Raw genomic sequence first — 144179 nt, 5'->3', positions numbered from 1 at the left:
CAGGACGTGTGGTGTATTGGGGAAATTACGACATGTGTTACCGTCCAAGATTAAGCTTTTAATTTATCATGCATTATTTTCCTCTCACTTAAGGTATTGTTCTCTTGTATGGGGAACAACATCACGAACCAACATACACAAGCTAGGTGTACTGCAGAAAAGAGCAATCCGAAATATAGCTAACGTACCATATGATGCGCATACCTACGAAATTTTTTGCAGCCTTAATGTAGTACCGATTCAGCATTTATATGAAACTAACCTCATGCTCAAATGCAAACAATTTTTCCAATATAACAACAAAGCCTTTATAGACCTGTGTAACCTAAATAAGCCAACTCTAGTACCGTATAGCTTTAGGGAGAGAAACGTGTGGTCACAACCTTTCTCGCGTACGAACTACGGATTTTCAAGATTACAGTATCGTGTACCGTGTTTATTAAACAAATTACACAGAATTGGCGTAGATTTAAGTAGTATTTCGAGGAAACGATTGAAATCGCATATGATTAAAAATGGAGGCTTGCCTAAAATCTTTTGTGTGTTTGTCATTGGCTTGTATTTCGGCGTTTCAAGCCTATATACCTGTGACTCGGGCTGCGGCCTATGTATTTTTGTATAATTTCAAACACCCAATTTTCTCTGGTTGATATTTCGTGAAGTATTGCTGTGCATTATATATAATGTATGTGCTTTTCAATTCTGCCCTTAGTGTGCAAAGCCTAGCATCGATGACGTATCTGTATCTGTAGTATCTGTCACACGTTTGTTGTAGTTTTACTGTATTTCTTGTATCTATGAAGGAGAGTCCATACGCTGTACCTGTACACGTTTGTTGTAGTTTTACTGTATTTTTTGTATCTATGACGAATCCATACGCTGTACCCGTTGCCAAGACAACGGGGCAAGGACCTCGTCAAGCTGCTGTACTGCGGCTTTTTGTTCTTGTCCCAGCACTCTTTTATGAAAAGATGGCTAAATAAAAGGTTGATTGATTGATTGATTGAAGTTGAACCAGAGACTTTCAAGCGCGTCAAACAGACAGACAGACACACAGACAGACCAAAATTTCTGGGTTTAAGTAGCCTAAGAAAGACTATCGTCTTTAAAATGTGCGCCAAAGCACCCTGTGAAGGTGGTTGGAAAGCGAAGCTGTAAACAACACCCAAAATGATTACCCATGCGACGTCACTTGAATGGGACGTCGCTTGACGTCACACACGGGCACTACAAAGATTGAAACCAGAGACAAGTGAAATGTATTCTTTGAGATATTCTTTGATTAAGTGATGTTCTTTGCTATGGTTAAATCGGTGATCCATGAATAGTTGTTGGTTGAGTTGTATTGGTGAAGCGCATGGGTGGAAACTTTATATATATATATATATATATATATATATAAACACAGAAATAAGGGTTGGCAGCCAAGAAAACCTCGGAAAGCAAAGGGGAGGTTGTGGCAGGTCATTGAAACAGATAAAGAATTTGGAAAGAAAGAAAGAAAGCGGAGAAAAAATGCCCGCCAGGTGGGATCCGAACCCACGACCTCCAGAATACCGGTCTGGTGCGATAACCACTACGCTACCGGCGGGGCGATTTTCCCCTCCGCTTTCTGGGGTATTTATGTCAATGTAATTTTTTCCTGTGCTTGGGGGTGGTAGCCAGCGCCACTCTGACTTCTCGGGGTGAAGGGGACCTTCTTTTTAAACCCCGCGCCGTGACACAAGTGTCTACGACATGTGGAGAGTGGTCAACCAGCGTTAAACCTTCTTAAGCTCCCTATGGCACCAAGACTGCCAGAACAGAGGCCCTCGCTATGCATGTAGCGAATCAGAATAGGAAATGAGGGGCTCGTAGAAATGACACAGAAATAAGGGTTGGCAGCCAAGAAAACCTCGGAAAGCAAAGGGGAGGTTGTGGTAGGTCATTGAAACAGATAAAGAATTTGGAAAGAAAGAAAGAAAGCGGAGAAAAAATGCCCGCAAGGTGGGATCCGAACCCACGACCTCCAGAATACCATAAAATCGCCCGCCGGTAGCGTAGTGGTTATCGCACCAGACCGGCATTCTGGAGGTCGTGGGTTCGGATCCCACCTGGCGGGCATTTTTTCTCCGCTTTCTTTCTTTCTTTCCAAATTTTTTATCTGTTTCAATGACCTACCACAACCTCCCCTTTGCTTTCCGAGGTTTTCTTGGCTGCCAACCCTTATTTCTGTGTTATTACTACGAGCCCCTCATTTCCTATTCTGATTCGCTATATATATATATATATATATATATATATATATATATATATATATATATATATATATATATATATATATATATATATATATATATATATATATATATATATATATATATATATATATATATATATATATAAAATTAAAGGAAGCTCAAACCCGTTGTTTGACGATCTCACTACTCCTCCGTCTCTTTCGCAGCCGACGGAGGCGACGACAGCAGAGACGGAGATTTCGGCTCACGTTAAAGATCCTCAGGTGGTCAAAATTAATACAAAGCCCTCCACTACGGCGCCCTCATGCCCCAGGTGTAGCTTCGGCGCGTTAAACACGACGATAGATCGAATCTGAGATGTACAAAGCACGTGCGCAAACACGAACGCGCACGCACGCACGCATGCACACGCGCGCGCACAAGCACAAGCACACACACGCGCGCGCGCACCTCAATCAGGGAGAGATACGTGCAATGAGTATGTCATTTTTGCGCCAAGATCCTTGAATTGCCAGCTTGGCGGTACCGCCAGCTTGCGTAAGGCGTGTTCCTTGGAGAGTCGGCTATAAGATTAATTCCTTTCTTGACAGAAGAAGGAAGTTTATTCGAGTTGCCCAAGCATCTAATTAACAGGGTGGGAGCCCTCCGGCGTGGCTGAGCGGAAAATTTAATGCCCACTTTGCCCTCCGCTAAACACATTTTCTCAACAATGGCGCGTCGCTCGTATTTAAAGAACACGATCAGGAAGCCAGTGGTCTAGGGATGGTCACGTAGCGGTCTGGTCCCCCTAGGTGTGGTATGCATCGCCCGATAAACGTGCCGCTCGAAGCCGTGCAGTGGGTGGCACCACCACATCCCAAGTTGGGCGTTATAGTCCTGGGCACGGAGCAGTCCTGGGTTTTGGACGCTCCCAACGCCTATACTGCGCTGCCGGTTTGGTGAGCAGGGGTGGGCAACCTCACATGATGTCTACCTAAACCTCACCAAATGAGGTCAGGTTGAATAGTTGTCAGGGACTGTAACCTGCTGAGTGGGCGATGGGACAGTATCCGCGCGGAAAAGCAAGTGCACTGATTTTTGACTCTCCCTTCTACAGGAGCTCCATCCCGACCCTCACTCAAACAGAAACTAGTGGGCTGAGTTTGAGGTCGAAAACCCGACCTCAACCATTCAACAGAGGACAGCCCCCCATTCAACCCAACAAAGTAAGCGAAATAAAATCCCCCTGCCATTTTTATGCGCACACTTGGTAAGGGCGTGCGGACGTGCATGCACAGCCAGGCTTTACCCGCTCACAGTTGAAGTACCCGTACTGCTGGGGGGTGATCTCAGCATGGGGGTGTCACGGCCCGATGCGACTTGACTGCTCTCCTCCGTGGTCCAGCGGTTTATGTTTCACCTTTACACGGAGATGCCCACGAGCCGGGAGGGAAACGGACACCCCCGCGTTTGTGCCTTCTATTAAAACTGTAGTCCATCCAAGTTTCATTCAGCTAATTAGCTAGGAAGTATATATGCTTAATGTAAAATGGCAAACAAACGTGTTTTATGTGGTGCTCTCCTTGCACTGCGCCCAGCTTTGCTGGTCATCCTTTTTAACAGAGCAGAAGGACACTGATTTTTTTGTATCGTGGTTGTCCACGGAATAAACCCCTGGGTTATGACACTCATCGCTTACCCTTGGAGTGATTGGCGTCTGCGCGAGAGAGCAGACCCTGCTTGGTGGCTCGGCTCGCTCTAACGCGTATAGGGCTATCTCTCCGCAGTCGATGCTGTACGAGAGCAGTAAGAGTAGGGATAGCACCGTTATCCTATTCTAAGGCTACTACTCTAATTTTAGGGTAGCGTGCCCACACGGTAAACACGAAAACCCAAAGTGCCGGCTACGCGTTCCTTTCGTGGCGGTGTGTAAGTTAGTGGCACGCCTTAAAGTTTTTTGTTGTTGTTGATTGATTGTAGGGTTTAACGCGCCGACGCAACGCAGGCGATGAGGCGCGCCGTAGTGGAGGGCTCCGGGTTAATTTTGACCACCTGGGGATCTTTAACGTGCGCCGAAATCTCGAACACACGGGCGTTTTTGCTTTTAGCCTCCATCAGAAAAGCGGCCGCCGCGGCCGGGAATCGAACCCGCGACCTCGTGCTCAGCATTGTTGTTGTTGTTGTTGTTGTTGTTGTGGTTCTGCGCGCACAAGGAAAGTTCTTGTATGATTTGAATAAAAGGTTACGCGTTTGGGAATTCGGCAACAGTGTTGTCACTGTCTATCATCGGAAGCCACCAAGAAAATGTGTGAAATGTGTGAAATACTGCTCTTCTTTTTTTTTTTCTTTTTCAACGTATGAACCTTTGTTAGTGGACTAAATGTTATCCCGATAAGTTGTCCGGGGTAGAAGCGCACTCGAATAACAATGACGTTTACCGGAACCTCGCTCCCTGACCGCAATGTGCGCCGTCTAAGACATGAAGTTAGAGAGTTAGAGTAATACTCTAAGCAAGAAAGGGTTTTTAATGCTAGCATTCTTTGCCGAGCACCCCCGCAGCCAGGACAGTGTAACGCCCTGCATTTCCCCAATAATGCTGGGTTCGGGAAAGTTCCGCCTGTAATCGTTATAATAGCGAAAATGGAGATGATGGTGGAACGAAATTTAAGCAACAAAAATATTAAAAAATGCTGAAAATGGCAAACCGTATAACGCCGTACATTTCCACAATAATGCAAATCTTGCGGAAGTTCCACCTGTAATCGTTATATTAGTGTAAGTGGGGTAATTGGTCGAAAGAAATTTCGAAACACTAAAAAATATGAAAAATATAAAAAAAAAATCACGGAAAGTGGCGAACCGTGTAATGCCCTGCATTTACACAATAATGCGGATTTTGCGAAAGTTCCACCTGTAATCGTTATAATAGCGTAAATGGGCATAACTGGTCGGACAGTATTTAGAAAAAGCAAAAATTTGGCTGTAAAGAACTCACAGTCAAGACAAGCGGCATAAGAATGCCACGCATTAGTTGACAATTCTCTGAATTTCTCCAGAATGTTTTTGTCGGGACGAAGAAGGCGCAGGAAGTGTGTTCGTTGGTTAACCTATGTGACGTGGCACATTGATAACACTTACAAGCCCTTGATAACAATGATAGACTTACAACTCTTACTGTGTTCGTTGGGGAATATCTCCAGTATTACTGGACGGCCGAAGCTGAGAGACTACCCCTTATATCTGCGAGCTCGTGCGGCCCAACAGCGAGAGCCGCAGTGTTTCTGCGCAATGTTCTGGTTTATGCCGTGTTGCAGACAAAAACGGCACAGACAGAGGCTGCTGCAGTTCGCTTACCTTGAGTATGGGCAGGGCCTGCGAAATGTTTCTAAACATGTGCTGCGGATTGTACTTCCTGGGCTTGGGCGGCAAGAAGGGTTTGACGTCCAGGGCGCAGTATTGGCCACGGAAGTACTCGTTCTCTTGGCCTTCGTCCTGAGCCACGATGTCGACGCACTCGTTGTACGAGCCCATGGCCACCAGTGACCCTTCCAGAATGCCGTCCGGGATCTTTCCCGACGAGTCCAGCACTGCGAGAGATCCGTGGTGGGTTTCTGTGGCTGTTGTTTCAATAAAATGTGGCGCGTGCACCAAACTTTTATTTGTACAAAGGGCCGTAACATTTTTGAGCGTCGGCATTTAGCCAGCGCGAAGCAGTTGCATGCTTAAGTACACTATTTGAATACATGATCTTATATGACACGTTACAAGCCTGGCAGTATATTAGCAGGCTCTTGTATAAGATTGACGATGAATACAGAAAACAAATCACGAAATTCCCGATACACTAACTCCGCCAGGTTGGTGTCTCAAACACGAAAACAGGATATTCCCTAGAATTTTTCAGCGTCAACAAAAAATTTATATTATGATGTAGACTAGGTGATAATCATTATGTTTTGTTTTGTAAAGATATTTCGGGTTCCACAGGCGCAGTCCGCACCCATTGCTCCAGGCCCCCTCGGACACTGAAGTCTCCTAAATTTAGGTTTATCTATTAACTAACTTTGTTTCTGTCAAGGGTATATTGGTGAACCCCCCCTCCCCCATGGTTTTCTTAGGCCGTATATTACAGGAGCGTATACTACACCTATGTTAATACAAATTACATCACATTTTTCTGCTACGCAATGCTGATTTCTACTTACACCGCTCGAATCCGCCGTTAATTTAAATTCAAGTTGTAAAGACGATCGGCGGTCGCCCTCCCCAAACACCCTCGAAACTAGCACTAATAAGGTTATAGTGTGAGGTCCAAGGTATTCGCCCCCTTAAGCAGTCAGTTTGTATCCCCCTCCGCGTTTGGGAATTTTCGATTTCTCTCCTTCTTAAACCCGTGGGTTTCAATCGTCCGCGGGAAGAGCCGTCCCGCAGTTCGTGGCACTTCGCAAGCTGCTCGCACACGTACCCAAAAACAGCTTATACCCTGTTTGACTGCTAAGACGACTTATAACTACATAAAAGTTTCTGTATTTTTGAGTAATAGTTAATTCTCAAAAAATTGGATTCTGCCAATTGTGGTTCCGCTCCGCGGCGTCAAATAAATGTAATTCTATAGTACACACTAAGACCCTCCCGTGGTTCAACTTTACCGCAATGCTCTCGAGTGACCAATCCATGTTGCGGACAAAAGAAATTTGGCGAATGGCAGCAACGTGCACAAAATTTGACTCCAGAATGGGATCCGTGCTATGGAACTGTGCAATTCAGATCGTCACTTGCACTGCGTGACGCATGCGTGATGGCACAGCACCGACCGAACTTTTGAGCCAAACTGTATGCTCGACATCATCATTCGCCGAAACTTTTTTGTTGGCGCAATGAATTGGTAAATCAAGTGCGTTGTGGTGAAGCTGAAGCACGGGATTGCCTTAGGGTGCTGTGTGTAAAAGTACGAGTTAAACGGCTGCACCTAACCTGCGAAACGCCCCTCAAAGTTTGGGTTAATCCTGTTTCAGGGAGCCTTTAAAAATACCATGATGACAAAGCCCAACCTTGTTTAATTTGAAAGAAATAGCCATTGGTACCATACTAACCTCCATTCTGGCACATAGAGACGTTGTGTTCCCACACAAACAAGAGATATTGAAAAGCATTCAAATTTCGCGCTTCACCACGTCAGCAGTAACGTAATAGGGGAAACACTCAAAACCGAGTGGTCGTAGTGTTAACTTTAAATTAGCGTTCAAGGGGTACGATCAAAGTTTGTTTATTTGCGATGACTTTCGTCGGTGGCCGCCAATCGCCCAAACTAATCCCCGGGTTGTCATAAGGGCTGGGTGAGAAAGTGGCTGGTTAGTCGCCCTGCCTCGCCTGTTTTCCTTATTATTTATATTGTTTGAAATTTGAGTTAAAATGGGTATTCACGCTAAACAAATGTCCATGAATCAGCTTTGCCGCAGTGAACCTGACTGGCCAATCGGGGCGTCCGCGAGCAAAGAAAGGAATTGGCAAATAAAGAGGGCTTACATACGATTTGACTAAAAAATGGGACCGGCGCTGTGGCATAGCGCAATGAAAATTGCCAGGCTTGCATTGAGCGATGTCACAGTGCAGACGACATTTTTTTTAGTCAAATCTTCCGCTGGATGTCGTCATTGGTCTATTTGACCGCTTCGATCGCAGTGATTGGCTTTCCGCATGCGTTGTGGAGAAGCAGACTCATGGATATTTTTTAGACTGCTGTTAGGACAAATCAGCCTTTTCAAAGAACGAAACTTCGTGGAGCCTTCGTCATTTCGTCTTCGTGGAGCCTTCAAGTGATTTCAGAGGACAGTGTGCCGAGAAAAGCCGTTAAGGGTAAAAGATGGGCAAGTTGAATACATATTACCAGCGATAAAGACACGGACGAAGAAGGAAGCAGACAGAACTATCGCTAGACTTCAACCTATAAATTTAAGTGGGACACGAAACATATGATAATACTTGAATGGAAGTAAAACACACATAAGTCGGCCTGATCGTAAAGTCTCTGGCCTGCTACTCTGTGTGAGGGCGGGAAAAGGGGGGAAAGAGAATAGATAAAGGGTGACAGGTATGATGATTGACATAGAGATGATAGTATAAGTATATACAAAATGGCTATGTCATGTACAGTACACGTTCAATAGTTCACCACAACGGTATTGTCCTACAACCTAGCTGCCAAACCGCTGCTTTTTAAGAATTCCAGCACTGCCTTGAAGGCCGTGTTCGAACACTGCCGTTCTGGCCAGGGTCCCAGCAGGACGTCCTCAGACAATGCCCGATTGTCTAATGGGGCCAACGACGGGGGTAACTTTCCATGGTGATGCGCGCAGCAGGGGCAGTTGCATAGTACATGTTTAATAGTCTCCGGTATGTGACACGATTCACAGTAAGGGTCACCCGAACCACCGGTGAGGCGTTCGTAGCGATGAGTAAAAGCTACGCTGCGCCGCAGTCGTTGGAACAGCGACGAGTAGCTTCGCTGAGTCCCTGGGGGCATCCGGAACCTGCAGTCAGGGTCCAGTCGATGGAGCTTTCTGGGGCGGTGGTCAGGGTGGGCCCAGTAATTCGTCGTGGTGTCGCGGAGAACAGACGTGAGAAGAGCGGTCGTGTCTGGTCTTGCGAAGGGAAGGCGCACAACTCCTACGCATGCTGAAGCCTTTTTCGCCTCTGCGTCAGCCCATTCATTGCCCGCCAACCCACAGTTGCCTGGAACCCGCTGAATCGTCAAAACATGGCTTTGCTCCACCTCAAAAGAGCCTAGCTCCACCACTTCTATAGCAAGGACATAACAAGGTCCTTGCCTCATAACATCATTTGGAACCTGGAGCGCTGGCTTGGAGTCACAGAGCAGGGTCAAGGCTTGAGGTGGTTCACAAGGGACTAAACGAACTGCCCCCCGGATGGCTACCAATTCTGTAGCAGTAGAGGTTGTCTTGTGGTCGAGTGTGAAACGTCGGGTTACTCCCAGGCTTGGAATAACCACAGCCGCGGTTAACCTGGGCTCAGTCACAGAACCATCGGCGTAGACATGTGTAGTTCTGGCGTATGTACTTGTCAACAACGTTAAAGTCAACTGTTTGAGAGCCCCCGACGGCAAACAAGACTTCTTGATAGTTCCCGGGATGGAAAGGCAGATTGACGGTCTTGATAGCACCCACAGGGGATTCGGTGAAACCACCGTTGGAACGTAACCAGAGGGAATTGCGCGTTGATGACGCGAAATTTCTGCCGCAAAACTTCTTCTATAGCACGTGGCGGGAAGAATCGACCATGACTGGCGTGCACACATCGTCAGACATCGGAGGTAGACGCGGAGTGGTTCTCACGAAAGGAGTGCATCCATCGGATGGGCACGTGCCTCAGCAATCGTACCCCGAGTAGAAGTACATCGTGGCAGATCCAGGCATACCCGTAGGGCTTGTGATTGGATGTTTTCCAATGTGCGTAGGCATGAAGTGGGCACGTTGGAGATGGCTGGCGGGCTATAACGAAAGTAACCCAAAAATAGAGTTCGGTATAACTGCAGAATGGCGCTCTCCTCATTCCTGCCACAAAACGGAGAACGTGCACAAAGGTTGTAAGTTTTGTCTTTAGATTGTAATATGTTCGTCCATGAGAGCCCGCGGTACACGACACTGCCTAGAAATCTGTGGTGCGTAACGTACGGTATTAAAGTGCCACCAATGGTGATGAGGTATTGGACCATTGACTTTCTGGTGAAGGGAAGAACAGCGCATTTTGCTGGAGACATGCTCAGCCCTTGACGGCGCAAGTACCGAGACGTTATCGCTGCGGCTCGCTGTACACGCGCTCGCCACTGCGGTCGAGTTACACCAGAAGCCCAGATGCGGCTGATATTGACATACATAAAAAAGAACACAATATACGTGCAACCCCACGCAACTAAGCTACGTCTCGCGCATGCGCCTTGCAGGAAGCTTACATCTTTATCTGTAAGAGTGATGGAAGGCATGCTCACACAATTATCTGCCTCCCTGTGAATACCAACAACCTCAGATATCTCTCGGTTTACTTGGTCGCGCCCACTTCCTGTGCTTTCTAACACACGAGTGGCGTCAAATGCTGCGTCGCATCCGTGACAGCGCTGGCAATGGTCGGCCAAGTGGCCCCCCGCAGCAAGCGACTACGCTGCCGCTCGGTGCTCTCTCAGACGGTCATTTATGCACCGCCCGTCTGTCCCACATATCATTTGCCGCAGGACAAACAATGCTATAAACAACCCCCTACTTTACAGGCGATTAACCTGATGGCATGCTTTGTTGAGCAGCCTTGACTCTTTTAAATGCAGAGCATTTCAGTAACTCACGATGTCACCCGCGTTGGCGTCCGTAGTCCGCATCGCTCCCCGTCGGTCTGGCATTGGATTGGATTCGATTGGATTGGCTTGGATTTGATTGGATTGGCTTGGCTTGGATTGGTTTGGATTTGGATTGGATTGGATTGGATTAAAGTGGATTGTGTTGGATTGTGTTGCGTCATAGCCGCGCCACGTTGCGTCATAGCCGCTCCACGTTGCGTCATAGCCGCGGCAGGGGGTTCACGGCACGTTTCACCATCGACTTCATCGACAATGTCTACGCGGGAAGAGAAGGCGGCGCGGCGGCGTGCTGCGGATGCTGAGCGCAAGCGCGGCAAGCGAGCCGCCGACGCCGAACTTCACCAGCGAGAAGCCGCAGCCATTCGTGAACGTCGGGCGGCGATGCGGGAGGGAAAACAAGCACAAAAAGAACAGAACTCCTGCTGGCGCAGTTTCAGGCAGGGGGCGCGCGAGCACTGCGAAGGCGGGAAATTTGAAATGCGTCGGGTGGTAGCAGTGAGCGGATAACGGCGCTACAGCCCATTATGGCGAATCAGTGCTCTGCATTTCCAACAGTTTTCACGTAAAGTGGAACGGCTGTAACTTTTTTCTAATTGACGGCTGGACACACCCGCATCAGCTTCCCAGGTGCAATGGCCAGTACATTTACGCCGCATTTTTCGCCGTCTTTTTCGCTGGTAATATGTTTTCCAGAAAAGCAGCTATCCGAGCTCCTTAACTGCAATTTCGCTGTCTGTTGACGCATCGCAGACGCCAGTGTAACTGTATGCTCAAGCCGTTCTTTCACGCTTAATTATTAAATATCTTTGAGTGTAGCAGGACGTAGCGCAAATCAGTTCGCCTTGTAGACGATGCAATTCCACAACAAAAGCATGGTAATTATTGAAGGGCTTCTCACGGAACCTGAGACCTGAAGCTCCTTCGCATGCATTTGCAATGACGAAGCACATATTTTCAAATTTCGCGCGCTGTCACCACCGGTAACAAAAAAGGGAAGCGTCATTCCGTGCCTGAAATTGGAGCCCCTGATCAGTTGCCAATATTTTGATAATCCGTGATTGTGGATATTACGTAGTGCCTATCTCTCGCTTAGTGCTTCCGTAATTCTCTTCGCACAGTGGTCGTAATACACATTGCTAATGTGTTCATTCGAGTTTTTTTCCCTCCCAGTGCTTTTTATATGACCGATAACCGATTTCGAATTGCGTAGAAGCTTGCCGATCTTCTTGACACGGAAACGTCCCCATTTAACAGTACTGGGTAAGCTTGATACGGCCCCTGAACCTGTTGTTTTCAGCCAAGTTGTATTTACTACAAAGCCAAATTTTGTATTAATGAGGATAAAATTTGCCTGTTGCCCATTTTGCGGCTTCTTGAACAATCGTTCCAACTTGTCGCGCAGATCTGTCCTTTCTGACTCAACTGAATTCTCATTCGGCCCAAAGAAGCAGTCAGTGCTGCGCTGTTAGTGGACGCGGCAAAGAGGAGAAAGATCTCCTAGATCACGATCAAGCCGCAGAGTCGCAAGGAGGGGGACGGAAGACAACGGAAGGAATAGTGTCCTGCTGCGCGCGTTGTTAGCGCGTGCGGGTTGCTCCTCGACGTGGAAACGCGCCGTCACACGGTGCGGACTTCCTATTGCTTTCAGGGTTACTGCAATCTCTCTTCTCCATCGCCCAAAAGCGAGTTGCCCTATAACAGACTCAACAGTCCTCTTCCTGCGCGGAATCTCTATCGTCGGTGGAGCGGGAGCGCTCACGAAGGCGATGGGCCCTAATCTAGGAATCAGCCCAAGCAGGCCGCAGGCCTTAGCCTCGCCGCTAGGATCTGCCCTTGGATCTCCTTCCGAGACAGATAGCTTCCGCTGGAACGCGCGTAACCTTTATTTAAGGACGCGAAGGCCTTGCGCGTGTGACGCTACACAGCCTCTCTCAATTACTTCCGCAGCGCAAGGTGACGCGACACCAGCGGTCGTTACGAAGGGCACTGCTCACGTTATGCGACTTTGCTTTGTCTTATAATGAAAATCACTCTTTGCTCGCTTTTTTTTTCGCAGGCAGCTCCTAACCGGTTTATTTTCACGGGCGGCACGAAAATACCTTAGTCAGCTGTGTCATTGAGTACTACTCTTTCTAGTTACTGCTACAGTTAAACCTGGATATAACGAAATTGACAAAAATTCGCAATTTTTCGTTACATGCAGGTTTTGGTTGCATGCGGGTTTAGAGTTAGGGCTCGCTTGAATGAAGCAGGAGCTAAACCAAAATGCTGGACATTAGATATAGTAAACTCGCCCTTAAATGATTTATTTCACATTGAAAAACTGCGTTATTTGCGCCTCCCACTTACCCACGAACTTTGTCACCACACGGAACTCGACAAGGCAAGGTCACTTACCCCGTATTCACAACGTAATTTAAGTATCACTTGTGTCATTTGACACTTTTCGGTGCCTTAACCCATTTCAAGGACCAAACTTATGCAGAAAGGGCGCCTTTAGCGAACTTGACGCTCTTTGCCGCACTAAAAATTGTTGAGAGGGTGGCAGCTGGGAAGCCCTACCGCGCGGCGACGTTCTTTCTCGCCGCGGAAATGGTATTTGAAATTGCGAGATTGTGTTGTTCTGAAAAGACAAAACTTTTCGTTTTCTGGCAGCAGAACTCATCACCAACGGACTGACACTACAGATGGCAGTGGAGACGTGCGCGACTACGCGCCAACAGGCAAGCCTATGTACCTAACACCGCACTCGCCCTGGAAACGCACGTTTGTTTGCGATGCGGGCCAAGTTCGCTAAATTAGTGCGTTTCTACAGTCGATTTTTGAGAAAAAGTATAAAAAAATTCAGAGCCCTTCCACCCCGTGAAGAGGGATGGCCAGCAAAGTTGCGGTGCCGAGCCTCAACGTGAGGTTTGACTGGGTCGTAGTCCAAGGGGTACACGAAGCAAAACACGTTTGTTGTAATTTGCGATTGAGCATTGTTCCTGGTTATTAACTGAAAGTCAAGTCCTGTCCAGTCACTGCTCCTCGCGTATGCTCAGCACGCCTCTTCACGAGCCACGTGAAACGGCTATCAAGCGGCTCCAACGCAGCGTCAGACTTGGCTATTGCGCAATTGAGGCGCACACTTGGGCACGCGCCGGCGCCAGTGCGTCTGCCGCGGCTATGACGCAACACAATCCAACACAATCCACTTTAATCCAATCCAATCCAATCCAAGCCAAGCCAAGCGAAGCCAATTCAATGGAATCCAATCCAATGCCCCTCGCGCTTGCGCAGAACGGCCCTTCACGGCACACGCGAAACTGCTCAACCTCGGCCACTGTAGCTTACGCTACAAAACATACAGGAATCGTGGGTAGAAGTTTATTATAGCGCGGGTATGGTAATCACGGCGCATGCTCTATGAAGGCCCTAGGACCTTTTTAATTTTGTATGATTTTTTCCATGCCCCGGGGGTGTGGCGCGCAGTTTTACGATTCCGGGGATTTGAGTGGGCTCCGAAACGTGGCGCTCCTCTCGCTAGCGATTCCTGTCTACATCTCTCTGGGACCGGAGATGACCTGCTGGATCCTAGCCATTTACAGCTTTGTTGTAAAACAATGGCTCATCAGCGTAGCGAATTCGTTACTTCAAGGTTAACCATCGCAATGATGTCGTTACATAGACGTCGCAAACAGATGTGTGTCAATGGGGCTGGCAATGGGGAGCTGCAAAACTTCGTTAAATCCAGGAATTCGTCACATTGAGGTTTGTTACATCCAGGTTTAAGTGTAATTACTAGTGCCATTTTACTGGACCGGTTATGGCTACCCAACGCGCTATAGGTTAATGTTTACACACACGCGAAGAGTACGAACGAGAAACATTTTACCGGCCTTGCACGCGATCGGTTTCTCCTTGCTAAGCGACAGCCCCGAGTAATGCGCATCAAGCGAGAAGGGAGGAACGCGGCGCTTTTGGTCAGCGTGCAGGTCTGAGGGCGCCAACATTTATTTCAACCAGATTCTGGGAAAGAAAGAGGGGGAGGCATAATAATACAGTTAAACCTGTATATAACGAAGTTGACAAAAATTCGCCTTTTTTCATTACATCCAGGTTTTCGTTACAAGCGGGTTTCGAGCTAAAAGTCACGGGAATGAAGAAGAAACGAAACCAATATGCTAGGCATAAGTGATACTGAACTCACCCTTCTTCCAGGATATATTTCACACTGAAAAACAATGATTCGCGCTTGCTACTTACTACACGGCCCCAAAATTCACAAATGCAACTAAGTATCACTTTTGCTTATTGATACTTTTCGGTGCCTTAACGCGTTTCAAGAAGCAAACTTATGCTGAAAGGGCGCTTTTTCGCGAACTTTGTGCTCTCTCCCGCACTCAAAATTGTTGAAGGGATGCTAGCTGGACCCTGTACCGGGCGGTGACGTTCTTCTTTCTCGCTGGCGGAGACGGCATTTAAAATTGCGAGCTCGTCTTGGAAAGACAAATCTTTTCGTATTCAGGCAGCAGAAATCATCCACGAACCCATGCCACCGATATCAGGGGACACAAGCGACTACACGCCGACAGGCAGGCCTAGCAGCTAACCGACACCGCACTCAAACGTGAAAACTCATGACAGATTGTGGTGCGGGCGAAATTCGCTAAATTAGTGCATTTCGCCAGCCGATTTTTTCAGAAAAAGGGCAAGAAACCTTGACTCATCAGCGTAGCGAATTCGTTAGATCCAGGTTAACCGTCGCAACTCCTTCGTTGCATAGAGGTCGCAAACACATATGGGCTTCAATGAAGGTGAGTGGAATTGAAAAACCGTTAAATCAAAGAATTCGTTACATAGAGGTTCGTTACATCCAGGTTTAACTGTAGACAAACCCTGGCAGTGCGGGCTTTAACGCTAATGCGAGCTGTACGAAGGAAGGAGCGATGCAAATGAGACCAACGCTGCCCTGCGCATTCTTCGTTGGGCCATGAAGTGTCCGGTTTCCGTCACACCAAACTTTTTTATAACAACATTATTGTCCAGAAGGCGTGTAAAAATCTTCTCCTATGGCACACACCTTTAAAAGGTGTTGTGACCAAAAAAGAGTGTGCGAATGAAAACGGGTGGTCTTGTGAACAGCGTAAAAATTGTGCGAGGCTTGCGAACGCCATAAAATAATGGTTTATCGCTGCTTAACATCCTAAAATAAGGGTGAGTGCAGCACAGCTACGCGTTGCAATGGGGATCGGCTGAGCGTTTTGTACGCTATTGGTGCATTAAATGCGCACAACGGTCGAACTTCGACCACAAACAAAGTAGGAATGAGAACGCAAGGCACAGGGAGAGCGAGTGTATGCTTACATTCCCTTTTTCATTTATTACATAGTACTTGCATCACATTGTTTATACGCCTGCCCTTCCTACTTTTATAACCAGCAGAGGAAAATCATTTGCTAGAATCGGTAGGCTTGTTGAAGAATCACACACTTTAGCGCTAATGTTGTAATTAGGCATATAAATGCCGGCATATGCAAGTCAGCAAACAGATTTACAAAAAAACTTTCTAATTGGGATGCAGTGATGAAAAAGCGCTGTATCTATGTTCAATAAGTCATGGAATTACACTACCTGCCAAGCACCTATTCGAAACTCTTTCAACACCCTCCACGAAAGGTGTTCACTGCTTCACCACGCTTTTCTATATAGGAAAGGTTGTTATTTGGCACAACAACAAAAAAGGGTGTAACCCCCTTGCAACATTTACCACGGCTTCTGGAGAAGACTAGTATGCAAAAAGTTTAGCGAGTGCATTCGACGTATTCATTTTTTATATATCATTCAAAAATTAGTTTCTATTGATGCGAGCAAACCATTTGTAAACTGTGCGAATATCATGTTATCATTATAATTGATTACGACAGGATATTTATGTTTTATCAGGACTAACACTAATAGAATGTTCAAGCGAGTAACATTGATCGGTGTGCTGTAAGCTTATCGCTTAGCAACTGTTCATAGCTGAAGGGGAGGGCCATGGACCGAGGAGTACTTTAAGCTGATTGGTCCCGGGCGTAGGTGCTCGATCTCCTGCTCCAAACGGCACCTTGCGACTAAGTAAGCGGGCACTCTAACACAGGTGTCCAATGGTTTCCGGCGATCCGCAGCTATTACAGTACGGATTCGAGGTTGCACCGAGTCGAAATAGGTATGTTTTCGTGAGCGCTGCATTGAGGCGTAATCTGTGGTATCAAGTTTCTAGTCGGCGCAGAAGTCGCTCTGGCAGCTTAATCCTGAGCTCGGCGTCTACGTAGTGCAATAAGGCATAATGATGCTCTGGAAGAGACCAGAGATGGCTCCGCTCCATTAAAACAAGTGTCTTCGTCATAGCTGAGGCATCATGCTTGGTGAAGAAGGCCTTCCTCATATTATGCATTTGAAGGCCCCTGCGAGCTGCTTCATCTGCCTCCTCGTTCCCTGGAACACCACAGTGGCCTGGAAGCCACTGAAGTGTCACTTGGTGCCCAATGTCTTTGGCTAGGTGGTGCAAGTAAACAAGAAGCTTTCACTTATCAATGCATAACAGACGATGCCCTTGAGGCTTTTCGAATGGCTGTAATTCAGCAAGATTAGGTTAGTATCACTACAATCAATGATGGTAACGAGGCCTATAATGTTTTTCTTGGTATATTTACGCAAATATACACAGCTCACTTCCCTTTAAAAACGCGTAAAATGTCTCGTCGAATCCGAAAACCATGGATTACGCCCGATTTGAGGCAACAAATTAAACATAAGTACAAAATGTACAGAACATTTCTAAATACACGTTCAAGTGATGATTCTAAGTCCTTTAAGCAGTTCAGAAATAAGCTAACGCAACAACTGAGGTTAGCTCGGAAAGAATATTACTCAGCATTTCTTGAAGCCAAGAACGTCGGGAATGACTTAGTCTGGCCACGCCTAAATTGTCTGTTAAAGCCTAAGAGGCACCAAAATCAACTTCGCACCCTAAACATTAGCGGGATAGAACTCTCTGGAACAGAACTAGTTAACGCCTTCAACAAACATTTCACGACCATAGCGGCTAGCGGTTCATCGCAGGATGCATGCAAGTATATAAACGTGCACAAAGATAAATCAATATATCTTGAATCAGTTAGCGTAGAGGAAGTCATGTCAGTAGATTCGAATTTGACTAACAGCAGGTGCCGTGACATTAACGACGTCCAAGTGAAACCCGTCAAATATGTCGTGGATGTAATCGCGCCAAAGTGGGGACCGCAATTACCTGGGAAATTATAGACCTGTGTCTATTCTTCCCGTTTTTTCTAAAGCGTTTGAAAAAATCTTGCACTGTAGATTGTCTTAATTCATTGATCAACATAACATGCTTACGGCAAATCAATTTGGTTTCTGCAAAAACAAATCAACAGAACTGGCGCTATTGCATCAAAAAGAAATATCCTTACACAATTTGAAAATTAGGCTCTGGTCATAGAAATTTTTGTAGATTTTTCCAAAGCTTTTGATTTGGTGAACCATGGACTACTGATAAAGAAACTAGCGTGTTACGGTATTAGGGGGACTGCTGGATTGTTAATAACGTCATATCTGTCTAATAGAAAACAGGTTATGCACATAAATGATACATACTCCAGTGTTAGCCCTGTGGTCTCTGGTGTCCCGCAGGGCAGTATACTGGGGCATCTGCTGTTTAATCTTTATTTGAATGACATTGTGAATATTAGTGACACAGCTACATTTGTTATTTATGCAGACGATAATAGTATATTTTTTTCTGGCGATAATATTGATGAACTTATATGTACATGCAGTCTCGCGAAGGAGGCGCTGCACAAATGGTCTGATGCCAGCTACATGCGAATAAACGAAACAAAAACAAAAGCAGTTATATTTCGCCCTAAAAACAAACCGGTCCCCTTTCATTTCTACTATTAAATTAAATTTCCGAAATTTACAGTTTGTGGATAGTTTTAAATGCCTAGGTGTCATGTTTTCTGCAAACATGTCGTGGGATAATCATGTAGACCATGTTATAAATAAGTTGGCTAGAATCACTGGTGTTATTGATCGATTAAGGTATATTCTCCCCAAATCTGTGAAATTGCTTTTGTACAATTCTCTCTTTTATTCGAATTTAAATTATTTTCAACTTGTTTGGGGTACTGCAAAGTATTCCTCTTTACATAGAGTTTATTTTCTTTAAAAAATTTCTTCGTCACGTCTATAACAAAGGTTACAGGGAGCCAACAAGGGACCTCTTTCTTAAAAGTGGTGTTATGAAAATCTTCAACTTGTACAATTATCGTTTGAGCAGCCGATTCAAAATAGAAACCCAAAGAAACAAACCATATGCGTAATTTGGCACGGTTGTGACAGAAAGAAATTAATTACCCTTTCAGGATTAAGGAACCTTGGGCGGTCCCTACAGCCCATTTAAACACTGGGAATGAGCGCATACAGTAAACCCTGCCTTCTCTTTTAAATGTATTTGAGTGCACCGAATATTTATAAATGTTCAAAGCGTCAATTACGTGACATGTGTACCAAAATGTGTTTTGTCTCTGATCTGATTTCTTGTTTAACTGTTCTTTTTATACCTGTTGAAGATAATGGGTATTACGTGCAACGAAAAGAAGTGACTTATTGATAGCTTTTTATTTTTACTGTTCCGGTTGCCTTTACAACTGTGCGTTTTCTTTTGTCGCGATGCTGCTGTTGAGCAAAAAGGGGGCTGTGGCCTCATCAAGCTGTCTGACAGCGTTTTCCCGCGGTTCCTTTTTCTGTATCTGTGTTTATGGAACAGGAATAAAGTTTCATTATTATTATTATTATTATTATTATTATTATTATTATTATTATTATTATTATTATTATTATTATTAGAGAGAGAGAGAGAGAGAGAGAGAGAGAGAGAGAGAGAGAGAGAGAGAGAGAGAGAGAGAGAGAGAGAGAGAGAGAGAGAGAGAGAGAGAGAGAGAGACGTTTTATTCTTGCCCAGGCTTAGTGCGGATGGTTGAGCCGCGGAAGCGCAGCTTTATAGGCCCGAGCCCTGTCGACCAGGACGCGCTGGGACTGGGCGTCCGAGCGCGCGAGAGCAGGCAGCCAGGAGTCGGGGGGGTTGGGTAGGGGAAGAGAAAGCAGGGAGAGGCAGTGCCAGATGGCGTGGGGGAGTGTCTTCGTAGTCCCCGATAGCTTCCGTAGTACGCACCGTTGGAAGGGATAGGCGCAGTGGTCAGCGAAGAAAGGCGCTTCCATGGATGTTGTACGTACATGGTGCGTGCGTGCATAACGAGCGAGGTTTTTGAAACGCTTTATGCCTCACCCGTTGGGGTCTAGACGATATGCGCTCAGGGGCAGCAGCGTGTTTCCCTGAATCGATAACTGTTTCGAGCCTACAGGAAGCGAGAGACGGTAGTTCGCGACAGTACACACAAAACTTTTTTACACCCTTTTAGCCAAAAGGGGTGTAGCATAAGTGAAGGGTGTTGGGCGGCCTTTGCACCCCTTTTCTTGAATCTCAACACCCTTTTTCCTAGCTCTACACCCTTTTTGTGTGAAAAAAATGGTGTTGATCAACTTCAACACCCTTGGTTTTTCTTACGGTGTTGAAATGGTGTGGAAAAGGTGTTTAGCTGTTCATTGAATAAGGTCATGCTTGGATGCATAATAGCACTGTAAAGAAGACATCTCCTCATATACTCCTCTGCTCGCGAAAAAATTTCAAACACAAAAAAAATTAATTGCTCGTATCCAATGATCGCTTATTTCCATATGCCGTGCTCCTCACTCCCCAAGTTTAGCTTTGGCACGTGAAACACCAATTTCAACCTTCAAAAATAAAAAGACTATAGTCGTGTGTCGAAAAGGGTGTTTACCGACTGCAACACGCTTGGCTTTCTGTAGGGTGTTGAAGCGGTGTGAAATAGGTGTTCAGTTGCAAAAAAAGAACAGCTTAGCTGGGAGTTAACCTAGTTTTTTCCAGTGTTGCTAAGTTTTGTTATGTTTGCTAAGGTTTGCAATGTTCTTGCTAAGCTAGGATGACCGCTGAGGGGAGAAGCCAAGTTCAGCCGGATTTTACAAGGCTGTTCCAGTGCGTCCCCCCCCCCTCCACTGCCAGGGGATCCAAGGGGGAAACAACCTAGGTCGGCCCCCAGCTATGCTGTTTCTCCAGCCTTGCACCACTATTGCAAGCTGCGCCAATTTTTTGCCTTTTAGGATCCAAAAAAGACTAGTACCTTTGAAATAGTATAGTAAGGGGTGCGCATGCGCATACGCCCCATGTGCTCACACTCTAACAAGATCGAAAGCCGACTTCACTGTTATAACACCCTATCTGCGGTGGTGCACCCTTTGCAGGTGCCGCAGTTCTTTTTCTTTGTATTTTTTTTGCTAACGCCACCGAAACTACCTCAAGCTTAAAGAGCTTCACTGGTAATAAATTATGCCAATTCATATTGCTTTGAAATATCGTGAGGTACAAAACACCCCCGCTTGTAAAAAATGTTCTGTCCACCCGCGTAAACCGGTACAAAATGCCTCTTCACCTTTTTTCTTAGTTGGCGGTCTTTTCTTACACCCTTTTTCTTAGTTTCGAACACCCTAATTTGTAGCTTTACACCCTTCTGGGAAAAAGGGTGTTGAAATAATGAACACCCTTTTTGAAGGGTGTTGAGGTGGGTGGGAGATTTGATTTGTATTTAATAAAATTCTATAAGTTATGGAACACAAAAACTACCCCGTGATTAAAACGTTTTTGCAAATCCGCGTGTTGATTTGTATGTTCTCATAGTAAAATCCATACTTCCAAAATTAGCGTTAAAATGTCTGTTTTTTGCGACCAGCCCACCGACTCGCCTTTCCCCTGCTGCATGTAAAAGCAAGATCAGAACATGTATTACTAAGTAAGTATGCACTCCTTGTACCGCTTCCATCCCGTTTGTTTTCTTGCTCAATTCATTTTTGTTCCAACTGTAACTTGTGCGTATTGACTGTTTGTATTGAATGCTGCGCGCCCCGCCGATTCACATTGCCACTGCCATGCTATCACCTTAAAAGAAAGGTGTGAGGATGCTCAACAGCCTTTTTTTAGGGTGTTGAGCATCCTCAACACCCTTTTTAAGGGTGTTCAGTTCAACACCCTTTTTTATCTGTACACCCTTTTTTTGCCAAAACACCTCTGCCAAAACAAGATTTTTACACTCTCTTCGGCCAAAAAGGGTGTAAAAAAGTTTAGTGTGTAGTTTCTGAAGTAGTCCATTTTCGCCCTATTTCGGGTCGCTCCTCCTCGCGCAATCATCGAGATGGTTATGGGCGACATTGTAGCTCACACTTCGTTAGAAACCGCGAAACTAATGCTGAAAAAGTCACCGATGAGCAATGAGCAACTAACAGCCACTCACTCGCCTACGATGGTATCCCTGATTCGCTTACGAAAGCGTCACTCCGGAAATATCCGTCTAGGGGGAGAAGGGGGAGGAGGGGGCGACGGGAAGTTGGAAATAGTCTTACATCCAGCATGTCCCATGCACTTCATTGCCGCTGTTGTCGCAATCGGCAGCAGCAGCACAATCAGCAACCATTGGATGCCTATTTAATTAATGGCGAAGGCTTTTACCGACGTGTCCCACCTCCTCCTATCTTGTGTTAGCCGAATCCATTCTTTGCCCCAGAATCACAAAATCTCTTCGTTGTAGTTGCCACCTCCCTCTGGTGTCCGCTGCAGCCCTACTTATCCACACGCGTATAGCACAGGTGTTTCTCAGCTCAAGAGGAGCAGGACGGTAACCGAGATTTTCAGTTGACGGGCCAATGGTGGTGAGGCGCCTACTTCGTCCGGAAGCCCCTGCGTTCACCGCCGGCCGAGCCTTCTTGAGCAGCTGAAGCTGCTCATGTAGATCTTATCCAACCAGCAGTCCCTCCCACTGCTCGTGCCTTGGGTTGGGAATTGGAGTAAGTGAAAAGGCTAGGAGGCAGCTCCAAATTACATGGTAGAGGGCAAGGGCAGGGCTCGGGGTAGAATTGTTGCTGGCTTTTCATTTATACGTAGTAATGGGGCCACTACTCTAGCCCCGCCGTAATGGTGCTAGAGTACAAGATATCATAGTTCAAATAAAGAAAAAAAAATGTTCTTGGGCTGACCATGTAGTGAGACGAACCGACAACCGGTGGACAATTAATTAGGCTAGCAGAGTGGATACCAAGAGTTGGGTCTGGAAGAAGGGGAAGGCCAATAACACGATGGAGGGATGAAATACGGAACTTCGGGGGAAACTATGTACTCGAGTGGCGCAGGACAGGAGTGGTTGGAGGTCAGTGGAAGATGCCTTCGTCCTGCGGTGGACCTGATTACGGTTATGATTATGATTATGATTATGATTATGATTATGATTATGATTATGATTATGAGGATGATGAATGGTGCCACTATCTTGAAAAACTAGCCGCTGGAGTACCTTAACCCTGAGAAACGAATTCAACGAGCAGGGGGTCCTTTTAGGAAGCTTTGTGCGGTCAGGAGTAGCTGACCCTTGTGAATTAAGAGATAGATATTGTTAAAGGACTCAGATGGACAATGCCACGCAGCGCCGTGACCAAAGAACGACGACGATCACGACGACGACGACGACTAAGGCGCCGGCATAGCCGGATGCCCTGCTAGACAGCTATGTCTTCATTCGTGATTTTTTCCCTGACAATCCTGTTCTATCCAACGATTTCTTTTCCTTCTCTGAATCTTTCTCTCTTACTTCACTCTTTTTTCTCTCTCTAAAATAAACCGGGTCACAGCCTAATCATTACAGGCAGCTTCTTGGCCAATCGCCCGCGTGGATATGCGTCATGACTTAAAGGAGCCATGAAGAGAAAACACAAGTTTGGTTTAAATACGGTCAAAAACAAAGCAAAGGCAGAAAACGGCTGGCCACGGTATGGTGGTGCCATCTAGGTTCACTAACGGTAAACAAGGCTCCCCAATCGGCTGCAGAGCGGTCGGTTCCTGTGTATCATTGCAGACCACGATAACGCTCGATTTAGGGGGGAAATCAAAATTTTAACTTAAATTAATTAATTTCTCAATGAATAAAGCATCGTTTGCATTCGGATAAGCGCTGCGGGCACTATAAAACACGAAACCTTTCGAATAACACAAACTTGTATTTTGTCATCATGGTCCGATCAACCAACCAACCAACCAACGTACCTTGAGCGAGCTTTCTCATGGCCGCCGTGTACATAATGTATATAGGTAGGTCATCATTTTCAACCATCGTTCGTCTCATGTCTTCTGTCGCGACTTAACAATATAAAAACTATGAATAGTTCCCGGAAGTGCTCACGGACAGGGCAAATACATGGTGACTCGGGGGCACCGCGTATGACAGACACAGGAAGATTTGGGTTTAGTTCGCAGCCCAAAATTTTAAATATTTTAAGTGTTTCGAAAGTAGCGGGTCATGGAAAATTATTCTGGTAAGGACTTACTTTTTTCCGCCAGCCAAAGAGCGCAGATGTGAATTGCACGGATCGTTCATACGATCGTCGGCAGAATGTGAGACGAGATGCGTATGTAGTTTCTTTTTCTTTTTTTCAGTTCTCGCTGGCAAGCAGCATTGTGGTTAAAGAGGGGGGGGGGGAGGTGCCTTTCCAATAAAAAAGGGGTGCTTTCAAAGTGACCCCACTCTTAATGAAGGCGTGTACAGCAGGTTATTAACCACCGTGGAAGGATAGATTGCGGGGGGAGGGGGGGTGTAGTTTTGGCCTTCGTCTGTAGGCTCCACATTCCGTCGCCAAGTCAGCGAGTATCCATGAATGGAAACGCACCCAAAATAATACAAGCACCGGTTGTTTGTCGACGTTGCTCTGTACAACACATCGCAGTGTAATTCCGCAGCCATTACTCGATCAACAGCGACAAATCGATATTGGAGTGATTCCTCTACTGAAGAAATGTAACGAGCTCCATAATTCTAATAAAATTAATCCCACACCGCCACGATTCGACGGTGGACGATAATGAATGCGTATTTGCCGAACTAACATTAATCCTATAAGAAGGCATATCTTGGCGGTAATCCCGATAGTGACGGCGTACACTTGCGTTATTTTAACGACCAACTCGATGGGACACCGAACTGGTAGGCTGAAAAACGATGTTGAAGTGGGTCAGATAGTGACAGACACTGTGAAACAATTTAGAACGTTGAAATTAATGATCGTCACGGCAGCGAGCGTACAGGCCACTGAAGTGACTGAACACCTGTGCCGCTCTCGCTATGCGGGGTCTTCTCACAGGCGCGTCCAGACAGACAGAGAGGGCTCTTTAATGTGAACTGGTGAGGTCAGCCGTGACAGAGCTTGCTACGCCAGATGGAGGATGATTGCAGTGATGAGTGGTGAGTGTAGAACATTACGGGTAAAACAGCGAGAAGGCAAACGAGAAACATTGAAAATGAGATAGAAGAAAAGGCTACTAGCAAAGTCTGTAGAGAAATAAAAAAAAAATTGAAAAGGAAATCAAGGCGAATGCGACACGAGCGGGTGTCAGGTCATCTACGCCGGCGCGATCTCAGGCTGACCTGTGTTAGCTCTTCAACGCTAAAGCAAGCTATTTCGCGGCACCGTATTTTTAAAGCGTTAAATTTCAGCACTCGCAACTCCCCACAAAAAAAAGTCCTACTTGATGATAATAAGATCGTTTATTTCGTTATTGAAGCAGGTTAAACGGGCTACTAATTATGGATTTCCTAAACTGTGGCTTCCACTAAGTGAAAAATAAAAAAAATTGGAAGAGAACAATGGGAAGAACACTGTAAGAGAAGCGAAACGGACTGGGGCGGCTGTTCTACATTGACAGCCTAATATTTTCTTCATGCACCAGTCCGTTGCGAGAAGTAACAGAGGAAATATACGGTGGCCGCTGAAGACCCCGCAACAATTGTGAGAGCCCTGTAGTATCGTAAATGGCGTGGGCAGAATTGAACTTGTATGTGCGCCCACCGAATGACGCAGCGCGCTTTCTCGTGTCCATGAAAGCAGATCCGAACACATGACTATCAATACCGAGGAGGGTAAAAGGGGCGTGAAGAGAGTTGTATCAACAACTGCTACGTATGCAACTCTTGGAAACCAGACAAGAGTTCGCTTATTTGCGCGCGCTGTTTCTACATCTTCGTGGACAGCACTAACTAATTCCGAATTTATTAGCAGCCGACAGGTGGTATTTGCCAGAAAAGGACACAGTGCACGGCAAGGAATAAAATGAGCAAGGACATGTGAAATACCTGGCTACAAATGGGTGGGTGCACAGCAAAAGGAGCAGGCGGCGCTAAGTAAAACAGCAACCATATCTGAATCTGTATGCGTGGTTCCTCTTCGTGTATTTCCGCCGCTGTGCCCACATGGTTGATTTCTCTTCTTCGTTCTTATTTTAGCGTCCAATTGTTTGCTATTTTCATAATCACCACTAGACGACCACGCCCACCATGTAGAGAAGTTTGCACTTAACTGTTGCATTGGTAACGTCAAATGAACGGGTAAAAAGGAAGGGGGGGGGGGGGTTGCTTAGAATATGCATAGCTGAAACATTGACGTACCGGGAGTACACCCCCACAATCGTTGTTTAGGAGCCTGAAAGTATTTCAGTTAACGCAAACTTCGCAATATCCCCTCTCTTAAAAATAGCCTCAGGTGGGCTTCGCCACAACACTCCAAAACAACCAGTCATCGTGACAAAAAATTTGGCGAATGACGAGGCCCATAATTCGATTACAACAAAACATAGTATCCGAGCTGTGACAACAGAGCAGATACTTGTTTTGCTCTAATCGCATGCGCAGATAATATATTTTCCTCTAATAACATGCTGGGCGTCGTCATTCGCCACATTTACCCATTCGGTCACGACGACTGGTCGTTCTGGAGTGTTGCGGTGAAGCCCACGTTGGCGATTTTTAAGAATGCTAGTTCGGTTTCACAAAACAGCATATTGCACATCCAATTTCTACGCTGCTCTACATCCCAGAAACAAAACTGTTCAATGGGGGTGGATGGGAGATTGGTATTATTAGTGTTCTCCTCCCCTTCCAGAACTCCCTTCAGGTTCAGAATTTTTAAATGCCGGGGTTTGGGAGAGAGAGTGGATCGGGCTACGGATGACCTGACGGAGACAGCCACAACCACAACTGCGGGGCCTATAAAAGCTACCGCATGACAAAAGCAAACAAAAGGCAAATTTCGTTTTAAAATTACGCTTTAAGGAATTCCTGAACAGACCGGCTTAAGAAAATTTCTCATACTGACTGCTCATTTTTAGCCCCAAACGTGGTGCTATTTGTTTAAAAGTAGTGGCGCATGAACAGTATAGGTTACGCCTCCTATTCTCAAGCACACAGGAACGCATATTTTGAGAAGCGGTGGAAAGGTCGTATTCTAGGCACTTGTAAGATATCTAGCGCAATGAAACTGCGAACAATCTATAGATTCGTCACAGCGGCCAAACGTTGTCTATTTTGTGTTAGCGTATTCGCAGCGAAACAATTATTTACTATCATTCGCTCCCCGTCGATACCCATGGTTACTGAATTCGCAAAAGTGACCCTTGAAAAGGGCGAAACAATTGCGTGAGAATGAATTAGTTGAAACATTAGGCTAAATGTGATGACCGGCGCATTTAGAGCACATCACTGTTGGCCCCCATGAAAAAAGGAGGGTCATGCTCCTCGCCGGTCACTCATAAAAAGCGTTTCCAACCCTCGTTAGGCTCAGCTCACTCTAAAGAGTAGCGGGTTATCATGGTAATGACGGCGCATCATGACGCCCGCAAGCGTACATGCCTACAAATTTGTGTTCAGAGTCAGGTATACATATTGCCTAAAAATGACAAAAAAAGCTACCAAAAAAGGATCCACGGCACAACTCACGCTGTGAAGACAGATTTTTTGCTGGCTTTGCAGGGTGACCCCGAATGTGCGATAGACGTTATTGACGCTTCCCCACCCACGCATTCTGCTTGCGACTATTCCAGCTGAAATAGAATGCAGGGTAAGTTTTTTCTCTCTACTCTGTTTAATACCAGTACAAAACGTCTGCACTTCGGTTGCTATTTTAGGTGTCTCGTAATTATGTGTCACGTTTGTTGTTTGGCTAGTATGGAAATATCATATGTGTGTGTGTATTTTTTCTGTAATAAGTTTAAGGACAGAATTTTTGTTGTCATGTGAGCCCAAGCGCATAAGAAATGAAATTGAGCTCGCAGACGTCAGTATTAGCCAATTCATTTCCCTTAGTGTTTTTATGTTGACCTTGGCAATAACGCACTTAAGTCATTTGGAGCAGCCGGGCTCTCCTCGGGATGTGGTCAACCCCTGCCCTGAGTAAATATTTATTTCTACGTGGTGCAACGAGAAAGGCTTCCCATACGCCAATGCACTCCGACTCCGTGCATGCGCAACATGGTGTGAGAATGAGTTGCATGCGGCACAAGAGTTGGCAGGCGATATCAGAACGCCTGTTTCCAGTACGAAGCTAGACCGCCCACTGGTCTGCCGCGTGACAACACGCGCGTATACGCTGCGGAGGTACGATGAGAAATAGCGAAATGCTCGCATAATCGCGTCTCCGTGCGGGCGCCCGTCACGCGAAGCGAATTCCGCGGGCATGCTATCTGAGTGTGGGTACCGAAAACCAGGAGAAGAGGGGCCAGAGATGTCTCGGAGGGGCACGCACGTCGTCGCGGTCCCTTCTTGTGGGAATCTGAGCCCGCGCTTTCCGGGCCCATTGCGCGCAGAACGGACAACGCGTGTCTGCGAGCACGGAGGCCCGCTCGGCAGACAATAGTGACCCCATTCAGGACCAAAATAGGCGGCCGATTCAAGGCGGGCCAGGGTCGCTCCCCCCGAACATGCCGAGGCGCGGCCGAGAAGCTCACGCTTCCCGCCGCGTCCAAAGGCCAGCGGCTGTTTATGGAATAATGAGCATTGCGGGAGCACTCTGTCAGAGTGCGCGTTTACCGCAGGTTGATTTTGGCTCCGCGAGACGCGGCACGCGCATGCACGCCGTGTGCCCCATATGCGGCCGCCGCGGCGACCATTCTGGGAATTAAGCGCCAGCCGTGCCTCCGTGCGCCTCTCGGCGATGGTGCTACCCCTGCGCTCCGGGAGAGATGGCATTTGTGTGTTGCAGCCTTTGGCGGATCAGGATGGGCGCATTCTTCGCTTCGCTCCGCGACGCCCGTTGCGCTACCTCCGCGTTGCGATGCGCCGAACGGTCGCCGAATGCTTTCCCGAGCCCCGTTTTCGAATGCGAAGCGTTCTTCAGCGCGCCCCTTTCTTGGTTTCAACCGGGGTCGGGAATATGACACGCGGGAGTAGTATTGCTCTCGCGCTTCTGATCAAACTATACGGGATTAAGAATGTACGTGTAAATCACACCTCTGCACTCACAGAGAACTGCTTCGCATCAGTGTTACAGCGAACACAGTAGAGAGGCGTTCGCCTAGGTACACATTTTGCGCAATTTTCGACGCATTCGGGAAGCGCAATGCTTCAATTTTCTGAATGAGTTTAAGAATAACGGCATTTCCATATAACTGTGGATACATCTATTGTAGTCACACTAATCGGGACAGATTCAACAGGCCAGTTTTGAATATGGCTAAAAATGAGCGAAGGCATCTGGAAGAATGGCCATATTCTGTGCGAGTTGGTTTATATCTGTATGGGAAACGGCTCAAACGTGAACTCATACAGAAGGCAAGAAAAAGACAAGAAGACAAGACAGCGCGTATCCGGTTTTTCTTTTTTTTTGTCTTTTGTATTCGTCTAAGACCGACCTGCTTTCTACCAGCTTCTGTATATGGTTCCTGATTCAAAGCTGCATTTGTGATTACTCTCGTGCGGACGATGGTAAGACCCATTATAGGCAGCATGTTAAGTGGTTTCTTAATTGGTTGCGCCCGTAGCACGCCTTTTTTTTACTCCACATCGACGGCATGGGCACGAAATCTTCCGCCCAAGGGGCCGTTAACAGCTGGACTCTAACAACGATTCCTAATAGTATTGTGAGTAGGCACAACGCACAACAAGGTGTTCTTGCATTCGGACGTGTTGTACGGCTGTCATCTAGAAAAAAGTCGTCCCATTTTCTATACAACCTTCTTCTCGTTCATCTGCCTTTCTGTACCGCGTATCTCTGAGCCTGACCTTTTTTTGTCTTTTTTTAAAGCCGGTACACCGCTTTTCCATTTCAATTCTTATTTCCTTCGAGATGGCGTCCGTTTACGGATGGTGCGTGTATAGTCGGTCGAGCAGGCAACGTTCAGACCTACAGTTAGCCATGACCCATCAGTGAGTTGTTTCAACTTAACCGGCCATTCTGTTGACGGTACCGGGATACTAACGCCCGAAAGCATCGAGCAGTTATGTTTTCGAAGACTGCAGGCTATTGGAAAGCGGTCGTCTCGTCCCATTTGAGTCCCGATCTGCGGCGTGGATGCTAAGCCTACCACGTCGTTAGCCGAAAATAGGCGCCTTGCATTGGACAAAGGGACTCATATTCGAATTTTCTCGGGATGTAAACCACAACAAGAACCATCGGGGGAATCAAATGAGATTCAATTGAGCTTAATTAAAACGAAGCGCGATTGTCGGCGTGCTACCCCTTTCCATTCGCCTCAGCTTTTGTATATGTCTTTTGGATATGTACTAATGTAATGGCCACTAATACATATTGTACACAAACATCTACAATTGATGTTAGTGACATCAGAAACTGAAGCCATTCTCTGCGAATCACAATAGATTGACCAACGAAACATAGTTCTTCCACTTGAACTCGCAGAAAAGTGTTTACGATTGCAATTTAAGAGTTGTAATTCACAGTTAAAAGCATATCGGTCCTTGTGGGAGCAAGCGATGTTACTGACGTAAATTACGTCCAATCCAGATGGATTAACTCCCCAGAATGGCCAATCGTCACGTTTAAAGGAGAAAGGTTGGTCAATGACAGAGCCTCGCGTATTCGACTCTTTTAAAGCGAACAATGGTGCCGCTGCACCGTATGTACCAGTGTGTAATGTGGGTTGTCTCAGCGCATAACACGTATTGTGGACAAATCATGCGTCGCGTTTGGCAATTATTGCCCGTAGAATAAAAAGGCAGCCATCTACCAAATGCAGCCGATATAACTTCTGGCTGCATTTGGGGCCGCAATTCGCATTTTGAGTGCCCTGCACCAAAGCTGGCCCACGTTGGAACAGCGGATCTGTTTTTACTGAGCGTAAGTTCACCGTTGCAGGAAAGGACACCAAGCAAGTGCGGAGCGCTAGCAAACGCGCGCCTCGCGGCGGCCGCCGGCTCCCCGCCTCGTGCAGTGGCTTTATAAAAAAAAAATTACAGCGCTGTCGTCGATCAAGCTGTCGCTGTCGTCGCAGACTGCAGAGCGAATGAGGTAGAGGAGGCAGTGGCCACTATTATAGGGGGGGGGGGGGGGGGGAGGCGTCACGGAACGCTACGAGAGTTTCGCGCTGGAAAGCGCCGCAAATTCCACAGCTCGAATCTAAGGTTGGGTTTGTTGATCTCAAAAAAACGATTACCCGCTCATTGTGGGTACGCAGCACAATCATGAAAACTGACCAGTTTTTAACTAGGGGCTTTGCATGATTACTGGGAAATTTTTCTCCCGAAGTATGCTGCCGTGAAGTTCGCAAAACGAGTTTTTGGGCACTCCGCTTTGGACGACACTTCTAATTCTACGCTTCGAGTGTCAGTATTTGCGCACCGTCGCGTCGACGCCATTCAACAATGTTTAGGAACAAAATTCAAGCACCCTACCACGCATTTTGACCGCTTGTCCTAAATCGGATGGCGCAGATCGAGCATGACCGGCTCGAGGAAATCGCCGGGGAAACACCAGCTTGTCAACTCGCCAAATTGACCGCCTGACTCGCTGCTGGGTCGCCGCCGCATGGCGACGACTCCGCTCGCAACTTCGCTCTAGCGGGTCCAGCTCTTCGTGCGCTTCGAGTAATGCGGCCTAAAATGCATTCGTTTGGGTTGGGACCAGAAGAAAAAATGGCCGCCGGGTGGTATCCGAACCCACGACCCGGCGGGCATTTTTTATATGCGAAGCATCTCATGGTCAGGGCTATGTCCCTCCCTTGTCGTTGTCGTTGTTGTTGCGCCGTCCACACTCCCACTGCGCATGCTCGGCTTGTTGAACGCCCGGTTCCTTCTATGGCTCCTGGAGCGACAGTGTTGCCGGTGTCTTCCTGGGCCGGCACGAGACGAGCACGCTTCACGCGCCTTCGACGTTTCATCGTCGTCGGCAGCGGCGTGCGTCGGCGAGTCTCGGCCGGCCGTGATTACAAGCAGCCCACAACCATCCTGGGAACGTGCATCGACCTCATCTTCAGCAACTTTAGGGTTCATCCACTACAACAGCCCTTGACTTTACATTTCACAGACCATAAGGCGGTCATAATCAAAACGGAACGCCAACCACAGCTCGACGTCACCTAGGTCGAACATTATGATGATAATGCTTAAATAAAGACAAACTCATACAAAGTACAACGTCTCTCTCTCTCTCTCTTTCTCTCTCTCTCTCTCTCTCTCTCTCTCTCTCTCTCTCTCTCTTTAATGCCTCTCCACTCTAACACCCCCCACCCCCCTCCAATAAAAAATTCCCCGCATTTCCCCGAGGGGAAGAATGTGAAAGTGCGAATGCACGAGTTGAATTTGCGCGGTTCGGTAATGTTCGCGAAAGAGAGATCACACACACACACGCAACTACAAAGAAAGAAAGATGCATTTATTCACAGACACCTATTTGTGTTGTCGTTGTACTTGATTGCTAGAGCGGATCTCAGCTTTGAAATTTCGTGTCAGTACTCCTTTAAGCAGGTGCATTAGCCCTTCTCACGCCCGATTCTTGGCCAATCCCCCACGTGGGTATGTGCCATGTCAGCGGCCAGGCAGCGCGCGCCCATCTCCCCCCGTTGCCAAGGAAGACGAGGAGATTCCTGGCCAATCCACCACGTTTGTATGTGCCATGTCAGCGGCCAGGCTGCGCGCGCCCATCTCCACGTGCGCGGACATCGCCGGTGGACGCAGGTTCAGGGTCGCTTAAGAAGTGCATTGCACTTAAAATTACACCATCTTCTCGTAGGGGAACCCTGAGTAGTATGCGAAACAGCCATGGGGTCAACGCAATTTCCCATTTCGTAGTTCCGGTAAGTGAGAAGTGTGTAGTTACCACGGAAACCAAACGGTAAATATAACGGTAGCTACGTACCTCAACCTCACGGAAACGACGAAGTGAAAACTAATGGGCACTTGAATCGACCCCATGCCTGCTTCGCATACTACTCAGGGTTGCCCTACGGGAAGATGGTGTCATTTTTTCTCCACTTTCTTTCTTTCAAAAATTCTTTATCTGTTTCAATGACCTATCGCATCCTCCCCCTTTCCTTTCCTTGGCATTCTTGACTACCAATCCTTATTTCTGTATTATTTCAACGGGCGCCTCATTTCCCATTCTGATTCAATATATATATATATATATATATATATATATATATATATATATATATATATATATATATAGTAAGGAAATGAGGGGCTCGTTGAGGAAATACAGAAAGATAGGTCAGGAGTCTACAACGCCAAAGGGGGCATAGGGGTGTGGTTAGGCTCTTTTCTTTTTCACTATAGTTAATGACGTAAACATTTTTTTAATATACAGAAGAAAGAAAGAAAAACACGCGCCCAGAGTGGGGACCGAACCCACGCCTTTCGATTACATGTCGAATGCCTTACCAATTCGGCTATCCGGGCGACTGTGTTCTCCTTCACTTTCTGGGCTATTTATATTTACTGGAAGTGTATCTGACGCTTGAGGGTGGTAGCCAGCGCCACTCTGACTGCACGGGGAGAAGGGGACCTTCTTTTCAACCCCGGGGCGTGACACGAACGTCTACAGCCTGTCATGAGCGGGTAACTGGCGGGAAGCCCTCTTATGCCACCTAGGCATCAAGGCTGCCAGAACCGAGACCCTCGCTAGGCTTTCGCAGAATATTATTCTGCGAAAGCCTAGCGAGGGTCTCGGTTCTGGCAGCCTTGATGCCTAGGTAGCATAAGAGGGCTATTCTGCGAAAGCCTAGCGAGGGTCTCGGTTCTGGCAGCCTTGATGCCTAGGTAGCATAAGAGGGCTTCCCGCCAGTTACCCGCTCATGACAGGCTGTAGACGTTCGTGTCACGCCCCGGGGGTTGAAAAGAAGGTCCCCTTCTCCCCGTGCAGTCAGAGTGGCGCTGGCTACCACCCTCAAGCGTCAGATACACTTCCAGTAAATATAAATAGCCCAGAAAGTAAAGGAGAACACAGTCGCCCGGATAGCCGAATTGGTAAGGCATTCGACATGTAATCGAAAGGCGTGGGTTCGGTCCCCACTCTGGGCGCGTGTTTTTCTTTCTTTCTTCTGTATATTAAAAAAAATGTTTACTTCATTAACTATAGTGAAAAAGAAAAGAGCCTAACCACACCCCTATGCCCCCTTTGGCGTTGTAGACTCCTGACCTATCTTTCTGTATATATATATATATATATATATATATATATACAGGGTGTCCCAGCTATCATGCACCAAGATTTAAAAAAAGGGAAATTGCGTAACTCGAAGAAAACCTAGTGCATAATGTTTGCAGTACTGTGAAGAAGTGGAGAGTAATTTTTCCGTTAATGAGACTTAATTAATTAATTGTAATTAATTATCTAACTCGAGAAATACTGTCCTAATCACTAAAGTGTCAATGAGGCACTTGTAGGTAACCACGAGGGGCATCTACCTGCGCTATTTTCAGCGACGAACTAATTGCGTACTCATTTATTCTGACTGATAAAGGAAACCCGCGATATATGAAAAATACCACGTGATGACACTTACGCGCGCATTGTAAAGCAGCGTCCCCAAACAAAGCTGATTGAAAGCAACTGCTTCGCGTGTTACCCGCCCTAAGAGACAGCGCATCACCTTGATAATAGCATGCATGGAAGGAGCAGCAGCAGCAACATTCGCGGGACGCGTGTGCAGATAAGGAACAAACTCGATCGCGATTTCTTCTTTCTTTCTTTTGTCTATTTCATTCTGGCTAACTCAAAGGCAGCCTGTTTGAGGGCGTTGCTTTACGGTGCGCGCGTAAGCGTCATCACGTGGTATTTTTCATATTTCGCGGGTTTCCTTTATCAGTCCGAATAAATGAGTACGCAATTAGTTCGTTGCTGAAAATAGCGCAGTTAGATGCCCCTCGTGGTTACCTACAAGTGCCTCATTGACACTTTAGTGATTAGGACAGTATTTCTCGAGTTAGATAATTAATTACAATTAATTAATTAAGTCTCATTAACGAAAAAATTACTCTCCGCTTCTTCACAGTACTGCAAACATTATGCACTAGGTTTTCTTCGAGTCACGCAATTTCCCTTTTTTTAAATCTTCGTGCATGATAGCTGGGACACCCTGTATATATATATATATATATATATATATATATATATATATATATATATATATATATATATATCAAATTCCCACTCCGATTCCCTCCATGCATAGTGAGGGCCTCGGTTCTGGCAGTCCTGGTACCAAGGTAGCTTCAGAGGGTTCCCCGCTGGTTGAGGACTTCTGACACATCGTAGGCGCTCGAGTCACAGCGCAGGAGTTAAAAAGAAGGCACCTTTTTTTTTTGTGTGTGTGTGTGTGCGTGTGCGTGTGCGTGTGCGTGTGCGTGCGCGTGCGCGTGAGCGCGCGTGTGTGTGTGTGTGTGTGTGTGTGTGTGTGTGTGTGTGTGTGTGTGTGTGTGTGTGTGTGTGTGTGTGTGTGTGTGTGTGTGTGTGTGTGTGTGTGTGTGTGTGTGTGTGTGTGTGTGTGTGTGCGTGCGTGCGTGCGTGTGTGTGTGTGTGTGTGTGTGTGTGTGTGTGTGTGTCCTTCAAAGACGCAACCATGTTGAACATTGTTGTTACAACTGCGCTGCTTCTTTTTCATAACATGCAGTCTTTATTTTATGGTTTTCAGACTGCCATTGTGTGCATATAATTTTGATATGCTGTATTTCTTGTTTTTTTTTGTACGATGTATACCCGCTCCGCTCTGTGATGCTTCAGCCTTGAGAATAAATAAATAAATAAATACCTTGTAAAGTACTCTGGGAGCACAGCTCCCCCGGTAGCCTAGCTGGAATGTCATCGCACCGGTAATTCGAAGGCCATGGGTTCGGTTCTCACCCGGGAGCATGTTTTTCTGCGCTTTCTGAGTGTCTCATAGATTTCGAAAGCTATATCTGTTTCAACAAGGATAAATGATGAAACACCTTTGCCCCTTTGCCTTCCTTGACTCTCTTGACTGCTATCCTCTAAGAAGTCCCCAAAGGTTGCTTCACGATAATTATTCAGAATGACTAATAGAAGTGGCTGAATGACAAAGCTGAACATATGATTGTACTGAAAAAGTGCATGGGCGCACGGACAATACGCAAGGCGTGGCAAAACGTTTTGCATTGAGCAATGTCCCTGATTCCCTTGCTCACTCCAATTGAATGCTCGACCATGTCTTTCGCCGAATTTGCACACTAAGCCACTTTGATCGGGTTTCTGGAGCATTGTGGTGAACACGCCCTACGGGGGAGCGTAGTAAACGTGTTCATTCAACGAGCCCCTCATTTCCAACTCTACAGTGGAATCCCGTTACTACAGTGGAACCCCGTTCATATGTTTTTCATCGGACCGAGAAAACAAAACGTAACAACCAGGAACACGCAGCGGTGACGAAACCTTCGAAAATGAACGAAAACCGTGTAGCTTTGACTTGCAACCATGTATTTTTGCAACTTTGGCTTTCGAACCTCAAAAAAGTCGGGAATGTAGGACTGCTGCTTTTAGCGATCCCTGGAAAACACCACGCGTGGCAATGCAAGGTTCCTAGCGATGTCTACTCTTTTCCGCCCTGGCTGCTTGTCTACTGCGTTTAGTGCGTCAAGCTTCCTCCCGTTTTCGCGACGCCATCAAGGCACGACAAAGTTCGCGGTTGCAAGTTCAACGGTGTTCTCAACGCATGAAGCACTTGATGAGGACGAGAGCACGTGCTACTCTTGCGGTGATGCTTTTATGGCAAACACGCACTTTCGGCATTCCGAAGTGAAAATTCCGTTGTAAGAGCAGTGATGATGGTGATAGCATAGAGTAACATAGGGTCATCTAGTGGTGACGAATCGAACCCGCGTGCGGCTTCATGCAGTCAGTTTCGTAGCCAAGCCAGGCCAAGGCTCGTCAAACGTCAAAATGGCGGTCCGCTAGTTGCCCTGGCGGGTTCGGAGTGTCAGATTGCAACGAATGATCCGGGAACGTACTTTGAGCCATGACGGAACAGTGAGGATTTTAAAGGAGCCATGAAGAGAAAACAAAAGTTTGTTTTATTCGAAAGATTAGGTGTTTCATAGTACCCCAAGCGCTTTCCCGGTAGCAAACGATGCTTTATTCACTGAGAAATAAGAAAGTTTAAGCGAAATTTTTAAATATCCCGCTAAATTGTACATTTTGTGACGTGAACAATGGCGTCATAGGAGCCGGTACATGAAACAGATACTTAGTATGTCGGCTCCATATGGCACCCACACGCGGTAATCAAACAGGAACCGCAACTCGTGCCGAAATAGAGACGGCAGCCATTTTAAAAATACTAGTAAAACCTAGCACACCCGCAGCCCTAGTCATGGAATCACCTGATCCGGACAACAAAGCTCTCGCCGAGAATCTCCGCCTTGCAGTTAACAACCTCACACCACTTCAACGCTCAATGCTTCTAAGTTCATAAGTGCACGAGCGGCAGGAGTTGTAGGATACACGGATGGACCGGAAAGCGACCATTCCGCGATACCCACAACAGACGAACGCCCACCCGTCGGCACCGCTGCCTCGTAAGCCCCGCCGCAACGGACGAATACAGAATGGTACGTATGTGCCGTATTTTTATTACGGTTAATAATAGTTCAATTTCAGTAGCAGTATCGCTTATGCCAGTTGGCCGGTGTCGTGTACGGAAAGCCGTTCGCGCGAGCTCTCTGCTCCGACCAGAAAGATACGAGTGTCAATGCGCGGTGTGTACGGCATGAAAGAAAGCGCAGAAAAAATGCCCGCCAGGTGGGATCCGAACCCACTACCTCCAGAATACCGGTCTGGTGCGATAACCACTACGCTACCGGCGGGGCGATTCCCCCCCCCCCCCTCGCTTTCTGGGGTATTTATGTCAATGCAATTTTTTCCTGTGCTTGGAGGTGGTTGCCAGCGCCACTCTGACTTCTCGGGGTGAAGGGGACCTTCTTTTTAATCCCCGCGCCGTGACTCGAGTGTTCAGAAAAGGGGAAACCACCGAGCAGAACGCAGGACAAGAGGAGGAGGCACACACACAACACCGCTGCCTCCTCCTCTTGTCCAGCGTTCTGCTCGCTGGTTTACCCTTTTCTGAACATTATGAACCAACTAGCCCAGCAATTCACTCTCTTGAACTATGACTCGAGTGTCTACGACATGTCAAGAGTGGTCAACCTGCGCTAAACCCTCTTAAGCTCCCTATGGCACCAAGACTGCCAGAACAGAGGCCCTCGCTATGCATGTAGCAAGTCAGAATAGGAATTGAGGGGCTCGTAGAAATAACACAGCAATAAGGGTTGGTCGCCAAGAAAACCTCGGAAAGCAAAGGGGATGTTGTGGTAGGTCATTGAAACAGATAAATAATTTGGAAAGAAAGAAAGCGGAGAAAAAATGCCCGCCAGGTGGGATCCGAACCCAGGACCTCCAGAATACCGGTCTGGTGCGATAACCAGACCGGTTGACCACTCTTGACATGTCGTAGACACTCGAGTCACGGCGCGGGGATTAAAAAGAAGGTCCCCTTCACCCCTAGAAGTCAGAGTGGCGCTGGCTACCACCCCCAAGCAGAGGAAAGAATTACATTGACATAAATACCCCAGAAAGCGGGGGAGAAAATCGCCCTGCCGGTAGCGTAGTGGTTATCGCACCAGACCGGTATTCTGGGGGTCGTGGGTTCGGATCCCACCTGGCGGGCATTTTTTCTCCGCTTTCTTTCTTTCCAAATTCTTTATCTGTTTCAATGACCTCCCACAACCCCCCATTTGCTTTCCGAGGTTTTCTTGGCTGCCAACCCTTATTTCTGTGTTATTTCTACGAGCCCCTCAATTCCTATTCTGGATGAATGGATGGATTGTAGGGTTTAACGCGCCGACGCAACGCAGGCGATGAGGCGCGCCGTAGTGGAGGGCTCCGGATTAATTTTGACCACCTGGGGATCTTTATCGTGCGCCGAAATCTCGTACACACGGGCGTTTTAGCTTTTCGCCTCCATCAGAAAAGCGGCCGCCGCGGCCGGGAATCGAACCCGCGACCTTGTGCTCAGCAGCGCAACGCCTTAGCCACTGAGCCACCGCGGCGGGTTCAATTCCTATTCTGACTATATATATATATATATATATATATATATATATATATAGCGGGAAACAATTTCTTGGACACCGGTAAGTATAATGAAGAAAATGAAGCACGTAGAAAGAGGACAGGTTTTAACGTTCCGACCGGGGACCGGCCTTCGTCAGAATCCGGTATTCTGACGAAGGCCGGTCCCCGGTCGGAACGTTAAAACCTGTCCTCTTTCTACGTGCTTCATTTTCTTCATTATATATATATATATATATATATATATATATACTTATATATAGTTAGTTCTCGTGTTTTAGTGTTCATCATCTTTGGCGTTCATTTCAGGGATTTTAAATTGACAGCCAAATAACTTCACGCCCAGAATGGAACAAAGGCAGTACTATTTACAGAAATTTTCGTCAACGAGGCGTATGCAAACCACGCAAATACCGGCCCAGCTTAGTAGACAAATGGGTGTTTTCTTTTGTTATTTTTTTGTTTTGTTTTTGTTTTTCCGTGAACGCAGCTATTTCATGAAAACTTGATTTGTGGTCCCCTGGACGACAGTTATTATGTTGACGGAAGTCCCCACGCAGGCTGATGGCTCGATAGTCGTGTAAAGCTTTGTAAAGAGTCGCTCCCCCGCGGAACGCGTATGCGACGCTGGGCAACATTGCCTGTCCCCCGCCGTCCGCTCTCTGTAGGACGCTCGACAAGAGTTCCCGGATTAGCGGACGCTTGAGTACCTGCATCAGAGTAGCTGGAACCAGGCGTCACGGACTGTAGCCAGCCACCAGGAAGCTTCCACTCGGCGGCGGGATGACGGAGGCAGGCCTCCCTGCGCTGCCGCGTTCATGAATCTTTCCGCACGGCGGCGCAAACCGCACCAGCCTTGGATGGTTGCCTCAGAGGCGGAAGGACGCCGCGTTCGAGTCCGAGATTGCGAGCAGTACGAAAAAACGGCGATGTTGCCATCGGCCGCACAATATTGCGCGATATTCAGGCGGGTGTTTGCAAAACCGAAAGAGAACGAGGCGTGTGTTGCGCCACGCTTAAGACGGCACCATGCATGAAGCAGCGAAGATGCACGCGCCAAAAGCCAGCACGCTTACCCGCGTATTCCTTGATGAATATGATGTGAAGGCGATGTCAAAATGGTAAATCCTAATTTACAGTAATCGCTCTTCAGTAACGGTTGACCCATGAAGTGTTAAATAGAGAGCGCAGAAAGTCACAAAGAAAAACGCTACAGAGCTGCTGTAAGGTAATGGGAGTGAACGGGTTATGGAAACGTTAGAGCATTGAATATTTTTTGCTGCCCATCAATGGTTGTCACTAACCGCTGTTTTTTATGACTTGCAATGACGATGGATAGATCGTAGGACTTATACTCAGTACATATTCCGATGCATACTCTGCTTTGCATGCAGTTGACATCAATGTCGCTGAGCATTCGGAGCGCATGTCAATGATGACGAATCACTCATTTTTGCTCTATTTTGTAACTGTTAATTTCCATCGACACTGGGCGGTAGTTCTTCCACCAATTTAGATATTTTTACATCGTTAAACAGTGCTTGAAGACGAGGACTATAGAAGCGGAGACACACGATGGCGCTATGTCTCGTCGTGTGTCTCTTCTATCGACCTCGTCTTCAAACGTTGTTTAACGATGTACGTGAACCAACTAGCCGAACTGTCGATTCTATTGATATGGCAATTTTTATGCCGTCAAAGTGGCTTAATAGGGACCTCTTTGTAGAACATTATAATATAATGCTGGCATGGGGTCTAAACCCCCCGGAAATGATTTTGCATTACAATCTATTGTTGCTGTTGGACCCCCCCGGCGTTCTATTCTTCTTTATTTTTTAGGGCATGTCGACACAAGCGATGTATTTTACCCGTGAGGTCGCCAGGCGCCATCATTGTCATTCAACAGTGCCAGTACTTTCTGCAGCTTGTGTATTTTTCAGACTTCAAATTACCTTTAGCGCTTGTTACGTATAAGAATACCTGTTGCATCGCTTCTTTAAAGTACCCTGTACACTTTTATGGACTTTTTCTAGTCAAGAGCATATTCAGTACATACATTAGTCAACAAGCGTAGTCAACAAGCATATTCAGTACATACATTAGGAGGTCACAAAGAACCTCAGGCAAAAATGACTGCTGTGCACCCACCAGAGAACGCATAAACTTGCCCAAGAGATTGTTTTTTCTGTCTCGGTCTGAGCATCATCTGTCCGTTTCAGTGACATGACTCGGGCTCTATTGGCCAGCTTCTTTTCGCTTGCAGCAATAGGATAGCCATTTTAAAGAAAACCGCAACGAAATCAAAGCAGAAACTGGAACACGTATCTCCAGCGATGAGCAAATCACGCGGTGCCGCTCTCTGCTGGCGATAACCACAGGTTTCCCAGTGCTTCCAGGGACGAAAAAAGAGGGAAAGCGTCTATCGGCGCTGTTGCAGGGTCGCCTTTACGGAAAACATAAAAGCGACGCGCCTCGGTTGAGGTATAGCTGCTTATGAAAGCATAAATACGTGCAAGATGGACAGTTTGTTAGTGGTTATAGACACTCCCCCGGTTTTCCTCCAGATGTGTTGCGCTAATCACATTCTGTATACACAATTTCGAGAAACCAATTTTTTGAAGCCCCGTCAACTCGTGTTTAAGTGCACGCATTTTTGAACGAACAATGCCAAATTTTTCCGCCACGCGCTGAAAACGTCCAGTGGGGCTGCTTCGCCACTGTGCAACAGAATGTCCAATCGCTGCTTAGTGCGGATAAAAAAGGATGAATGGCGAGAGCCGACATTATATTTCACTCGAAACTCTGATCCGTGTTCTGATGCCATGCTGGTCAAAACGTCGTGATTGCATTGGTGGTATAACCACACATACCCCGCTTGTCAGATTCAATCGGATTCATCGTGTACCTTCGTTGCCCCTTCGATCGCAACGACAGGTCGTTTAGCTGTGCTGTGGGGGAGGACACCGATGTGGGATGTTAATGGCACACGGCTGCTCTAAAAAATAGCTAAGGTTTACATGGCGACATGGTTTAAGCGCTAAAGAAAGACGGACACAAGAAAGGCGACAGGACAAGCGCTTGTCCTGTCGCCTTTCTTGTGTCCGTCTTTCTTTAGCGCTTAAACCTTGCCGTCAAGTGCTGACCAACTCGCCCAGCAGCAAGTTCTCCTTATGTTTACACACCTTTCACAGTTGTAAAAGCTTTTGAGGCTATTTGAAACCTCCATTAAACTAGATCTCCTCCTACGGGAGAATGATATTCATGGAAGACGACTGTCATCCTCGCTGTTCGGCACGTACACCTTCAAGGGACGCAAGTGATCAGTGACAAGCATTTCATAATTGCTGCATCAAATTAACGCCTCAAATCTGTAGGCCACATTTCGAGCTTTTTACCCCGCTTTTACTCGCATTTTTAACAAGAGAATTTCGTTCGAAAGCGCTGTCCCCTTCACCCCATGCTGCTCGCCAATTTGGGAGCTTCCTTTGTGGCGACACTGCGGCAAGCCCACAGAGTAGCCGATTGCGAGCATACAAACTCATTACTCGGGACTGAGCTATCCCTTCAGTGGTTCTTAATTGGAAGATGTGATAGAGTACAACATCTTAGTTTTCTTTTCCGGTGGGACATGTATTCGCTCAATAGCACAAACTGCCTTGTTATAAGGTTTTAAAACGACCTGGATATTTATACAGTAGTCTACGCGCAGCCATAAAAATATCAGTTCCCTTGAATATTGTTAGAAAATAATTGAGCCCTGCCCGACAGCATAGAACCCTTCAAAGAAAACTCAGATTGGCGAAATTGAACGTGTTCATGCAGAAGACGGCCATTCGTCTGATCTGTAACCACTGGGACCGGAATTTTTCTGCTACTCCTCATTTCGTTGCTATAAGCCTTACCTCTGTTTAATTGCGACGCCAGCATGAGTGCCTAACATTCATTTGTGATGATCTTATAAACTTCGAGTGCAAGACGTCAAAATAGTGCTTGTCATGGCCAAAACGTTGTTTTTAGCCATTCCATCTTGACCCTGGCGTATTACAGTTCACTTTTTCTCCCCGAGCAAGTCGTATTCGAAACCGTTTGCCTGCTGATTCCCATTTATGACCACCGAGAGGAGTTCTATTCACATTGAACTGCAGTTACGCTAGCAATGTTCTATACCATTCTGGTCCTGCTTTTTATGCGAACACTGTGTTCATTACATGAAGCTGATATTTTATTCCGGTACCACCTATGCCGTACTGAATTGGCACGGCATTGTGCATCAAGACGGCTCTAAATCACCCCAAGAAGGGTCACGTGGTGAATTTATTCCTGAGGGCGAATGAATTTCTGCGTGGGCGGGATAACATCCCTGCACGTGACTCAGATATACGGCCTAACGCACCACGCACATTCGGGGGACAAGAGTCGACGCATGCAACGAAAGCAGCCCACACGCAGGGTTTACGTCCTTTTTTTTTTTTTTTAATCTCTCTGTGTTTGTGTGCAGGTTAAAGTGTCTGATGGAAAGCGGCACTGTCGCGTTGCTGGTTAGGCTATTTTTAATGCTGGTAAGGTGACGCAACAAGGACCACGCGGCGGGCGAACGCACCACCGACGATCGCGCTGAAGTTACGGCGCCGCCAGTCCAGGTGAAAATCCGCGGGCAGAGCCGCGCCACGCTCGGCCGGGCGCGGTTTGCTCTGCAGGAAAAAAAGCGGCCCGCTCTCGGCACCTTCCGAATTCCGGCTGCCGTAGAAGCCGATCTCGCGGCTCGATAAGGCACGCCGCGTCCGCGTGCGTACAGCGGGGCCTCTGCCAGGGGGCGATTGGGGACGGCGTTTTTGGCCGCGACGCTGGGATTAAGAAATTCATCCCCGGGGCTGAGGGCCACGCGCCCGACTAAGCCGGCGCATTCCCGTGCTGCTCTTGCGGGGCTCCTCTTCTCGCATTCTTTTTGCGTCGCCCAGAGCCTTCTGCACCGGCACCTGCCGTCTGGTTCGCGCTATTCCGGGAAACAACTGGACGCGGACGCCCTCCGAGCAGCGCGCAGCCACACGGAGCTACTGTAGCGCAGCAAATGAAGAGGACGCCGTCTCCGGCGACGGGAGGAGCCCTTCGCCGACCGCCTGGAATAACAAATCCAGCCGCGGCGAAGGAAGGACTCGTGGCGACTCTATAAGCGCAGCCCGGTTATCAGGGGCGACGGAAATTTACAGCCCACGGGTGTCCGAGCCCCGCTTTCCGCTTTCTTTTTTCGAGCGCCCGGGAACGGCGCCGATGGGACGCATTGGGAGGGAGCCGGATGGTAAGCGGGATGTGGAGGACGTCGGGCCTCCCGCATAAGAAAGGACTACGCCTGCAGGTATTGCGCCCACGGCTGCCTGATTAAGCATATCGCTGCAGGTAGTAATGTCTAGTCCGCTGCCCATTCGTGTGCAGCAGCTATACACATGCAAGCTTACGCTATCTTATACGCGAACAAGTCGCTGGGCTTGCGCTTACGGCGACATCAGTAAAGAGCGAAACTAAGAACGCCGTGAAAATCGTAAACTTCTTAATCGCTGCTTCGTTGATCCCATTCGCGAAGCTCATAAAAGCAGGTATGCGATTTGCATATATACATATATGTAACTGAACGTAGTTACCGGAGGTATTGTTTTTATACCATAAACCTGTGTGTATTCTTTTCCCCATTGTGGCCAAATCAAGTGAGCCCCAAAGTGGAGCTTTTATATGGCATTAAAAACTGCAAAATGAGCGCTCCACTGTTGTCATTCATGACGTGATCACGCTTTCTGCTTCTTTGCGTGCAACGCGCTACGCGCTGCCGTTTGTATAGCCTACACCCGCAAAAGTCCCCGTAGGTCGTCTTCGCCACAGCGTTCCAGAATGGGCAATCGATGTGACGAAGTGTGAAAATTTGGCGAATGATGACGAAACTCAACATATGCTTTGACTAAACAAAGTGTATGTGTGCACGGGACAACACGAGAAGCGTGAATGGCGTTTTTCACTCGAACTGAATACTCGGCCACGGCGTTCGCCGAATTTGCACACTATGCCACTCCGATTGAACATTCTGGAACATTGCTGTGAGGACGCTCTAAGGGGACTTCTTAGAATGTAGGGTCTCCACGAGTCCTCATTTCCGGGTAGAAATGCCAGGAATTAATTGTGTGCTCTTTAATTATTGTTGGCTCTGAACTCGCTTCACTGCAGCTTCCTCATTAGTGTTGCAACGGTGCGTATTGTGCTTGAAGAGCGGAGCCTATAGCAACGTCTTCCGTGACTTCCGAGCGAGTTTCGGTCACCTAAAAAAGACTTGTATACCTTGGCAAGAAGTGAAGACGCCATAGGCACGACCTATATGGCTTTATTTCTCCCAAAAAGGTATGGCGATCGCTACACACGACTAATCAACTCGAAAAAAAAATATGTATATTCCCCCAAGTGAGAGTTGAGCCACAATATGCCTACCATATTGTGGCTCAATCATGAAAACAATACACCCCGCGAGGGACAATTTATTTGCCCATTTTAAGTAAGGCGAGTATGTTACTGGTACTGGTTTATTACGATGACCCTCTCCTTTACCACTTTACTGTGCGCTATGTCCAGAGAAGAACATCCCCATGCATTCGCCACCACGGAAGTGACTAGCGATAAAGTAGCGTCGTTTTCGAATTTCGTTCAAAGTTATGCCCTGCGTAACCAGCCTAATTAAACTTGGCATATATTATTTGAAGACCCCAAGTTCGGTGTAAATTGTTTTAAGGTACATTTGAGCGAGACGTGCGGCTCTTTGCGGCAATATATATACTGCGATATATTTTATGAAGTCAAATACACATCAAGCGTTCCGATGAAGAGTATATATTGTTGCGAAACACGGCAGTCACTATCGTCGTAAAGCAGATACACTGAGTTACGGTTCACTACGTTTAGTCGCTGTCATGAATCTGTACATATACAATGTTCGATAACAATGTTCTATACCTTACAGGTGCACCGTTAAAATCAGTGTGGAAATGCAGTTCCTTTTCACGTTTCTCCCCCATACCTGGAATTTGTCGAGATATTGGGGCTGTGAGGGGTCATCGTTCGAGTGCAGCTTCTTTAAAACAAGTTACACCACGTTTTGCCCCTGGTGTCTAATAGTAGACACAGGAATTTTTTTTTTTAGCGGAATGCGTGTGACGTGCATTCAGTTGACGTCGTTTTAAAACAACGCTCATTTCGCACGCTGGTGGTGAATGCTAATGCCAGCTCCTTTGGTTATAAAAAGCCGAGTCAAGAAGAGGTGCATGGCAATAAGATGGTGCTTGGCATGCCAAACAGGTTCCCTTCATTCGGAACGTCGCGAAGGGAACGTCCACTCAACGCCAACAGTCCTCAATCAATAGAGTGCAATGTACCTCATGTTTCGTGTCCATTGGGCAACTCTCAGAGGTACCTCTTCGGAAGACTTAATCTTTGTCGTGCAGTGACACCCCTTTTTAGCTCATTCTTTTCATCACCTTACGAACTATAAGGGGAAACAGTGATCCAATAAAAAGGGTTAAGTAGGCTCTAATTAAACTTTAATTAAGCATGTACTTAGAGTTGGCTTTCATGTCCGGAACTTAAAACCGAAAGCGTCCTCTACGCATTTACTGTAAAAAAATACAAGCCAAACGCTACGTTCTAAGAGCACTTTTTCAGGCAAATTCAAAGAAGCCTACACTGTATCTTTGATGTAAGTAGTGATCCGCGGACGGTAAAAAGCGTCTGTTAATTTTTTTCCTTGGTTAGCCGCCAGTGTACTTGCGGGGAAGGGGGGGGGGGGGAGGGTATCACAGCCTGAGTTGAGCATACGTACATCGACTGACGATAAAATATGCGTGGGATAACCTGCCAGGAGAAGGCGAGGGCACTGCTGACAAGCTAACTGCAGAATGATGTGTGCAGGATTTTATCTGGGCATAAACAAAGCACGATTAATTAGGCCTGTTTTTACCAGTTCTGAATGTGCCGGCCAGCAGGGGCTAAAGGGCCCGATATTTTGTACTCATATTGACAGCAAGGGTGGGAATTTTATTAATTTCCACAACTGCCGGCAATATGGGCCACGAAATACGAAGCAATTTACTCCCTACTAGTCGTCACGATCAGAACTGCTGAACAGGGGCATAATTAATTGGGATTTATGTACGCCCAGCTAAAATCCTGCACAGATCGTTCCTTAAGTCAAGACACGTATCGAATTGCTCTCCAGCATATCGTTGGCCAAATCAAGGGGTGCAAGACGTTCACGAAATACCGAAAGAACATGGGATACACGCGAATAAAACTCGTCATGGTCACTATCTAAAATAACCATTTACAGGTGAACATGTACCTAGAAATTTTGGCAATGTTAGTTTTCTGCAAGCTTTACCTCACAATCATGTCGTAAAAAGCAAAAACATTGTTACTAAGAATGGGGCACAGGTGGAACCTGTATACACTCACCATTACTCTGGATAAAAAAAATCATACTCCCATTAAACAAAAGTTGAATTCAGGCAAAAACTAACCATGGTTCGGCAGTTCAGACGCTTTCACTCGTGCTTTATTCTGGAAGGCTAGCTACGTGTCTGTCTACGGCGTCTTCAAAACATGCCATCAACTCATTATGTGGAAACGAGTAATAGAAACCGTTTATATCTACGCAAATGGCTTTGAAGCACTTGTCAGGGTTGCTTTTTTAAAAACGGTATGCACCGAGGCGGCAATGCTTGCTTCACCCGCGCATTTGCCCGCTCTTCTGATGATGACATCATATTATTAAGATATCAGACGCAGCAGAGGTTGGCGCCAGATAGGCTTACAAATAGGGGCGGCTAAAGCAGGTTAATGGGATAAGATGGAGGACAGCAGCCGGACTTGGCGAATCGGCATGTCCCTGCCAGCATGAGTGATGCTGGTCGTACGATAGTTTGCCTCGAACTCAGGACGCAGCGCAGGGTGCTGCCCGCAATACGAATGATGAGTCGAACTGAGTGCTCGTGTGTCGCAAGATACAATTTCCATAGGCAAGCAGAGACTAGAGCAGGAACAGAAGCGATGCCGTCTGCTCTAAGGGTTAACACATGGCAGCACATACATGGAAGCACATACTCCACGAAATAACGCACGTGTGAGCAACCGAGCCCCAAGACATATTTCCAAGCGACACTAACGCCTTTGTGAATAAGCCGGAAAGATTAATTCCATGGCAGTTCCAGAAGGCGGATATAAGAAAACGGTGATCATAGACAAAATAAAAATAAGTGATAATGCGCCAAGGTTCACTTAGCTCGCAAGGCAACGGCCTTTGTAAGTGAACGCATATAGACAATTATTCAAGTATTACGACAGCAGTATCTACACTGTAATCACCGAATGAAGATAATTGAATAAAAGCGTCCTCAGATAGGAACGTGAAGTTGCAAAAGTGGATTTGTAAATGATAACAAAGTTCGCAGCGTAATTAACTACAAAGGCGCAAGCTAAATTTCCACTATGTTTGGCACCAGAATTCATGTTGGAACTTTGTGTTCATCTTAATACATACAGCCCTTTCTTACCATTACATTTATATGATTAAGGCCACCGGATTCTGAAAATGGCAATCACAGAAGCAATTGTGGGGAAAACGGAGAGATCGGCCCCATTTCATCTTTTCTGGAGGAAAGATGTATCAAATTTCTTAGCCTATCGGCACACTCTTTATCTGAGGACGGAAAAAGAAAAGAGCAGGTACAGGTACCTTCAAGAACAACGGTTCGTGAATATGAATTTTTCCAAGTTCTAGCTTTCCAGATGCTGCTGCAAGCCTGTACGCAAGGCCACAGAAGGCGTATAAATTCGTCTACATTCATAATCCCGCATCTCTGCACTCAAAATTTAAACACTTAAAATTTCACTCGTACACTTAACCACTTAAACAGTACCATAAACACTTCAAATTTAGATGAGTCAAGCTGTAACTGTCTGGTTACCTTGATAACTCTTTCTAACCGAACCAGATACGGCGATGACAAAAAAGAACCGATGAACACGTGCTCGTGCTCGTCAGTTCTTGGGAAAAGGGCATCGCGTAATGTAGTAGAAGAAACGAGAAAAATAGCCATAATTGCATGCGAAATTAACCCCTCCGTTCCACCTCGAACTTCGAATAAAACTGCATAGTAATGTAGCAATAGCACTTGATGACACGGACAACAGAACGATGAACGTGCTTCAGCTTCTTGGGCAAGGTGTTTCCCCTCTGTGTTCTCCCTCATTTAATTATTGTACATGTCCCTCCCTCATGCACCGATTTCTTCGCACAGAATGCTTCGATTAATTTAACATTTAAGTGTTGCTTGTTACCTGATAAGGAGGGCGGAAATATATATACCGGGTCAGCGCGACTGTACAAAACGGCACCCTGCATGTGTTGAAGCTGCGCTACTCAAGTTTCCTTCACCATCCAGTGACACGAACTGTCCACGAAAATCAGTCATATTGAAAAGCGACTGCTAAATCCTTTTTCATGAAATATAGACTCGCACAATGGAGGCCCTCGATGGGCCAAAACAATGGCCATTTTCGATGTATGAGTAAATGAGGCACTCGGATGCAAAGCAAATTATGCGGGTGCGTAGCTTAAAGCACAGGTTTCGGAAGAGCCCCGCGCATACACATGCGCAGCGTACTCACTCTTGATTGCCCACGCCTTGAGGTCCTTGAGGCCCATCATGTTCTTGAAGTAGGCCATCTGGCAGTCGCTCGAGAGTCCCGACTCGTGTCCCATGCGTATCATGACGGGCAAGATCTTCTTGAGCGCTTCGGCCACCATCTTGCGTCCCTCGGTCTCCTGGTCCCGCACTGCTTGTACGAAGCGGTCGTACTCTGAAGTTGTCGTCGGCGGTGGCGTTGCCGTCGTGGCGGGCGTTGACTCGTAGTCGTCGCCCTTCCCATACTCGGCCCAGGCCTCCGGCGCATCTTCAGCGCCGTGACCTTTGAAGCATGCCAGGATGACTAGAAGCAGCGCGAGGCACTTTCTGGCTGAACTTGAGTGTTCCATTGAGCGGCCGAACCTCGCTGATTCTACAGCGAGCTGTTGTGCTACGTGCGAGCTCGTGTACGGCCTCTAGGCCCGCGCCATTACGGCACGTTGTTCTCAAGGTTGCTCAGCGAGCCTAAATGAAGCACTGCGGAAACCTCGGTTTCGCCAATATCACAGTCGCGCGATCTTGAGAGCGATGCGCTCTCGGATGTACGTTGTGCAATCTCCGCCCCGGGCGTGGTCGTAAAGCTCAGTAGTCCGCGGAGTAGTCAGTCCTGATGGTGTGATCCACTCGGCGCGCACTTGAATCGTACTAGTGAAAGTTTATGTTGCGCGAGTGCCTAAAAGGAACGGGTCCTTTAGCGGTGGCTGGAACTGTGGCGCTTCGTGCTTCGTTTTTTGTCATAGGTTGCTGGAGCGGTCGAATGAGGGTTGTCTACGAGGAAGGCGCCCTCACTCCTTAACCCTCTCCTTTCCTTTCTCCATGAGCCGAGCGTTTGTTTCTCAGAGAGCCATTGGCCTGCGACGCTGTTCTACAAGCCGGGAAAGACCGCGGCCTTGTTTGTGTTTTGTTTGGCGGGAGACGAAGAAAAAAATATGTGTCAGGGGGAGGGTACCGGCGGGTTCGCAGGGCGGCGGACGAAGCCGGTGGCGGCTCTGCCAGGTTCCTTTCCGCGCCGCGCTGGCTCGCGGGACTCTTTATGGCCGTCGTCGCGGCCAGAAGCGATCGCAGTTCGTTGATGCCCGCACGAGGAAGAAGAGGGGCCATGCAAATGCCCGTTCTGCATGCGCGTGGTATCATACGCCGACCCACCCCCGAGCGCACGGCCGGGCCACGAGCAAGCTATGACCCCGAGAACGCCGCAGGCTGCGCGGTGTGTGGCGCGGGGAATTATGCCGAGAAAGACGCCGTTTATTACTCGCAAGCGCACGCTGTCTTCAAGAGGGACTCTTCATCCTGGCCGAAATGATGCGCGTGATTGGTTTTTCTCTTCGTCAACAGCACTCAGTGCGGCGCCATGTTGTTCAAGCCCCATTGGACGAGAATAATTGGCGTGGCTTACGCCGCACTCTATGCTGGCATAATAGGTGCCAGAGCACGTTTCAAAGTTAAAAGGCCAAACTAGGGGCTTGATTGGACGATATGACACGCACCAGATGGAGGATTCAAGAATAACTTAAACCGTGCGGTCCCCCCCAGGAAAAAATTAAGGGCTAATCGGCACTAGGAAAGCATGTTGCATACGTTTCACGTACGTAGACAGGCCATTCGCGCTGCCCCATATGGCTTAAACCGTTGATAACTTCCAGTTTCTCCGTGACGTCAGACCACTTGTTAGTTCAGTCTAACAAAAATTTTATCCGAGCAGATTACGCACTCAACCCTTAGCGTGCAATGCATCCCAGCGAGCACGTCGCCCAAAGTAACGCGCGACACGCAGGCATGATCTGGCAACCATGGTGTCTGTTCAGCGCTACGCCCATTTATTCACTTTGACTTCAAGCTACACTCTCATGCCCCAGACCGTAGTTCACCCTAGCGATGGCGGCGTCCACAGCAAAGCGCAGCTGCCACTTTTAGCTCTTTACACGCAGAGGGCGTTCTGCTGTTGTGGCACGGGAGATAGGGGGCTTGTTTGACGCAGGAGATGTTCTTGATTTGAAACCATCATTGTGAAGGGAGCTTTTTTTGTCGCAGGTCGTCCGCCCATTTTAGGAGTACACCTATCTCATCGGACACGTCAACACATACGTCATCGATAAATTAATGCGTCATTAATTAGCGCACCACACACGAATAGCTTCTCCAGCTTGTTCATAGGTAGTGATACGCCGCATCTAGGTTCCTAATGATACTAGCAGTTAGTGTCAATCCAGCATGTAGAAAGGCCCAGAGTCAAGGAATACAAATATTTGGGATCGTGGATAAACGAAGAAAAAACTTCCGAAGAACTGACGGGGAATGTACAGCTGAAATTTAAAGGACATCGAAACGCAGCTATAATGAAGAATAAAGCCTTCTTAGGTGTAACAAATACAAAGTAACGAAAGGAATTAGGATGGGCGTAATGATACCGAGCCTCGCCTTTGCGATTGCAGTACCCTGCTTAAAATCAGACGGGCTATCACGCCTAGAAGTAAACCAGAGAACGGTAGGCCATTTGAATTTAGGCGCGCTAGTAATGCAACTAACGATGCAGGACAGGAGATATTGGCTGGGCATCGTTTAAGTTCAAGAATCTCAGAGTAAAATAAGTTTCGCAGGGAGGTTAAAGGGGTCCTGAAATACCTGCCGCCGACGCGTGGATGTACATGTAACCAAATAAAGCAATGTATTAGCAATCTCCTCCCGCAAGAATTTTGTTGAAGCGATGAGTATTAGCTGAGAAATCGTAAATCAAAAACCGTGCATTATCGTCGCGCCGCGTTTCCTCCTCCTTTCAACTTACTCTCCGCTGTTGACGGCGAGCGAGCCTTCCCTCCCATGATGCTGCGCTCCTCGGCGGTGACGTACTTCCGCTATTGCGCTGCTCACACAGCCGTCTGCTACGGGCAAGCTTTGTTGACACCATGAATCCAGCACTCCGCTCAAGGCTGGAAAAGCGAACGAAAAATCTGGCCCCATGTGTGCGGCGGCCTGGCCTTGCCCTTTCGCGGTGTACGTTGCTGCAGAACTTTGCTATCGGCGGCACGCGACTTTTTATCGGCGGCGAACTCGCAGCCGCACGGGGAGGATCCTGCGCTCGCTCCCTTGGATGCACAGCGCAGTGTTTATCCAAAAAGCGCCGTATCAGATGTGGCCCCGCTGGTGCCGGGTCTTATTTTGTGGCGGTGGTAATTCCTGCCGGCGGCATGTGAAAAAGACATTTTAGACCGATCCAGAACCCGTGCACAAAACGCCAGTTCAGCTTGGGGCGACGCGTGGTGGAGAGCTGCAACGTTGGCAAAACATTCTCCGCCACGGCTCTGAGCTTCCTCGCGCTGGAGCGAGCACCATTTCTTTGACAATATCAAACAACGGTTGCCCTGGCGACAAGGCACAAACCGCTCTAGAAGTCAGTTACGGTTGCGTGATCCCGGTTCAGCTTGGGGCCCCACCTCGCGACATATGGGCACTGCAGGCATACTACCCACTCCCATTTGGAAGTGCGAGATGCGTTTGGCATTACAGGAGGCGATGGTGTGTGTGTTGTGGACGCCTTTGTTTCGCGATGAAATGCGACGTTGTGCTTCTGCGGGTGGATAGTGCTTCCCATGGTCTGTATTATCTTTCTCGGGCGACGTACGACTCAACCTCGCATGGTGTATGTGCAGTGTGCGTGGATAAAAGCCATCTCGGCTTGTGCGCCAGAGTTAAGTGACTTGCTGTTCGTCCCCGCAAACCGCGCGCGAGGTGAGTGCCGAATTTACGAGGGGCAGGAGGAGGCAACCCATCGTCTGTCAATCGCGGTTCGGACTTGCAACGCATGTTGTGACGTTGTGTTCGTTCGAAACGCATCACTGGATTGTTTGGAAGTTGAATAAAATGCATGCGTCAAACCCGGGCATTCGGCTTAGGGCGTTCTCTGCGATTGCAAGAAACAAGTGCCACGGGGCTTCAACGCTTTCTTTATGGAACGTACTCAGGTAAGAGAATATCCATGTCGTGTTACGGCCCTGTTGCATTCAATACGAACGGTTAAGCGTTTGTTTACACTTGTTTCGTTTCTCGTAAAATGTCCAAGCACTCCGGCACTCCGCTGGCAGATCAGCCGGCGAGCCGACGCTGAGCAGACGCCTCATCTCTTTGCCGGAAGTGCGTGAAAAAGCCGCCCAATAGCAGGATGTCTAGCTCATGACGAACATCTGGGAATCGATGATGTAGACATGTGAAGATGGCGGCGTCCAAAAACACGAAGGAAAGGGTGAGAAAAAAGCGACAAACTTTGCAACAAAAGTGTGAGCTTTCCGCTGCGCGTAAAAGAGTAATACTTGGCACAGATGATGTTGACGACCCAATCTAACGATTGCGCTAGTCAATTTAGTGTGCTCAAAACGCCTTTCAGGGCCCCTTTAAGAACAGACGGTCCACATAAGTGGACAGCTGAAGTGTTTAGGCACCTCTATATGAAAAGCATGGACATGCAGACAACAAGAAAGACTTGAAAGCTAAAGAGCTTTTTGGAGAAATATACACGAAACGACGTAGCATGTGTGACTTGCGGAAAGGAAATAGACATGATTCGGCACATTGTATCGGAATGAGGTCGTATTCATCCAAATCCTTATGTGGGAAATATTCGTCTTCCCGAAGCGCTATGGTTTGGAGGTAGTAGAGAGAAAGTTAACTACAAGGATGTTGAGGTAACTAAGGGAATATTGCAATGCTGGTGGAGGAAGATATAAATATAGAGGGGGGAATATAACGTATATTATAGAACAGCGAACCCCTGTAACGGGCAAAGTTTAATTTGAGCTGAAAAAGCGGGGTAGTGCGGGCTTGTTGGTACATACTTGATAGAGAACAACAGCGCTTAAACGGTACAAAAGAAAGGTTGACAAGACAAGGCGCTGACTAGCAACAACAATTTGAGCCTGCCGCTAAGAGCAACGAAAAAATGTGAAAATTAGTTTCGCAACCATAGATTAGCTTCTTTGGTGCGATGACACAAGTCATCACCCCAATATAAAGGGGTCGCATTCTCCACTGCTGAATTTACATCACCTGGCGTTCAAACTGATATAAAATACTATTACGTGTGCTTCCATTTTTTCAAGTATGTCACAAGTGCGGTCCCTGCGATGGTGAATTTCAATTTTTAGGGACGCACCGAAGCAACGCCTGGGCTACGATGCGCGCCGTGGTGGAGGGCTCGGTTTTCGTTTTGACTACCTGGGGATCTTTAACGTGCGCTTAAATCTCGACACAGGGGTGTTTTTGTTTTTCGCCTGTGATGGGGAATTCACCCCTCGAGTTTTATAATAGCGAACAAAGGTACAAACACCCTGCATACTGTTGCTCAAAGAGTATAGGTAATATGAAACCGTCGCCTCCGCCAAAACAACAAACAAATTAAAATCCTACTTATTAAAGTGAACTCAGTATTCTGGGTTTCTATTTATGGCTAACTCTTCAATAATTCCAAGTACCGAAACTTTAAAGCCGTATCTTAGGTTTTTTACGTTTGAAAGAAAACAAAAGCAACTACCACTCATCATTTTCGGTCCTCTCGCATTTGCGCAACGACGTCCCGAACACCGCCAGTCTGCAGTCGAGTTGAAGCAATCTCGCGCGCTCGCCACTGGTCGACTCTGTCTCTATGCAGGGCAACTCTTACGGTATGTTCGTACTCGAAATCTGTAAATGCCTAGCCACATTAACCAATGTCATCAAATTCGGAGGAGAGTTTGTTCGATTTCATGATCGACAAACAGAGCAAAAGACTGCGTCACTCAACTCATTTTCGGCCATGTATACCCGTTTTTTTTCTAGCTTCAGCAAATACTTAAAAAACAATTAATGGTTTCTAGTGCACCTCGTCTGTTGCACGCGCTTATATGTCGGGGTTGCCAGCACAAAACGCAATATTATTCAGACTAATTAAAATAATCAGTTAAGTCCTAATGACTACCTTTTTCATTGCTCGTTTATGGGCATATGTTTATGTATAAGAAATATGATGGTAAGTAGTAATGACAATGCGCCCATGCACTCCCTACTGATGGCCAACCAGCGAAGCTGAAACGTGCGGCTCCACCCGCACCGCCGCCCCCCTCCCCCCTGCCCGCCGTTGTTGCTTGAGCTGTGCTGCACGCAGCAGCTTGCTGCGCGCGCGCTCTGTTGCGAGAGAGACTTTTTCGTTCCCTCCGATGCACCCTTATCACTTTCTCGTGTGGGTATCCCTTACTTGTGTGGGTACAGTTTGGAAAGTTGCGACACTTTCCAAACTGTACCTAAAGGAACTCCACAAGACTCAGCGATATCTCCACTACTGTTCAACATCGGCAGGAACGACCTACCCCTCCCCTGCTGAAAACTATCCCCAACCTGCGACACGCCCTATACGGCGATGATCTCACACTCTGGACTCCTACAGGCTCCGTAGGTGACCAACAAGACGTTCTCCAAAGTGCTATCCAAATAGCACAACAATACCTGCTAGCCCGGGGGTTGGAATGTGCCCCAGAAAAATCCGCCTTACTTACACTGTGCAAACGAACACCTAAACAGCGCGCCAACTCTATACCAGATCCTGAACACAGCATCAATATTCGACCCGTCCCTAAACGTCCCCCACCTCCGGATACTGGGGCTCACCATTCCGAAAGACGGGTCTGGTGTCCAAACAATCCTACCACTCCAACGTACTCTCTCACAATTAATGCAGCTTTTCCATCGAGACTCTCACCGAAGGTTTCGCCTCCAAGAATCAGACACAGTGCGCATTATCCAAGCCATCCTTATCAGCCGAATTGCATACACTGCTCCGTACCTTGTCCTAAAACCCTCTGAACAAGCCAAACTGAACACTGCGATACGGCAAGCCTACAAAACCGCACTAGGATTTCCCCCCAAAACGGGAACAAACAAGTTACTACAACTGCACGTCCACAATACGTGGGAATAAATCTAAGAAGCGCAACGAATTTCTCAATTCACATGCCTCCAACTCACCACCACGGGAAGAGCCACCATCCGCCGGCTAGAATATTCGACCCCACAAGAGCAAGACGAGAAGACACGCATTCCTGTGTCCATTCGACAATACATCAGAATGGCGCCAGTCCCACGAGGCAAGCACCCGACCTATAACAAGGCACGACGAGCAGCAAGGGCACGAGCAATCCATGTGCATTATTACCACATCCCGTTCACTCGCTATGCAGACACATCTCCATACCCCCCAAATCTGCCCATGCTGCCAGTGTGACCGACGCCAACGGGAAAGAATTAATCGCAGTCACGACCACTACAAAAATCTATAGAAACAGCTGGAGAAGTTGCTATCGCCCTAGCCGCCGCCACTTCCAAATGATAAACATTTATACTAACCGACTCCCAAGCTGCATGCCCCAATTTCCTGATCGGACGAATACCCCTACCAGCATTGCCTATTCTCAAACAAATTAAACAACTTACAGAACTACAGATTGTCTGGTCACTTGGCCACGAATCCTTCAAAGGAAATGAGTCGGCGCACACCGCTCCCCGCGCGCATACACACCGGGCCGTTTCCCAAGAGGGAGATAAACTACAAGATGACGACATCCTCAAGCCTACGCCCTTGAGAAAATACGCCGACATACTCGCCCACTACCGGCGCGGTCGCCAACAATACCCAGCACCCCACCCACACCTATCCAGAACCGAAGCTACAATATCCCGACGACTTCAAACAAACTCTTACCCCAACAATACCCGACTCCATGCAATGTACCCCACCTCTTGCAAATGCTGCTCCCATCCTGGCACCCTATACCACCTGGTGTGGGGGCGTCAACAAACCCCGTCCATTACTCCTAATCCCCAACCTTTCACACGAGCAGTGGGTGGCACGGCTGACCAGCTCCGACCTCTCCTCCCAGCGTAGCCTGGTGGAGAGGGCCCAGGTGGCCAGCGCAAGCAAGGGTATCCCGGGCTATAGGAACCCCCCCCCCCCCCCACTAGCCGGGTGCCCAGACGCCAGCACCTAAGGCTCGCCTAAATAAAGTTGATTCCCCCTCCTCCTCCTTTTCCTCCTCCTCCTCCTCCTTGCGCATGCTCATGGCGTTGCGCAGGCGGGGTTTTATGCGTGCACAGGACTGCCGGATTTCTTTTCGCCTAGCCATATAAAGTTTCGGTCTAGAACTATCCCACTAAAAGAAATACCGAATGTGGGCGGTGGGCAGAAATATGCGCCACCAAAGATATTAACCCTTAATGGTTCCACGTCACCTCAAGCATGTACCGTCAGTCACGAAATACGCCGTGGGACACCAAGGTACCCGAGGGCAATTTTTGGAGGTGGATATACGTAACCACAAGCCAGATCCGGGATTTTTAAAATGTGACAGCTTGCTTCTTAAAACCTCGCAATATAAACCTGTTGCCTTAAAGGGTAATGAAAAGACAGTGAATAATTATATGTATTTATTTATTTATTTATTTATTTATTTATTTATTTATTTATTTATTTATTTATTTATTTATTTATTTATTTATTTATTTATTTATTTATTTATTTATTTATTTATTTATCTATTTATTTATTTATTAAAATACTCTCGAAGCCCGAAGGCGCTAAAGAGAGGAGCGGTTAACTATTCATGCAACATTAGTTACAGCGGTTTCTAATGATGTGGGATCATTAATGCGGGCTATGGAGCCGGGGAGGTGGTTCCCGTCGTCGCAGATCTTGGGCAGGAGCGAGTAAAAATAGTGGTTTGCGTGACAGTTCGGAACCCCTACCTTGTACCTTTCATCGTTACGTGCTGAGTTGTAAGAGGGAGGGAGCAGAAAGGAGAGCCTGTTTTAGAATGAGATTAGAAAAGTAAATCTTATGAAAAAGGCACAAGCGCGCAATTTCTCTTCTAGCAGCAAGGTCACTGAATTTAGTATAATATTTATTTGACGTGATGCTAGTGGTTCGCGAGTAGTTTGTTAGAATGAATCGAGCACCGCGGTTCTGAATGGGTTCCGAAGATAAAGACAAAACCACAATATGAGCGTCCCAAATCGATGACGCATATTCTAATTTTGATCTCACGAGGGTTTTATATAGTAAAAGCTTTAAAGACACTGAAACAATAGCAACATTACGGCGTAAGAAGCCAAGCATGCGATTAGCATTATTAGTAGCATAATTGATATGTTCATGCCATTGCAGATTAATTCTAATGTGAACGCCAAGAAGTTTTATAAGAAAATAGGTCAGACGGATTATCCTGTTTTACGCCAGAAGAAACTCTCATTATTTTACATTTGTTAGCGTTAAGTTGCATAAGCCAGTTATTGCACCAAGAAGATACGGTATTAATGTCGACTTGAACAGAGACGGAATCCTCCGGGTTAGTTATTTCAGGCAAATCACGCGATCATCAGCAAAAAGTCTAGTTCGAAAGTCCAAATTACTTTCGCTAAGTAGCGTAATTATTATTGAGTTTTCTCAATGAGTGGTCCAGACACGTAAGCACAAGCAAATGACCGGACGCATATTTGTAACTCCCCGCCGTGGTGGGTCCGTGGTTAAGGCGTTGTGCTGCTGAGCCCAAGGACGCAGGTTGGATTACCGGCCGCCGTGGCGACTTTTCTGATGGAGACGAGAAGCGAGAACTCCTGCGTGTCGAAATTTCCGCGCGCAGGGGGCCAAAATTAATCCGCAGCCTTCCACCACGGTGCTCCTCATGGGTCAGGGGGAGCTGCGGCGTGTTAAACCCCACAATCATCGTATTTGTAACCTCCCTCCCATTTAAAGCTTTTGTTGCAACTAAAATAAATGAAGAAAAAAAACTGTACAGATGGGGCTGTGCAAGCACTCGCTACATGCCGTCCCAGCTGGGTAAAACCCAATTACATCAATTTCTAAGCACTTGTGTCTGACGTGTGTTCGCTGCTGCTTGTCCTGCGCGTTGCAGCTCGTCGTTTCGCGTTTGACTTTGCACGGCTTGTTTCGCGTGTTGGTATGCAGTCGCGCGCAGCCTACAAAAGTATGTGTACCAATTCGATCAAATAATTGTTTTTTGTAGGCACCAGCTTACCAGCCCCGACTTTGAGGACTAGAAAGGGTGAGGAGGATGGCCAGGGCCCATGGCATCCTGGACTAGGGACGACACCCACCCAGGACGAAATGGACGTCGTCTGCTCTGATTATACAGTTTATTGCTACTACTACTACTGCTACTACTACTACTGTAGGGACCAGATCCACACTGACGTCTTTCCTCTAACTCCCACTCAGGCATTTTGCCAGGGAAGTTAAACACCTGTCCATTTTGCGATCTCCTCTACACTCACCTTTTCCTCAGCGTCTCGACCAGAATATCCCAGAACTTTTTTTTAATGTAACTGAACCCGGGTCTCCAGAGTAGGCGCTGGGTGCGTTATCACCACGCTATATCAGCGTATTTCCAGCGGCGTAACAGGGGTTCCCCTAGAGCGTGTGGCGCTGAAGTGATATCGCGTGGCTGGTGAAGGTGACGGCACGTGAGTAGAAGAGGAGGTAGACGCCAGCCACGGAAAGCTCGAATTCTGTTGAAGCGTGAAGTGTAACCGCACTGCCTGTCGGAGTAATTCGCATCAAAAGACGAAGGAACGAAAGCGAAGGAGACGCGAACACGATGTCGCAGTAAAGAAGGCTACGATAACTATCACCAAGGTAAGCCATACAGCTTTCACACGCAAGTACACTTAGTTCCCCGAACAATTTTTTTTTATCAACTCTTTACAGCGGTGGAAGTAATTTTCTGCTCCGGACACCAACAAGAACCACACTGGCTCTTCGCACAATACAGCCTTCTACGCTTTATAGCCTTAAAAAGCAGAGGGGGTTAAGCAAGCAGTGAATGGCATAACCCTAGCGCTCCGTTTTTTGTTTTGTTTGTTTTTTCGCTATTTAGTGAAGGGCTTGTGCATGGGGAGGTCGATATGGAATGAATGTCTCAAGGGGCGGTTTTTAAAGCGCAGCTTTCTATGACTCACTTGTGGCGGTGTCGGAAAAAGCGCACTGCAGGAAAGCGAACCTGACACAATGTGTTTCCCAAAACGGCACATCAATCACACACCGCACAACCAATTAATGGGATGTCTTTACATGCATAACTGGTTCCATTGTGGTAGACGAACGCAGTTTAGCGCCACATAGTTGAGTGATGGTGATGGTGAAAGCATTCTCTAACAGCGCCCAGATGGGACGCTGATCACGCCACACGATTAACCAATGGGCAGCCCAAATCAACGACAACGCTGAGCTAACCGAACCAGCACATTCACATTAATATGACCCAATGACAAACCAATACATACGAAATCATAACATCACATTCGGTCAGATCAGCGTTGTCGTAGATTTGGGCTTTGGCCGATTGGATTGTGGACTTTGCATTCGTATCGGAGAAAGCTTCGCGTTTCAACCATCTTTCTTCAAGACAGGGGCGTTAGATTTTCTTTTGACACGCACCTTAAGTTACTGGGAGTTTAATTTTCTGTGCATGCGCTGCTGACATTTCGGCTATCTACTACCGTGTTACAATAAACCCTTGGGAGATGCTTTAAATGTACACACAATAGTATGAATGACGCAAAAGGCATGCAGTGTTGGACAGGCATACTGCGGATTAGAGCCAAACTAGTCGGAAAGCAATTGAACTAGAACGAGTGGTGTGTACACATCAAGGCCAGATTGGCCTGGGGGTGACTGAAGGCAGAACCGGGGCGCCATGAATGCGCTCATGGGATGCTGTAAGAAAGATAAATTGAACTTGCACGATCCAACAGTGTTTAAACAGCAGTAAAAAATTATGACTGATTAAAAGCAGGCAAAGAGAGAGCACAGAAGCAGTACCTCCTGCTTGGTCTTTTACCCTGGTTGTCCCCACTGTATCTTCATCAATTGTGGAACACCGAATATACATCTTTACCATTACGTATGAAAATACACGACACAGGAATTATTCATTGGCAGGTACTCCTGGTAAGCAAAATTACTGAAAGCGGTAAGGAGGTGCAGCATGTGCCATCGCCTTTACGAAACAACAACAAAAAAATACCCTAAAAGCAGCGTTCCTTCATGCCCTAACTTAACACATGCATGGCCATGCAGTTATATATATTCGTTTAAAGAAGTTGGCAATAACACTGCCTGGCAAGCAGCGTTATTCATTGCCAAGAAAAATGTTTAAGGATGGCCGGTGTTGCTTTACGCTCACCCTCTGAAAAATAGACAACGAAGCACCATGTGCAACAGGAGATTGCGCGCGAAAGAGTGAGTAACTTAGTCGAATTCTTTTCTTGTTTTCTTTACGGGAAGGGTGCAATGAACCATTAAAATATCGCGCGAAAGCTGCAACTTGCACGAGCTGAGCAGCATAAACAGCGACAATGAAAGACGGTAAAAACGATCCGTTATTAATTTCTTAAACGCCGCAATTCTGCTGGCGTGAACGAGAGTAAGTAACTTCATTAAAAATAATATTAACGTGATATCACAGCTGCCAAGAGCTCACCGTAGCCGCGGAAATGTTGAAGGGCAGGTCCCCAAAAGAGAAAAAAACGACGTTGCCAGAGTACGCGCCTTCCTTTGCTGCAAAACAGGTTGCATTCTAGGCTAAACTCCATCCGCGCCAGCGCGGAGACAATGTTCCGGTCGGGCAGGAGTTTACTCAGAATTTCGATTTTTTTTTTTTTGGGGGGGGGGGGGGTGTCGATATCCTCCTGCGGGGGGGGGGGGGGGGGTGTTGGGAGGCTGTTGGTGGAGTGTGTATATATCCCTGGGCTCGGTTGTTGAATTTTTTTTTTGGGGGGGGGGGGTCGATTTTCTTCTGGGGGGGGGGTGTTGGGGGGGGGGGGTGTATAAATCCCTGCGGTCGGGTTCAATCAACGTTACCAGCCGCGGAACAATAAAGACAAGGGGACAGGCGTTCAAAACCAGTGACGTAGGCGGTTTCTGTGGGCTCGAAAAACAGGTTTTCCGCTTCAGGGTCCTGTCAGTGCGTATGTAACCGACATGTTCCTCTCTTTAGCTGCCCATCCTCTGATATGATGATCCCTAGCTATTAAATCACTTTTCCAGCTCACTTAGCCATGGTCTTCTCGTTTTCAATGCACAGCAAAACAGAAAAATGCATTTATTTGTCACCCGGTGAAAGGTGGCGGCTTGCTCTTTCTGTTTTTACTGGAAAGTCTGCATATCTGAATGTCCGGGTGCCAAACGGTCAGTGCACCAGAAATTCCGTCCACCGAAAGGGCGGCACCGAAACGTCTGTCCGAAACGGTCCGTACGAAAGAGAGATACGCAACGAGCCGCAGCGGAGGTTGTCCCGTACTCCTCCTAAGACTACTTCCGCAACAAAATCCCCGAGGCGTGCTTAATCTATCGCACGTCTCCCCGTGCCTGGGGCGACGAAGGCGTTAAATAAACAGTGGACAGCTTCGCCGGAGGCCATTAATGAAAACCTGGCTCCTTCCTTGCGCTCTACATGAAATATTGACCATCGTCGCACGGTTTCTTGCTAAGGTCTTGTGCCGGCCCACCGCGATACTGCGTACTATACATAAACGCCCGAGTTTCACGCGTGCGCGGCCCAATTTACCTTTCGGGGAACCACTGTGCGGCGCGCGGCTACCGCAGCCGGCACGCGCGCATGTATCGGTCGCTGTTTCGAGAGCGTATCGTTGTCCTTCCTCGACGATTTCCGCACTCGTTCATCTTCTATTTGACGGGTCAAATCGGCGACCGCTTCGGGTCTCGCAGCTTCTCTGCGCCCGAGCTCTCGGAGAGTGGCGGCGACCAACGTTGCGGCTCTTCCGTGCAGACCACTCCGTCGATTGTCTTCCCTCCCCCGCTACGAGGGAAATGCCGCACGACTGACCCTCTTCTGGGCTGCCGTGGTGCTCCCACTGGTCGCTTCGGGCCACGGGTGACCTAGAAAGTGAAACTGGCTGCAAGGTCGCCTCTTGACCGCAACTTGGCTCCCGCGTCCGCATAGCAATGCGGGCATGGCCAAAATACTTTCTTTTATGCCGATTTCGTTATTTTCCCGTGTAAAATGCGCTGTGGGGCTGCTCCTAAACTCCGCCCGTAGCTCGCTGTTGGCATACGCCGTACACAAAGAACGACCATCGAGCTGAGGATTGGAGGTGCCGGCGTAGTCCGGGTGCGAGGGAGTTGTCAGAGATGATGCAGGTCCGAATAACTGGGGCGGATCTGAGAGAGTAGTTGATGAGGCGGTTGAGAGTGGTTGTGTATAAGTCGGGCTATGTTTTGCGAAGTGGCAGTTTTGGTAGGGGTGTTTCCCAGTAGGTGGCGTAGGATGTGCCAAGCTTTTTTAGTTGTAAGAGTGCCATTCATTTGGTCACATAAGTCGCGCCAGTTTTGGGCTTGCAGTTGTTTGGCATATTTGAGAGCCTATTCTGTAATCTGGGCAATACGACGTTTAAGCTTGCGATTGTGTTTATTTCGGCGCCATCGGTTGAGTAGGCTACGTCGTGCCGTCCATAGATGGTCGAGATGGTTGTCTACTGCCGGTAGATCCTGCGTGAGCGTGATTTCCTTGGTGTGAGAGTTTTGTAGATCAATAGGTTGTTGCGTCCATTGTTCTAGGTTATCGGTGGGCAGTATGTTTGGAAGTAGAGCTTCGCGGAAGGCTTGCCAGTCAGTGAGCTGCGCCGTGCTCATCTTGCCACAGATGCTCGTCAGTGGGGCAGTGAGAGCAATAATGTAGTGGTCACTGCCTAAAGTATCTGGTCGCAGATCCCATACAAGGTCTGTGGTGTTGCGACTAAATGTCAAATCCGGTATGGTGTCTCGGGTCACGCTAGTGCGTAGACGTGTTGGCAGAGTCAAATCGTTCTGCAGGGTGAAGTAGTGGTGCTGTGTTGCTTGTAGCAGAGCCGTGCCTTTTTTGGAGGCGTGGGGATAGCCCCATGTAACGTGAGGTGCGTTAAAATCGCTGTATTAGGTTCGGACACTATTTGCTCCCTTACAATGTCGCCACAAATCGCGGTAAGCTCTTTCTGGACCCGGGGCGGAAGTGTACTTAGCGTTGCCGGCGCTAGAGGCGAAGTGCCCTTAAAGTCTAGCCTCTCCAGTTTCTGCCCGAAAACCAAAAAAGTCGTTGAAAACTGCATTGTCACACTGCTTTCCGTGAATGGAAAATTCATGTGTTGCGCAAAATATTATGGTTGAAACTATAGGAAATAGTTCCTCGTGGTTCTTTACAACCTGGCGAAGCAGTGCTCCGATCAGCTGTTGTGCAACGGGTAGCTGCTTCCTCATCATTGCATCCATTGAGTCTCGTGAGGCCGCCATTGCTTCCTTGTACCATTCGGACTTTACGTAATTTCTGCAAGCCTCGTGCTTCTTTTTCTAGTTTATAAAAGCTTCGTTAATAAAAAGTTCGGCGGTGAACATTCGGAGAAAACGTGACGCAGTTACCACAAAGGGCGTTTTTTTTTTCTGTAGCTGACTGGTCAGGCCACGTGGAGTAGTCTGCCATCCATTTGTGGTGGAAAGTTGTCTTTAGAGATGCTACATGTTTCTTAAAGTCGTACATAACATCCGGCGTCCATGGGGCAGTAAGGAAGCGTAACTCCAAGTTGTCCGAAATGCACACGTTTTTTGCTTTGTCGAGCAACTTGTCTAGACGGCAGCCTTCGGCAGTTCGGTGTGCATTTCTTCTTACGTCTCTGCTACGGCACGCAAAAAAAAAAAACATGCTGCCACGTTAAAAAATTTCAAGAAACGCACTGTGCATCGTGAACGAAAAAAGAAACTGCTCCCGTGCCGTGTGTACGGCTGGTCATTGAGCGAAGCTGTACTGTGCGCCTCCGCCCGCACCACTGCCGCCCCTGCCCGCCGTTGTGGCTTGAGTTGGGCTTCACGTAGCTCACTGCGCGCGCGCCCTGCTGCGAGGGAGACTCTTTTTCGCTCTCCCCTACGCACCGTTCCACAAGTTACCAGTGTGGGTAGATTCGGCAGTGTAGCTACGTCATCTATAAACCCCGCCAATCTCTCTCTACTTACTTCTACCTCCTTTCCAACCTTTTTTTTTTTTTTCGCACATGCACATGAGGTTGCGCCGAAGGAGTTTTCTGCGTGCACGCGACGACCGAATTTCCATTTCGCCTAGCCATATAAAGCTTCGCTTTAGAATTCTAAATTCTCGCCTGCATAAAACACGCTGTCCATCACTGAAATCTGGCATGCTCACCGCAGTGGCTCAGTGGCTAAACGTGTAAAAGAAATTTCCCGTAGAGAGGACTTCTGCTGCGCATTCAAGAACCCCCAGTGGTCTGCATCCATCTAGACCCTTTATCCGTAGCGCACCTCTTAGGAATGATGTTTCTCGTACACGCGTTTTACTTCCAATTCCAAAAATTTTGCCCATGCTTTGTGACCTTGCATAACCCGTCACATCACGACTGAAAAGATAAACGCGGGCTGTGGCATTTTCTCGTAGACCTCAATTCATTCCGGTGGAGATCCCCCTAAGTGCCCCTTTATTGTTTAACCGCCGGACGTAATTGACATTTGCAGGCGGTTTGGATCTCCGCGCTTGATGCGATCTGCTTGGCCTACATGGTCAATATGAGATCGATCTGGCGAATTTTTGTTGAGCGCGCTTTCTTTTTCTCAAGTGGAAATAATGATGTAAGATAAACGGGATCCTGCGTGAGCTCTTCGGGGCACTAATCTGCAGTAATCAATAGACCGCATAAACAGGGGTACAGAGATACATTCCTCCGGGAAAACTATTGCGCGTCATTATTCCATTAACGCTTTCCTCCTTAGTGCTCCCGCGCATCCGCATGCAGGGCAGAAGGAGGCCGCGGGGAAATTACCGAGAAAAACAAACTTCCTCCTGCCTGCAGACGATTGCGTGGGGCTACCCGATAATAGCGGCTTCTTAGGGAGGCGGTGGTAAATTAGGACAAAACGTCCTGGTACCGCAAGATGTACGCTCTTCATATTATTACCATCCAATTGAATATGAAAATTTTATAAATTGCCCAGGCTGGACAGGTAGATTTGAGGCGTTTTTTTTTTCTAAATGAGCCTGATACACCTAACGCGAATTTGATAAATAAGCGGAAGTTTGTTACCGGACCTGAATGCAGCGCTGTCAAAACTATTATATGATATATTTTACATGTCAGATACGGGAAGTTTATGGCCACAAGTAATTAAAAATTATGCCGTGAATTTGAGCGATATTGGGGTGATAAGTTTGGACTTGGCTCATATTGAATTGAAATACTCAAGTTGATGCTGCATTCTTATGAAAACTTTATTTAAATTGACTTTCAAGCATTGTGCGATTGAGTTCTGGTGGAAAAGGCATTAAAAATATGCAACAGGACCTTAAGAACGGTAGAAGTATACATGGAGAGCAGGTGTGTCCTATTGGCACCACTAGCTGCTCTTTTCCAATTCTTCCCTAGATAATTATCTTGGGCACACCTCAAGGCGCTAACGAAGTAAGCAAGCTCTTCATCGCTTTGCCATGAATTTCCAAAACGCTTCACAAGAAAGCTGCTGCTCCTCTCTTATTCTTCATTTGATGAAGGGGTTCGTACTCTCAGAGCAGCGGGGAGGGGAGGGGGGGGGGGGGGATTTGCCAGGGCTTGTAAGCGGCGGCTATTTAGTTGAGTACTGAAATGGTAAGTATGGGAGTAAAAAAAATATAACCAGAGTTATTTCGGAGGAACGGGGGAGACGAAATGAAATCATTCTTTCACATCTGTTTCATTTTGTTCACTTCTTCCGTCACTTTGTCGTTGACATCTCGGAACAGATTTTCGCCGATCCCCTACTTGCCTCTGAATTCATAATAAGCCAGCTACGAAAAGCAGAAAAAAAAAAAAAAAAAAAACTTCCGAAAACCCCCGTGAAACAGTCTGAACACTTAAGCCAGAAGCAAACTCCCATATTAGGCAAATGCATTTGGCTCATTTCTGATCCGTGAAACAGCAGGATCTGGCTCATTTTCGATACGAACTACAATCTGCGTACACGTTTTCAGGGCGTTATCTCAACCATTTTCTAGCCACCTCTTCTTTAGGGCAAAATTGACAAATTGTTCTTGCCACTGCAGCTTTATTCGACTCAGTTTAGGTTTCTATATCTGGATCATTTTGGAGAAAAAAAAATAAACGCCTCATTTTTCCTGGAGTCGCACTGTTCAATCGTCCGTACAGTATATCCTTATATTTCAAACAATTTTCACTGGGGCACTCAAGTATGCTTACGTGCTTTAAAGGGAGAAACGTTATGTCTTCCCCTGATGATGCTTATTAAAAGCTTTCTTACTGCTACATCGTGTTTGCATCCCTTTCTTTGCTTTTGTTTCTTCGTCTTTTGGTGTCAACTACTTCGACAGGCAGGCTGGTTACGCTTCACGTTATAGCTTACCCAGAATCAGAGTTCTCTGTGGCTGGGGTGCAGCTGTTATACTCCCGAGCCGTCACGTTCACCTGTCACGCGATATGATGTCAGCACCGCCAGCACAAGGGAAATTCTTGTTCCCCCGCTGGCAACATGCTGAGGTTGCCCGGTGGTAATAAACTCGGCTCCTATTCGGAAGACCATGGTTCAATCCCATGCGAACTGCGTTTTTTACTTTTTGCAGCGGCGGCCATTTTCCATACCGGAGAACAACAGTGCCTGTTTACCGCCCAATATGCCATCAAGGCTGTTCAAGTGAAGCCCGTATTGACGCACTTGTGTCGTGGAGGCTCGTGATTGTGTTCCAAACAATCAGGCGCCTCATGAAAAAAAACGCTCCCCGTGGTCGGAATCGAACCTGGGCTCCTCGCGTTGTGAAACCGACGTCTATCCGATTGCCCCATTCCAACACGGTACTCATATGCAAAGCGATGGAGGTGATCGTTGCGTTTCGTCGTTGCCACAGACGCCGCCGTTACTAGGCCGCACTCCACGCCGGGAGATGAGCAGCTAATTTGAAATTGGCGCACCGCAGCGCCGTTGGCACGAACGTTGCCGTTGATAGGCCGCGCTGCATGCCGGGAGATAAGCGGTTGATTTGAAAGTTGCCGAGAACTATAAACTGACACCATACACGCCAGCGGAAGTGAACCTGTATGTGATGAGGTGGCTCCTTATGTGATGAGGTATGATTTTTATTTGTGAGTCTGTGGTGTAGTTCTTTTAAGATCGGGTTAAGCTCAGTCAGTGAGTTGGGTAAGGTTTGGTTTGGGTTTAGTCCGAGGTTGGGTTTTGGTTGATTCGGTATGGTTGGGGTTGATTTGGGATGGTTTGGGTTCTGGTTTGGTTTATATTAAATGGTCACAAGCATCGTGCGGGAGGGCTGGTTAGTTAGATATCAGGGGAGGGGGCGGGTAAGTTTTAGGGGCGAAGCTCCTTAAGGCGTGGGTCTGTCCATCCTCGACGTATGTATGTAGCCACCTCTAGTTTAGTTCTTGGATTGTTTACTAGATGGCGTGGCTACCTCTAGTTTAGTTCTTGGATTGTTTACTAGATGGCGGTACTTGTATATGATGAAAAGATGCGCTTGGATTGTTTACTAGATGGCGTGGCTACCTCTAGTTTAGTTCTTGGATTGTTTACTAGATGGCGGGGAGCGTTGTAATAAAATCCGTTCGCTGTTGGCGCGCGCTCGGAGTCGCCCGATGGATAAGGCTGCAGATGTGCGAGCCCGCGAGGCAGAAGCGCTCCGTGAAGCTGCGCGACGCCGCCGCCAAGATCCTGCCGTACGAGAGCGGGAGGCCGAAGCGTGTCGTCAGGCTGCGCGACGACGCCGCCAAGATCCCAGAGTTCGAGAACGAGAGGCCCAAGCATCACGGCAACGGCGCGAGGACCCTGCCGTACGCGAAGCGGCACGGCTGCGGCGCGAAGAGGATCTCCAAAACGTCAGAGAACGGGAAGCGGCGAGAAAGCGCGCGTATCGGCAGGCAGACCCCGATGCAGTGAGAGCTCGTGAGGCGTCTGCAAAACGCATCATGCGAGCTCAGCCCCAAGGTGCCGACGCGCGGTTTAAGCGAGACTTTCTAGACGTTACGTTCGGACACAGATGTAGTGGGCGAACTTTCACTGAAGAGTCACGGTTTTACCGATGATTTCCCCTCAGGAGCTTCGCCCACTCATCATCATTCACCCCGTGGATATGCTGTGAATTTTTTTTTTTACATTGATGAGCAAGGATAAAAATTGGAGTAAAGGAAAATAGGAGTAAATAAGTAAAAAGAACAAGATGATAAGATAACATTACTGGAGACGAAGAGAAGAAGGTTATAATTATGAAGAGGAGGAGAAGGATGAGTTACGCAATGAGAAGGAAAAATCCGTGCCATTGCACTTTGTGAAGGTGGATGACCAGCGGAGGTGTTGCTGACTTATTGGCTAGCCACAAACTACTGCTCAAACCGTGCCGTTACGCTCGGGTGTTCAGCGGAATTATGAGTAGGCTTCACAGTGCAACGCTTTTTAACCAAGTTTTTAGAAGTCGGCTTCACATCTGAACACAAGTGCGTTGCTTAGAGGACATTCTTAGGGGCAATGTAAGTCACCTTACATCACTATATGAAGCGCTGGAGGCGAACAGCTGGCCGAAGAGAGAAGATGTACCGAAGTGAGGATGGGGAAGCAGCTACTAACAGCATAACTGTTTAAGCTTCTAGTTCCGCCATCCAGCGTAACCAGAACAAAATACCAAGTAAAAATACCGAGTGCCCGTGAACATGCGCCTCGTGAAGAACTTGCCAAAATGCGAAGGAAAAATACCGAGCGCCCATGGACGTGCGCCTCGTGAGGAGCACCCAGCGACGGCCAGCTCTACCTTCGAGAACACTCTGCCTAGCATTCGTGGCGTCATCTCTCGCGTGCTGTTATCCACAGATATGAAAGCCTGCGGACAAAACGATCCGGGCCTGCCACTCAAGGAGAACTTTCAGCGGCAATGTAGGAAATCCATGTGAGGTGCAACACCCGGGTCTCCGGCGAAAGAAGAGGGGCCGCCAGTTCTGCTGTTTCGCCAGCCTTGTACCCTTAGTGCAGGCTGCGCCATTTTTTCTTTTCATCCTACGGGCGCCAAAAATGGGAGTCAGCCTTTAACAGCACCGCTGTAAAAATCTTACAAACCCCCAAGCAGGTGCGAGCAGCTGGAAATAGGGATTTGCCAATATTGTCCCGCTTCCTTTCCCAGTGCATTTCTGCAGAGAAAAACTAAGTTTTCTGCATTCACCAAATGTCATACAAAAACATCAGCAATGCTTAGAAATCACAGTGAATTCTCAGCAATACGTTATCTACGGCACACAAAATTTTATTGAGGTCTGTTCTGCGCATAGGTGGTGCGCAAATGCGATGCAAATGGCGTACAAGGTCGGAGAGCGCAGCGCGGGAAACGCACACGCGGTTTTGAACTTGGGTGCTGAAATATACACGTGTACAGAATGTATTGCTCAACACCCCTGCCGCATGCCGCTGCCAATGGGGCCCCTTGCTCTTTGTTCAGTCAGCGACAGGCACAGTGTTGGTCATGGGGGTAAAAAAGTGCGAACTAACGACGGGAACTAGAGGAGAAAACGAAGACGACACGAAGCGCTGTTACTTCCCGAAGCACCATGATATGTTACCAACTCGCCCAGGCGTCCGGTCTTACAGCGTTTGCCCCCGCTTGCCGCCACGGCGCGCAGGGAAGATTTCGGTGCGTTTGCTGTGTTCCCACGGCTGGCTAATCGTAAGGGAAAACACGGATGCATATGAGAAAGCATTAAACTGTCATGTCGGATATTATGCGCGAGTACCTGCTTTAGCTTTGGGTATCTGGAATCAAAGGTGGGCTAAGCAACGCTGCATGTGACCGCCCGGGTCGAGTGACTCCGCGGTGGCTCATCGTCGTGGTCGTCTCTTTCTGCGGCTTCCAGGAGCGGCATGTCCGCGTACGGGTCGACGCTATAGGTTTGTAGCTGTGCTCGCATTGCCGACGAATGCAGGTGAACGTCCGATGCTACGATTTCTGCAACAATAACGTGATGAGAGTTAAAGAGAGCCTATTCAAGCGGGCGTGAAGGCCTGAACTTTTTCGCTCCGCCCGCAGCCCGCCAGAAGTAGAGGACACTGCATCTCGGGGAACAACAAAAAATCATGCCAGGATTTCGGGACACGGGTTCGAGCTTCAAAAAACTGACACCACGTGGCGTCCAGAGTTGAAGACACTTTCCCTCTCTCTTGCTCTCTCCCCCACGGCGCTAGAAGTAGCGACTTCGCACACTGTCGAGCCGCTCACGACGGTTTCCCCCAGTGGACGAGGTTTTCTCTGTTGAAATGTGCCGAAGCAGGAAGGGGAAAAAAAGAAGAGGAGAGTCCTCACAAAATGACCCAGCATGGGCTCCAAGAAACGTAATTGTCGTCTGCACGCACCAAGCGGGCCGCAGCCACCGCCACCGTGATCATATGCATTCATACCACGAGTGCGTCCTTTTTAGCTTTGCCACTACAAACGCAGCTATCCAAACGGCGCCCTACGAACTAGGCTCTCTAGAATGTGGCCTCCGCTATCAGCTGCCAGCAGCGCGGTGGCAGCTGATTGCGGAGGCCACGTGTAGATATTAACGTACCGGACTCCAAATATATATCTTGCCATGGTATGGTTTTGACAAAAGCGTAAATGGATATGTTTGAGACGCATTTACCAAAAAAAAATCAGATATAGCGCCAACAAATCACATTCTTAAATCAAATCAGTGGTGAGGTACCATTAAAGTGGAGTTTCAAACAAGATCGTCTTGGTATCTTGAGCTGCCCTTTTTTATTCTGCGCAAAACCGCGAACACAGAGTTCAATTTTATTCACGAGTTTAGATGTCGCGACGACGCTAGGAACAGTGATTTAAATCTGAGGCAACCTGCTATATTGGAAACACAGTAAACAAATAACGCATGCACCGAAGCTATCAATTAAGTACAATGGCTGGATCTCAATGAAATTTTCGGTGCTTTATATTTTTGCGAATGAGGGATAAATTGTGCAATATTTATTATTTGCTTCGGGCATCCTGTATGCATTAGGCCAATAAAAAGAGATATCAGATTATGAAACGAACAGAATGAGTGTCAGCTCAACTGTAAGCATGCCTACTTACCACGTAGCCTGTGCGTGTTTTTTGAAGCATTTTTGAGACGAATAAGACCGCTAAATAGAGGGATATATGAAAAAAAAAGAAGATGACGCCTCATTCGGAGCTGCCTTCTTGAAGGAGCCCTCGCGCTTCCTGTTAAGGAATAACAACAACAATAACAATAGGTACCATTCTTTCTTGTATTGGCGAATTTTTTCTTTGTTGAGACAACAGCACCTAACCGTTGCAATACAACGACTTCGACTTACTCTTGCAATACCGGTCCTGGTTTCGTTTGGGGCCACATCCCTGAGATTTTGAAACAGAGGCGCGGCTGCGGCCATCCACGCACACGTTTCCGAGACCAGGCGCATGCCCTGTTGCTCGTTATCCTTGAATATACTTTTACCTGTAAAAAAAATTTCACTCTTCCCTGCCTCCGATCATTTTTTAACACTTCCTTCGTGAGGTTTTCCGTTATTGAGAAATTTAAAATTTTACGTTTCTAAGTTATAGTTCTCTGACGCTGGTGCATTGCATCCTCAAAACTCCCAATTCCTGGCCTATCCCTTGAATGGGTATGGGTCATGAAGTAAGGAACAACAACAACAGTAGCCGGTGCGCCAGACAGCGAGCAGCAGCCACCGAACGCGGTTGTCCACGCCGCCTTATCCTGCCGCTTCGAAGAGCGCAACGCCGCATAGCATTGCCGAAGAAGACTTGAGAGACTGGGCACATCCATGGGCAGCGACAACCCGAAGGTGTTTTTTGACGTCGAGGCCGACGGCAAACCGTTGGGGCGCATCGAGATGGAGCTCCGCGCCGACGTGGTGCCCAAGACAGCGGAAAACTTCCGGGCGCTGTGCACCGGGGAGAAAGGCTTTGGATACAAGGGCTCCGTTTTCCACCGCGTCATTCCGGGTTTCATGTGCCAGGGCGGGGACATCACGAACCACGACGGCACCGGAGGCAAGTCCATATATGGCGACACGTTCGAGGACGAGAACTTTTATCTCAAGCACAGGAACCTAGGTGTACTGTCCATGGCGAACACGGGCGCCAACACGAACCACTCGCAGTTCTTCATCACCACGGTCAAGGACTGCAGCTGGCTGGACAACGAGCACGTGGTGTTCGGCAGGGTCGTCGAGGGCATGGAAGTCGTCAAGAGGGTCGAGTTTTGCGGCTCGCCGTCGGGAAAGACGTCCCAGAAGATCGTCATTAGCGACTGCGGACAGCTGTGAGACGACGACTCCGCTAGAGGACTCTGGCTCTCCAGCCTCTTCATGCATATATTTTGTTTGTTTCCTATGTTACCCGGTAGTTTACTGCTTGTTTTTGTTTGCTGATATCCTACATTTTCTTTTTTTATTTGGCAGTAGGACTGCGCTCGCGAACTTTTCTTCTCGCGCCACTTTTGACATCCTGCTTTGTGGTTGTTGTTTCCCGTTTTGGCCAGCGCTTAATTTCTCGTGTGCTCTTGCCGTTTTCCTATTTTTTTCCCTTTTATTTCACGTTTGTTCATGAATGAGTTTCTCTTTTGTTTCACTGTGACTTGCGCTGTTGTCATCATTCTTGTGTGCTGCTTGACTGTTTTTTTCGTTGCACGGTTGTTCGTAAAGATGGTTTTCTTTTATTTCTTTGTTTGTACAGATCACACCGACACATCCGAATGCCTAGCCGGGAGTACATCTGTTGAGTACATATTAAAGGATGCACAGTCACACACGCTGTCTGCATTTCGTGTTGCGTTTTCACAACTCCCGCCCTGCTTGTTGGAATAAACGCAATGCGTGCGCATTGTCAAAGCAGCGGCTCTACCCGAAGGAGCGCGACTATAGCCCGGACCGTTTGCATCGTGAACGCAAACTCAAGCCGCTGCTTGGCAATCGGGGCTTTTAAGTGTGAAATCCTTAGTTGAGTGGGTAGGTCGAAAATCTAGCTTCCGTGGTACACAGACGGCACACAAAATAGCTGACGGCACGAAGGATAAAAACACAACGAAACTGAGTTGACAAGAAAGTCGGGTAAGTTTGTGTCTGGGTGGAACTCGAACCACGAACCTCCAGGTTGCAGGCTAGTACGCATTGCGAAGACCGCCAGAGATAGCAAATATTGCTGACTAAAGGTGGACAAGTAAATGTGCTGTGGCCTTCGACTTGTGAACTTGTGTAAAACCTGCATGAGTAATTTAATTAAGCACGCTAATTACAGAATTGGAAATTATGTGAGTAGGAAAGTGCGCTCCTGAAGTATTCTCTGTGCTTGGCCCTCACAACGCGGTTGTGCGCTAAATCATACAAACGATAAGAAGAAAAAAGACACAAAGAGAAATGATGACCTAGTGAATGCGTTGTAACCTTTGACTTAGAAACGTTCTCTAGTGACGTGCGCTTTCAGAGTGCTAATTTACGGAAGTAGCAATTAGAGCAGTAGCAAAGTATGTATCCGCTGTACGTCCTTTTAGCTTAGGGTATGTGCCGAGTGAGTCACAGTAACAGAGAGAGAAAAACACGCAAAGAGAAACTGATAATGATGATGAAAGGAGGCGTTCGGCAACTGAACATTGATGCCTTCGCAAACACGTTACAATGAGGGCTTAGGCGTTTTCTCAATTTTGTTTCAATAACGCTAGGATGATGGAATCGCCACAGTTATACGTCACCGTGGTTTTCTCGACCCCAAAATATTTCTTTACCCCCAATTTTCAGCGAATGCGAATCTCTTGCTTAACGAACTCGTGGACTGTTCACTTTTGTCTTGCGCACCTGCCAGTTGGACGGCACAGCCGACGAAACAAAATCGGGAAGGAGGATAGCAAAAAGGAAACGGCGGTTGGGAACGTAGTGTTTGCTGGTCGGCTAGTTGGTGCATCGTACTTCGAATGAAAACGGCGTGAACGTAATGTATTATTCCTGTTCCTCTCTCTCTCCCCTAACCTTTTTTTTTGTTCGCTATTTGGTCTCACTTTGTTCACCCCCATCTGGAGTAACACGCCCAACCGTTAGGGAGCTGACATCTGCAGCTTTCATTAAAGCATTCTTTCTCTCTGACACAGAACAAAGGCACGGCTGTGTGAATCCTGTTCTGTGTGAATCTCTAGCTTTTGTAGCGTCGTTCGCACTGTTTTCCTTCGGTGGTTTGGAACGCATTTTTACGGGGGGAAACGAGTTTAAATTGGCCGAAATCTTCGGAAATAGCTGCACATTGTATGCTTTAAAAGAGTGGCAGAACCAATTTTTTGGGTTGATATTGCTACAGTTCCCTTCCCTTGCTCGCTATTATACCCTGGCTGAAGTACTAAAAATTTTTTTATGAAACATCCCCCTCGCGAGGGGCACGGTCAAATGCAGAGCATTTTCGGGGGGCGTACGACGTTAAGTAGGTTGGGTTACGTTAATGTTGTTGCAGTTGTTGCTGTTGGTTGTTATTGTTGTTGTTGTTGTTATTGTTATAATTATTATTGTAATTAATGAGGAGTCGTAATTAAGTGGTCACGTGACATCATTTATTATCTTGTTCGAAAGAAATTGACAGCGAGAGCGAACGCCAAGAACCGCCCCATCACGGCACGACCGCGCCACGACCACGTCACGACTACGTCACGATCACGCCACAACTGTTGTTGCTCCCGCGCCAAACTACGACGCATGCGCGCCCCACCTGTTGCTGAACGCGATCCGAGCACGCAGAGAACACGCGAGGAGCAACGGAGAGCAGGCGAGGAGGAGTGGGGGAGAGGGCGCACCTGGAACGGCTGTTGCGGACGCCGAGGCACGCCAACGCCGGGTGACATCGTGAGTTAAAGAAATGCTCTGCATTTAATAAATGGACTGCGTCGCGCGTAACATAGATAGGTATTATTTATCGCATGCACAGTGCAAATAGACATCCATGGGATGTCATGCAGTATAAATGTAAACAAGGTGACGCAGCCGAGTGGTTCCAACTTCCGACGTACGACGAGAATTCGTGACGTCGCTCCCCCCATGTGGCTCGGTAAGAGGAGACATGGCGCAGCCAGCGCTAACAAACTGTTGCAGGTGGTCATAGTTACAGCTGTCAGCGCTCATTGAATTAAACTCTTAGCGACAACCAACTTCCACATGCGGTAAAGGAGCTAAACTATGGGCAAGAATCGCTGTATAAGTCATCCACGCCGATAGTGAAAGCGGTCTGCAAATAGCGACCGCGATGATAAAGCGCTGCCCCTGTCGCCAATGGAGGAGCACCGGGGTATCTGCGATGACTGGCGTAGACGGTCACATTTCGCCACTAAAGTTGCTGCCGCCGACGTCCAAACAACACGAGAGAGAGAGAGAGAGAGAGAGAGAGAGAGAGAGAGAGAGAGAGAGAGAGAGAGAGAGAGAGAGAGAGAGAGAGAGAGAGAGAGAGATTAATGAAAGCTGTAGGGCTTGCTACTCCAGATGGGGGTGACTACAGTGAGATAAGAGGGGAAAATAGAGAGAGAGAGAGAAAAAAAGAAGGAAAGTAGGAGGGGAAGGGAAGATGCACACATATATATAAAATGTATATGTTCACAGGGTTCGCAGAACCTCTTCTAGCCCTGTTTCCGCAAGAAAAGTGTTTTTTGCCTATTCCAGGTACAGTGCGGATGTGTGCAACGTTAAGTCGCAGCCGGTGTAGCACGCCTTCAGGGCGCTTGGGCAGACCCCACGGATGCCGGAAATCGCACTTGGGGTCTACCACATCGAGAGGCGCATACCTTCTCAGGAGTTCCTGACAAGCCGGCAGCTGGAGTTGCCATCCTAGGTCAAATGCAGCTGCTTTGCTATCATCGCTGAAAAACGGGATTCCAATGGTGCAGTTGGGGTCGTGGGCTTCTCTGGCGGCCGCATGGGAGACCTTGTTGCCCGTTATACCAGAATGACCTGGTAGCCACTTAAGGCAAATTTCATGTCCTTCGCGCACCACAGTTGAGTATATTTCATTCATATCACAGACAAGTTGGTTGCGACAATCAGGCAGCTTATTTAGTACAGTAGAATCTCGATAAACGGAAATCGCTTAAACGGAATTGCCGCTTAAACGGAACAGTAGACGGTAAGTTGGTTGGTTTTGTGTTCAGATAAAGTAAAAAAACTTCCGGTAATCGGAACTAAAATTTCTGCATCACCGTGTAAACTGAACTAGAATCGGAACTTCTTGTGAGACCCCTCGGCATGAGAATCAGCTTTTTACGGTTCCCGCTATTTCGTTTTTGTTTTTTCTTCCTCCGTGTTTTTTTTTAGCCTCGTTGGCCTCGTAAGCCTCGTCTCGTAAGTGGTTAGCCGTGTTAGCGCAACGAATGCAACATCGCAGTTCTTGTTCCAGTCGTTCGGTCTCGATTCAAGACGCCGAGGTTACAGGGCTCAGCTCCTGCCGCCTCGTTCGTGCCATCGTGGTGCTATTCGCGCTTCATTGCGACGTTGCCGTCTTCTAAATTCGGTGGCTCGTAAGCACTCCCGAAGTTCCGGCCTCTAGCCTCCGTGAAAATGCAGTTGCAAGGACTCAAACAAAAATAATTGATGCATTTTGTAATGCACAGTGACTCATTGTTGCCAAATCAACTTTGTGAATGCTCCGCCTAAGCCTCTTGTAGTTTTCTTGCTTTCTGAAAAACTACCAGCTACATTCACCTTCTAGTGCTTAGAGTTCCATTAAGAGTGTGTACGCACACAAATTTGCACCTTTGCACATGTCTCTCAGTAAACGGAACTCCTGTTAAACGGAACTAATTTTTTTGGTCCCTTGAAGTTCCGTTTATCTAGAGTCTGCTGTAGTTGCAAGGCTGGCAGGGAGTAGGAAAGAAGTATACACTGTGCTGCTCTGACAGCTGTTAGCTCAGTGGCGGCGGAGGATGTTCTGTGGCTGAGCTTTTCTTTAATGGACCATCCCGCTGACGGCATCCATACGCCGATTGCCGAATAGGCCGAAGTCACAGATCCATCCGTGTACACTTGGATGTGGTCTGGATAACGGGTTCGGATATGTTCCAGGATAAAATATGTCAAGGCCGATGCGGGCAAAGACGACTTTTTTTTTTTGCCTATTCCAGGTACAGTGCTGCACACAACCCGGCCGTCCCATGGTCTAATGGGATGAGGGACCACTCCCACATCAGCAGGCTCAAGATAAAGTTTGTCAATAACAACAACATTAACACATCCTGGCATATACCGACCAATTAAACTGGCGAAGAAGTCAATGTATCGTACAATAAATGCATGTAAGAACATTTTACCACCAAAATGCGATTAAGAATTGTGACGGAGATCACCTCAAAGGCTATACGGGATGCTAGCGTCATGTGTAGTCGTTGCGACGGGGTGTACCGATATTTCATGCATGGTTTTACAAGAGTTGAAGCGTTCTCGCGGTAGAACGCGTAACAATGGTCCCGCGTTATACAGATTACTCAGTGTTGGAAAGGCTCCATCTTCAAGGTCCGGTTGTGCACGCTTGCGGGTCACATGGAGAAGGAGCGTGGTATCGCTCAACAGAAAGATGAGCACCCCACCCCCTTTCGATTAAAAGCTCCAACGGGTTCGGGACAATCCGTTGGGTGCCGTCTAATTCGGTTAACGGAAGGGCGCATCGCTGGTGCCATGAAGTGCGAAACCTGTGCTGAAAAACGTGGCAATCATCGCGAAATAATTTGTATACCATGTGGTAGGTACAATATTGGCACATTGCGTCATAGCGCTTTTGGCTGATGCCAAACGTCGCACTTGCATCATGCTGGCTTGATCAGCCTCAGATATTTTTTTTATTGTTGGAAATCTGCGTATAACCCCCCACCAGTTCGAAAACGCCTGCTGTGGCACTAAAACGACTTTGTTTGTTTATTTGTTTGTTTTTCTCGCCCTGTCTCTCAGTGGAGACAGGGGGCGCATGAGCTCGGCACAGGCAGCCATGCGACGTAGACGACGACGAAGGTGCCGTAGGCCGGCGGTCGGCCAGGGGCTGTGTACGGTACGCAGATGAATCCTATGGCCCAACGGCCATGGGGCTGAAAAAATCCCGTCTATGGCGCCTCCATGGTGATGAGCTAATCGAATTGGTTGAGTGCACGGGGCTGAATCCCAGCATCCTGCGGCGATGGCACCGGGAGTTCCTTTCGTACTTCCCTCGCGGCTACTTCGCGCGGGAGGAAATGAAGGTGGCCTTCGGATCCATGTTTCCCGACGGCCACCCGGACTCCTTCATGGACATCATCTTTAACGCCATGGACAAGCGACGAATCGGGTGAGCACTACGGTGCGTGTTCGAAGCGTGTGGTCCTGCGACTCGAAGCACAGCTCTGCCTTACAGGGACGATGAAAAAGCGCGATATTGAATTCGAAAAAAAAAAAGATGATTTTGGTCTTACACAATCTATGCTGTGCGGAAGAGTAAGCAGCACTCTTGCCATTATTTTTATTTTGTCTCAATTACAACTTATCCAGAAAATCTCATCTTGTCAGTGGATGCCATCTGTTTGTGCAGAGGTAATAATTGACGGGGACCACTTATACCGCATGACGGTGAAACAAACAGGCAAAGAGGGAAACACGGCGTGAAATAAACCGTGTGTCTCAGATGGGTTAAATTATTCGGGGCATCTTTACGCCCGTTTACCTTTCTAGCGAGCTATGTCCGCGGCGCATACAATGCCGAATTCGCATTGAATAAAACAAGACCATCATGTTCGGCGTAAAGGTCTCAATACGCCGTATTTGCGAGACCCGCTGTCTTTGACGGCTGAATATGTATTTTTAGCATAAAAAAATTACACCATCTTCCCACGAGGGAACCTTGAGGGGATGCAAAGCCGTGCAATCTGGATCAGCTACTCGCCGCTGGCGTTTCAAAGCGGCTTCTCGTTCTCGAAGCGAGGAATCCGCTGCTCGACGCTGCCGTTTACATTCGGCGTCGCGAGCTCTCCTCTGTGCAGCCTTGTCTTCGGAGGTGCTCGCGGTTCTTACAGTGTGCTAGCTGGCGCTAGTTGAAGGTGTGCCAGCCAGTTCGCTGACGGAATCGTTGGCGTCCATTTCCAGTCATCGGACGGCGCAGTACCGAAGAAGCAACTGAGCGGAGCGCGGACCGGGTTTATTTGCAGAGCAGAGGGAGTGGAGAGGAGGAGCAGCGCGCATGTGCGTGATTGGACAGCTGGTGTGGAAAGGTGAGAGGAGGAGCAGCGCGCGTAGCGCACAGGTGGGGTGGAGAGGAGGAGCAGCGCGCGCTAGCGCACAGGTGGTGTGGAGAGGATAAGGGGAGAGAGAGAGGTGTTATCACAGGTGGCGTGGATAGGAGGAGAGGTGTGGACGCCGGACGACGGAGGGTCGACTAAGAGATGCTTCGCATCTAAAATGAAATTGCATGGATGGAGGTTATTACCCCGATGGCCTTGAGCTTACAATAAATTACCTTCACATGTTTTCACTTTACTGACCCTACTTAACCACTAAAGTAGGGCACGTTGAACAGTGAACTTAAATTATTCAGTGTACGCACGTGCATTGTCACCATACACTAATTCAATCCAAAGGCTCGGCTTCATCACAATGCACTTGAGTGACCAATCCATGGCGCCAGCAAAGCAATTTCAACGAATTACGGCAACATGCATGCTATTTGACGAAAAAAACACAATTGGCGGTCACCACACATAGGGGGCCATCGGCGTATATCGAAGCTTTACGCTTGCGCCTGGTGTTTTTACTGTGGAAGTAGATTTCCTCGTCGTCGGAAGCGGCGCGGAAGGGGCCATCCGGCCCTCTTCGACTGTCACCTTACATTTGCTGTTTGCACAGCGAAGGCGCTCCTGCTGGCCAGTATGCTGTTAGACGCCGACAGCTCCAAGAGCAGAGAATGTGATACACGCATGATCTGGGCTTCCCTGCCGCCAGTCGCCTTCTGACACCGCTGTCGCGATGCACGGGCGGAGGTCAGTGTTATCTGGTACTATTTGCTCGAACGCGATAAGTAGTTGGGAAAATAAGTTCTCAACTACCACCTGGTGTAACTTCACTGCCCCGGTCGCTTCCCCGGGGGACGCTGTGCGCGAAGGTCAGCGTTATTTGTTGTAGAAAATGAAACTCGGCGTTATGTTAGAGCCGTCGTAGTGGCTAATTGTCATGTAATTTGTTTCGGAATACTTTCGATAACGCAAGAGTTAGAGCCGTTTTCTGTAATCATACTACCACTGTAGATGGTCATGCCTCACTGTTCAATGTGGAAAAGCCAGCTTACAAAAACTAAGCTTAACCGATTCCTTTAAAATTGGCTTCACCTCTAAGCACAAACGCATTGCAGGGAAGACAACTCTTTGGGGCCAGTATAAGACGTTTTGCATCAAAATATGAAGGCTCTAGGACCATCCCCTATATTTAATGAAGGTTGTTTTATCTTCATACGCCGAAGGCCTGACGCACAGTTTTACGATCCCGCGGATTTCAGTGGGCGCCGCAAGTTGACGCTAGGCTCGCTTCCTATTTTTGTCTACATAGTTCTTTTGCCGGAGATAATCTGCTGGATCATAGCAATAGGCAGCTTCGCCGGAATACAACCCAGCGACGCGCCCCGCTAGAAAGCATCAGCAGCCCCCTCCTTCTCCTCTGGAAACTGGGAGATCCAGAGAAAGCTTCGCATTAAAAAATGTGGCGTGCACTGTGGCACTGCGCTATGCAGAACGTCATGCTTCCATTGCGTGATGCCACAGCGCAGAGCGAAGTTTTGGGTCAAATGCACGCCCGACATCGTCACTTTCCGGCTGAAAGGATTGGTCAATTGAGTTCATAGTGGTAGAACTGAGCCACGGGATTGTCTTCGAGTTTGGGAATGGGTCGGCTGGAAACTCAATCAGTTTGCCATGCACTTGTTGCAAGACTGCATCCTATCTTCGTTTTATCTTCAAATTTGTTGGGATCTCTGTCCATTGTTGAAAAAGGGGTACAACTACGCAGCTCGACACGGCAACAAATGGTTTGTTTACTGAGAAGCCATTACTCCTCGACCACTAACTTGCGGAAGGCTTATATCTGAAATAGAGTCACGGAAAGCATACACTCGAAAGAAAATACCTTATGGAGTTGTATTACTGTTTTCATTTGTAACATCTGATGTCGATTGGTCAAACTCGAAACGGAACGGGAGAGGTTTGATGTGACCCCAAGTTTGATGTACCGAAATATCCCATTTGGGGGTTAAGAAGAAGGCGCCTTCACGGAAGAAGTTCAATAAGCAATTTTGTTGGGTCTGCGGTTAGTATCTCTTATGGAAGTATTGGTAAGAGCACAAGAATGTGACCCCACGTACATTCGTAGACATGAAAACGCACGCATACGATCCCCATCTTCAATCGGCTCCACGGGTCAGTGAGGAGTGGGTCATACGGCCTTGAGAAGAGAGATCTGATATTTTAAGAAAAAAGATCACGATTCCGCTGGACAACCCGTAACTGTACCTGCTGAGGAAAGGAATCCCGCTTCTCAACAGGTGTACAGGCAAACCTGGATGCAACGAACCTCTATGTAACGGATACCTGGATTTAACGAAATTTTTCAATTCCCCATTGCCAGCCCCATTGAAACACACGTGTTTGCGACCTCTATGTAATGAAGGCGTTCGACGGTTAACCTCGATGTAACGAATTCGCTACGCTAAAGAGCTACTGTTTTTTGCTCTTTTTCTGAAAATTCGGCTGAAGAAGTATACTCATTTAGCGTATTTTGTCCGCACCGCTGACTACCGTGCGTTTCCACGAGTGAGTGCGGTGTTGGTTAAATGCTACGCCTGCCTGTCGGCGTGTAGTCACGTGTCTCCTCTGCTATCTGTAAAGTCGGTTCGTCGGTGATTATTTCTGCTGCCAGAAACCGAAAAGTTTTGTCTTTCCAAAACTAGCTAGCAATTTTAAGTGGGGTCTTCGCCGGCGAGAAAGAAGAACGTTGCCGCCCGGTACAGCACACCCGCTAGCACCTTCTCGCGAGTTTTCAGTGCGGAAAAGAGCATCAAGTTCGGGAAAAGGCGTCCTTTAAGCATAAGTTTGGTCCTTGAGACGCGTTAAGCCACCGAAAAGTGTCAAAAGCAAAAGTGATACTTAAGATGCGCTTGTGAATACGGGAGTAAATTACCTTACTCCTTCGGAGTGCCGTGTAGGGACTGAGCTCGTGGGAAAGGAGTAAGCGGATTAATCACGCAGTTTTTGACAGTCAAATAAATCCTTGAATGGTGAGTTCACCGTCACTGATGTCTAGCATTTTGGTTTCTTTTCTACTCCACTCACGCGAGCCTTAACTCGAAACCTCCATGTAACGAAAACCTGCATGTAACGAAAAATTGCAAATTTTTATCAACTTCGTTATCTCCAGGTTGAACTGTACATTAACAGGCAACTGCCTCTCGAGTCTACCTGGACCGTTCTTCCGCCCTTCATCCCTTTCCCAAGTTGGCAATGAGTTGTTACCGTCACTGTGTATTTTGAGTGGTATCGCGATGCCGCTTATCATTCCGTAGCTTGACGTCACTGCAAAACATGCATTGTAATCTCGGGTGAACTCCCCCTCCCGCCAAAACCACATGCTAGAGTAAGCAAGATATGCGGGAAATTGTGCAATGGCAAGGCACCTCAAGATTATTGAATTATTTATGGCTTTGGCCAGCTAAGGCCGGCCAAAGCCGGCTGGGTCGTATTATAGTCGTATGCGGCGTATTCCGCGGTATCCTGCGATATTATGCGGTAAAATTATCGAGCTAAGTTCACGGTCTTTTTGCTTAAAATGCGGCTACCACTCCGATGCATCGACCGTCTGGGAGTTGGATGTCATCACTATTTGCATACCAACAACAGGACTGCAGTGCTTTTATAACAACTGTAAAGGGGGTGGGGGGGGGCACAAACTACCAGAAAAGCGTTCGTCGGGTGCATCAGAATACACAAGAATCATATGAAGAATAATACAACCGTTGACATGAATCATTAGTCGAGAAGGCTGGCAGCCATGTTCCGAAAGAAACAGATAGAATGAATAAATAATTGGCTCATGATAGTTGGGATATCTTTTAAAACAGTGAAGCGCTTATTTTCGTAATGAAGCGCTTATACTTTGTAATACTCCACCTAACTGTATAGCCATGCGTGTTTGGGGTTGATTAAATATACCCATATCATTTTATTCAGCTCCGATCGCTGATTATTCTCAAAAAAGAAATAAATAGGCACGGATACACACCATCGGCCTGTGCCCATCTGTCCATCTGCGGCCAACCCACCTGACCCATCTCTCCGTCTCGGCCAGGCATCGGCACTTTCGCCGGTCCTGCCAAGTTCGCTTAGCACGTGGCAAGCGACCACGCGTAACGCGCATCACAATGACGCGACTGGCCGATAGACATGATCTCCAACCCCCTGTTAGTAGTGTCACATCCTACCGGGTATTTGGTAAGCTAGGCGATCACTGTATGGAGCGAGAACCCAATGCGCCGGGTTACTGGTTAATAATAATACTTTTATTCGTACTAAGGTTGGGTGGAGCCAGGCATACAATGCCTCAATAGGAAGAACTGCCCATACCAGTGTGGCTTGGTATTGGCAAGGCCCATGAGGTGCTTGCTCACGCGGCCTCTTAGCCAATCATTGTCGAGAGTGACGCTGAGGCTTAAAGGAGCCATGAAGAGAAAACGCAAGTTTGGTTCATTCGAAAGGTTGCCTCGTTAGAATCACAATGACACCACTTTTAACCTACTCTTCGCCCAAACAAGCTATATAATTGGAAAAAAAATGGAATGACCATGCGACCCACTAGCTCTTTTCCCGCAACAGAACCTATGAAGTCATATGAGCCCAGCTGTGCGATTGGCTGAAGCCGGCAAAAGCAAACGAAATTTAGGCAGAGCTTATAAGCTTGCCGAACGAGATATTTGCTCCTGAATGTAATGAATATCCATTTTACAGCAGTAAGAATGGTGCGGCAAACAACAAAAGTTACGAAAATACACATAAACATAGAAGTACCGATGCGCACTGCTGCTGGTAGTGGGCGCACTATGCTTGTTTTAGCTGCACAGCATTCCGACGCTTTGGAGTTGTCTTATACGACGCTGGCCGATTCGCGTAAGCGACGTTGCCTTACGTGACCCTGTTTGTCAAGCATATTCCATGCTTCACGAAACTATTACTTTCTACCGTAACAAAAACAATCCAGGCGTAAATACTGTCAAAAACAAAGCAACGGCGGAGTGCTGACTATGCTAGCGCCATCTGGGAGGCTTGACGGCAAGCAAGGCGGCAGAGCCGATTGGCGCACTGGAAGTTTGAATACGCGCCGTTATGACTTCATTGTAGACGTCACCAAAGCACACAATTTGGTGGCAGAATCAAAATTTTACCCTGAATTGATTAATTTCTCAGTGATTCCGGCATCATTTGCTGCCGCGCAAGCGCTGGGGACGCTGTAAAATACGAAACCTTTCGGATAAAACAAACTTGTATTTTGTCTTCATGGCTCCTTTAAGACACCGCGTCGCCCTCAAATGATCGACTGTTGGCCCTAGAGCGTTTCGCGTTCGAACTTTCTGCGGAAATGTGTCTAGAGCCCGGGCCAAGGCCGCCTTCGAAGGAGGTTTGACAGTATTCGACACCGTTGCATTACAAATTCTGTTTTTGTTCTGCGAAAGTGAGATTTCGTCAGTGCCTTACACTGCAACTTTGCAGCGAAAATAGTTCGATGTACTGCAACTCCGCACCCAACCCACCGAAAGAGCGCGAGGAATGGCGACGCAGTCAAAATCGTTTCTTGGTTGCAGGTACGTCACATTTCGCGACTTCGTGAAAACGATCTCTATCACGGTGAGCGGAAGCGCGGACGACAAACTTAACTGGGCGTTCGACGTGTTCGACCAGAAGGGGGACGGCGTCGTGACGCTGGACGAGATGATCAACGTGGTCGAGGCCCTGTGGCAACTGCACGGCGAGTCCCCCGACATGGAGGACTACAAGCTGCAATTCATCCGGCGCCGCACACGACGAATCTTTCGCCGCCTGGACGTGAAGAGGACCGGTTTCGTCAGCAGAGATCAGTTCCGCGAGGTGCTCAAGCAAGACGAATGGATCGTCAAGAACGTGCTGCACGTGTACTCGTCCGCCATGGGCGCCTTCTCCCGGGTGGTGGAGACCAATTGACGTCACCGCTCGCGTGCCGCTGTCCGGCCGCCGTCGTGGTTCCAGGGCTCAACATTTAGAACGGCGCTCCCCTACTGCTCTGGAGCGCCCTTTGAGGGCCGGTTCTAAATTCTCCCGAGCTGATGCCCCTGTATCGCCCCCGTGTGATGCGCACCACCCTGCGGGCACGCCCGCACTGCCGCGTTTATTGGGTGACCAGCGCTGTTAGGTTCGATAATTTGAAAGGGCAAAACGAGGATTGCCAGACATCCAGCCGCCCAGTTAGCAATTCCCACTAATACGAACGTTTATGCACGCGTGTGTTGCGATGCGAAGGTTAACTAAGCAAATTAGTTCTGCGTACCGTACCACCCTGATGAAATCTAATTATTGAAAATCTTGGCCGAGTTCTTCTCGTATTTATTAAGGATGAGAACATACAAACTGGAGGCTTTTCTTTCCGAAAAAAAGGAACCCTCGACCTCACTGAAAACAAAATATTTTGCCGCGAAAAACTGGAAAGAAGCCCTTTATCAGAATTGCTGTGATCAGCGCATAAATGGGCATGTGGGCGCTTGACACAATTTTTTACGCCGGAATTCAATGGAGTTATACAGGGCTTGAAGGAGGCATTGGTCACTATTGTGGAATGAGGCTCCGTTCAAGCGCAATAAGGAGATTCTGCTGCGCGTTACTTAATGCGTAATTGTGTAGTTCGTGTTTTTGAATGCGGCCAATGTAACTAAGACTGATCAAATTTACCTAAACGTTCCCATCTCGTAACTGCCCAGTTCACCATGAAGTCTTCGCCCAGAAACTCACTTGACTCTCCTCTGCAGAATTTTCGAGCCAGTTCTTCCTTCATTAAAATTTTTCGGTGCCTTAGCATACCGGCTGAATCAGATGAAGAACGAACTGCGCACCTCTACTCGCAGTCTGTTTTTTTACACTTTTTTGGTGTGACAACATGAACACTTTAACACACTTTTTTCCCCGAAAGGTACTCGTTTGGCTGTGTGATATTTAAACAGGACACCCATGTGCGGGAAGGCTGGGCCTGGGAATAAATTGTTTTTGTCTCCCTCAAAGTACAGCATGCAGGGGTACGAGCCTTTTGCCCCTGGTAGATTTTGTGGCGAAATGGCTGAAGTTCACGTCCCCATTCATTGCCGCCCTGATACTGTAACAGCGGCGGAAAAAAAAAACACACTTAATGCCGCCGAAACGTGCAGTGCGGTGCGCTCTTGCCTGCTGCGTTTCCGTCCCGGGCCGATTCGCTTCCCTTTGGGCGACCTGTCCATATGGGCCACCATATCGACGCCCAGCTTAGCGCGGGCACCCGATCAACATAGGTCAGCATGGGGCAGAACTCTCAGCCTCAACCCGTCGTCTAGCGCCTGCCTCCTAGTAGCTGGATTACGGGGGCACGCCACAACCCCCGGTGCATATATAGTGCGATGTACTTGAGGGAATTAATTCAATAAGAACTTCCTCTAAACCTTTGGTTTTGGTTATTTTCATATCTACAGCAATTGCCTAACCCATTTTATTTCCTTTTTATTATTAAGAAATCTACGTTTTACCATGTGCGCGTACATTGGCACGCATCGAAATGTCTTATTCATTTTAACTATAGCTTCTGTGTTTCCTTAGTCATTCCTGCACTTGCATCGCGAGGAGAGGTTAGCGCACAACAGGAATGAGATAAATCGATGTCGGTGGCATGACGGTGTGGAGGGAAAAAATGGGCGAGTAGATTTTCCCCAAACAAGCTTTTAGCCTATATCTTTTACGGAGCCATCGGTTAGGCCTAGCGCTAGAGCCACGAAGCCTAAACCCTACCGCTTCCAAAGCAGGGCTGCAAGTTAGTCATACGCCCCAAAAGCGGACACAACGCAGAGCCTTTTGCTCGTGAAGTATTCATGAAGCGGCGCACATTGTGTCGGGAAAGGCCGTGCTTGAAGAAATTCAGAATCACTCACTCGCAGCAAGCAGGTAACCCTACAAGGGAATACCTATCCGGTGATCCCTGCGGGCTTTCTCCGCGCAACTCATTCCACGGTAGTATTCACGACATTCCCAGACACTACCCAATGGGGAAAGCGCTCAATCACCTCTCTTTACGGCGTGAATGTATTCCGAGCATGCCGCGGATTACGAAACATTTCCTGTTTGTTGTTGTTGTTGTTGTTGTTGTTGTTGTTGAGGGTACCAATTACGCTGCGGCAAAAGAAACTCGTTCTTGCTGGTCAATGCGTTGCTTTTTGTAAGATAGTGGCTTTGGTGCTATAATCAGCCCGCCTTGCGTTGGTGTATTATCATCAGAACCGGGGCATGCCGTACATTTGGCAACCAGCCTTACATTTTCAGGGAGCATCGTCCAACCTTAGTGGAGCTTCATCGCCGGTGATGACCAGCGGTGAGGGTCGCGATGATGACTTGCCAAGCGAGACGGTTCCTGCACCGGTACAACTCTATCACCATTATGTGTCTTGGAAGACGCGGACAGTGCACAAAGACATTCACGATGTAAATCCTCCTGTAGCTTCCCCTGCACCTAAGGAAGATTAAAGCACATGGCCAACTGGCAAGCCTTTGAAGTCAGAACCACGTGAAGAGGCAACAGGGTAGTGCGTGTGGCCGAAACAGTTCGTTATTCGTTAATAATGCGGGAGCATTCTTTGGCGAGTACCCAATCAAAATATGTCCAACGCGGAGAGTGCAAGTCCTTATTTATTTATTTATTTATTTATTTATTTATTTATTTATTTATTTGTTTGTTTGTTTGTTTGTTTGTTTGTTTGTTTGTTTGTTTATTGTTTGTTTGTTTGTTTGTTTGTTTGTTTGTTTGTTTGTTTGTTTGTTTGTTTGTTTGTTTAAAATACTTTCAAGGTCCACAGGACAGAACAGAAAGCAGTGGTGGAATAAATTCATAAAGTGCAGTTTTTTTTTTTGCAATTACAGCATTCAAGCAGACAAAAGAATAAATGATAAAATTTGGGCTCAACAAAGAGCGGTATGAATGGCTGCTTTAAAGTGAGTGGCATCAGTGATGACAGCGATGGTGGGAGGAAGGTGGTTACATTCCACGCTAGTTTTTGCAATAACAGATTCATTATAGTCGTCAGTGCGACAATGTGGCTCGCCAACTTTGCTGTAATGGCCCATTTGAGGTGACACATGATGGTGGGGGAAGGGGGGGGGGGAGTTGAGTGATTTTTAAAGCAGTGTTATGATGGTAAATTTTGTGGGACAAACGAAGACGACAGGATTTGCAGCGGTATGAAAGGTTGCAAGAGACACCGGCAATGCCCGATTACGATTATAAGAGCGGCACGGTTTTGGACAGATTCAAGAGCGCGAGTAAACCGCAGTTTAGTTGGGATGCCATATGGCGCATGCGTATTCTAATTTGAAATGGATTCGGGTTTTGTACAGTGTTTTGTACACAATATGAAACGTTCTTATCAGTGGCATTTGTGCTTCCACAAAATTCAACTTCGCATACATTGTCAGTGGCTGTGCTATAGATGTACTTTTTCCTGATTGTAAACTTATTAGAATGCAGCCAGTAAGTCTACACGCCAGCTTTACCGTATCGTAACTGACGCGTTTCACGACAGAATTCCCACTGATAGAGACCCCTGTGCCTTTTAGTTTCGCTATTTGCAACAGAATTTTACATTTTGTTTCAAATTACAAAAATTTTAGGATAGCCGGTCAGGTTTTATTTTCTACATATGCCCCGAGTCTATGTTCTCGAACGATTATGTCTTCTGTGAGATGCATGTCAAAATGACAAGACCATCACGAGCGCATTTTTCGGATTCCTCCTACTTTTCCAAACGGTGGTCAGAGATGATATCGTCGGGATCTGCCTGCACATATCTGCACAAAATTGCATAACTCTCAAAATTAGGGACTTTAATTGTAATAATCTTGTAACTGCAGATAACTGGTTACTTTAAGATTGATATAAGAGGCATGGAGACGAAAAAAAATCACAGAAAATACCCGCCTCGTCGGGCCTCCGTAAAAGCTTACTTTCTCGAATAACGGTTTTGTAGACAGAGAAGCCTGCTATAGGGATGCTGATTATAAAATATGTTATATAGCTGACCGGTGGATTTGATAATATTATAACGATAATATTAATATATAATCGGTGGCGATAAAAAAATCGCCAACTTCGCCGCCGCCGCGTGCAGATCCTACCAAAAAGAAAAAGAGCGGAAAAGGGCAGCTGCGTCTCGGCAAGTCTCACAGCAAGTAAAGGCAGCGGTCGGATGGGGTGCCGTGTCAGTTGATACGATCGCTTTGAAGGGGTAGAATGCAGCCCTCATTATGATGATAACGATGACGACGACGATGATGTGATGATGATGATGATGATGGTGGTGGTGGTGGTGGTGGTGGTGCGTATACGCAGGGTGGTCACAGAACGACAGTAATGATAATAGAGAGTTTTAGCAAATCCCGATCTGCAGTTCCTGCAGCTCTGGTCCAAACGTAAGCAAGCCGAAGTAATTGCCACCCGGGACCCTTCATCGATACCTGCCAGGCTCCGGTATCAGCGCCTTACCGCTGCTGCCAGACGGCACGAGAAAGGACGACCCAGGCAGCGCTGGCTTGACTGGTGCGCCTCTCTCGGTCCGTCATCTTCAACGGCGTCTGCCTGGCGCACTTTTCGTGCCATGGAATCTGGCAGTCGCCCTCCGGAAGCAGCAGTCAGCGCTTGTATTGCATCAAACAAGGATCCGGTACAATTCGCCCCCGACGTTGTCCGGGCCTTGCTTCCGGCCTTTGATGCCGTGCCATTGGCTAAGCTGGTTCCGTTTCCCCTGCCGAACAGTGTGGGCTTACCGCCAATTCACGAAGACATTTCGGGAATCCAGTCACCCTTTACAACGACTTAATTCTTGGCCGCGATCGATCAAGCTAAACTATGGACTGCTCTGGGTCCCGACGGCATTACTTACGAGATGTACAAAAATATTGACGACCCAGCTCTCACGATGCTTCTGGACTCCTTAAATAAGGTATGGCTCTCCGGTAAAATCCCTGAATCGTAGCTTCGGGCGGATATTTTTCCCATCCCAAAGCCCGGGAAACCACCACATGAACTTCGTAACTTGCGTCCACGCCTTGACATCTACGCTGTGCAAGCTGTTAGAGCGGATGCTTGCCACACGTCTTCAGTGGTGGATTGATACTTTTCAATGGTATCACCCGGCGCAAATCGGATTCAGGCTTCATCTTGGTACTGAGGATAGCTTGGAATACCTGTCATCTATGGTGTTGGTGCAGCCGTTATAGCCGTGTTAGGACTGTTCTAGCTATGAACGCATGCAAGGCATATGAAAATGTTAGTCATGCTGCCACCTTAGACGTCCTAAGTTGTCTCCTCCTCTAAGACAAAGTCCGTATCTTTGTCCAGCACTTCCTACAACGCTGCTCATTTTCCGTACACATCAACGGTGGGAGTTTCGGCTCCTTCACACCAGTGCGCGGCGTCCCACAAGGGTATGTTCTGTCTCCGCTACTTTTTAACATCGTCTTGATGCCGCTAGCCTGGCACCTTGCCACTATTCAAGACCTGTATTTCTTAATGCACGCGGATGACATTACTGTATGGACAGTCCATCCAGACCTGCCAAGACAAGCCGAGTGCCCTCAGAAAGCGTTGACAGCCAGAAATGGTGGGAGTAGGTGGGCCTCGCCCTCTCTTAAGAGAAGACTGCTGCACTTCCAGTGACCAGCGCTTGGGACCGTCGCTCTCTTGCAGTATCTCTGATCGTCCTGCAGATTAATGGTACCGCCATTTCCATTGTCGGACACCTTCGGGTTCTAGGCTTAGAGATATCGGCCTCAGGGTCGAAAGCTCAGTGGCTACAATTTGCTTGACAGAAAGCCGGAAAACTGTTCCACCTTGTTCGCCGTATCTCTCAGAAGTCTGGCGGAGCCTGCTGGACGACTGCCCGCCTCCTAGTACGTTCCGTGTTACAGCCAAGGCTCATGTACCAGGCACAGTTCCATCACATTTCCATCACAGTTCCAACGCAGCTCCATCGGCTTGAGATGATTAATAGGGCCGCCATGCGCACCATCACTGGCTTCCACCGATTAGCGCCAATTCCGCAGCTGCAAGCAGAAGCCCAATTAAACACCCCCGATGAAATCATTCATCAGCGTCGTTCCGCCCGCCTGCTGTGCGTGAACTAGTTACAGAGGCGGCAGCTCTCGCCGCGTACATGGGTCAGCCGCCTGATACCATGCCAGCATTTTCTTCCACGATGCCGCCCTCACTGTACCATCAGGTGACGGACAAGCAGCCTCTGACAAGGCTCCACGTCCGTACCTCTGGCCTACATCACCCCCGGACACCGTCGCTCGTGTTCCTGACAGGGCGCCTGCGACGCAACCGGTTGCCCGGGCTTTCGTGGACGAAGGGGCATACGACTGAATCGTCACTACGGCCTTCCTTGAAGTGTCCGCCTTACCCTGCCTTGAACCAAACCTCATTGTACGAGACCATCCGTGCTCTACCTAGCCTGCTAGCAGAACTTACTGTTATTCGGGATGGTCTGCAGCCACTTGCATCGACATTGACAAGTGGATTCAAGCTGGAAATGTTCACAGACTCAACGGCAGCGTTTCGGGATTTACGTCGCGTTGGGATGTGTACAAGCCTTGCTTGATGCATTCACGCGATTATGGGCACCTACCCATGCCCATATGTTGTGCATTTGCCGGGACATCCGCGTGTAACTGACCTCCCCAGTGTGCTCGCTCGCTGGGAGGAGGTCCTGCTGCGGAGGTTTCGACTTGGGGTGGCCTCATCCCCAGCAGTTACCCACGCTTGGCCTGCCCGATATCACGCCCCGTTCGCGGACACCTGCCCCTTCTGTGTGGCTCCTGCGTCAGAAGCTGACGTTGAACACCTGTTGTGGACTTGCTCAGGTCTTAGAAACGCCCGAATGCAACACTTCCGAGGCACAGGGCTGCCTGTTGTGAAATAAGTGAGTATCCTTCTCTCGCGCCCCACTATCATCATCGTCAACTGTGTTCGATTAAAGGCATCATCGGGAGGGGTCTTCGCGGCTCTTCCCTTTCTCCACATATTTTGGTGCCGAAACCCGGGAGAAGGGACCTCCAGAGGTGAGCTACAGCGAGCGTATTCCGCTTCTGTTCGACCGCATCCTCACCTCTGGAGATCGGGAATGAAGCCGCACAGGAAGACGCCGACTCGGAGAACAGCGGGGCAGCCTTAGAAGAAGACAGAACAAACCCAGCCATAACAGATATCTGCCCGAAACAGCACGAGATGTCCGTGAGCAGTGACACGACCGATGCGGAGACGACGCCGTCTTCCGCCTTCTGAGCCCGGTCACCAGCTATTACAAGCGACTTGACGCTGGACCGGACCATGGAGGCCCTCCTCGAAAGGCGGCGCATCGTCCGACTAGAAATCACGAACATCATCGGCCAATTTGATGACCACCTCCCAATGACACGACCCTCAATAAGTGAGTTGAAAGAGCTTCTTCGTAATTTGAACGAGAATCATGACGCACTAAAAATAATTAACCGGGAAGTTCAAGACACCGTGGACCTTGATGAATTAGAAGTCGAAGTTGAAGACGCATTCGAGTTCGACGCTTTAGTTTGTATGGCAAAGGCCAAGGCTGAGTTTGAAATGGTCCAAGTGCAGAGAGCCCGACAGAACCTTATTGCTTCTTATAAAGGTCGAATTGACGCAGAACTGCACGAGCACCGACAAGACATGGAAAAAGACAGGAAGAATACCCATAGTTCGGACACGAATCAGAATGCTTCAGCAGTGAATGATAAGGGGCAAGTTACGACGAAAACGAACGTACATTTTGAAGGGGTAACGCTATTGGTCACCGGCCATCTCGTGTCCGATCCCGAAGGGACCAAATACGACGAGGTTATCACCCTATCAGATCGAAGGGCACTGATGCCTACCACGTTTAGACCAGCGCACGCAAACGAGATAATTAACGACTCGACCACAGACAACCTAACATCACCTGTAATACCCAAGAGCACCCCAAGTCTTGGAGAACTGAATGACGGAGAAAACTGCAAGAGGGGAGAGCGAAAGGTGCGTTCGAGCGATTCGCTGGCCGAAGACGGGAAGAGATCTTTGTTACGACGTCACCCACTTTGTCCTCCAGTGTTAACATGTATGTTCCAGAGGAAGCATCAGTGCAAGCGAAGCAAAGAAAAAACTGCCAGGAGAAAACGTCCGAAGACCAAGGACCTGGAAGCTGGGTTAAATCGCAATTCCCCTCCACTCCGAGAGAATCGGTGCCCCAACCGAAAGGTTGCGGAAGGGAAGCATATTCGTGGGCGCCGACCGTTTTCAGCGAAATGGCGTACAGGACGCCGCGAGCCAAGGCACAGAGCTGAATTAGCCTACAGAATTACAGCACGCATCATCTCCTGGAAAGAAAAGTTTAATTCCAATATGTCCCTCGTGCATCCGGCTGCCATCAATAAAAACGGCGTGAATCGCGAACACCAAGTAATACCTGCAACCACGACAGGGAAAAGAGGCTCAACTGGTCTCCTCACAAGACTGCATCAAGTGGCCGCAGTAGTTTGGTTCATGGCTCCTCCAACGCCAAGGCATCGGTACCATCGGTGGAAGTGGAAGGCGCAAGGTTTCGAACTCTTTTGGCCCACTCGGACATGAAATTAGCGCTCCATTGACTGAACAATTTCTTGGCCACGAACCATACTCATCATTGTCGCGTGGGGGAGGATGTTGTGAAATAAGTGAGTATCCTTCTCTCGCGCCCCACTATCATCATCGTCAACTGTGTTCGGTTAAAGGCATCATCGGGAGGGGTCTTCGCGGCTCGTCCCTTTCTCCACATATTTTGTTCGGCACCAGCGTGTGGAGGATCCAAGAGAGAAGCACGACCCAGCACCCGTTCTCGTAAGGCGATGGAACAAACTGTGAGCAGGGCAGTGGGCGCAGCTTCGTCTGCATCTGCGACAGCATCTCCTGCATGCGCCGGATATCTTGCTCTTCGTCCGTCATCTGAAGCAGGCGGTCAGCCTCCGAGATGCCGTCGTACGTGGTAGTCACCGAATCTCTGCCTTGCTTCCCCCTTTCGCGGGCCGCTTGTTGAGAAATCTTCTGGATGTACTGGGCACGATAGTTCTCGTAGTGCACATCACGGGTCACTTCTTTCAGGTCTTGCATGTGCGTGCTAATAAGGAAGGTCCGCAACTTGAGGAAGTCCCTATGCTTCGGGTTTTCCACTTCGACGATCCCCCACGGGTAGAGTCGACCGCGGACACGCCGACCGTTGATGTCCACCAGCTGAATGCTCGAGATGACCGCAAACGGAATGCTTTCCTTGAGTTCCCTGTCCTGCATCTTGATCTCCTCGTCCTCGTCACTCTCGCAGTCCGGCAACTGGTACACCGTCACCTGGTGCTCTTCCAGCTCCCACAGTATCCGGTCCTTCATCTGGCGCACTTCTGTGGGAGTGAGCGTGTCAGCCTTGGCGATGACAGGCACGATGTTCACCTTCTGGTGGAGCCGCTTCATGAACTCTATGTCCAGCTGCCGAAGTCCGTGTCCCCAGGGCGGAATGAAGTAGAGGCAGCAGTGGACCCTGTTGTCCACAATGTTCTTGCGGTTCAGGCCGCTCTCGTCCTTGAAGAACTGGTTGAACTGCTCGTCTATGTACCGGTCTATGGACCGCCAGCTCTCTTCGCAGTTGACAGCATCCCCAAACCCTGGCGTGTCCACCACAGTGAGCCGCAACCTCACTCCCTTCTCTTCAATCTCCATGGTCTTGCGCTCAATCTGGACTGTTCGGTCAATCTTATCTTCAGCATTGGGGACCTTCCGCTCTTCGTACAAATCGGTGAGAAAGAGGCTGTTGATGAGCGTAGACTTTACCAGGCCCGATTCGCCTACAACCATCAGAGTGAAATCGAATCCTCTTTTCACGGACTTCCTGTGCACTTGCTCCGGCAGCGTCGCAAAGCCGATTTCCCCCTCAGAGGGGCACGGGGAGTGGCGTAAGTCGGTGCTCGGCATCTTTGATCGGCACTCTTCTCGGAGCAACACACCTGCCAGTGGACGCCAAGCGTCGGAGGAGGCTCGCTCGTCGATTCCCTGACTGCCCTGTCACTTCCTCAGAAGAGGCCTATCGCCCGCATTTCGGCCAAGTTGCAGCGAGCCACGCTCCCGAGTGAGGTCATTTAAAGACCATTGTTACACTTCCTGCCAAGCGGGAAGTGTAACAATGGTCTTTAAATGGTCCTGGGAGACCCCCAGATCTTAAGCGTTGGATGTGAGGACCCTAGCACTTTAGTCTCTTCTTGGGTTTTGGCGTGCAATGGGTGCAATGTTGTAACTTTAAAACTTCCTGTTATGCCGAAGGGCAATCTGTCGCAATTAAAAAAAACTGCTGGGCAGAGCAGACTGGTGGCTGCTGCACTGCTAGGTGAGACCAGCGTGACGCCTGCCTGATGCACTGTCCGGTTTTCACGTGGCCCAGACGTTGCCTAGCGTCGTGTCCCTTTTCCAGCGTTTTACTTACGTGACGCACGCGCTGTGGAGCGCGTTGAAGTCACGTGAGTTCAGGAACCGGCTTTTCCGCTCAATGTGCCATTTAATCGTATCGCATTAAAAACATATTTCACCTTCCTTTTAAATTCGTAATTGTGTTTACGGGCCAATTTCGGAAGACTGCGAAACGCAATTAGTGACAATCATTAAAACTGAGCGAAATCAGGCTGTATGATGAACAGGAACAGACGATGCGCAGTGTGGTCACAAAACGACAGTAATGATAATGTAACGTGCGGAAACAGTGAACGCCGTAAGAAGGTTCACACAATTGTGAAGAATTGTTAGAGCGAAAGCCCTACTACTATACGTTACATCTTTCAAGGCCATTCATCGCATCGCAATGACCTTCAGCCCGCGAAGTAAGGGCAAGCAGCGCCTTTCTTATCGCTTCGCTTACTCGGAGCTTCACCGGTGCGGTACCACGCACGTAACTAGGCGAGGGTGAAACGGGTCTTTCGTCTCGTCATTATCACACAGCGGTGGCTGGGTCGTCTGCGGGTGCGGTTCAAGGCAAGCGAACCACCTGACTGAGTGAGGGTTTATCAACTGATATTAGAAAACACTGCGCGCTGTTTGAGTTAACATAAACGAAGACTGGAGAAACAGGATGCACACATACGAGGGCGCTGCTTTGCGGGCTGGCACTTGGTTCCTCGGTCTCACCATCGATGGCGCGGCGGATGAGCTGCTTGTGCGTGCCCTTCAGCGCAAGCGAAAGATGAATGCAGTCATCCAGTCGATATAGCTAGATGGTAGGCTGCGAAATCTCAAGCAAAGGCCACCTTTCACGACACACTATGTGCATAGACTTTGCATTCGCTCGTGATAACTAGGTTTAGAAGGGTTAAACTTGAGCCATTTTTTAAAAGACGATAGTCCTTCTTGGACTACCATTTTTTGCTTCGTATTTTTGTCATGCGGCATATGATGAAAAGATATGGCAGTATGTAGGAGAGAGAGAAGGGGTACAAAATTACAGGTAGCCAGGACATTGACGACACTGGACAAGAAAAAAGGTAGGCATGGAGTCCGGTCTTGTGTAAAAAGTTCAGCAGCGACCTGCAGTAGCGGTCTTCGTGCACCCACCGGTTGAAGTCACCCGGTTTATCCCACAGAAGACCAACCACTGTTAGCGCACTGTCAAGCGCGCCGGGTATTTTTTTTTTTTTTGCCCTTTTGCTGTTTCGAAGCGACGGCTAGGGCAGTGCTTGAAGACGTTTTGGCTTCATTCGACGACTTTGCAAAGAAGTTATCGATAATCTGGCTGATCAGTACCGAAACTGTTGGCGCCCGTTTCATGTCAGGTGGGCCCCGGGACGTAATAATTTTATTGCGTACTTACCTCGCGATCGTTTCCACTCAGACCCTGTGCGTAATTGTTCAGCTTCATTAGGAGCTCAAATGACGACCTTCGTGCGTTCGACGCACAGAAGACTGTTGCCAGAGCACCTCACCGTCTCTCATACTCCTGAAGAAGCGCGCAACATGCCTGGGTGGCACGGTAAAACCAGCTCCTCGTCTCACACGCCACCACCTCATCAAATATCGTCACAGCCTTGGGCGGGGAATTTTTCCCAACTCGAGCCTCGGTCGTTTCAAGCAACGCAGGAAATAAGAAAATCGGCGCTCGGGGATGACATTGAGATAGTGCTAAATCGCCGAAACGGACCAGGTTATGCACGCCGCTGGCCGCGCCTGTCAAACCATTGGACAGCTGCATTCGTCGCGCGGTCAGACCGTCTTAGAGCACTCCCCTATAGCCTTCGCTTCGAAAAAAAAAAAAAAACCCGGCGCGCTTGCTTTCGCTGTTCGGCCTGCTTCGGGTCTGCGGTTGTAGGAGACGTGAACAGCGCATCCAGAATTTCGCAGCGAAAACAATGTTTACTATTTGTTACTCGCAAACCCACGAATCACTCAGAAAAAACGCCGTCCACACGAACGTTTTTGCCAACACCACGCCGCAAACCATGTTTGGCGTCGGGAAACGCGCTGCCCGCGCGGCGTAATGCAACCGCACATGTGGCGTCGGCGCCGTCGCGCAGGTAGCGCCGCCGCGCGTCCAAAGCCCAATGAATACACCCTATAGCTCGATCTCGCGGCGAATAGCAGAGCGGAGAACCGGTCTCGGTACGGTACTCGGTAGGCGACGGGCGTTACTGCGTGTGCGCAGAGGCAGAAAAACTGGTCGGGCGCATGCGCAGGTGTACCGGGTACCGTACCGGGACAGATTCTCAGCTCTGTTATAACTCTCTACTTCACAGATTGTACTGTCCATAGGGGAGGAATTCGAAGTTTCGTCCTTATCAGTGCTTACTCAGTGAGCCCTGATTGACTGAAGGCAGACGACAAGCATGTGACGCAACGCAAGGGAGGCGGGCGTTGGTGTATGCAAGTCAGAGGTCCGATAACCGAAACTACGCCATAGCTTGAAACGGACGCTAAACTCACGTTGTAGAAATGAACGCAATTCGGAATTCCACCCCAGGAGACAAAATCACGCCGTTCGTTCATGTGTGCAGGATAAGAATAATTTAAAATACCGATGTTGAAAAGGACCAATCACTTTTCACCGAAAAAAAGGGCAAAATGGAAACTTTGAGCCTTTTACGACGTTTTCTTTTTTGTCTTGTCATTCGAAGGGGCCCTGCTATGTGAAGACGACCTGCTATCGTCAGATTTTGGTAGAATACCCAAAATACCAAAACTGCATACATTCAATGATTTTCGAGAAGGGGAATACGAACAACTTACAGCGACTGCGATGCGGTGAATAGGTAAGTTGGGGAACAGCAAAAACGCCTTTTCGTGCCAAAAAATTTATTGATGGAGTTCGCTGTGCGACCTGAGGCATATTAGTCGTGCAGCAGTCAGGTGCGCACAATGTCTGGCCTCACACGTACCACCATCTTCCCGAGGGTCCCATAGTATTGGCGCTCTTTGTCCTTAGACGCACTTGCGCCAGTAAAACACGTATACCACTAGTACCCCTAAAAGTTCCAAGGACTTCCCTTGATAACAGTTTTTTTCTGGAGGCACGGATAATTCGGACTGTCAAAAAAAGAAAAGAAAAAAGAACTGAGCATTAGAAAAAGCGACTCTAAGCATTAAGTGAGTATGAAAAAAGAAAAAAAGAAAAAGAAATGAGCTTAAATTTGACTTTCGCATTATTCACGTTCGCTTTATTTAGGCGGGGAAGTGTGCCGTCCTGACTTTTGTGTTTAAAGCGAAGCTCATATGGCTAGGTGAAATAAAAATCCGGTGGTCCTGTGTACGCAGAAAACTGCTCCGACCCAACCCCATGCGCATGCGCGAAAAGAACTAGGTTGGAGAGTAGTTGCACGTAAAGGCATGGGAGTGGTGAAGCGTTTCTCTCGCAGCAGAGCGCGCGCGCAGTGAGCAACTGCGTGAAGCACAGCTGTAACGATAACGGCGAGCTGCAGAGTACAACGCGACGGTGGCAAACCCCGGCCGCACGCTACTCCGAAATGGGTATAGGCCACGCATCATCCGTACTCCCGAGCAGAAGGCAGCTTACGATCAGCGACCCTGCGACCAAAAACGGGGGCGAGCTTGTCTACGCCATGCCGATGCTGCAGCCTGGGCACAACAACAGGCTTCAGAGAACCATAAGGAGTGACACACGGGCAAACAACGGCAGCACGTTACAGCTTCGCTTGTTAACTATCTGCGCACAGTGCATGGACGCATTTTAACACGTAGCATACTTTGCCGAGAACCCCCCAGGGAGGACCGTGTAACGCCCTGCATTTGCGCAAAAATAGGTAATTGGCCAAAGTAACACATTTGACAGTTATAATAGCGTAAATTGGTAGAAGCGAACTTCGAAAAAAATGTGGTCGATCCCTCTTTCATAGGAATTGGTACGACACGAAAGTGAAATGTGCCTTCACAGGAGCAGTTGAATGTTTATTGGGCATCGATGTGAACTTGCACATCGCTATTTATATTTCGTCGGAATGACACCCTTAGACGCATACACTGGATTACACGCGCCGGAGCGTCGCGTAAATCCGACTGAAACCACAGGCGCTCGCAAACCGTGCAAACGAAACCGAACTGGTTGTCAGCGAATCGTTTGGTGAAGTCACGGTCCGCTGCAGTGAAAGGAGCATGATTTGCGGGTCGGCAGCTGTTTTGTGGGTGTACTTTGAGACCGAAGTCCTGCTGGCGGGTCGCTTCGGCAAAGGTGCGACCACTGGGGTCGTGCTCCGCGGCGTGTACATGAGACGGTTGAGTTGCGAAGAGCTCAGCTTGCGGAACGCGAGAGGCAGAGTTCGCGGCCCGCAGCAGTAGCCCCAACTATCGCGGCGCTCATTAGCGTCACAACGCACTACTTCGCTTCACCTCTCCTAGACGACAGCACCATCTGAATAGACATTCTTATAGGGAAAGATATAAGGCGCGTTCGCAGAGGTAAGCAGGCGTGAGTCATAGCCCAGTTGCAAGAGCGTCTGACACCTCCCGTTGCGGCCAGAGTGATCGTGGGCTCGAAACGAAGCGCCGCCGCGACACTGGAACTTTTTCTGGCGATGTCATTTCCGTGACGGATGTGACGTCGTTGAGGTCTTCTACCCCGGAATAAAACACTTTCGTTATAAATAAAACAATAAAATAGAAATTTTACGAAAACAATCACACAACATAAAAATACGCATTTTATATGTCTCCAAAAAACGAACGATAAAATAAAAAGCCCAGAAAAAACCGACGAAAACACGAATAAAAATATCGCGGAAACGGGCCGACCCTACACTATGAAAAAAAATGCATACTTGACGAACTAACGGCACTTAATCACTGTAATTGTGTGAGTGACATGGCGAAAAGAAACCAAATAAAACTTCAAAACAATAAAATAACCCAACTACTTTGCCTAGTCATAGCCAAATCTGCCTGTAAAGAAATTACGATGTAGACAAGCGCTGTAACAATGCTACGCAGTAATAGATGATTCTTCGAATTTCTGTGGATTTTTTTCCTTCAGGGATTAACTCGAAAGCCCATAACTGTCCTCTGTATCACGCGATGGTTTTGGGCTCCTTCTAAAGGTTGCAACTTGTACGGAAAGATCAAGGCAGTCTTCTGAATGGCATTGTGCTTAGTCGGTAGGCGATTTGGAACTGCGGTCGCGCACAGTTTTCTCATGGCGGAAATTGATGTTAAAATCTGATGGACGGTTATCATGCCAAACTTGACTTCTGACTGATTACTCTCAACGTTAATCGATGTCCCGGCATCACATGGGTCATCACTATTTTTCATATTGACGGCGGTTTCTTTCGTTCAAGGTCGTCCTGCACAATACTCGTGTTTCACTACTCTTTGACCCTCTAAACGTGCCTTGTGCTATTAGAAAACTCGTGACCTAGATACAGAATGTTTTCCTAAAAGCCCATTGCAACGTTGCAGAAGTGACAGAGGCAGGTCCGCCAATACTTACACATTTTACGCCACAGCTTTGATCAAATTTTCACCAGTTCATTTTTTTACACCAACCACACTTGACTTCGGAAGCCCTCAACAATAGCAACTGCAGAAAGTTGAAACTTGTACTAAGTAAATTGTAGGGGTGGTAGGGGTGCAGGCATCCAACTGCTTTACTAAAAAAATTACGCCCACCTCCCCTCGCGGGAACCCTGGTGTGATGCGACGCTGAGGGGGGTTCAAGCGCATGCGGAGAGCAACCGTCGACCGAAAGGCCGCCAGAGAGCGGCACACCGGTTATACGCCTCGAGCGCGGCCTGTAGTTGCGCCACTGAAATCCCCCTAGCGGCCCGTTTCGAAAGCAGGCGCGGGAGTCCCCGGCCCGCTCCCCCCTGTCGCCGTTGCTTTTGGGGCTCGTTCAAGACAGCGATTTATCGTTTGTCCGCGTTCGAAATACCGAATAATGAGGAGCAGGCACTCTGTTTGCAAGCGTGGTGTGTTCACGAGAGTATAAACGTTTATGACGCGATCTTAGTGAGATGTCTATGAGCGCCGAGGGTGTGTCACAAGCCGGCGTCCCGAAGCCAGCATTTGCATGCAGCTGATTGCAATTCCGCTGCCCTGAAATTTAGTGGCAGTGTCTCCGTAAGCAGTGTTTCCTCCGATGGTCATGTAGCGGCCATACACACTATGATGTAAATAGACTTTGCGCACTTAGAAAATCCAGCGGAGCACTCATACCTGACAGCACGCAAGTTACGCCTGCCAATATCACATATCAGATATTGATCAGTACCATGAACAAGCCAATGCGGCATAGATTTCACAAACATTGTACTAAAGAAGTACGATGGATAATGCAAAATTACACTCCGGAGTCAGCACACGAGGACAAATGTAATGCTGTGTCGTCTTGTCCCGAGGTGAGCGCTCGCAAAGATTAATGGGTTACATTTATCCTCTACAGAAGCGCGAAGATGAGCTTATAGAGTAATCCGCGTCCGTGACCAAACTCTTCTTCAAAACATCGTCATATGACACAGGGAGACTGCGGAATCTAGCATAAACCGAAATCAGAGACTGTTATCAGATACGACACTCTTCCAACGAGCCCGTGAGTACGAGATTTCGGCGCACGTTAAAGATCTCCAGGTGGTCAAAATTAATCCGGAGCCCTCCACTACGGCGTGCCTCATCGTCTCCGTTTCGTCGGCGCGTTAAACCCTGCAATCAATCAATCAACTCTTCCAACGACACCTCGTATCGCTTGTGAACTGCCTACCCTGTATTCTTCAAAAAATGCGTCCGCCGAGTGATCGGCCGTTCGTTGAAGGCGAAAAACAAACGAAAAGTGAACACGCAGCTTGGGTGTGTGATTACTAAAACGTTCATTCGTTGATTTCGCTCCACATTTGGAAACAACGATAGTTGAGCGTCCTCCTCCTCACCCCCCCCCCCCCCCCCACCCCCCATGTCTAGCGAAATAGTGCATTTCGCATCTAGTTGGTCTGGTGAATACTGCCTTGCTCAAACAAACGTCTTAACGTCTTTAGCAGTTCAGAGGCTGCACTCTTTTTTTTGTTTTCATTCCCGTACGACTATTATATTTATTCCTGACTTGCAGACCATTCATTTTCCCGTGGTTTCATTTACATATACCTTGGTTCTTACTATAAGGCATGAGTGGGCATATATCTGACAATGCACAGCCTTTGAATGTACTTAACATTTTCGCGTGGCTTATACTCCCATAAAAGGCACAAGTTTTTGTCAGCTATTGGGTTATCACATCCCCGAAACATATTTTTCTACGACGTACATATTCGAAGCAAAGCCGCATTTGTTGTCTGCGCTGCAAAACGAACCAACCTCTTACAGTGCCAATATCAGGTCTAAACGAGGCGACAATAAATAGAATTCACTTGTTCTGAAGTGATCGAAGGTGACAGCGGTGATATGCTGCTGCCGTCGCCGACGCCCGCAAGAGCGGCCAAGAAGCGCGCAGAACCGCCTCCCCGGGCAGCTCTTGTTGGCGTTAGAGCGCTCTACCAAGACGCAGCTGTTTTTTTTTAAGTGCCTTAAACGTGCAGTTAACTTACAGACGTCTCCATAACAAGTTGTTTAGTGCGCGGAGAGGCAAAGAAAAGCGAAAGAGAACCAAAACACTGCATGACCACCTATCAGCAACGCAGCGCTAATCCCACAAACGCCGCGGAGAAGCGGCGGCAGGCGGCGCAGCGATCGCGAATCTCGAGGCGTATATGCGCAGCGCGCCCGAAGGAGAGGAGACCGCGGAGAGAGAGAGTACTGCACATGCGCAGCACCGCGCGCAGCGCCGCCCACCGGCGGAGTGAGAGCGCGCTGGGCCGCACACGCTCTCACCTGGGCACGCGCCGGCGCCAGTGCGTCTGCCGCGGCTATGACGCAACACAATCCAACACAACCCACTTTAATCCAATCCAATCCAAATCCAATCCAAACCAAGCAAATCCAATCGAATTCAATCCAATGCCCCTCGCGAGAGAGTGTTCGCTATCGGAGAGGAGGAGAGTGCGGACGCCGACGACGACGACGGACGCACGCAAGAAGGACAGGGCCGCCGACAAGAGATGCTCTCAGCGTCGCATCTAAAACAGAAGTTACGAGCGTTGTACATTTTTATCAGTGTTGCCATTCTCATCACTGTTCTGCCACATTTCGTGGTTATTTTGACGCATATAGATAAGATACGTTTTGCCAGAACCGGCGCTCTCTTTAGTGCGCATACAAGCCGGCGAAGTCGAGAATTAACTTAGCATCACATGATGGTGAGCGCTGTCCAGCTATTGCTCGGGCCACTACTGCCCGTATACGCGCCGGCTGCGTCAACAGTTCGTTATCTGCAACATGGTCGCTGGATGGAATACAGGTCTTTCCTCGAGTGGCCGCGCCTGTAAAGCCGGTCGTGTTTCTTTAGCAGAGCCAACTCGATATTGTATGTTTAGGCACTGCGTTTATGCACTGCGTTGCTTCCCTAAACGCTAAGCGCTACCCACGGACCACTAAAATTGACGGGATGAGGCCCGCTTGGGCTGGTTGGTAAATGACCTTGAGGGGGAAAATAAACGATGGCTTCACGATGGCTTCGACCTCAGCAGACGTGCTGTCATGTCGGCTGCGAAGGGTCGCTCTGACGACGACTTTAAACTTCTTCTTGGGACCTCCAGATCGGCCGAAAGCACTGATGGCCAGATCGACTTCGACAATCGCCTTTAACTTCAGCTTAGCGACGACGTCTGCTCTGATGAATGTCCGCTGGCTACCATTAACAAAAACTCCACGTACGTAGCAGCAATGGGACGAAGTCGTCATCCATGCCCTAAACGTCTGTAGTAGGACGTCGCTGACGAGTCGCGGGATGGCTGATTTGCGTGTGGCGATGTGTATAGCTGCCTGTCGCGTTTTTCCAGCCGATTCCGACGAAGGTCTCTTAGCGCTGCGATAGCTGCACATCGTGGTAGCATGTCGGCGCTTACATGATTGACATTGGGCCTTCCTTCGGCAACTCCGTACGAGATGTCCCTTGCTAGGCGGGTTCGCTTGTCGGCCAAAGGGATGTCGCTCGGACAGGGCCTATACAGAAGGCAACATTTTATTGCTAGGTCAATCCCGCATCTACAAAGGCAATATTCCGTTTCCCGAGCAGAGCAGAACCGATATGCACATAGCACCCTCTAATGGTTCACTGGTAGCACTACTGATATTTTCTTTAGCAACTGCTAAAAACAAATTTTTGCTCCGTGGCATTTATTTACCGTCCGCGACTCTAACGAAAGCTTGCTGGGTTCGAACCAGTGCAATTTAAATTGCTTTTGTTCACTAAAGTATTTTTATGCACAAAATGTCTTTCTATATCAGTTCCACGCAATTTTTCGTCCTGCACACTTATCGCGTTAATAAAAGTAGTTTGGCATCTTTTAAGTTGCTTTGTGTTCAGGGCAAAATATATCAGAGCGTTTAATTGACGTTTCGCACTATACATTCCCGCGATTATGCCCTGCCTGTGTGTTGTGGATTCACCGGGACATGCTTCCTGCCCACACAGCGGCAGATCGCGTCCGCCACCGAAGAGACCTCCCATGGCCACTACCATTTCTTCAGTATCCACCGGAGAAGAACTGCTGGTGGAAAAGGAGAACCTCCACCACGCCATGCGTGCTCTACTTCCACTGCGTGGAACTGACCTCCCCAGTGTGCTCGCTCGCTGGCAGCAGGTCCTGTTGCGGAGGCTTCGAGCTGGGGTAGCGTTATCCTAGCACTTACCCACGCTTGGCCTGCCCGCTATCCCGCCCCGTTTGCGGACACCTGCCCCTTCTGTGTGACTCCTGCGTCAGAAGCTGACGTTGAACACCTGTTGCGGACGTTCCCAGGTCTTAGGAACGCCCGAATTCAACACCTCCGAGGCACAGGGCTCCATCCTAGGAGACCCCCAGATCTTAAGCGTTGGATATGGGGACCCCAGCACCGGTCTCTTCTTGGATTTTTGCGTAAAACGGGCACAATGTTATACCTTTAAAAACTTCCTCTTATGCCATTATGGCAATTTCTCGCAATAAAAAAATGAAGTGCCGTCTGTATCGTTCCGGAAACGGGATGTCCCTTGACAAAGAAAGCGGCTCCAATGATTTCTTTTTGGCCAATCTCGTTCGGCATTCGCATGACGACAGCAATAATGATGATCGTTTTGGTGCGCAGCACATCTGGAATAGATAATCGAGAATCACACTACATGTCGCTCAATCAATCAGTATGTGAACAAGTAGACCCTCTGGAGTAAGGCATAGAAGCTCGCCGTCTTCATTTACATGACTACATGCTACAGCGTATGAAGGGGACAACGATGACGCAACAAACTGCGCGCCACGAGCCTCGTGCCTGATTGGCAACGTACATTCTGAACTCGGCGGTCGGGGATGTGCCGCAGCCGCCACCGCACCTGCATGCCATCGAGCGAGCGTTGATTGAAGACGGCCGGAGACCCCGCGTGCAATACGTGCCCTGCTATCTTTCATCCACCCTGTAAGTGCGTCCAAGCCGCAGCCGCAAGCACGCTTTCCGATGGCGATCTGATGACCGAATAGACAGACCCCTGGTAGCAGTCCGTTTGCCTCGGACGCTATGTCTGACACAACGGCAGACTCTGCGCTCAGCTCGTCCTCTTCGCTGCCGAAAGATATCATGGCATCACGCATCGGTGGAGAGGGTGACAGTGAGAAAAATCCGTCTGGGAATGAGAGAGGCGGCTGCGGCGGCTCTGAGTCAAAGACCCAGAAAAGCAGGAATTGCCGACTCTGTCGCAAAACCTTCGCCACTCATAATGCGTTAAAGTGCCAGCATACAATATGCGAGCCATGCCTCAAAAGGAAATGCGCCGGAGATGAAATTCGCTGTCCCGAGTGCAATCATGGCACCACCATGCCACCTAGAGGTCAAGCTGGGATTCCATTGCACCACGATATCTCCAACACCGGAAAAAATTCACCTCTTGGAGCCAACCGCATTGACAACAAACGCTGCGACAAGACAGAATCCATGGTCGTGGCACGGTGTTTTGACTGTGCCAGCATTTTGTGCCGTAACTGTGTGATGGGTCATAAATTCATGGGCTGTTTCGAGGGCCACCGGGTATTCAAGATGGAGGGGCTGGAAAGTGCAAGCAAGGGCTCCATAATACGCCAGGAAGAAGTCATGGCCTGTTTGCATCACAGCTCGGAGGGCCTGTACTACTTTTGCCGCTCTTGCGACCTTTCTGTCTGCAAGAAGTGCTTGCAGCTCGACAACACAAAACTAATACACGGCCTGGAAACCCTGACCGAGGCTCAGGCGCGGCACATGGAGGACCTATCGCAGCAGGGGAAGGACAAGCGCGCCCGTTCACGCTGCCCGCAGGCTGGGCTAATATCGATGGAGAGCCTCCAGCCGCCGGTAGAGTACGATCGTACCCGTCCACAGGGCCCGTATGCACCTCTAAAGACCACGAAAAACCCCTGCCATTCGGCGGTGAATGACAATATTTATTCACGCGGCCCGCTGGCTGGGATGAAGACAGCGGATGACCTCTGGTGGCCGACAAAGGGCGAACGAGCCCGTTCGCGTGGCCTGCAGGCTGAGCAAAAGACTACGAAGAGTCCGTGGCAGGCCATGGAGTATGACGATGCCCTTTTGTACGGCCTGCAGGACGGGTCAAAGACCACGAAGAGCCTCCGGCAGCCGGTGGAAGACGGTAGTGCTTGTTCGTACGGCCAGAAATCTGGGATGAAGTCCACGAAGAGCCTCTCTCAGCCCGCGGAGGGTGATGGCGCCCGTTCGCGTTGCCCGCAGGCTGGGAAAAAGACCGTGGATGACCTCTGGTGGCCGACAAAGGATGAAACAGCCCGCTCGCGCGGCCGGCAGGCACGGCAAAAGATCGCGAAGAGTGTCTGGCAGCCCGAGGATGACGACGGTGCTCGTTCGTACGGCCTGCAGGATGGGCTGAAGACTACGAAGAGCCTCCGGCAGACAGCGGAGCCCGGGGGTGCCCGTGCGCGCGACCTGCGGGCCAGATCAAAGACCACGAAGAGCCTCTGGCAGCCGACGAAGGATGGCCGCCGCGCCCGTTCGCATGGCCCGCAGGCTGGACGAAAGACCACGGGGGACCTATCACAGCCGGCGAAGGACCAACGTGCCCGTTCACATTATTTACAGGCTGGGCTCAAGACTGCAGAGAAAGTGTCTGAAGACCTGCAGGCCCAGGTGCTGCGGGAAACTGCCACTGGGGCCAGGAGAAAGTGTAAGACACATACTGCTCCCCGTCCAAAGTGAAGCATGTACCCCACTTTGACGTCGCCCTCGTGCAGGAATGTTCGATGGTGCTGGCCGGCAGAGTTCCGCTTGCACATCGACCGCAAGTTCAGCTGCCCCTCGTTTACCTCGCTGGGCAGCATCTGGTTGGGCTGAGGAGCTCCTAAGTGTTGCGGCACGGCTAGTTGCACAAAACGTATCCCCTTTTTACTCTAACCTGTTTTTTTTAACTTGAACAGTAATCAAACTAACAGCTGGTTGTTTGTTCAGCAGAAAAAAATTGCAACACTGCGATATTTTTTTCATCGTAGTCAGCGGAGTACATCACCGCGTTTAGTCCTGGCACAGTCCATTTTTTAAAAGGTCCCACTCGCCGTTCCCAATAAACATGCCTTTGGGCCTATGGTCCCATGACGGGATTGCTATCAGTTTGTTGCGGCTAATGCTACGTATATATCGGTGGGTTTAGGTGCGTACGCTTGCATTTTTTATAGAGGCTACGTTGAGGAAGCTGTTCCTGTGTAAACTGCCATGATTTAACTACGAGAATCCTGCTGTTTTATATTCTTACGGGGAAAGAGCGTATTTACGATGCTTCTACAGCGGTGTATAACCATGCATAATAACAATATTAACTTTGACCTCCTCCTTATTTAGTAAGTCAGGCGAGGACACCATCTAAATAGGAAAGGAATGCTTATTTGCTTCGCTGTTGATGTCATGTAAGCGCAATAGACCCCGACCCTAGAAAGGTGGGGTACGCAAGATTTTGTTTAGAGGGGCAATGCGGCGGTCCCACTAGATGTAGTCGAACAATAAAAAAACCCGAAAGCAAAACAAAAATAATCCGAAAAAGCTTAAGCACGAGAGATCTGGGCAAGCACTAGGTGCTTTCTACATCATCCTGCAGTTGTTTTCTTCATTTTTGTTTTTCTGCAGAAAATAAAAATCGCTCGCTGCCGTGGGGTTATGAGGCGTTGAAGTAGCTAAACTTGGCGCATCGCTTGCAACAGAAAAAAAAACTTTTCTCTGTAGTCTTTCATTGGTAGGCAGAGTCAAGGCCCTCGTTCGATTCCCCTCCTTCGAACGGGAAGATATCCCGTTCGAAGGAGGACACGAAGGAGAAGACGCGTATCGCTCGCCAACATGCCCTTTGTCATGTAGGCGGGAAAAGTTTCTCGGGTCACTTGAACTGAAGTTTTTTTTACGGGTTTTCTATGTGAAAGTAGCATGGCTACAAAGAGCGAAACTTATCAAGGATGTCTTTACACCTACATCATGTGTCCGTCTCTTGCTTTGCTTTCCATTCTTCGTCTTCATTGGTTGCTAGTCCACAGACCATTTGGAAGTCCGAATTGAGAAGCTACAAATTTGGTTTATTGTAGCTCCATAGAACCAGCATGATACACGCGCGATGTAGCAGTGCAGTTCCGCCAGGGAAGCCATAATGTTGTCGCATTCAGACAACGTAAGCAAGCAGACTTACGCGCTCCGGGGAATTTTTTCCTCTCCCTTTCGTTCATATTTACAGTACATGCTGAATGACAACCGGTGGACCCCCAGGGTAACAGAGTGAATACCTAGAGACGGGCCTAGAAGAAGGGGAAGGCCAATAATTCGACGCAGAGACGAAATAACGAAATTCGGAGGCAAAGAACAGCCCAGGACAGGAGCGGCTGAAGGTCATGGAGAGGCCTTCGTCCTGCGGCGGACCTACTAGGCTGTTGATGAAATACATATGATTGTACAGTGGAACCCCGATTATACGACTTTGAAGGGACCGCGAGAAAGCGTCGTATGACTGGGGTGTCGTACGACCGCGGTGCGGGTAAATGCCGGCCTAGTAGACGCGTACGGTCTCACGCGACAGGTGGGCTAGGAACTTATTTAAATTACTATATTTAGTATATCTTTATATTAGTCTATATTTAGTATATTTGGTAAATTACTATATCTCACGTGATTTGAGAACCTTTAGCTGAAATCCCAAGTAAAAAAAAGAAACGCATATGTCGTGCCCCCCTCCCGTTTATGGTGTCCAGCTAGCCCTCCAGTCAAGCGCCGCACGCTACGCGATATCAGGCCGACGTGGTCGAGCGAATTGAGAGGGGAAAAGGCGAGTGTGAAACTGACAAGGCCAAGCGAAACGAGCGACAGTACAAGGCCGAGATGAACAAGAAACGGCATTGCCGTACATGGTGGAGACACCCTTTGAATGGTCCCGTGCCGTCGCTATTGGGTCATAGTGCTCAACGATTGGAACATAGTCCCACACGTTCCAGCAATGCGAAATAGATCAGATAATTCAACCTTCACGAGTAAACCGTGTTGCGGCGGAAAATTATAGCGCGGTCTTGCTACAGTGACTTGCTGCGGCAGCCAGCGAGTGACCCAAAATGGCGGTGCCAGCGGGTATGTATCTCCACCCATCACCTCCTGTATTTTGCTCCAGCCTTGCGGCGGGTGCACGTGAATTCAGGCACTCTAGCAACGACAAAATTACCCCATCTTCCCGAGGGGAACCCTGAGTAGGATGCGGAGCATCGCGGGGTTCACCTACATTTCCCCCAAACCGAACTACTAACACAACGGAACGCAACGGAACCCCAGCTGGGAATGTAGACGTTGTTGACGTTTACAAACGGCTTCCCGTTCTCGAAGGTTCGTCCTCGAACCGACGCTGCTTGACGTTGCCGAAGCTCAGGATCCGCTGCTCGACGTTGACGCTTCGAAGCTGCTTCGCGCTGACGAAGTTCAGGGTCCGCCGCTCGCTTCAAGCGTTTGCGTTCAGCGTCGCGTGCCCTTCGCTTCGCGGCTTTGTCTTGAGTGGACGTAACGTTGCTATTAGTGTTTGGGCTGATGCTGACGCGTGCTTGCGTCAGCCCACTCACTGACGAGACTGTTGCTTCCATCACACTTCATCGGAAGCATCAAAGGAGTCAACCGAAGCAAGCACTGCACTGAACGCGCGCAGCGCTCTACCCGCTTTATATTCACACTTGAAGGAGAGGAGACTAGAGGAGGAGAGTAGCGCATGCGCCGCGAGAGCAGAAGCGAGAAGGCAGGAGAAGCGCAATCAGGTGGTATAGAGAGAAGTGGAGAGAGTAACGCGCAGCTGTTGGAGAGCGGGAAGGAGGAGAGTTGCGCATGCGTAGTGTGAGTGCGGACGCCGACGCCGCGGGACATACCCCCGAGCAAGAGATGCTCCGCATCTAAAAGAGCGGAGTGACAACGTGGCCTTGAAAGACACTGATAATCAGAGCAAAGATATCGGGAGAAAGAGCATAGTGAAAGGAAGAAACTTAGATCGAGCGGGCGGGGAAAGCGGCTGTTCGGTCATCACCGTGGGGTTGCGTCGTATGTGTTCTCGCGTTCGTCGGCGGCTCAACGGGAGCTTCAAATTCACGGTCCACCTGCCACCTGAACTTCGACTTACCGCGGTTGGCGCGTTGGCGTACTGCTGCCGCGTGGGGCCGTCGCCGGTTAACTCCCGCTCACGAATACCCGCCTGCTTGCTTGGGTCTGTTCAGCGAGTGGTCTGGCCCGCCTGCGGACCTCTGCACATCAAGCAGCGTCAAACGGGGGTAAGAATAAAGAAGGTCAGGACGAGGCGGTGAAGTGATATAAAATATGGGGAAAACGGCGGCTTATCCGCGGCAGGGTCCGTCGTATGAAGCGGACCGCGTGCACCCGAGCGTCATATCAATGGGGTTTTTAATGCATTGTTTTTATGGGGAGTTTGCCGGGACCACGGTGATTCATCGTAAGAGGCGAATCATCGTAAGTCCGGGGGACGTATCTGCGGGGTTTCACTGTATTTATTTTGAGAAACTGTGGCGTCGCGCAGTCACAGCCAATGTAACAGCTAAGGCTCAATTTTCGACGCCCGAGCCCTGAAAAATACGGCAAATTCCGGACAAATGAGCGTGTTTACGGTTTTTATTCATCTTTCACTGCAATTAGCGACTCTCCCGCTGCACGTGTATGAGAAATATTTGGCTCGGATGTTTCTAGTTGTGTAAATAAAGGTAGCGCACATTTATATAGAGACTTCAAAGAGTGTTGCAGGTGGATTTAAAGATCCTCAGGGGCATAAATTAATCTGTATACCACCCCACTACGACGCGTTATATAGCCCTGGTGTAGCGCGGGCGCGATAACGGCCCGAATTGTTTTTTTTTTTGCTTTTTTTCAAAATAGTGTCGAACAATAAGCATGTTAGTTGAACTCGAGCTTACATGCTGATGTGTCCCCGCTGCTGTGCGGCCTCCGTGGCGCAATTTGCTAGCGCGTTCTGCTCTTAACCGAAAGGTTGGTGGTTCGAGACCACCCGGGGGCGCGGCTTTTTTTTACTTCGGGAATGCTGCCATTGCCAAGTGTGTGCCCGAACTAACTTCGCCGAGTTTATTTCGGTAAATGGAATCCAAACAGCCGTACTAAACTCACCCGTAGTAAATTTTGGTGAGGCGCGTAAAAGCCCACAAATTTTCATATTCAGGGACAATCTTGCTTGTTTAATCAACCAGAACTGAAGCTGAAATCGCTCTGCGGAAAGGCGGCACATTACTTTTCGAAATACTTATTTCGAAAATGGAACAAAAATATTTATTCTTAAATTTAAATTCGTTATTCAAAACACACACGCGCGCACACGCGCACAAACACAAACGCACGCACACAAAAAAATCCCGCATAAATTGATAATTAAAGGTAGCATTAGTTTGGTTAAATAAGAGCTATCGTCTGCCTGGCACTTCAACTGCACCTGCAGCAATTCGCCTTGGCGCGTGATACAAGTGTCATCGTGAGTAAAATTATCAAAAGAAAATCATTTACTCCTCCTTGCAGGGACACCAAAACTCTAATGATAGTAATGTGCCAGTGGCAAGTTCAAAGAAGAAATGAAATGAGGCGAATCGATAATTGAATAACGATTAGCCTTTGCAGGCCGGTCGTACGTTCTGGCAATATGACTCTGTGGTATTAGGCCTCGCGCTTTGCACCACGCCAGACAGCCCCTTCTTCTCGACAACGGGACCCTCCCCTACCCCCCCCCCCCCCCCTTTTTCTGAAGCTGCTGCCGCCTAGCGTTGTGGGTCATGAACTTTCAATTTGTTACTTTCGCCCATCAGAAAAAGAGGCACTGCTGCCTCGGATACAGAAACGCATGCTCTTTGTTTGAATATATTGATGTGAAAGCGTTACTTGGCCCGTTGAGCGGAAAAGCCGGCGTTGGCATGTAGGACAGCAGAACGGCTCCTCGGGGCTCCTTCGCAGAGCGCGAGCTTGGCGGCAGTAGCGGAAGGTGGCCGTGAGTACGCCGAAAGTGAAGGGAGCGGAAGAACAAGCAGCGAAATTCACCATCGCCGTCAACTCGCCCATTACACAGCGGCAGGAACCAGAAGCCGCGCAACGTGTGAAAGCTAGATCGAAGCCATTTGAAAGCGTTAAGGCGGATCGAAGAGCAAAGCATATCAAGCGGTAAGATTACACGCCCTTCGTTAACGCAAGGCGGAAGCAAGGCGTCCCAGGCTTTCAGCTGAATGTTCATGTTTTTGCAGTGCCCTCAAACTTTTTATATGCTGTACTTTCCTTCTTAGCGGTTTTCAGTGCATACTTATAATATATATATATATATATATATATATATATATATATATATATATAACACAGAAATAAGGGTTGGCAGTCGAGAAAACCTCGGAAAGCAAAGGGGAGGATGTGGTAGATTATTGAAAGAGATTAAGAATTTGGAAAGAAAGAAAGAAAGTGAAGAAAAAATGCCCGCCAGGTGGGATCCGAACCGGAGGTCGTGGAGGTCGTGGGTTCGGATCCCACCTGGCGGGCATTTTTTCTTCACTTTCTTTCTTTCTTTCCAAATTCTTAATCTCTTTCAATAATCTACCACATCCTCCCCTTTGCTTTCCGAGGTTTTCTCGACTGCCAACCCTTATTTCTGTGTTATTTTCAACGAGCCCCTCATTACCTATTCTGATTCGCTATATATATATATATATATATATATATATATATATATATATATACATATACATATACATATACATATACATATAGGGAATCAGAACAGGAAATGAGGGGCTCGTTGAAAATAGACAGAAATAAAGTTTGGCAGTCAAGAAAACCTCGGAAAGCAAAGGGGAGGATATGGTAGGTCATTGAAACAGATAAAGAATTTGGAGACAAAGAAAGTGGAGAAAAAATGCCCGCCAGGTGGGATTCGAACCCACGACCTCCAGAATACCGGTCTGGTGCGATAACCACTACGCTACCGGCAGGGCTATTTTTCCCCTCCACTTTCTGGGGTATTTATGTCAATGTAATTTTTCCTGTACTTGGGGGTGGTAGCCAGCGCCACTCCGACTTCTCGGGGTGAAGGGGACCTTCTTTTTAACCCCCGGGCCGTGACTCGAGTGTCTACGACATGTCGAGAGTGGTCGATCAGCGTTGAACCCTCTTAAACTTCCTATGGCACCAAGACTGCCAGAACAGAGGCCCTCGCTATGCATGTAGCGAATCAGAATAGGAAATGAGGGGCTCGTTGAAAATCGACAGAAATAAAGTTTGGCAGTCAAGAAAACCTCGGAAAGAAAAGGGTAGGATATGGTAGGTCATTGACACAGATAAAGAATTTGGTTATCGCACCAGACCGGTATTCTGGAGGTCGTGGGTTCGGATCCCACTTGGCGGGCATTTTTGCTCCCCTTTCTTTCCTTCCAAATTCTTTATCTGTTTCAATGACCTACCATATCCTCCGCTTTGCTTTCCGAGGTTGTCTTGACTGCCAAACTTTATTTCTCTCTCTCTCTCTCTCTCTCTCTCTCTCTCTCTCTCTCTATATATATATATATATATATATATATATATATATATATATATATATATATATATATATATATATATATATATATATTGCCTCATGCAGTTTTCATGGAAGCCCAAAAGTACGTCTTTACCGCAGCGCTTTTGACCTTACCGCTTATAAACTCACGTAGCGCACCCAGGCGGCCTCAATTAAGGCACGAAGACAAGGCCTCGTGAAGCCATAGGCCCGTAGCCCGGTAGGTCGAACAAGAGGAGGCGTGCTCGGAGCACGCGTCCAGGAAGGTCCCCAGCCGACGAGCGTTTTTATTTAATTTCCTTTCCGTGGTAGCTTTAGACTGCTTGTCGCGGTTGGCCGCTGACTGGAGCAGGCTGGCTCGCCTGGTTCCGTCCCGCCTGTATCAGCAGCGGGCAACGAGGAACGGCAGGTCGTGTGTGCTCGCGCATCCATGGCCTCGTATAAACAACGGCGGGAGACGCCACCTCCCAACAAAGAGCAGGAATGTCGAGCACGCGATACTCCCGTCTGAAAACCGAAATGACTGCACGAGGAAGAATACAAGGCAAAGCAGGGAGTTTTTCTAACGAGCCCCGTGAGAGTAATCAGGAAACCGCTCGGTTAGCTTCTTCCGAGTGCGTGCGGATTAGAGAAGCGAAAGTTCCTCCGCGAGCGTAGAAGTAGCACACTATACGCGGCCCCTTAAGGGGTTGCACACACGGATAGTGTAAGGCGCGCGTCCACTATATATACCGCGACACGAGCGGCCTGGGCACTCATAGCGAGATCCATTCCGGTCACCTGCAATTCAAGCACCACACTTCGGTGCTTATGGGGGGCTTTACGTCGCCGACTGGGAAGGGACGGACAACAATAAAGAGTTTCAAGATTATTTTTTTCCCTCTAAAATTAGGCCTGCAATGGGTGTGCTTGATCTGGCGGTAGCGTGCACGTAGGCGCTCTCTTTAAGTTTGTGAGTCTGCGTTAGAGAAGCTCTGGGAGGTTCTGGTTTGGATGCAGAGATGAGACGGAATGAGGAGGACAATAGTGGCGCCGGCACACAACAAACGATCGGGGCGCGTTAACGATACACTAAACGGGACACCGCCCAACACGTCCGGTTCTGGCGCTCCGAGTGACGGCGCACAACTTCTTTGGTAGTTTGGATCGTTGCCTAAAAAATTAAACTTAAACTGCACAAGACGATCGTTCTGATGGATACAGGCACTGCACCCAGTTGTATAGAGCATACCATATAATTTTGTTAATTCAGCTATGGTTCAATGTCAATGAGATCGGTAGGTTCTAATGTACTTGGTAATCCTGTTCGATCAGCTACGCGAGGCTGATTGCGGGCTGACGATGGATCCGGAGCAACGTTCTCGACCATGTCGCGAAGTTCACAACAGACCTTTGTAGTACCAATTTTTAATGACCCAGGCATCCTTATGTTTGTGAAAAATTAAAACAAACTTGGCCCGCTACGTAGCCAGCGTCTTTGAACGGAATAAGAATCTTATTTACGGCGTGTTCATCATATTCAGAGTTACTTTTTTTTTTGGGGGGGGGGGGGGGGGAGTAATTCATTCTGCTTTAAATTGATTTATTTCAGCGGGGAGTTAAAAATCATTAAACCATACCGCTGTTAAAACACGCTTGGGTTTACCTTACCAAATCCACCCGAATGACCATGAATTGTGCTCCGAGGGGAAAGGCAGGCCGATGAAGTGGCTTATCATACAATTGGGCAAGAAAAAGGGCTTAGATGAAAGATAAAATAAAAACAAAGGCTTTTTCAAGCCGAGTCTCAGTTCTCTACGTGCCCTTTGGGCCATGTAAAATTTAAATTGGTTGCTCCCTTGGGCCAGGCGGTTGGTGATTCAGCTGCTTTGTAGCAACGCGGATAGCAGAACGTTAAGTTCAGTCTGCGCGCCTACGGGAACCCCGCCATACACTGAAAATATTCCCTGCACCTGTTTTGCCACATTACTCCTGAATGGCAAATAGCTGCGCCCAAAGCAGCAAATTTTGCCAACAACGAGGTGTGGCATACAATTTGACTCAAGCATAAGGATCTGCGCTGTGACGTCATAAAACGCAAGACTTCATGCACGCATTGCGCAACCTCAAAGAGCGAATACCATTTTTTTTTTGCCATCCAAATACTGCGCTCGGCCTTTTCATTGCCTACTTTGCCAATTTATTCGTAATAATTGGCCTTGGTGTGCTGCGGGGAAGCAGGCCCACATAAGCTTGTAAGAGAGCCTACTCTAAAAAAATGTCTGTTGTTATGTTTCGCATTCTGCAACTGAATGACACATCACTGCACCAAAATGAGCAAAGTTTAGGACTAGCCATGCCCGGTGTACACGTTTACATTTCAGAACGTGATCTGCACTATGGCGTTAAGAGGGACAACCTGATCGCAATCATATGGAGCTTACCACTTGGTGACCCACGGGCTTAAAAACCATCGTGCATCAACGCGAAAAGTTTTACAAATACATAGAAACGTTCACAACGGCTTAGTTTAATTATTTTAGAAATATGCCACTGCTGTACTGAAATAAACACATAAAACTTTAGCTTTCTAGACAGCTAGCGCCATCTAGAGCAAACTAGATAAACCAAAATCTGTTTCTTGTTGATTTTTAATTTCGGTAAAGAAGTGATATTACTTCTAAAAGAAGCAGACTGGGCCGTTAAGAGCATTTCTATAGGCTTGTAAAACTTTTCGTATTCCTGCACGATGGTTTCTAAGCCCGTGGCGCATGAAGTAGTCAGTACCATAGGAATGTGATCAGGTGATCCCCCTTAAGCGGTACAAAAAAGTATGCTCGCTTTGCGTAACATCGCAGTGCAAGCATTTTAGGCACAACACACATTTGGCAATATTGCCACGAACTATGCATTGGGTTTGTTTATTTATGTTTTTTTTGCCGACCGGCTACGCCGGGCTGTGTTATCTGTGTTATCCGTGGGCGAAGTGAACCGCGTGTTCCATTCTTTATGTCGCACGTGTTATCTTCTTTGACAGGGAGAGTGTTTCGAACTAACTTCACCAGCCTAGAATAATCTGCTTTGATCTAGAGTGTTCTGGATGCAATTCGACGGTTCGGGAAAATGGCGGCATCTCCACTCCGTGGATGATGGCGAGGGTGCGGAGTACGGGGACTCGAAATGACACCCAAGTTGCGCCCTGAGTGGCATCCGATTTGCGCCCCGACCGTCATTCGATTTGAACCGTGAGTTGCACCTTGATTATTCCCTAAATGAAACTGCAACTCACGGCCCAAATCGAATTTCGCTTGATTTTCGCTTGATGGTGGTGCGCGCACGGATGGACGCGGACGGACATTGGGAGGTCCTAAGGTACTCCGCACCGTTACTGGCGAGGGAGTAAGCCGTTTGACTCTCGGTCACTAACTCGCGGTCGTAGCCCAATGGGTAAGACGACTGACACTAACTCTGCCTGGTGCACCAGACGCAGGCTCGAATCCAGACGCATCCTGTGTGATTTATTGCGATTTTAAATGCTATGCGCACGGACGCGGACGGACATTGTGCGGTCCTAAGTTACTCCGCACCTAAAACACTAGCACCGCGTGATGAATGGCCGCACTGCAGACGCCGCGGTATTCGATTGCCCGACACTCGACTGCGCACGTCATTTTGTTGAATGCTGCTTCGCCGCCTCTGTATTCTTTTAGTTGTCAGGTAAGCACTTTTCCTTCAAGACAACTGCGTCATCTTTGGCTTCGTGGCAATATCAGTGCCTAGCGAGGCCTAACGCGCATTTATTTTACAGCTGCTTGAAAAGATCACCAAAACAAAAAACAAGTTTGCGTCATTGAAAAGATTAAAATAGGTCTAGGGGACCCTCAAAAAAACGCTTCAACTAGAACAAAAAACGGCAGAAAATACGCGCGGTTCTAGATTTAATTTCTAGACAAACAACATTCAAGCCCCTTTCTTAAAAGAAAGGTGGTCAAAACACGAAGCTTTCTCCCAAGCAGCCTGATTCAAAGCCAAAGTCCGAAATCCAAACTGCGTCGACCGCATCGGGATGGCGCAATGGGATAGACGTTAGCATCATAACGCGAGGGACTCGGGTTCGATTCCGACCACGGGAAGCGTTTCTTTCTCGAGGCGCTTGCGGCGCCTTTGTAGAAATCTATTGTGTAAGTTGGCTTTCCTGCAGTACTTCTAGGGCGTAACGATTTGGATTTTGAACTTCCACTTCGGACTTTGAAGACATAGGATTTCGACCAGAGAAAGCTTTGCTTTTCAATCATCTTTGACTTCACCCACGATCATTACCATCGTTAGAGAAAGTTGACTTTCCTCGAGTGAGTTTCGGGGCAATGTCGCCATCAATGAGTCATAGAAAGCTTAGCTTTAATTGGTTACTATAAAGGGAGGCTTGTGCCTCGTGTTATGGAGGCGGGAGGGGACTCGTCAACGGAGAAAAAATGGCCTGCATAACGGTGGGGATGTGTCATGAATATGATCATCCTACCTGCCCACAGGCCACAATTTTGACACATTCCACAAGCTCGCATGACACACGAGAGACCATCAGTATCGAAGTGTCAGAGGTATATGTCCGCTGTCAGCGAGATACACTAACATTCGTGCAGAAAATGGCGTGTGAAAGGTTGTTGGGTTCGAAACAATGGACATCGAAGGCGAGGAGGACGTATAGACAAATCTCGAGGCTCTACAGGTTCTAAACTGGCCTCGTATCTGCTCGCTTTGCTGCAAATGTCGTCGAAAGAGGATAGTGTTCTGCCACCCCTGCCACGTAACCGCCTCTCTCTCTCTCCCTCCCTCTCTCTCTCTCTGCCTCTCCCGTCTTGGTCTTCCAATGGCAAACGCGCTATAGGGCTCGCTGAATTCATTTCAATTTTCCCGCGTTCGCACTGATGGCGCGCCGTCTGTTGGTAACATTTGTTACTGTTTGGCACGGCGCTTGAGCCACGAGCTCCAGGCTATATCTTGTGGTGAAAATATTGTTTTCAGTGCGTTTGTGTGTTATCGCAAAAATTACGCCCACGTCTGTTTTTAATTAATTGCGTCTGTATTAGTTATATATTGATGTTTGCTTCAAATCTGCCTGATGGTTTCTCTTTTCTTAACAATGTTGACAAGTATGAACAATCCTACCCGATTTAGTAGTTTGGAAATGTTTTGTCTATATAAACGCCTCATTTACGAGCGCTCAACTTTTGGCCGGGTGACTGACTCGAGGTACAGAGAGACAGAGAGACAAACATACAGACCAAGAAAAAGAAGAAGCTCCACCTCCGCAAACGTGGCTACTGCGGCTTCCGCAGTTTTTTCTTGGTTCAGACAGAAATTTCGTCCGTATAGGACCAATCAGATCACCAAGCGAACGCTTCCGACACGGGCACCGACAGACGACGCGAAAAAATTAGTAGTGGCTTAGCTCTGCTATGCCAGGATATACGTAGCGTGATCCAGTCCAGTCCAGTCAAGTCCAGTCCAGTCCAATTCAGTCTAATCCAGTCCAGTCCAGTCCTGTCCAGTCACTGCTTCTAGGGCATGCTAAGCACGGCTCTTCACGAGCCACGCGAAACGGCTATCAAGCGGCTCCGGTGCAGGGTCAGACTTGGCTACTGCGCAATTGAGGCGCACACCTGGGCACGCGCTGGCGCCAGTAGAGTGAACTACATTCTAGTTCACTCTAGCGCCAGTGCGTCTGCCGCGGCTATGACGCAACACAATCCAACACAATCCACTTTAATCCAATTCAATCCAAATCCAACCCAATCGAATCTAAGCCAAGCCAAGCGAATGTCCCTCGCGCTTGCGCAGAACGGCCCTTCACGGCACACGCGAAACTGCTCAACCTCGGCCAGTGTAGCTTACACTACAAAATTCGCCCCCGCCACTTCTGCGTAGTCGGAAGAGACCCGGTCTGGCCGTTAGGCCTACTGTGGCCCGGCCTGCCCTCATCTGTGATGGCACACGGGTGACAGTAACAATGGACGCTTCGCAGGCGCCTGCATCTGCTTCCCTCAGCGCGCAAGCTTCAGCAACGCAGAACCAGCCTAGCTGTCCTGGCACCCAGTTGACCCAGCAATAGCTACCACCGATCGTAGACCCCGTGGTTCAACAGCACACCACATCACCAGAGTAGGTCCAGGACATGGACTATGATTGTTCTGTGCCTGGAAGGGAAGTTGTACCAGCGCCATGCGCAACGCACACAACGAGCACAGCACATGATACGCCGCCACATAAGGTGAGGGCCACCCCAGAGGCTTCGACCGCACTCGCTCCTCCTTGCATAATTCTCTCACTGCAGTTTACCCGACCCCCACCTCCCGACCGATCATTGATGTCACCCCTATACCGCTCAAACCAGTGCAACGAGTGATATACCAGTGCCTAGGCACTCAGGGTTACCAGGGGTTTATGATCCATAAGGTTTCCGACGCAATAACCATTCGCCTCGCCAGCCTGGATGATGCGAATAAAATTTGTGGCATTACCAGCATCCCGATCTCTACCGATATTAACGTGACCATGCACTCTTCGCCTAAGGACATGATGCATAGCGCTGCATCCTGTACGACCTTGACCAAAACGACTCCCCGGCGACCATTCTACGTGAGTTAAGGTCCCTCACACATGAGGTTCTGGCTGCCCAACGTATGGGTAAAAGCAGGACTCACCTAGTCACCGTACGAGGTTCTTCTACCATACTGGAAAGGTTCTATTACAATGGCTGTGTACTGCACCCAAAGCCTTTCCGGCCAGGAGCCATGTACGGCTACCGTTGTTTTAAACAAGGTCACCACCTAAACTACTGTCCGAAGGCAACTGTGGACACAGAGAGAATTAAATCCGATGGCAAGCCACGCTATCGTTGCGGGCTTTGCAAGACCGATGACCACATGGGCGTCCGGAAGGGAGGGCAAGGGGGGGGGGCAACTGCCCCCCCTTGGAAATTCGGATATTTTTATGCATTACACAAAAGCTGCACAGCTTGGTTGGCCCATAATTAAAATAACTTTGCGCTGAAGGACGGAAGAGAGGAGAGAACGACACCGACGTACTCTCCTTTGTCTCGTCCTTTAGCGCAAAGTTTTTTTAATTATGTACGTGAACCAACTAGCGCAACAATCCACGCTACTCAAATGATTAGCACACTCAGGTCCTGCGTATCCGTATGGAACGTCCTTCAGGACTGCGGTCAACATTGCACTTTAGACAGTGACTAACATTGCCGGTCATGTGACGGCAGTGAAACAGACTGCCTGTGCTGGCTATTGAAGACAGGGAACAATTCTGAAAGGTTTGACTTTTTTTTTGTTTTTTTTTTCTAAACTTTAGATTTACGCAGTCTTACCACAAGAACTTCAGTTTTCGGACAAAGCTGCAGCTATATCTAGCAAAAAATCTTCGCTGCTACACCTAGTAGGGAGAGTGTAACATCCTCCCGTGCTGTTCGATCACCACTTGTAGATCCTTTCCTTCGAAATTGCGAAATCTCGGCACCACCCAAGCCCCGAAACAAAACCTATAAATCAGCTCCTCAAAACGCTTGTACGCCTGTACTGCATTGAAAGCCAGGGAGGCGAGTAGTATCTTTATTGCGTGAGCCATTTCAACAGACTTCATAACACATGTCCTCTCGCAATTTGCTCAGAAAAACCCCTGGCGTCTGTAGCTGCTATTCCAGGAGGATTGACGGAGTGCAGTTCTATGTATATGAATGTATTGTACTGTGTGCTGGTGATCGGTTGGCGTGAGTCGAGAACCCTCACGCAGTGAGACTGGCCACTCTTTACAAAGTGACAGTAACTTTTCGCATTTTCTGTATTAACTTTATTTTTTTGTTCGGCAATAAAATACAATGTATTTCCTCCAAGACTGGTTCTAATTCGCTGTTAGCACTTTTTGTAACCACAAATAGCGCCTTTTTAGTGCTATCCAACCGCACCCCCCCCCCCCCCCGCTAATGGATGCCCCCCCTTGCAAAAAGTTCTGCGGTCGCCCTTGGATGACCACGAAATAACATCGGCAAAGTGCCCGACTAAACAGCGCGCCACAGCCCGAGATCGCCGTCGGGAAGCCAGTTCAGCAAGGACTACACTGTACAATCGATTACAGGTCCTGGAACCCATTCAGTGCTCCGATGTAGAAGAGCGTGGGGAACCCGATGCAACAGGCGACTTGTACTCGGACATTCTGAAGCGGTCCGATTCTAAAAAGCACAGACCTCCAAAACAAACGCCAAGGGATACCTGGGAGTGGAATGATTCTGTTTTGGTAGATGAAGACGTGGATACTCAAATAGCCTACCTATCGAAACAGCTTGAGACACTGCGGCAAAGGAAGGCACACGCAGCAGCTCTCCGTAAAAAGCGCGCTGACGCGCGTTCACTGCAAGGTACACAAAATGTGCCTTTACGGATGCCACTCAAGGCTCAAAAGACAACCCCCGACGATCCAGCCATCTGGACCGTTATACTTGAAACCCTCTCCAAGCTGACTCAACTTATACAAGCTAGCTTATGCAATCGATAAGTGTCCGTCCAGCCATCAACCGGCCATCCTACAATATAACTGTAGAGGTCTTTCGAAGAAATTAGGAGAGCTAAAACCAAAATTCACTCTGGCAAACTTCAAGTGTGGGCGCTCCTTTTACAGGAGTCAAACTATGCCCTCTCCCCCACTTCATCGGATATCATACTCCTTCCATCCCGGATAACTGCATAACCGCAATGGTGATGCACCTGGAAAAGCGTCAGTACACATCGTTAGAAGTGTCACGGCCGCTGGATGAGAGGCGCACCTTGCGTGCGCTCTCATCCAGCGGCCGTGGAAGTGTTCCCCAAACACCAATCAACCTCCAGAAATGGCGTAACCAACAGCAAGAGGTGGTCGCGGTTTTAACACACCCAGCCAATACATCCATTCTTATTGTGTCCTTTTATGGGAGGTCGTGCAGAGCACTTCTTAACCTAGGTTGATGATGATTTCGGGTTTAATGGCGCAAGGCCGACATAGGCAAAGAGCACCATGACAATGATGAAACAGATGAGAAGGATTTGTAAAGGAGGCACTCGTTTAAAAACTTTAGTCAGGGGGTTTGTGTATAGGGCCATGATTAAAGCATAGTGAGTATACTAAGAGAAATGGTGTATAGGGTCATATTAAAACGAGTGCAAGCACCTAAGGTGTAAAGCCTCAGGTTCCACCACCGTTTTAAAACACATAATAAACACAGGTGAGGTTATGGGCTATATGATATGTATTTTAAAAAGTCTACATCTGCTAGGTAACCAAAAACTTTTTTGTATGAGAACATTGGATGGTCTGATAAAAATAACGAACGGTGCAAGGGAATGTTATATGTGTAAGCTTCATTAAAATGACGTTTCCTTTCACTGTTGCACATGTCACACTCAATAAGCATATGAAGGACAGAAAGCTGACCCCCACATCGATGGCACTGTGGCTTGTTTGCGTCTGTTAAAAGGTATGAGTGTGTGATGTGTGTGTGGCCAATTCTTAATCTGCATAATGCTGCCTCTACAAATCTGACATGTTTTTCAGCAGGAGGCTTTTCTATTTTGGGTTTAACGATATGTAGTTTATTCTCTACTTCTCCGTCCCATTGTTGCTTCTAGTGGCCCCGCAGCTTCCTTTTTACAAAAGGTTTCAAATCTTGATATGGGACCTCGTTTATGTCTATGCTGCTTCGAAGGGTGGCAGCTGCAGCACTACTGTCAGCAACTTCATTTCCAGCAATGCTGCAGTGGCCAGGAACCCAGCAGACTATGACAACGAGCTTCAGGCCATAAGCCGAGTAGAGAGCTCTTAAAACACAATTAAAAGTAGGGTTTCTACTGACCTTCCGAGATGAAAGATTTGAGACAACACTCAGAGAGTCCGTGCATATAACTGAGTTCCTAATTTTGTTTTGAAGAATGTGGTTTAAAGCCAGTAGAATACCATGCGCCTCTGCAGTGAATATACTTGTGTTCGTGTTCATTGTTTTGGACATATTAAGTAGCGGGCCATTTGCAGCACAGGATACGGCTGTGGTAGGTTTTGACGCATCTGTGTAAAATTCAGCTGCCTTGTATTTGTCACGGAGGAACAGAAAATGCTGAGTGATGGCAAAGTTTGGTACATTTTTCTTTTGTATTTCTCTAAAGGACATGTCACAGTAAATTGGGAAAGTGTCCCACGGAGCGACAAAATCATAAATTGAGGTAGAGTAGACATTAGTAAGAGGAACTTGGAACTCACTGACGAGGTGTGACACTGCCAGCGGAAAAGGTGGAGCTATGGATGGTCGGTTTTCAAAGAGATGATCAGTTGTGTTATTTTTCATTATGGTATTCAGAGGGTGTTCCTTCAGAGAAGTGATCTTAGCGGCATACATCAGAGCAATGTAGGCGCGCTGGTACCCTAGAGACCACCGATTTGATTCGACATGAAGGGATGGAATAGGACTTGTTCGATATGCACCTGTGGCCAAGCGAAGCCCCAAATTGTATACTGGGTCCAACATTTTGAGAGCTGTTTTGGTTGCAGACTGGTATAAAATGCTGGCGTAGTCTATTCTTGACCTAACAACACTATTAAGTACCTTTATGAGACAACAACACTAACTAGTACCTTTATGAGACAACAACAACACTACCTTTATGAGACAACAATATAACAACACTATGAGATAGTACCTTTAAAATTTTCATTGTTTTCAGGCATTTTACTTTTAGTAATTTAATATGAGGTATGAATGTGAGCTTGAGGTCGAGCAAAATACCTAGAAACCTGTGTTCTTTTCTCAGTGGTTGTGGGATTTTATCGGGGTAAAAGTAGATTGGTTTCCTTTTCCCTGCAATAGCAAAACTGGCGACGAGAAAGACTAATCAGTCTTTGTCTTCTCGTTTCGCCCCGCTAGCAAGCTATCTCCCACCCCGCGGCTGCGCGCTGTACCGCGCCAGCCACGGCGGGCCGTGGCTCACCGGAACAAAAGGCAGCGACAAGTGTTTTCGCTCATCGACATTTATTACTGAATAATAAACATCCAAAGAGCATGCAGGCTAGCTGGTTGACGGCGAGGATCTAGTTCCTCGCCCGGGCAATTTAAGGGAATCCAGAGGTTCGACTCACCGCGACAACACTCATCTCCAGGGGCACCGCCTCAGCGCGCTCGCGTTTGCCTCGCTGGGACGCCGATGGCAGCCATTGTCGCCGTCCTTTTTGCCCGACCCTCGAAGGAAGGAGGTCGCCAGGCACGTCCTGCCGCCTCTCTTCCCGAGCTCCAACTTCCCCCCTACAGCCTGCCTCCCGCGCTCTCACCGGCCACAAGGCACTCGTTCGGCGAGGAGGTAGATCCCCCTCTCCGACGTCTTGCCAAGCAAGTTCCTTCGAGGAGCAAGCGGCGTGGCGAAGCCGAACCAAAGGGAACGCGCTAAGGTCGCGTTCCCACATGGTATGGGCTGACCTTCTAACGTGATGCAAGGAAAAGGTTGAACACAGCATATCCTAGAGAAGACAACAACAGCACTTTTATCAGCGTTAAACTGAAACCCATTTTTTTTAGCCCATGTAACCAGCCTGTTGACACCTAGTTGGATTTGACGTTCACATATCGATAGATTACAGGATTTAAAGCTGACTTGGATATCGTCAACGTAGGCAGAGTATGAAACAGCTCGAGGAAGCACAGTTTTAAGAGAACTCATTTTAACAATGAACAGCGCACAGCTCAGCACTCCTCCCTGGGGTACGCCATTTTCTTGAACAAATGTTCTAGACAGGGCAGTCCCCACACGGACACGAAATGTGCGATCAGACAAATAATCTTTAATAACATTGAGTATATTGCCACTAAGGCTAAACGACTGCAAGTCCAATAGAATACCATATCGCCACGTTCTATCGTAGGCTTTCTCCATGTCAAAGAACACAGAGAAGCAGTGCTGTTTATGGACAAAAGCGTCTTTAACATATGACTCGAACGCAACCAGATTATCTGTAGTTGATCTCCCAGACCTAAACCCTGCCTGATTTTTGTCTAGAACACCGTGAAACTCCACACAGTAAAAAAGTATCCGGTTTATCATTTTTTCAAAGAGCTTACATAAACAGCTGGTCAGGGCAATAGGCCTGTAACTAGCAGCAAAACAGGGTTCTTTCCCATCTTTTAGAAGAGGTACAACTATTGCCTCTTGAAAAGCGGCCTTTCTGCAATATTTTGTTAAAAAGAGAGAGTATTGTGTAAAGTGTGTCATTGTGTAAGTGCCTGATCATCTCATAGCTAATTCTGTCAGCTCCAGGGGCTTACTTACCACATGTGTACAGTGCAGTAATAAGTTCAGGCATCGTAAATGGGGCATTGTATCCCTCATTTGAGCGTTTGTTCACACAAAGGGGCTGGCGCTCAGCTGCTTTCTTGTGGTGTAAAAATGTTTTTGTGTAATGGGTGGAACTGAATACGTGTTCAAAATGTTTGCCGAGAGCATCTGCTTGGTCTTTTATTGTGTTACCTACACTACTTACAAGGGGAGTAGGGTTGGTCTTGTGGCCTTTTAGTTTCTTTATTCTAGTCCATACTTTGCGAGAGTCTGTGTAAGAGTTAATAGACGATATAAACCTTGTCCAACTTTCGTTTTTTGCTAAGCGCTGTGTCCGCTTTCCTTTGGCTTTTGCCCGTTTAAACTTGAGCAGGTTGTCTGCCGTAGGATATCAGCGTAAGAGTGCCCATGCTTTATTCTGTTCGGAACGTGCACGCTTGCACTCCTCATTCCACCATGGTCTAGGTTTGGGGAGGGTTTTAGGAGTGGTCTCTGGAATGCTTTTTTTGAGCACAGTCAAGAATATGGGCTGTAATAAGTGAGCTGGCTGCTTCAACATCTAAATGAATTATTAGCGAAGGGGTTAGTCTGGAAAGTTATTTGAATGTTTTCCAGTCAGCTGCTTGTTGTTTAAAAGTCGGTGTCTTGGGAGGTATTGCTTATAGCTAGTAGTCTTACGGGGAAATGGTCGCTGCCATAGGGGTTGTTAATTACTTTCCACTCACAGGTGGGCAGTAAAATTGCGGAGCCAATTGCCAGGTCTATTGCAGAATATGTGTTGTGAGCCGTGTTGTAGTATGTTGGATGTTTCTTATTAAAGATGCAACTGCCGGATGATGTGATGAACTTTTCAATAAGCCGCCCTCGTGCGTCAGTTCGCGCAGATCCCAAGATAGGGTTGTGGGCATTAAAATCCCCAGTTATTAGGTAGGGTTCAGGTAGCTCATTGATGAAGTCTTCGAGTTCGACGCTGGATAGGCGATAGTCCGGTGGAATATAAAGAGAACACACTGTTATTAGTCTATCAGAAATTATGGCCCTAACGGCAACTGCTTCAAGTGAGGTTTGTAGCTGCAGGTGTTGACAAGCAACATATTTTCGTACAATAATTGCCACCCCACCAGACGGCTGGTGGTAGTTCAGTCTGTCTTTACGGAATATACTGTATTGTGCTAAAAAGTTTGTCTGAGATGGGCGTAGGTTGTTTCGTGGCGGCACAGTATTTTTGGTTTGTAATTTGAGAGTATATCATATATATCGTCAAGGTTGTTTAACAGCCCCTACAATTCCAGTGGATAATACTATCAGCAGCCATAAATACTAAAACAAGAGAAATACAGATCATGAGATGTTTTCTATTAAAAAGTCATTAGAGAAGGAGATGTGTTTCTGGGGCCCTTTGAATAGTTTACCTCGGTCGCCGAGTTAGTTCCCGGTGTAGTGACCTTGGGCGACTTCGATTTGTTTGATTGCCCACGACCAGCGGAACTGCGGCGCTCCTGTTGTGTTTCAGGAGCAGGTGTACTTGCAGAGACATCCATGGCCTCATCCAAGGTTTCCTAAGGAGAAGTGTCAGTGGCGACACTGTTTGTGCTAGAGGCCGCAGCCACAGCACTGGACATTGCTGCAACAGCAGTGACCACAGGAGCAGCCTTCTGCTGTTTTGCAGGTGCCCGGGAGGGAGCCAGATGATCACTCATCTGGACTGAGCTCGTGCTTGAGCTCGTGCTGGAGGCCTTAGGCGCAGCACTGGAGCTCGCGCTGGGGGCCTTAGGCACAGCACTAGAGGAGGGTGTAGCAGCAGAAGCCACGGGAGTGACTTTCTGCTGCTGAGCGGGGGCTGTGGCGGGACCAGGTTGCACTGGGTGCCCGCATCCACCAGACGACGCTCCACCCCCCGGCGAGCAGCGTCTGCGTAACTTCTGCCTGAAAGCAGGGCATGCTTCAAGCGTGCTTGTGCAAAGGTTAGGTTTTCAGTGACTTTGAGTTGAATTATTTCTTTTTCCTTTTTGAATGCGGGACATGCACGTGAGTACGCAGAGTGTGGTTCACCACAGTTTTGACCTTTCACTTGTTCTTTTTTGCAGTCATCACTGGTGTGGTCAGCACGTGAGCAGTGAGCACAGGTAGGTCGGCCACGACAAGACTGAGTTCCGTGGCCATACTTCTGGCACTTGAAACACCTCCGAGGACTAGGTATGTAAGGGCGTACTGGACAGGATATGAAGGCAGCATGGACGGATTCAGGAAGCGTTGGACGGTTGAAGGTCAGAACAACATGCTTAGTTCGAAATTCCTCACCTGCGCGACGCATGGTGATCCGCCGCACAGCCGTGACGCCCTGGTCCCTCAGTCCTTCAAATAAATCCTCATCTGTCTCGTGAAGCAGTTCCCTCTCAGAAATCACGCCTTGCGTTGTATTCAGACTATGATGTGGTGTGACCGTTACTTTGAGTTCAGCCTGGGTGTTCTGTTTTAGTAGGTTCTGACTTTGGTTCTTTCGTTGCACCTCCACCAGCAGATCACCGGAGGCTAGTTTCTTAGCTTGGTAACCCCGGCCGAAAACGCTTTCAAGGCACTTTGCAATGAGGAAGACAGATTTTTTAGCAAGTGGTGCATTTTCGTCTTCGGAGTGGATAACAAGGTATTTTGTGAAAGTTTCACATTGGGAGACTGGTTTCAGTTGTGTTACCTCGGTGCGGTCCCTTTTAGAAGGCCGATCAGTTTTTTTTGTGGGGGATAGAAAAAGCCATATGAGCATGGAATCAATTCGGCGGCAGAACCGGTCGCCCACCACCGAGCCCAACAAGAGAACGTGACGTTAAAGTACACTCTAACCGTTACCCTGCCGCTATAACCCTATACTTGGTACCAAGGTTGATATCCTTGCACAGGGTTAACCCTTGCCGCCAGGAAAAATGTAGAAATCAGGAAGAAAGGAGATGGCAGGACAGGGGTAGGAGAGGAGATAAGAAAGTGAAAGAGTGGAGAGGAAGGGAGGAAAAGGCGACTGGCTGATTCCCCCCAGGCGGGTCAGACCGGGGGTACCGTCTGCGAGAAGCGGGGGCCAAAGTGGCGTGTTGCCGCTTCTAGGGGGCCGTAAAGGTCCAAAACAACCCCAACTTTGGCTCAGCCACCAGTTTCCCCTTTTCCCCGGACGCGGCAAAGCCACGCACAGCCGGGACGTGGGTGGGTCCAACCCACATGTTCTCGGGTCCGTGGTGTTGCCAGACACCAAGTGGGTACGGCAGCAGGCACCCCTGCGGAGCTCGGAACCGTGGTGGCGCTACTCACCAAAACACCTTGAGTACACAAGGTGCCCCCTGCGGGGTCTTAACCTAGGTTGGCTCCACCTTAGGGCAACGTACTCACGCACTCCCATACTTGTAGGAGGGGACTTTAACACTAAGCACACTTTGTCTAGATACAAGCACGACTAAAAAAGAGGCGTACAGGTTCATGACACCTTCACGTACATGAACTTTTCCTTGCTTAACTCTACCGTACTTACCATCCCTTCAACCCGGTCTCATGCACCGGACCGTACGTGGTGGCTTGGCCCCAGGAACGCTTCCTGGAATCCGGAGCCAGATTCTTCGGCAAGCGACCATTCGCGAAATTTGATTGGTCTGCACGCAAAAAAGTTGCAAAAAATTCATCTCCAGTGAAGTTCTAAAACCTCATTTCTACTCTGCAGTCCGTTCTCACAGACTGCACTATGCATACCACAGTGAACGAGGATCAGCCGACGCCCAATATGCACCTCCTTAAGCTATGGGCAGAGCGCCGCCGAGCAGAGCTCCATGCTCATTCTCACCCGACGCAACTCTACGCTCGTGCCGCGGCGAACAGTATGGCAGCACAAGCTCGACGTTACGAGAAGCCGTTGTCACGTCGCTGGTGGCACGACTGGTGCGCTGGTCTTGGCTCTGGTACTGGAAACAAGGCCTTGTCGCGAACCTTCCACGCCATGGAGCGGAGTGGCAGCCTGATTGACCCATCAGCTGCATTCGTCTGGCTCTCAACACCAGTCCAGAGGAGTTTGCGTATAGAGCGGCCATGAGTTTCTTTCCAAACTACCGACAACCTTCGGCTGCCCCTCCCTGTGTTGACGTAACGGACGTTTCAGGAATAACCTACCCATTTACGATGGCCGAGTTCATCGCGGCCATTGAAGAATCAAAGGCGCACTCTTCTCCAGGGTGTGATGAAATCCCATATGAGCTATTCAAGAATTGGAGAGGAAGGCCTTGGAAGCACTACTCTACCCGTTGAATTATGTATGGGCTAAAGGTGTCATTCCACCTGTGGACTAACGTACGGGATAGCAGAGGACCCCGGCTAGCTTCACTAGAGAATGCTACGCGCCGTACACTACACTCTTAAAAAAAAGGTCGGAGCATTCACTAATGGAATACTAACAAGTTACTTGTCCCAGTATACACTAGGTACTTAGTAACTGGAGGTAGTAAATGTAGCACTTGTCAAAATTACTAACCGAAGCAGGCAGTAAGCACCACTACCCCCACTAGTAAAGTCCCAGCGATAGCACTTTTCTGAGCTACATGCGTTTACTAACTGGCCATGCACAACCTAGTCATAAGCACGACCTTAATCTAGTGCAACCACTTCCTACACTCAGTTAATTTACTAACCATGCCGTTGTTAGTGCCAGAGCCTACGTACAAAACCGCGGGGTAGTAAGGGTCGTAAGGAGTTAGTAAATACGGCCGTTACTACCTTTTTACGACCTTTTTTTATTAAGAGTGTAGCCCCTTCGGAATCCGAAGACTCACGCACTGGTTATGGTACTCACATGCGGTAGACAGGCTCCGGCAATCCAAAGTAAGGCTTTATTGCCTGGCAGGTACCGGGCATATACCAGACAACACGACTATCGCTCGCGGGGAGACAGTGGCTCCGTTCGCTCGCTCAAGCCACGGTACTCAGACCTCGATATCCGTCATCACGTCCGCGGGAGCAGGGAAGGCATTCCTTGCGACCGATGAGGGCAGAATCTCTCAGCAGTCCCGCGGAGCCAATGGGTTCACCGTCATCGGGGCATTCGGAGTAGGCACTGCCGAGCCAACCGATTCCGACCAAATCGCCCAGTGGACTCCCGGCTGAATGCTCGTTCGTCCCGCAGGTCGGCTCCGGGTGAGAGGAGGTCTTCCCCTGGTCGAGGAGAGGGTGGCACGAAGGAAGGCAACAAACTGGTCCTCGTTCCCCCGCGCCCTCGTGCACACGTTCGCGGCGAGCCGGTTCGGCGCGTCACATGGGATCACGAAGAAGTCACGACTCACGTGACGCGCCGGCTACCCAAAATGGGGGCACCCAGCTCGCGAAAACATGTGCAGGCGAGGCGTAGGGAAACGAGTGTCCCCAAAATTCCCCCCATCTCAAGACCGAGCCTGCACCGCTTGGACAACCGCTGCCGAGCAAAAGCACAACACACCTTCACAAAGTTCCACCACTTGCCTCCGGTAAACAAAGGTCCGCAAAGTCCATAACTGTTCTCCCGTCTCGAAGCAGCACCACACCACACGCACAGTCCACGACACACCTTCAGTCCAGCGTGAATTTGTAGTCACCGGAGGTAGGGCAGGCCAGGAATATCAGGCCGGGGCAGCAAATGTAAAGAGCTGGCGGTAGCGACATGTGTAAGCAGCAGGCAGGCCGACCCTTCCTCTGACAGGAGGGGCCTCAGTGAGCCAGTGGTTCGTCAGGATAGGCCCACAGTGACGGCCGCCGAGACGGCCGCCATGGTCGTAAGGGCCCGAGTAGAGCCAGTCGAAAAGGTGGTGTGGCCCCACGGATTGTGTAGACTGGTCCCGCAAGGGTGACCGCCCAGAAGAGCAGTTTTTGGAGTACTCGGGGGCTGCCAGTTGTGAAGCGTCCGTGGCAGGTGCCTCGGAGATGCGCCAGCTGTGCCTGCTCAGGAGGCTCCATCTCAATCACCGCTGAACGACGTCAAGCGGGCTGCGGCCTATGGACGGGGCCCGGGCTGCCAGCGATTCCCGCACCAGCGGCTGCAGGAACCAGCCGCGTGCAGAGTGGCGGCGGGCGACATGACCAGACCGGGGATAAACGCCAGGGGGGATGTGGAGTAACAGCGAAACAACGCCCAACTTCCCTGCTGCTGCTCTGCGAGTGGGAAAGCGAAACAGGGTGCTCGGGCCAGGCCAGGGTCAAAAAAAGAACCCTAACACTGGTGCAGCGGCTCGATAACCCGGAATTTCGTGTGCTCAGGGCAGAAGGTCGCCACCGGTAGCACTCACACTACATTCGAGGTTATCAAGCGAAATCACGGAGAGGCAGAACTTAAAATGTAAGCCTTAGTCCCCACTCGTGACCGGCCATTCGCGAGTCGTGGAAATGCCTCAAAAACCGCTCTTCGCAGACTGCGCGGGATAACCACCTTGAAGGGCTCAGAGGCACCCTTCGATGGGATGGATATCAGCAGGAGGTCCCCTTAGATTGAGTAAAGACGCATCCTACAAAAAAGAACAAAAAAACTAACAAAGCAAAGCAATCAAACAAACAAATAAACGTGCCTGCAGCAATACGAACTGCTTTGCGCTCGGCGCCGACATCAATACCAGTTGTTAGCGGACGCCTCGGAGGCTGCGCAACCCTCCTCCTCAGACTTTCGGCTCTTCCTGGCCTGTCAATGAATTGGGTTCACAACCATTTACAACTTGGCCCCGACAGCAATACCAGCTGTTACCGGACGCCCAGTGGCAGGGCCACCTTACTCCATCTCAGAGCACGGCTCTTCCCTGAGCCCAACAAAAACTACAAAAAACAATATGTCCAAATTATGTAGAGGCTATTTACAAAACGGATAGTTCTGCTTAGCGTCACTAAATAAGCTACACTTAATTTAGTGACGCTAGTTCTGTTCACCCTCCAGGGACTCTTCGCTGCTGAACGCCGGTATAGGTGGTTTTGGGGGGGGAGGGGGGTTGCCCGGGAGTCGGTGCGAGGTGGCAGCGAAATTTAGTCTGGAAGTCTCATTTTTGCGGATGTCCAGAGGTCCATTTAGTGGCTTCAATTCTGATAATTCGTACCAGGTTGACCCTTTCACAGTTGGTGGGTTGGCCTTCCCCTTTGCTTCTTTGCAGGTCGTGGGATTCTACATTTCACACACTAGTTATTTCCCACCCAGCAGCCATCCGCGCTCATCAATCATGCCTTGCGAGAGCCGGCTGCGGACGGGTCCGTTGTTTGCGGAGACAGACAAAGGCAGGAGGCGACAAGGGCAAAATACCAATGGCAGCATTTATGGCAACGTGAAAATCAAATGCACTGCATACAGACTAATCGTAGGCCATAACGGTAACATTGGGAGCGAGGCATTAAACAGCGCTAGAGATCGAGATGGTTCGACTCACTGATGGAATACCGGAGCAGCGGGGCGCCGCGCGTCCGGGCGCGGGTGCAGTCTCCGAGGTCGCCCGGAGGCGTCCCTTTGTGGCGCGTTCCCAAGGTCCGGACCAGCGCGCCGAAACGTCCGCGCGCTACCGCATTCCCAAGACAAAAGAGCCCGTCCTCTCGTCATGCGACAACCCACCAGACCTCGCCATTTGGTGGCGCTAGTGGGGAGGAAGAACTGGTTCTCGGGTAAGGCAGAGGGGAAAAGGGTCAACGTCTCCACCCTGGCGACAACGAACCCTCCGGTTGTTGTTGCCCTCCCGTATGGCTCCCGTCGCGCGAGCGAGGCCCATTGTGCAACGCCGGCCGCGATGGGAAGCTAGCCAGAAAGGGGTTCGCGTGAAAGTCGCGATCCCCACAAGGTGGCGGTTGAAATTAATTTTTTTGGTTTAACAAGCTGTCTCTTTCTCATTTTGCTTCTCCTTCCAAAAGAAATGTATCATACGGGTAGAGAAAGATATAGTACAAAACGTCTTAACTCCACATTGCTGAAAAAGGATTGCGAGAATCACGTAATTTGTGAGAACAACGCGTGAAAATTAGCCATAATTGCGCTTTCTTACTTATCAACCATTATGTAACATGTACAAACGATAATGAGGGATGCCTTATGGCCACTCACGGCTAAAAAACACCGCAAATTTTGTCTTACCGTTCTTGTGACGAACTTTCATAAGTCCTGTGAGGAATGAACGTTGCGCTGCTGAGCACGGGATCGCGGGATCGATTCCCGGCCGCGGCGGCCGCTTTTCTGGTGAAGGCGAAAAGCAAAAACGCCCGTGTGTACGAGATTTTTTAGTTAGAAATAATGTTATAGCCCCCCAGCAGCATGGGTTCTGTCCAAACAAATCAACATCCACAGCTGTTATTAACGTTGCGAATATTATTAATACCGCACTGAACGAAGGAAAAATGGCTATCGGTATATTTTTAGATTTGCGAAAAGCTTTTGACACTGCAGATTATGATATACTTCTCAAGAAACTTCATTGTTATGGCTTCCGGGATTCTTCTCTAAATTTGATTGAAAGTTATTTGTCCCAACGCAAACAATGTATTTGCATAAATGGTACTTGTTCAAATTTTCTAGCCATATCAGCTGGAGTGCCACAGGGTTCTGTCTTGGGACCTATTGTAAACGATTTGCCGAATTGCTTAGTAAAAGGGGAAGCCATGATGTACGCTGATGACACGGTTGTTTTATTCGTAGGAAATAGCATTGCGCAGCTAGAAATAGAAGCAAATAGTGACTTAATAAATATCGCGAAATGGTTTGATGAAAACAGGCTGGCGCTAAATGTAACCAAAACAAAATATATTCTTTTTTTCATCTTTAGGTGCAAAGAGCAATAATTCAGTAAACCTGAAACTGGGAACTGATCAGATCAAAAAAGTAGATACATATAAATATCTCGGCATAGTCCTTGACGTGGCCATGAATTATAAAGAGCATATCAGTGATCTGTGTAAAAAATTAAGTATTGCTTGTTTCAAGTTATAGCAGGCACGGTAGCATTTCTCCTTGCAAACATTAAAAACAATTTACTTCGCTGTCTTTCTCTGTCACTTAATATACTGCATTGAAACTTGGGGCAGCACATATTTATCGTATCTTTCCCCAGTTATACAATTACAAAAACGAGCACTCCGCATTAAAACCTTTTCAAAATGTACCGACCACACAGCCCTTTTATTCAGTAAACTAGAAATAATGCCTTATTTGGACGCGCGAGAATACAAAATAGCTTGCGTCACTCATAATACTTTGTCAGAAAACAGCCCTTTGTCATCAAATATTTCATTAAATCAGGTTGAGTAACACGAAGTCACGCAAACATCAATTTTAGCATACCGCTTGTACACGTGTATGGCAGACGTACAATACAGTATCTTGGTACTAAGATATGGAACGCTATTTCTGTTGACGTTGAAGAAAGCCGCAATTTTTCTAGAGCGTTGAAAAACACTATCAAAGGTAATAACTTCCAATCGCTAGCTTGACCTGCATATAACTATGCTTACCACCTGTAAAATCTGTATGTTCTCTTTTTGAATGCTTGGTCCTGGAACAAATATGTGCTACATTCAGTTGCGAGACTAGATTTGCCGTTGCTTCTCTTTTGCGTGAGCATATATGTATATGTATGAGTATGTGCACTTGTATGTATGCGCATGTATGGTTGTATAAGTTCTATGTTTAAGAACATTGATGTGTATGGGTGTGTTACGGTTTTTACGACCGCTTACTTTTGTTGTCCTTATTGAATTAGTTTATAGGCTGAGTTGCTACAATATGATGTATTTATTGCATGGGCCCGCCACTAGCAAGGTTGCTATGGGCCCAGATGATCTGTTGCAAATCAAAATGTAATCCCTTCTTGGTAAATAAAGTTGAAATTGAAAATTTCGGCGCACGTTAAAGATCCCCAGGTGGTCAGAATTAATCCGGAGCCCTCCACTACGGCGCGCCTCATCGCCTGCGTTGCGTCGGTGCGTTAAACCCTACAATCAATCAATCAATCTATGTGACCAAACGGCCTATTATGAACCGGCTTATAAAGAAACGCCATGTGACGAACTGGCCTACACCCCGCTCGCCGACCGCAATGTCACTTTAGCCTGGCCGTAATGGCTGCGTTCTTCTATATTTCGGTTTCAAAATCGACGATTTTTGCCGGTCGCTTGCGGCGTGCATGCGCATATTTCAGCTGTCATATTTTGTATCTTGCAGCCTTTTTAGGCAAACTATACGGCAATAGCGGTTTCAAGAGGTCAAAATTTTAAATGCCGAGCATTTCTTTAACTCACGATGTCACCCGGCGTTGTCGGCATGCCTCGGCGTCCGCAACAGCCGTTCCAGGTGCGCCCTCTCCCCCACTCCTCCTCGCCTGATCTCCGCTGCTCCTCGCGTGTTCTCTGCGTGCTCAGATCGCGTTCAGCAACAGGTGGGGCGCGCATGCGTCGTAGTTTGGCGCGGTAGCAACAACAGTTGTGGCGCGATCGTGACGTAGTCGTGACGTGGTCGTGGCGCGGTCGTGCCGTGATGGGGCGGTTCGCGGCGTTCGCTCTCGCTGTCAATTTCTTTCGTAGCTGTCAAAGGCTACGTTCGTAGCCTTTGCGTTCGTAGCTGTCAAAGGCTACGAACGCGCCTTATATCCTTGACTCATTCAAACTACGTCAAGAAGCTGCTGATACAACGCATTCACTACCACCAACTCCCCAAACACTAAACGTTAACGCAATACACCCACCCCCTATGCGACGCATTTACTCGAGTCCCCCTCGCAAGGATGGGCCTTTTTAAGTGCTCGCCTAGTTGCCGTGGCTCGTTCGCTGGCACAATGTCAAGCGACTGCCGGAATCGGGCAACGCAGCGAAATAACGGACCCAAGTAGAGCCCCACGGCGTTACGGCGTAACGGACTCAAACAGGGGCTTAAAAAATAAACGGTGTTTACAGGCTCCGGAACGATCGCCGGGTGGCGCTGCACTCTCCCCTCCGCGGGAGTACGCGGTGGCTGGCGCCGATTCGCCACGTGATTTTTACTGTAGTTGGCCGTAAAGTTACCTAAGGGCACCATTCATTAACCATTGCCTAACGTGTGGAACGTCAACGTTTCCTGTTTTACAGCAACGCTTAGCTGTTTATGGCTAAGGTTCCATGCGAATTTTTCACGAAAATGTCAGTGTTGGCTCGTTTCCAGCGAATCTTTTTATCGATAGGGTTCCATGCATTTTTGTCCTGCATCCTCAAAAGACGCCTTGAGGCAAAGCCAACTTTATTCACGTGCTTTTTAAGCGCGAGGTGTTCCATAGGGCGAGGCATTCGTGCGTGCTTTCCTGCTTGCTTGCGGACGGGAGCTGCTCCCGAAAGAGGCGTTCTCCGGGGCAGAAACTTTTACTCTGCCGGCTGAGCACGCGACAAAAAAACAGAAAGACGCCGTTCTTTATTTTTGAATTTCACTTCTTTTGACCCGTAGTCATTTAATGAAGACGCCGTGCGTAGTCAGCTTACTCCCCGATGCCGGAAGCTTCGAAATTTCCAAGTGCGCGGGGTGACGTGTAGGCCCACTGTGTTCTGCCCCGAATTTAGACCATCTATCGATATTGAATGACGTCGAGGAACGGCTAGTCGTAGCAAGACTTCCGCCAAGAATTGGTGCTTTGTCCAAAATTCTGCGTCACCTTAGCTTCGCTGGTCATCCACCTTCACAGAGTGTAAGAACAAATGATTTTTTTTTTCATAACTACGTAGTTTTTTGGGGCTGCACACAAGAAATTAAAATTTTCCGGCGTAATTCGAGGCACCGCGCATTGTTTGCAGATTGGCTGACTCTCTCACACAAATCCCCGTTTCGGTACACCTCCGGCATTGAAGTTTGCACATCCGGAGTAGAAGCGCCTACTCAGGCATCATGGTGCCTCCAGGCATTATAACCACGACCGGCTTTATAGAAAGTGACCTGCGCATGCTCGGTGATTCCGAGTGCCGAATTTGCTATTGCTTGCTTGAATTTTAACAGCGGAGCTGTTATAAACTTGATTTCCATCCGTGCTTGGCGTCGCTCAAAACTCGGCGCAGCAAAGTGGAGAGGAGGAAAAGGCTAGGCCAATAAGAGTGAGGGAAAGTGGCGAGGAGTCAAGGAGCCGACGCACAGGTGTTGGGAGTGCGCGCCTCGAGAGAAAAATGCCTCGCCTGGTCGGAATTGAACCTGGGTGCCTCGCATTTTGAAACCGGCGTCCATCCGATTGAGCATTTTCGTTCGTAACAGTAACTTTATTTATAAATATAGATACAGGGTCGCATGGAGTGATTGCAGAGGTTAGAGCAGAAAAGCATAGCTTTGCGCACAGAGAAAAACACACGCGTTCGGGTCCAAGATCCAAGAGTCAGCATGTTTCGCCAGGGAAGGAAAAAACAGTCGAGGGTAATTCCAGCAAGCCGCAGAGTTCTTGCGAAATTTAGGTTAGAAAGATTTCCAAGTGGGCGGTGGTGTTACTTGTGTACAGTTTGAAAGGAACGGGGTAGGACCAAAGGGAAGGGGTTAGAGGTTCTGTAGGAAAGTCGTTGGTGGGCAGAAGTGACTTATTGTGCTTTCCCGCTTCAAGCCCTCAGCACAAGTCCCATCTGCTCTGCTGCTTTACGTTGAACTCAATGAGGGCTCGCGAGCCCCGCGCCAGTGCGTCACGAAGCTCGGAGTTTAAACCAGGCCCGTCAAGGGCGGTCACTGCCCACTGCGCCTTCTGCACAAAATGGCTCCACACCGGGCGGGCGCATTCAGCAGTTAGCAACATCGGGTCTCGCCCTCCACAGAGAGTGCAGACCGGTGACATGGACCCAGTCGCGGAGGAGTGGGTATTCCGAGGCCGCATCGAATAACATCAAGTTCATACATGTCAGCTGCTAGTGTGTGTCAAAGCAGCACTGCCGCTCGTCCCAAAAATACAACGCCACAATCGGGGCGCTCAACATTTCCTCTGGGTTCGTAGCGCGAGCGTTGGCTTTGGACTTTGGCTGAGTTGAAGTGAACTTTGGCTTCGGACTTCGCCAGTTTGGATTTGGGACTTTAGGAGGGTGGATTGTGGACTTTGCTTTGAGTCAGTTTGCATGGAGAAATCTTCGCTTTTTAACCATCTTTGTCATAAGGAAAGGGTTTTGTTTTTAACAGCTTGAGGCGACGTAATTAGGCGAAATGACAATCGGTAGACTACCAAGGTGTCAGAGTGGACACCGAGAGACGGTTCTAGAATAAGAGGAGGGACGAAATGGGGAAATTCGGAGGCAAAAAATTTGACTCGAGCGGCGCGGGACAGGAGCGGTTGGAGGTCGATGGGAGAGGCGTTCGTCCTGCAGTGGAACTAGTGGGCTGTTGTTGATGATATATATATATATATATATATATATATATATATATATATATAGTAGCAAGTATATATGTAGCGCACATGGAAGTAATTGTGACAAGCATCAGCCATAACGTGCAAATCCCCATATGTGGGTATGCGCCGGCTGCCGACGAGGAAGAGGACGCTCTCGTTCAGGCTCAGCCTCGCGTAAAACTGGTCGTTTCGGCTCGCCCCTCCTGCTTTGACGCCTAGCCCACAAATAAACTAGCCCATCCTTCTACAGGAACGTCGAGTATCTCCTTTACACTTTTTGGTGGAGGTTGCAGTGCTGCTCGGGTCCCCATTTGTCTACCCTGGAGCTGCGCAGTCGGACACTTCCCTCGGCGATGTATCACGGTAACCACCACGAGTCCACACCTCCTGTGGCACCTATCATCTGCCCTGGCACAGTCCGTCAACGGCACTGATGACCATCAACGGCACTGATGACCAGGTCGCTGAGGACTGGCTCACCACCTTCGAACGGGTGAGCACCCATAACAACTGGGATGATAAATTGAAGCAGAACAACGTCAGTCTCTCCTTGACCGGTGTTGTAGAGACGTGGTATAAGAACCACGGGTCTGATCTCCGCACATGGTCAGACTTCAAGACCGAATTTACCAAAGTGTTGGGGCGCCCAGCAGTTCGGAAACCGAGCGCTAACAGCATTTGCGCGAACGCGCTCAGCGCACAAACGAAACATTTACCTCTTACATCGAGGACATCCTTGACTTATGTAAAAGGGCAAACAACGCTATGACCGAAGAGGGAAAGATCAAGCATATCCTTAAAGGCATAGACGACGATGCCTTCCAAATGTTGCTCGCGAAAAACCCTCGCACTGTTGCTGAAGTCCTCAACGCTTGCCAAGAGTTCGATGAACTCCGCAGAGAGAGGGCTCTCACTCGTAAACCCGCGGAAAAAGACCATTCGCTTTGCAGTCTCTGATGATAGGGGTGTCCTCTTCGCCCGGATTCAGCAGTTTGTTCGCGAAGAAGTGGCTCGTCAGCTTTCCCTCGTTAGCAACGTAGCGAAGCCGCCTCAGTCCGATTTAGCACCAACCCTCAAGAGCGTTATACAACAAGTCGCTGACGCGCTTCCATGCACCCGGCAGCCCAATCTCGCGGTAGCTCCAGTGGCTTACGCCGACATCACGCCGCAAACGCCGATGGCCGCTCCTTTGACAGTCGCCGACCCAGTACCACAAATGCCTCTAACCTATGCCGAGACCGTGGCACGACCTTTTACTGGAACCGTACCGGGTCTCTACCTTGCGACTGCCGGCGTTCAACGCATCCGGTCAACGCGTGTCGTGCCCCATCCGGCGTCTCCATTCGCAAATCCTTGGCGCACGCCCGATAATCGCCCTATCTGCTATTCGTGTGGGATTGCGGGACATGTGGTACGCTACTGCCGCCGTGGCAAGATGGGTACGCGCAGCTCATTGTGGTCCTTTCCCTGTGCGCCCTCACTGCCCATGACGCACGCCCCAGCCCCGTTTTCGACGACACCTATCTCGTCCGATGACCGGGACTTCGCCAGCCGTCGCTCGAAGTCTCCACAACGCCGCTCACTCTCTCCGATGCGCCGTCGCCCTACGACTAGTCAGACGGAAAACTATACGCCGCCGTTTTGGAGGCAAAAACTGCGTCACCGTTGAAATGTCAAAGTCCTCCTTCTTCGCCACCGCCTAATTTAATCAAATTGTATGTTGATGGT

The 144179-nt window shown here is 48.4% G+C and overlaps 1 protein-coding gene, 3 non-coding genes and 2 pseudogenes across 4 annotated transcripts; 4 read left to right on the top strand and 2 right to left on the bottom strand.

Moving 5' to 3' along the window:
• The first annotated feature begins 2028 nt into the window (after positions 1-2028).
• Trnaa-ggc (transfer RNA alanine (anticodon GGC)) lies at positions 2029-2101 on the top strand. The gene has a single exon. It is a non-coding gene; the product is annotated as a tRNA-Ala (tRNA).
• Positions 2102-73580: 71479 nt separating this feature from the next.
• LOC144170325 (peptidyl-prolyl cis-trans isomerase pseudogene) lies at positions 73581-74166 on the top strand (annotated as a pseudogene).
• A 5762-nt stretch (positions 74167-79928) lies between these two features.
• Positions 79929-87443, top strand: LOC144170316 (frequenin-1-like). The gene is made up of 2 exons (XM_077700045.1): positions 79929-80170; positions 86708-87443. Exons 1-2 carry the CDS (start codon positions 79929-79931, stop codon positions 87081-87083), a joined length of 618 nt encoding a protein of 205 aa, XP_077556171.1. The 3' UTR covers positions 87084-87443.
• Positions 87444-90895: 3452 nt separating this feature from the next.
• Positions 90896-97340, bottom strand: LOC144159503 (septin-2 pseudogene; annotated as a pseudogene).
• Positions 97341-114215: 16875 nt separating this feature from the next.
• Positions 114216-114289, top strand: Trnak-cuu (transfer RNA lysine (anticodon CUU)). The gene has a single exon. It is a non-coding gene; the product is annotated as a tRNA-Lys (tRNA).
• A 1884-nt stretch (positions 114290-116173) lies between these two features.
• Trnat-ggu (transfer RNA threonine (anticodon GGU)) lies at positions 116174-116246 on the bottom strand. Its single transcript has one exon. It is a non-coding gene; the product is annotated as a tRNA-Thr (tRNA).
• Between the last annotated feature and the right edge of the window lie 27933 nt (positions 116247-144179).

Source organism: Haemaphysalis longicornis, unplaced genomic scaffold, assembly GCF_048455015.1.
Source record: "Haemaphysalis longicornis isolate Haplotype H1 unplaced genomic scaffold, Haemaphysalis longicornis Haplotype H1 scaffold_1, whole genome shotgun sequence".
Taxonomy (NCBI): domain Eukaryota; kingdom Metazoa; phylum Arthropoda; class Arachnida; order Ixodida; family Ixodidae; genus Haemaphysalis; species Haemaphysalis longicornis.
The sequence above is the reverse complement of the archived record's forward strand: the minus strand, read 5'-3'. Positions and strand labels throughout refer to the sequence as shown.

Coding starts and splice junctions, on each gene's coding strand:
- LOC144170316 (XM_077700045.1), top strand. CDS start 79,929: ATGGGGCTGAAAAAATCCCGTCTATGGCGCCTCCATGGTGATGAGCTA. Junction 80,171..86,707: donor ATGGACAAGCGACGAATCGG/GTGAGCACTACG, acceptor TCTTGGTTGCAG/GTACGTCACATTTCGCGACT.